Consider the following 115,281-nt stretch of genomic DNA (forward strand, 5'->3'; position numbering starts at 1 on the left):
ACCATACTGGCCAAGCTGGTCTCAAACTCCTGACCTAGTGATCCGCCTGCCTCGGCCTCCCCAAGTGCTGGGATTACAGGCGTGAGCCACTGTGCCTGACCAGTTCATTTTTTTAAACCATCAAATTAAGTTCAAAAAACAGAAAAGGAATCATTTTGTTAAGAATTTATGACTTGAACGCTGCTAGCAGGGCTACTGCCATAACATATAATAATTTTATGCTACATTATCTACAAGACTTGAGAGATGCTAGAATTCATTTTCTGTTCAATTTTATAGCAAACTTACAAAAACTGAACTGCTAGCTTGAGTCCATTACAGCATAGAGGCAGGAGAAGTAAACACTCTTCAAGTTCTGTCTAGGTTTGCTCTGAGCTAATTAATACAAATGTTCTCTGATGATTTTCAGGAATAAGAATATAATCTCTAATAAATATGGCTAGTCCTTTCTGACCAGTAAGGAGGCATATGAATTCACTAAATCTGACAGAGAGTTGCAGAAACTTCCTTTCCAAGGGAGTGGGGGAGATAGGTTTAAAATGCACCCTCATCCAAGGCAAATTGTTTGCTTGTATCTCAGTGAGGTAATAAGAGTACAAATGAGGCTGGGCATGGTGGCGCATGCCTGTAATCTCAACATTTTGGGAGGCCGAGGCGGGTGGATCACCAGAGGCCGGGTGTTTGAGACCAGCCTAGCCAACATGGTGAAACCCTGTCTCTACAAAAATACGAAAATTAGCTGGGAGAGGTGGTGCACACCTGTAATCCCAGCTACTCAGGAGGCTGAGGCAAGAGAATCCCTTTGAACCCAGGAGGCAGAGGTTGCAGTGAGCTGAGATTGCGCCACTGCACTCCAGCCAGAGTGTGACTCTGTTTTGAATAAATAAATGAGTATAAATGAGAGAGTAATTGTGAACAGAGGGTTAGGGAAGATTTGGGAGAAGAGTATTAAGAATTTTGGGCCAGGCGTGGTGGCTGACGCCTGTAATCACAGCACTTTGGGAGGCTGAGGCAGGCAGATCACGAGGTCAGGAGATCGAGACCATCCTGGCTAACATGGTGAAACCCCGTCTCTACTAAAAATACAAAAAATTAGCCAAGCATGGTGGCGGGCGCCTGTATTCCCAGCTACTCGGGAGGCTGAGGCAGGAGAATGGCATGAACCTGGGGGGCAGAGCTTGCAGTGAGCTGAGATCATGCGACTGCACTCCAGCCTGGGCGACAGAGCGAGACTCCGTCTCAAAAAGGAATTTTGAACTATTTTTAAAATATTTTTTCAGAGGTGCTTTATGTTCACAGCAAAATTGCACAAAAAGTAGAGTTTCCATATCCTCCCTACCCCAACACATGCACAGCCTGCTCTACTACTGACATCCTCCCACCAGAGTGGTACCTTTGTTTCAGTCAGTTGACTACATTGATACATCATCCTCCCAAGTCCATAGTTTAGGGTTCACTTTTGGTGTTGCACATTCTATGGGCTTGGACAAGTGTATAATGACATGGATCCACCATTGCAGTATTATGCAAAGGAGTTTCAGTATCCTAAAAATCCTCTGGTTCCCACCTATTCATCCCTCCCTCCCTCTCAATCCCTGGCATCCACTTATCTTTTACTGTCTCCATGGTTTTGCCCTTTCCTGAGGTCATAGAGTTGGAATCACACAGTATGTAGTCTTTTCATGAGTGGATAGCTTTTTTTTTTAGTGCTGACTATAATCCATTGTCTGGATGTACCAGTTTATCCATTCTCCTACTGAAAGACATCTTAGTTGCCTCCAAGTTTTGGCAATTATGAATAAAGCTGCTATAAACATCTGTGTGCATGTTTTTGTGTGGACATAAGTTTTCTGTTCATTTGGGTAAATACGAAGGAATGTAATTGCTGGATCATATGGTAAAAATATGTCTGTAAGAAACTGCCAAGCTGTCTTCCAAAGTGGGAGTACCATTTTGCATTCCCTCCAGAAGTGAATGAGAGTTCCTGTTGCTCCACATCCTCACCAGCATCTGCTGCTGACAGTGTTTTGGGATTTTGGCCATTCTAACAGGTATGTAGTAGTGTCTTGTCTTAATTTGTGGTTTCTTAATGACATGATATTGAACATCTTGTATGTTTGCCATCTGTGCGTCTTCTGTGGTGAGGTATCTGTTCATATATTTGGTCTGGTTTTTAAATGGATAAAGTTCATTTTCTTACTGTTGAGTTTTAAGTGTTCTTCATACCTTTTGGATAATAGTCCTTTATCAGATACATCTTTTGTAAATATTTTCTCTGAGTCTGGCTTGCCTTTTCATTCTCTTGACATTGTCTTTTGCAGAGCAGAAAGGAGGATTAAGAATTTGAAAGGTAACAGAGTTGATTAAGAGGAAGGATGTTAGCCAATGGGAAAGATGATTTCAGAGGACTTTATAGTTTAGGATTTTATTCTGTGTATAATAGAAGTTTATTGTAGAAATATCTGAATAAATCTGTGTGGTAGAATGGTTAAAGTTATAGGCTTTGCCTGGGCTAATGGCAACTCTTCAAAGCATCTGGAATATAGTTTAGAAATGGTATGAAGTGAGCCCAACACTTTCTTCCTGAGGGATGTTTGTAGGAGGACCATTTGTTAAGTAATAAACCATTGCTCTTGCTTCCTGAATTAGGTTTCTCGAGGGGTTATTCAATTTTATTGACGTTTTCAAATAACAACTTTGGGATTTATATATCCTTTCTATTGTTTTCTTTTCTTCCTAGAGACAGGATCTCAGCCTGTCACACAGGCTGGAGTGCAGTGGCATGATCATAGCTCACTGTAGCCTTGACCTTCTGGGCTCAAGTGATCCTCCCACCTCAGGTCCTAAGTAGCTGAAACTATAGGGGCGTGCCACCACGCCTGGCTAGTTTCTTGTATTTTTTGTAGAGAGAGGGTTTTACCATGTTGCCCAGGCTGGTCTCGAACTCCTGGCCTCAAGCAATCCTCCCGCCTTGGCCTCCCAAAGTGCTGGGACTACGGGTGTGAGCCACCATCCCCAGCTCCTTCTGTATTGTGTTTAAAAATATTTGGCCAGTGCAGTGACTCACACCTGTAATCTTAGCATTTTGGCAGGCAGATCATTTGAGTTTAGGAGTTCAAGACCAGCCTGGCCAAATATGGGAAAAACCTATCTCTACTATAAATACAAAAATTAGCCAGGCATAGTGGTGCACACCTGTAATCACAGCTACTTGGGAGGCTGAGGCACAAGAATCGCTCGAACCCAGGAGGCAGAGGCTGCAGTGAGCCAAGATTGCGCCACTGCACTCCAGCCCGGGTGACAGAGGGAGACTGTCTAAAAATATTTTTTTCTTTGTTTTTTTTAAACATCTTTCATTAATTTTAACATTAACTTGGATCTGTTTTGCACTTTGAATATTGTTCCTTTCCTAATCTTAATAGTAGAACTGGGTTTTTTATTTTTAGTCTTTCATAGTTCATAATAAAGATATTTAATTAAACGTTTTCCTTTGATTTTGGCTTTAACTGCACCCTACACATTTTGGATGAATTTCTCCTTGTCATTAATTGCTAGATTGTAAGTTGTCATTATTTTCTCTTTGATCCATTGGTTATTTAGGAGACTGTATAATTTCCAAGTAAATTGTTTTTTTGTTTTGTTTTGTTTTTGGGGTGTTTTGTTGGCATTTTAAGTTGCTTACCCCTAATTTTATTGGCCTGTGATCTGAGACTATGACCTAGAAGACCATCTACTTTTTAAAATGTATTAACGTTCAATGTGGCCATGTGCAGAATTGATTTGTGAAGTGGTTTCATCAATATAATTTTTTTTAAGCATAGGGTAAAGAATTGTGTGTGTGAGAGAGAGAGAGAAATTGATTTGCTGTCAACTATACTCTACCTGCTGGAACAGGTCTTTGTGCAAGGCAGATCTGTGGGGGATGGTGAAGGCTCTACTTCTAGTTCCAAAGTGATGCCCTCACCTTGCTCCTACCAAGATTCCTTAGATCTTGCTGAATAGATGTTTTGCAATTTGTCATAAGCCTTTTGGTCAATCTCTAGAGACATTGCATGATTGCTTCTGCTAATTCTGAGCAGTTTAATAGATGTCTTTCTAGGGGAGAGGTTTCCCTGAGCAGCTCATGCAGCTGTTCCAGAATGTAGACCCTTTGAGCTCTCTGTGTTCTGTGCCATTGACCTGCTAGTCTGTCTATCTGTGTGCCAATACAGCACTGTCTTATTTCATTTAAGTTTGATATCTAATAAGCATTCCCACCATATCCTTTTTCTTTAAGAGTATTTTGGCTATTTTTGAGACTTTGTATTTTTATATCTTTTTTTTTCTTCTTCTTTTTTTTTTTTTTTTTGAGACAGAGCCTCGCTCTGTCGCCTAGGCTGGAGTGCAGTGGCGCAATCTCAACTCACTGCAAGCACCGCCTCCCAGGTTCACACCATTCTCCTTCTTCAGCCTCCCGAGTAGCTGGGACTACAGGCGCCCCCCACCACCCCCGGCTAATTTTTTGTATTTTGAGTAGAGACGGGGTTCACCATGTTAGCCAGGATGGTCTTGATCTCCTGACTTCGTGATCTGCCCACCTCGGCCGCCCAAAGTGCTGGGATTACAGGCGTGTGCCACCATGCCCAGCCTATATCAATTTTAAAATCAATTCAAGTTCCCTTTTTTAAAAACCTGTTGGACTTTGGGAGGCCGAGACGGGTGGATCACGAGGTCAGGAGATTGAGACCATCCTAGCTAACACGGTGAAACCTCGTCTCTACCAAAAAATACAAAAACTAGCCAGGCGAGGTGGTGGGCGCCTGTAGTCCCAGCTACACGGGAGGCTGAGGCAGGAGAATGGCATAAACCCGGGAGGCGAAGCTTGCAGTGAGCTGAGATCCGGCCACTGCACTCCAGCCTGGGCGACAGAGCGAGACTCCGTCTCAAAAAAAAAACAAAAACAACAACAACAACAACAACAAAAACCTGTTGGAATTTTTGGGATTGCATGGAATACAATAGACAGCTTTACAGTATTGAGTCTTCAGTCCAAGCACATCTCTTCATTTAAGGTTTTCCTTGATGTGTCTTAGTTTTTAACTTGTTATAAAAAGTTTCGGACATACATGAAATCAGAGGGAATAGTCTGGACCCTCGCGTATCTGTCACCTGGGATTTAACAGTAATAACACTTTGCTATATTTGCTTTATATATTTTTCCTTTGCTGAAATATTTTAAAGCAATTCTGCTATTATACTTGACTCCTCGGTACTTTCAACATGTCTCCAACATTTTCTTTCATAACCTTAATGTCATTATTATATCTAACAGACAATAATTCTTATTTTAAAATTCATTTGCTATTTTTTACTACTATACTTATAGACTTTTTATACTGAATGCATCAGCACCCTTGCCAAACTCTCAAAATTCTAACAATTTACTGTATTTTGATACACCTAGTATACTATCAATTATCAGATACACCATTTATGTACCATCATTCTTAAGAAGGCTTCCAACTAAATTATGACTCAGTATGTATTGCGAGATGCAGCCCAATTACAGAGATGTTAAAATATTATAAAATGTGTCTTGGAATTGATAAAACATGGCATCTGTGGATTCTTTTGGATTTTCTATGTAAATAATCATATCAGCAAACAATGAATTTTGTTTACTCCTTTCTCATCCTTGTATCTTTGTGTCTTTTTCTTACAGAGTTGGCTAGGATATTTAGTACGATGTTAAAAATGCTGCTGGTAGGCATTGTTGTGTTATTCCTGTTCTCAGAGGAAAGATGTTAATATTTTTACCACTAAGTATGGTGTTTATTGTTGTTTTTTTCTTTAAATGTCCTTTATTGAGAAAATTCTCTTCCTGGCTTGCTAAGTTTATCTTTTGCATGAATAGTGGTTGAATTTTATCAGATATTTTGTGTGTATTGCAATGATTATGATTTTTCCTTTTGTTTAATATGGTGAATTACATTGATCAATTTTTCAGTGCTAAGCAAACCTTGCATGCATCGTGTAACTCCAACTTGGGCAGATTATTTTATCCTCTTAAATATTGCTGACTTTAATTTGTCGATATTTTTGCTTGGGATTTTTGCAGCTACATCCGTAAGTGAGAACGGCTTGTAACTCTCCCTTTTTTATACTGTCCTTGAATGGTTTTGATATCAGTTTTGTTAACCTCATAAAATGAGCTGGGGACTACACTCTTTTCTATTAACTGGGAAAACTTGATAATATTGGAACAATTTCCTCCTTAAACTTTCAGTAGCACTCACCAGTCTAGTTCTGTCTAGGTTTGTTCTAAGCTAATTAAAATATAGGTCATAAATGTTCTCTGATGATTTTCAGCAATAAAATTATACTGATAATCTCGAAGTAATAAATATGGCTAGTCCTTCCTGACCAGTAAGGAATAGTACATTGAATTCACTTGGGCCTATAGTTTGTGAGATTTTAAAACCACTTATTCTATTCCTTTTATAGGAATAGGACTATAAAAGCAGCACACCAACATGGTACATGTATACAAATGTAAGAAACCTGCACGTCGTGCACATGTACCCTAGAACTTAAAGTATAAAAAAAAAAATAATAATAATAGTTCCCATCTTGCTCATTCCTGTTCACATAGAAAAGATGTCCATGATACAGTAATTAAGTTAATAAATAAGTTTCAGAACTGTGAGAAAAAAAAGTTTTCTACTTCATGGGCAACTTGGGTAAGCTGTATTTTCCTTGGAGTTTTCTATTAAAAATTTAATAATATTGGCCTGAAAGTATTTCTTAATATCCTCTTATCTTTTAATGTGTGCACGGTAATGGTATTTCCTCTTCGTTCCTGATATCGGCAATTTGTGCCTCTTTTCACTTGATTGGTCTAACGGTTTGTCAACTATTAGTCTTTTCAAATAGTCAGCTTCTAGTTTTGCTGAGGTTCTATTTTGTTTTTTTCTATTTCATTAATTTATGTTCTTTTAAAATTCTTCCATCTATTTTCCTTGGTTTTATTTCACTGTTCATTTTTCTAACTTCTTGAGATGCTTAGCTCATTTGACCATATGAGCTAATATGGTCAAATGTGAAAAGAATATATATTCTCTATTCCTTGGATACAGTATAGGGCTCTAAATATTCCAGCAGGTCAAGAGAGGTGTGTTAAAAATCTCCTGTGGCATCTGTTTCTTTTTGTAGTTTTCTCCATTTTTATAGTATATAATTTTTATGTCATGTACTCACATTCATACACAATTAAAATTTACCATTTTCCTAGTGAATTTAATCTTTTTTGTTTGGTTTTTCTGAAACAGAGTCTCACTCTGTTGTCTAGGCTGGAGTGCAGTGTGGCTCGATCTTGGCTCACTGCAATCTCCGTCTCCCAGGTTCAAGTGATTCTCCTGCCTCAGCCTCCCAAGTAGCTGAGATCACAAGCACACGCCACCAGGACTGGCTGATTTTTGTATTATTTATTTATTTTGAGGTGGAATCTAACTTTGTCGCCCAGGCTGGAGTGCAGTGGCATGATCTCAGCTCACTGCAACCTCCACCTCCCATGTTCAAGCAATTCTCCTGCCTCAGCCTCCCAAGTAGCTGGGATTACAGGGGCCCACCACCATGCCTGTAATTTTAGTAGAATTTTTGTATTTTCAGTAAAATTTTTGTATTTCTAGTAGAGATGGGGTTTCGCCATGTTAGTCAGACTGGTCTCAAACTCCCGACCTCAAGTGATCCGCCGGCCTCGGCCTCCCAAAGTGCTGGGATTACAGGCTTGAGCCACCACACCCAGCCTGAATTTAATCTTTTATCACCATGAAGTAACCCTCTTTTTCTCTAATAATAATTATTCTTGCCCTGAAGTGTTCTGATAGCTACACCAGGTTTCTTTTGGTGTCTGTGTGACGTCTTTTTCCATCTTTTTTATTTTGAGCCTTTCTGTAGCCAATGTGTCAAGATGGGTCTCATAAACATACAGTAGGGTGTTATTTCTTACCCAGTCTGACATACTCTCTTTTAACTTGGGCATTTAGTTCATTTACATTTAATGCAATCATTACTATATTTGGGTTTTAATTTGCCATGCCATTTTGTGCTTTCTCTTTTTTTTTTTTTTTTTTTTTGAGACGGAGTCTCGCTCTGTCACCCAGGCTGGAGTGCTGTGGCCAGATCTCAGCTCACTGCAAGCTCCGCCTCCCGGGTTCACGCCATTCTCCTGCCTCAGCCTCCTGAGTAGCTGGGACTACAGGCGCCCGCCACCTCACCCGGCTAGTTTTTTTTGTATTTTTTAGTAGAGACGGGGTTTCACCGTGTTAGCCAGGATGGTCTCGATCTCCTGACCTCGTGATCCGCCCGTCTCGGCCTCCCAAAGTGCTGGGATTACAGGCTTGAGCCACCGCGCCCGGCCTGTGCTTTCTCTTAGTACCATCTGTTCCTTATTCTTTTCTCCTCGGTTTGTGCCTTAAGATTTTTATTTATTCCCCTTTTTCTCCTCTCCTAGTTCGGAATTTATTATACACTATTTTTTGTCTATTATTGGTTATCTTAGAAACAAGACATATCATTAAATTCTCAAAGTCTAGTGATAGTCATTATTGTTTTACCTTTCTCATGAATAATGCAACAACCTTGGAGCATTTTAACTCCATTTATTCACCCCCAACTTACACGCTATAGTTGCTGTGCATTTTAATTTTACATATTTTAACACCTACTTGATACAGTATGTTTTATGAAATTTTTAATTTTTCCTAGTAGTTACCTCTTTTTTCACTCTGCATTCTTTCTTGAATTCCAGTGCCTCTGGCTGGATCATTTGCCTTCTGCCTTCCATTAATGAAGGTCTGCTGGCAGTAAACTCTTTTGCTTTATATAAAATGTCTATTTCACCTTAATATTTTAGGTGTTTATGATTTTTACTGGATGTATAATTCTAGATTGGAAGTGGTTTTCTTTTAGCACATTGACAATATCTTTCCAATGTCTTCCGGCTTTCATTGACTGATGACTTCTCAACAGCAGCAATTTTAACTGTTGTTCTTTACACTTTTTTCTCTAACTACTTTTAAGTTCTTCCTCTTGTCTTGGCTTTTCTGCAGTGTCCCTATTCTCTGTATAGATGCATATTTATTTTTATAACCTCTGTTTCGGATTAACTTCTTCAGTCTGTGGATAAGTGTCTTTCATCAGTTCTGGAAACTTCTCAAACATTATCTCTTCAAATACTGCCTCTAAGACATTCTCTCTCTCCTTCCGCTACTCTAACCTTATGGCAGACTTTCTTATCTTTTTACTTGTCTATGTCCTTAGTCTCTCTTCCATATTTTCTACCTTTAGTTTCTCTGTACTATGTTCTGAATACTTTCTCTTTCTGACCTCTCTTCCACTTCACAAACTTTCTTCAGGTGTAATCTAATTTCAACTAGTTTCCTTGTCTAGAATCTATTTCTATTCTAAGTCAAATCTACTTCAGACTTTCTAAAACCTAAGTCATTATATAAGCCTGTGTATGAAGATATTTCAACCTTGTGTTTTAAAAAAACATGCTAAGCATAGTTGTTTAATCATCTGTGTCTAATAGTTCCAGTATCTCAAGTTTTGTTTATTTATTTATTTGGCACAGGGATCTGTTCTGCTGCTGTTCTCATTCATGGTATCTTATTTCCTTGTATGCCTGGTTATCTTTATTCACTGATAAGGCATTTGAAAAACTATTTGTAGGAATAATTTAAAGGCTGGGGTGAATATATCCTCCTAATTTGCTTTGGTCAGATGCCTGGAGACACTCCCAGTCTGGAATCCTCTTAACTCAAGTGGTGGGCTTGGGATTCCTTGAATCACCCAAGAGTCACGAGCACAGTATATTTCCTTCTAGGTCATCCTTACTTTGTGTATATAGCCCTCTGCAGTCCCAGCTTAATGTGTTTGGGACTATCCGACTCCCTTGGCAAGCCCTGGTCTTTAACTTCTGTCCCTCTTACCTTAGGAATTTGCCAAAACCATAGCTCCATTTCTTGGTTGCTGCTTTTGGCTCTGCAAATGACTTCAAAGTGGGACCTTGTACAAAGAGACCCAACTAAAGAAGTTAAGTGGGCTCAGAAATACAGATCCCTGCTCTATGTCCTAAGCCATATGCTGGAAGAAGAAAGGCCTTTTAAAAATTATCTGCTGAGCTGTGATTGCACCACTGCACTCCAGCCTGGGTGACAGAGACCTTGTCTCAAATAAATAAACAAATATTATCTGCCCACAGGGGACTTTCTTTTTTTGTAATTGTCTGCATACTGAGGTTGCCAAATATGTGAGTGGCACCCTTGCCTCAAGCCAATGTAGTTCTGCTTGCTGGTCTCCTCTTCAGTTTGTTGCTTTTTCCTGCACCTTTTTGTTTTGTTTTGTTTTGTTTTTTGAGGTGAAGTCTTGCTCTGTCACCCATGCTGCATGATCTCAGCTCACTGCAACCTCCACCTCCCGAGTTCAAGGGATTCTCCTGCCTCAGCCTCCCAAGTAGCTGGGATTACAAGAACCCGCCACCACGCCTGGCTGATTTTTGTATTTTTAGTAGAGATGGGGTTTCACCATGTTGGCCAGGCTGGTCTTGAACTTTTGACCACAGGTGATCCACTCTCCTCGGCCTCCCAAAGTGCTGGAACTACAGGCGTAAGCCACCACACCCAGCCTCTTGGACTCTATTTCTATAGATAAAATAATGGGCCAGGCACAGTGGCTCGCGCGGGTAACCCCAGCACTTTGGGAGGCCAATGTGGGCAGATCACCTGAGGTCAGGAGCTCAAGACCAGCCTGGCCAACATGGTGAAACCCTGTCTCTACTAAAAATACAAAAATCAGCAGGGCGTGGTAGCACACACCTATGATCCCAGCTACTCGGGAGGCTGAGGCAGAAGAACTGCTTGAACCCGGGAGGCAGAGGTTGCAGTGAGCCAAGATTGTGTACTCCAGCCTGGGCAACAGAGCAAGACTCTGTCTCATAATAATAATGATGATGATAATATTTTGGCCAATAAATCATTATTTTCTTTGTAGCTCTTTGATCAATTAAAAACATTTTGTCGGCCGGGAGTGGTGGCTCATGCCTGTAATCCCAGCACTTTGCGAGGCTGAGGCGGGCGGATCACAAGGTCAGGGGATCGAGACTATCCTGGCTAACACGGTGAAAGCCCGTCTCTACTAAAAATACAAAAAAAAATTAACCGGGCATGGTGGCGGGTGCCTGTAGTCCCAGCTAATTGGGAGGCTGAGGCAGGAGAATGTTGTGAACCCAGGAAGCGGAGCTTGTAGTCAGCCGAGATGGCGCCACTGCACTTCAGCCTGGGCAACAGAACGAGACTCCATCTCAAAAAGAAAAAAAAAATTTCCTCTAGATTCTTTAATTGTCCTCACTGGGAGATTAGATCCAAATGATCTATCCTGCTATTACTGAAAGCAGAAGCCTGTTATTATTATTTTTTTGTTTTTTTGAGACGGAGTCTCACTCTGTCGCCCAGGCTGGAAGTGCAGTAGCCGGATCTCGGCTCACTGCAAGCTCTGCCTCCCGGGTTCATGCCATTCTCCTGCCTCAGCCTCCCGAGTAGCTGGGACTACAGGCGCCCGCCACCTCGCCCAGCTAGTTTTTTGTATTTTTTAGTGGAGACGGGGTTTCCCCGTGTTAGCCAGGATGGTCTCGATCTCCTGACCTCGTGATCAGCCCGTCTCGCCCTCCCAAAGTGCTGGGATTACAGCCTTGAGCCACCGCGCCCGGCTTATTATTTTTTAAGATATCTTTTTCACTAATATTCCAGTTTATGTTGCAATAACTTGATCAATAAGCACAGTGGCTATTATTTGGATTTTGACTTTTATAGAGCTTTCTATTTAGAATAAATTGTGTATCAAAGTAACAAATGCTCAGCTGGGCACAGTGGCTCACGCCTACAATCCCAGCACTTTGGGAAACTGAGGCAGGTGGCTCACTTGAGGTCAGGAGTTCCAAACCAGCCTGGCCAACATAGTGAAATCCCCTATCTCTACTAAAAATACAAAAATTAGCCGGGTGTGGGTGGCAGGCACCTTTAATCCCAGCTACTTGGAAGGCTGAAGCAGGAGCATTGCTTGTACCCGGGAGGTGGAGGCTGCAGCAAGCCGAGATCATGCCATTGCACTCCAGCTTGCGTAGGAGTGAGACTCTGTCTCAAAAAAAAAAAGTAATAAATACTCATAAAATTAAGCATTAAAGTATTAAGTTAAAAGTTCACCCAAAATCCAAAAGTAATCATAAACATTATTTTAGAAATCTATGTGTATTATATATTATAGTGTCTGGGATTTTACTATACATATACACAGACATTTCTAGAATATAGATATAAAATGTGTTTATTAAATGTAGATTAAATATATTAAATATATATTCTAGAATACATATGTATTTAATGTTTAATATTTACTAGATGACATAGAATGCTATGTCATATAGTAAATTGTTTAATATTAATGACATAGTATGATGGCATACTATATGTCATTATCTAATAAACTTAATTTACTTTAAGCTAAGGTAAAACTAGAAGTGCACAGTATTCCCCAAGTTCTTGCAGGTTTGAGCATGCCGGTCCATTACCTTTGTACCCATTTCAAGGGCAACTTAGCTGGGCACACAATTCTTTCTCTCCAACATTACTGTTTTCTAACATAAGTGTTTTTGTTTTTAGGGTTTTTGTTTGCATTTTAAAGTGTGCTATTTTCATTCTTTTTTTTTGAATGTCTGGATTTAATTAAGAAGCAAATTTGTCAGGAAAGGCACATAGGTCCCTATTCCTTGAGGTGATGTTCACAATGCCTGTCTATTGCCTTTACAATTGAATAACTTACCTATTATCTTCTAATTATTTTATTTTGCTTCTGCATCTATTGTGGTTCCATATCCATCCAGCCACCTCTCTATTAATAGAATTTTCATCCATTTCTTTTTCTTTGAGACAGAGTCTCGCTCTGTCGCCCAGGCTTGGAGTACAGTAGCGCAATCTCAGCTCACTGCAACCTCTGCCTCCTGGGTTCAAGCGATTCCTCTGCCTCAGCCTCCCAAGTAGCTGGGATTACAGGTACGCACCACACCTAATTTTTTTTTTTTTTTTTCCAGTAGAGATGGGGTTTCACGATGTTGGTCAGGATGGTCTCAATCTCCTGACCTCATGATCTGCCCACCTTGGCCTCCCAAAGTGCTGGGACTACAGGCATGAGCCACCATGCCCGGCCCCATGTCTGTTCTTTAATGTGCTGTTTCTACTTCTGTAATTGTGCTGATTTGATTTTCAAGTGGTTTCCACCTGTTCATCACTTTTTTGTTGTTGTTCAGGGATTATATTTCCTTTTGGAATTGCACCGTCAGCCATCATTTTATACAGATGTTCCTTATGATGGGGCTGCATCCCCATAAACCCATTGTAAGTCAACAATGCATTTAACACTCTGATAGGCCGGACACGGTGGCTCACGCCTGTAATCCCAGCACTTAGGGAGGCCAAGGTAGGTGGATCACGAGGTCAGGAGATGGAGACCATCCTGGCTAACTCGGTGAAACCCCGTCTCTACTAAAAATACAAAAAAATTAGCTGGGCGTGGTGGTGGGTGCCTGTAGTCCTAGCTACTCGGGAGGCTGAGGCAGGAGAATGGCATGAACCTGGGAGGCAGAGTTTGCAGTGAGCGGAGATCACGCCACTGCACTCCAGCCTGGGCGACAGAGGGAGATGACGTCTCAAAAAAAAAAAAAAAAAACACTCTGATAAACCCATTGTGAACTGAAAAAATTGTAAGTTGACCCATCATTAAGCCAGCGACCATCTGTACTTATTTTGCTTTACTGTGTTGTTTATGTGCTATGCCATTTCTTTTAATCTTGCTTATGTATAATTTTACCCAGACCTCTACCTGCCTGATAAATGGAAGGTGGACCCTCCATTTCACAGACGAAATAAAAAGAAAAGGTGAGTGGCTCTCCTGGAAAACTACTCTAATTTAGTTAGGAATATACTGGACATCTCTTCCACATCTTATTTTTAAAGCACAGCTGTATTCGTCATTCTATTAAAAATTTAAGAAACAGGGTTTCCATTCCATTACTCTGAATTAACGAACAGTTGTTTCAAATGTTGTTTATCTGCCATGGCTCACAGAAAGCAGACCAAGAAAATGTGCTAAACAGGGCCAGGTGTAGTGGCTCACGCCTGTAATTGCAGCATTATGGGAGGCCGAGGCAGGTGGATCACAAGGTCTAGAGATCGAGACCATCCTGGCCAACATGGTGAAACCCCATTTCTACTAAAATACAAAAATTAGCTGGGTGTGGTGGCGCGTGGCTGTAGTCCCAGCTACTCGGGAGGCTGAGGCAGGAGAATCGCTTGAACCTGGGACGTGGAGGTTGCAGTGAGCCGAGATCACGCCACTGTGCTCCGCTCCAGCCTAGGCAACAGAGCAAGACTCCATCTCAAAAAAAAAAAAAAAGAAAGAAAATGTATTAAACATATCTACCCCTTCTTCCCATGTTACCACATTAGATAGTACATTTGTTGTTAGCAACTATCATATTTGCTATATCTACATACAGCAATAAATAAGTGGGTTTTGCTAGATTGTTGTATATGAAACAATCAGATGCTGATAGGGTTTATTGATGAGCCATTTACCTTCAGCTACTGTACTCCAGTTTTAGCTTTGACTATCTCATTCTACAAAAGTCTACCATCTTCAAAATTTAAGCATAGACTTACCATTTGACCAGCAATTCCACCGAAGAAAATCAAAAACATCTATCCACACAAAAATTTGTACACAAATGATCATGGTAGCATTATTTATCACAGACAAAAAATGAACAAAACCTAGATGTCCATCAGCTGATTGGATAAACATGGCATATCACACAATGGAGTAATTTTGGCCATAAAAAGGAAGTACTGATACATGCTATATCATGAATGAACCTTGAAAACATGCTAATGGAAGGCAGAGAGGGCCACATATTGTACAATTCCATTTACATAAAATCCCCAAATCCATAGAAACAGAAAAGAGATTAGTGTTTACCGCAGACTGGGGAAAGCAGAGGTGGGAACTGACTGCTCATGGGCATGGGGTTCTTTTGGGGATGATGAAATATCCTGAAATTAGAGAGCAATGATGGTGCACAACTCAGCGAACTATATACTAAAAACCAATGAACTAAGGCTGGGAACAGTGGCTCTGGCCTATAATCACAGCACTTTGAGAGGCCAAGGCAGGAGGGTGGCTTGAGACCAGGAGTTTGAGACCTGGGCAACACAGTGAGACCCTGTCGCTATAAAAAAGTTTTTTGTTTTTTTTTTTTAATTAGCCGGGTACGGTGGCATGCACCTGTAGTCCTAGCTGCTTGGGAGGCTGAAGCAAAAGGATCTCTTGAGCCCAGGAGTTTGAGGTTACAGTGAGCCATGATCATGCCACTGCACTCCAGCTTGGGCAACAGAGTGAGACCCTGTCTCTAAATAACAACAAAAAAGAATTGTAAAATTTAATAGGGTGAATCTTATGGTATGTAAATTAACTCAATAATGCTTTACTCTAAAGAAAAAAACACGATTTCCTACTTCTTGCATGCTATAGAGGTCAATTAATACCACTTCCAAATGAGCAGGGAAGACAGGTTTACTTTATTTAGTTACAGAGAATCTGAGAATCTTGATACTTAGAATTGCTAATTCATTTAATGGCTTAGAATAGTTTTATTTCATACTGTGATCAATAATGGATTAGCTACTTTATCCTTATCTAGGACCAATTCCAAGCACAGGCAACTACAGTCTGGAAAGAATTATTATAAGCTAGAATTTTTCTAAAAAAGAAAAAGATTTGTTCTCAGCAATATGAAAATAGATACAAGGAACTGACCCAGACACGACAATAGGTCTAACGAAGTTAACACCAGTAATAATGTGTCAGATAAAAGGTAGAACTGAAAGCTAAAAACTCAAACTTTAAAAAACTGACACATTTTTAAAATGTAGAGCAAATCAATACCTAGAAGTACAAGAGTCTTTAATGTTCTAGTTCATTCTTCTCTCTATTTTAGGTACTCTCTTAATGGCATTTTTATGGTGAGCTGAGTTAATGGTAGCTCTCCCCTCAGAACCTGCTGTGCCCCTCCTGCATGCGCCGGGAAAGTCACAGATGGGAAAGGGCACTGTCTCACAGCAGTCACCAGGCCCAACACCGCAAACCATAAAGCAGCACACAGGGACTTCTTTACGCCAAAGGAGCCCAATCCAGCCTTTCCTTCTGTGCCTGCCACTGCCGGGTTGATACTTTACAGCGCTCGAAGGGAGAACAATGTTCTGTAGTCTGCAACACACTCCAGACCATGTTGACGCTATGATCACTATGTTTACATGATTGGTTAGAGCTTAAAAGGAGAAACAGAACACCAAGTTTCTTACACTGAATTCACATATGAAAATTGGAAGAGGACAACTGTTAGTTTTCAAGGTCTTTGGCTAAAGTTTCACGGATGAATTGTAAAGTACGCTGGTACAAAAAAGCATCCTTTTTCTTTGGTTTACAAATGTTCAAATGGTTAACATCCACAGGAATTAGATCTCCAATGCCTAAATCTGAAGAAAACAAAAAAGTCAATAAACCTAAGTAAAAATATAAGCTTTCCCCTTGACAATACTGAAAGGGGCCAGATAGATAGTTCCAGATATTGCTTTGCTTGTGACAAGGGACTCTTAAAGGAACCTGAAGTTTGATTGTAGCTAAACTACATTTGAGGAAACATGCAGGAATGGATTCTCAGTCAATATAACCATAATTTTATGCTTTCCGTAAATTTTTCATATGTGTTCTGGCCTACTTCCTTATTTCAGAGCAAGCAGAGACTGAGCACTAGCATCTTCAAAACCTTCTTACACCTGTAGGTTATTACTTACTTCAGAGTTTCTGTTATAAACTTTCTAGTAAGCTTCTTTGTCCTGATGAAATGAATGGGAATGTTTCACATGGGATCCATTCTATACCTAAACCGCAATGATCACTTTCAGGGTAAAAATGATTTAGTGCTTGAGATATTTCAGTCTAGCAAAGTCCCCCTACGTGGAAGTGATAAGAGGTACTAGTGAGGCCACCTAGGTGAGGAATGCAGGTGGTAGTTATAAAGGAAGAAGAGCCTCTTGGTGACAGAATTAGGACAAGGCTATGCCACTCCAAGCAGCTGGTCCATGATATTAACTTTCCATTTGGGCCAAGCATAGTGGCCCAAACCAGTAATCCCAGCACTTTGGAAGGCCAAAGCAGGAGGACTGCCTGAGGTCAGGAATTTGAGATCAGCCTGGGCAACACAGCAAGACCCCATCTATACAAAAATTTAAAAATTGGACAGGTGTGGTGGTGTGCGCCTGTGGTCCCAGCTACTCAGGAGGCTGAAGTGGGAGGATCGCTTGAGCCCAGGAGTTCGAGGCTGCAATGAGGTATCATCGTACCACTGAACTTCAGGCTGGATGACAAAGTGAGACCCTGTCTCTTAAAAACAAAAACAAAAAACTTGGCTGTTGCTTCAAGCTTCCAAAGTCCTTTTTAAAAACATCTGGCAGCTGTTTTTTGGAACTCTTCAAGTTCTTCAACTACTAAACAGTAACTCCTTACCCTACAGCATATTACTTTAAGGTAAAATTTTTCAGTTCTACTACAAAGTATGACATTTTTCATTTTATTTAGATAGCATATAATGAAGTTAGGACAAAACTCATTATGTAGACAAAAGAACCATCTGGCAAGCACTCCAGATGCATGCTGTCCCTAGCTTAAAGGACCCACAGTGTGGCTGGCCACCACCAGAACAGCACCTAAGCCAGCCTCAGAGGTGGTAAGAAAGGGGTTCCCAGAGATAACGGGCAAGCTGAAGACGTGGCCAGGTGAGGCAAAAGCAATTCAGGTGGTGAAATATACGGGATATCTACTATGTACAGAGTAATAGAGGAGTCTATGAAAACAGTTAAGATCTGGGCTCCTCCCTCAAAGAATCTATAATACATTATATGACAGTAGAGAGCTGGCATTGGCCATTTCCCTCAACCCCAGGATCATGAAGAGATTGTATTTCAACACTAGTTTTTCCCATTGGAATATTTCTGGAGCTTTACTATTGCCCATGGATCTTCTATTTATGAAAACTTCCACACTTTTAGTTGATTTTCTTAAGGGTTCTGCATGTAAATATAAGTCTATTAAATAAATGCCCCTTTCAATCTAGCTAATAGAAGAGCTTTGTTTCTTTCTTTACTGAAATAGAGTTCACTGTTGATGCCTAACTTAGAGTTAGCCAATTAACCCTTCTCATCTAATCAGTTACATAAAGGGCAGGGAGAGGTAATGCCCGGGTTATATGTTTACAGAGAAATTTTAATCTATTGCTGAAAAGAATAAAAGAATTCAAATCTAGATCTTCATAAACTATCTCCTAAAACTGAGAACCTGGATATAAAAATTGCTATTTACAAGTAAATGCTAGGTACAATTAAGCATCTAACAGCCAACAAGTTTCAAAAGAGTGAATACCTGCTGATTCCACAGGCACCACATGGAGCTTAATCATGCTGCCAATGTAGGTTGGTAGTGTTTCCACAAAATTCAGCACCTGGAAGTTTTGATCTTTAGCAAACTCCAGAAAGTCATCTTGCAGTGTTTTAAGTGCAGGAGAATCTATAAAATTATACAGAACAAGACTGTGACAAGTTGTTTATCTAATTCATAATAAAATGCATTAATCTTTCAAATTTAGAGAGGAAATTAGAATTCTGATTCAAGATGGAGGCTTGAGTAAACGTTTATTTTCTCCCCTGACAAGAAGTCATTCCGATTCAAGGAAAAAGCTAAAACCAAGAACTGACAGGACAGTCAGCAGCAGGAGAGGTTTTACCACATTACTGGGGGCAGGAAGCAGTTCCCGGGGCAGTCTGGTGTGTGGGACCGCAGGGGTCCTCCAGTGATGATGGTACCGCTACACCCACCCCAAAGCCCAGCCTCCCATCAACAAAGCCTGTCTACAATCACAGAGTGCCTGTCCCTTCCCATCCCTCACCCTCACATATGAAAGAGCAACCAAGAGGCACCAGATAGGCCTATGACCTAAAAGAGATGGATCAAATAAGCAAACAGAAAAGCTGGCCACAGAAAAAAACAGCTAGATGAGGAATAGAAGGGAACTCACAAAGCTTCTACTTAGGATCTTTAGAATTATTTGAAAAGATAAGCCACAAAAGAAGAAGAGGCCATGAGTGCAGAACCACCAGGGCACAGGAAAGAAGGCGCATGTGGAAAACAAAATCTTACTCCATGAAAGGAAAGTCCAACAGAAGGTTTTGAAGAAATCAAGAGATTCTCCATAAAGTAGAACAAAGAGAAAATAGGAGCAAAAAGACACCTGGTATATTTAGGCTCGAGCCAGGGAGTCGAAATTCTGATTAACAGGTGTTCCAGAGAGAAAACTGCTTATTAAGCAAACCAAATAGAGTACTTTAAAATTAATGCTCACAATCTCAAAGTTTCATTTACATTTTAACAGTTGATGATTCTCCACTCATGGGGAAAAAAGCCATTTATTGGTAATTTGGAATAATACTTAAAAGCAAAACGTGATTTTTCTAATGTTAAGTATTTAAGATAATATTAAAATTATTGCAATGCTTGAGTAAATAATGGCTTAAGAACAAAATGAGGCTGGGTGCCATGGCTCACGCCTGTAATCCCAGCACTTTGGGAGGCCAAGGCGGGTGGATCACAAGGTCAGAAGGTCGAGGCCATCCTGGCTAACACGGTGAAACCCCATCTCTACTAAAAATATAAAAAAAATTAGCCAGGCTTGGTGCCGGGCGCCTGTAGTCCCAGCTACTTGGGAGGCTGAGGCCAGAGAATGGCGTGAACCCGGGAGGCGGAGCTTGCAGTTAGCCAAGATCTTGCCACTGCACTCCAGCCTGGGTGACAGAGCAAGACTCCGTCTCAAAAAAAAGAAAAAAAAAAATGAGAAGTTATCAAAGAAAAATCAAGCCCAACCCAAAATTTCCATGAATAGTCTAAACACAATTATATACAAATTATAAAATGAGATAATATATTCAGGGAAGAAACTTTTTCTTCTTCTCTGTATAAGTGATGTTAATATAACCCCAATTTCCTTTATGACAGAAAGTATTACCCTTGCTGAGTTCTTTGACTTCCAAAGAGGGAAAGAGAAGATAGCGAATATTAACAGAGTATTCAGCCAAATGTGATCCATGATGAGGGACACTATAAAAAATTATTCCTCTGGTATTGTTGATAACAGCACTCATTTCTGGCTTCTTAGAGGCTTCCAACAGCATCTTTTTGACGAGAAGACCTAGCCACAGACAAGGAAGATAAACAATGCATAAGCTATTTTCCTTCCCTCTGTTACTGTAAAAAAAGAAAAGGCCAAACAAGAAATACATAAAAAGAGATGCTTTCTTTTAAAAAATGGTTTAAACAATTCTCCGAGCCAGGCGTGGTGGCTCAAGCCTGTAATCCCAGCACTTTGGGAGGCTGAGACGGGCGGATCACGAGGTCAGGAGATCGAGACCATCCTGGCTAACACGGGGAAACCCCGTCTCTACTAAAAAATACAAAAAACTAGCCGGGCAAGGTGGCGGGCGCCTGTAGTCCCAGCTACTCCGGAGGCTGAGGCAGGAGAATGGTGTAAACCCGGGAGGCGGCGCTTGCAGTGAGCTGAGATCCAGCCACTGCACTCCAGCCTGGGCGACAGAGCCAGACTCAGTCTCAAAAAAAAAAAAAAAAAAAAAAAAAAATTCTCCATACAGTAGTGTAAGAAATAAGGCCTTAAAACATTTAATAATACTCCTGATCCTTATAGTGCAAGCCTACAAACAGGTAAGAGTCTAGAAACTCATTTGTAGGGCAGATCCTCGTCTGACAGGATCTACTGTCCCACTGCAGAAACATGAGGTATGCCCAGCTGGGAGCTCCCTCAGGTCGTGAGTGTGGTGTGGCTGGTCTCTCAGCCTGCCATGGCAGTCCGCTGATGACCACACTGTCAGGACGGTGCTATTATTCCACAGCACACAGTCCCCCATGGAGAACACAGCTTTCATGGCAACTGTTCCTCTGGAGGCACCTTTTCTTTCATCTCCCTGCCCTGGCTTTGGAACCCATAATGAAACACAAAGATCTCAAAGATGATGACAGTGGGTCTTTAAGGACACAAAGGGCTACACCCACCTTTGTCTTAGCAAAAAGCCCCATCTCAGAGGCAATCCTGAGTGCTTCAACAGATAAACTAGGCCACGGGCTGCAGAAAGGCCTTCTGCAAGGTGGGTGGTGAAAATCTCAAACTGGACTGGGGGAGTCGCACGCAGGGGAGGCAGTTCCATAAGCAACCACTAGGACCCCAAGAACAGACACTTGATCACACCTGCACCTCAGCAGCTCTGAGCCTGGTGTGAGCAGGCACCCAGGGTTTGGGACTGTGGGCACTAAAGCGACCATAGATTCTGCAATGGTGAGGGGGAGCAGAAAGAATAAAGGGGCACCCTGGGGCCCCCCAGGAATGCTGAGGCATGTTGATGAGGTGGGTGTATATGAAATGGACTGCTTCTCATGTTTATTCATTACTGCTTCTCATGTTTATTCATTACTGCTATGTGAAAGCACTACACTGTCAAACCCACATCCCTCTTAGATGGTTTGGAACAGATTGCCCCTTTCTAGAGAAAGGAACAGCATGGAAGAAGAGTAGTAATTTTAAAAGTCCTAGCTATAGCTACACAGATTAATTTAGCAGGGGGCAAGGGGGCCACTATTAAGTAAAACGGAAAGACACAATAACTTTAGGTTGGCCACAGTGGCTGAAAATAACATCACAATGGCCACTTCACAAAGTTGAAGCCACACTTACCTCCCATGCTATGTGATATCCAAACCACCGGCCTATCCCCAACACCAGCAGCTCTGAGCTTCCTAAGAAGTTCGTTGCTTCTGAATGCAATGGACTTTCTGAACAAAACAAAAACAGCAGGCATGACACGAGGCTATTGATCCCCTCAATTTGCTGTCTAATTTTTAGAGTTAAGAACTTTTGTCTATAGGACCAACACTACATACTACCTTTAGAGTTAGAAATACCCCCTTCTCTCTGCTTAATATAAAATACCCCTATTCTCTCTTCTTGAACTCACAGCCTCAAGCAATCCTCCCACCTCAGCCTCCCAAAGCACTAGGATAACAGGCATGAGCCACCACGCCTGGGATCTCTCGGCTCAATTCCTGAAATTGTTCATTCTCTATTGTAACTTATTAACATTGGCATAATTAGGAATATCTAAGCCCAGAACAGGCCACTCATTTACTACATGAACATTGTTGGAGCATTGTGTCAGGCAATTTTTTCAGGTCAAACTTGAATCTCCCTGCAACTGCCCCTCAACACTTAGGATATGTCCTTTCTCATTCAAGGATATCACCAAAGACTGTGGTCTCTCTACTGGTAGTTAGGCTGCAAAAATATTAAACTTTCATAATTTTGGTTTATTCTTTAGAAATACTAGGATGCTATTTAGAAACACTAGAATGAGTCAAGTTCATTAGAATGTATTCCTTCCAATGCATGCTTTTGTAACTAGCATAAACAGGATGCTATTAGAATCAGAATTTGAAATAAGTAATTTTTAAACTAAAGAGGAACTTCAAAACTATCTAGTCTGGTAGTTTCAAACTGTTTATCTGCAGACACATTTCTTCAAAATAAAGGTTCTCCAGAGCTCCTCTGGGTGAAATGGGGAGGGAGACCTAGGGTCTTGCCTGCTCACCTTGACACCCTTCTTGGGCACCTACGGGAGGTCCATTCAGAAAGCAGTTTGGTAACACTGATTTAGACCAACTCTCTTAATCTGTAGACAAAGCTTCCCAGACAAGTTAACTGACTGGTCTAAGACTGCATAGCAAATCAAAGGTAGGATCTGGCTACTCTCATCCAGTAACTCTGAAATTGAGCACTCCTTCCCATGTATACAACTGGCACAGACGACATACAAGGGATATAGCAGCTGATATTTCTCAGCATCTTTCTCTTTGCTTCCTTTAGCCAGTATGATTGTGGACACAAGAACAAAAAACATCACTTTTACTTCTCATAGAAAAGGAGACTTTGTTAGAGAATCCATGATCCTTAACTATTAGAACAGTTGTAAATAAACCATGTTAGGAGCCCACCACTGATGATATACCTAAGACTTCTCCTATTCCACTGCTTATTGAGAGCAAACTCCTTCTAGAAGGAAGACAAAAAAGATTAGGTTTGTTTTTCATAAGAAAATCCTGTCTGTCGCATCAAAAAATTAAAATCACTTCCCATCCAAGAGGACCTAAACTTGCGGCCTGAATTCTTCCCTGTCCTCCTGGTCTAAAAGTCGCCTCTGTTACCTTTCCATAGGGCACCTTGCTCTCCAGTCGCTGAGGGTGGTGTCATACTCCACAGATATAATTCGGAGAGCAGGACAGTCTTTTGCTAACCATGTCTAAGTAAAATAAAACATATGTGAGAACAAGTATGAATCTCCACCACTGCAATTACTGCCTAGTACATGAAATTTACAACTAAAGGCCTATTGCAATATACCTAAAGATAGCACCGGAATAAGTTTTGAAGGTACTGTAAAAACAATTCCAGCATTTTATCTTTTTATGTCTCTGGTCTTGAAGTGGTACCAGTATTTATAGCATAAGGCCAATGAAGGTTTCAAGAGAATATTTCCAATTTTAACCCACTATAGCCAAAAGCAAGGCCTGTTTTAAAGTCTGTATCAAACTGGCTTTTTGAAAGAATTTAGTAGAATGCTATCTCTCAGGACAGATGGCATAGTCTGACAGATTTTGGATCTGAGAATTCAGAGACACTAATAATAATGGTCACAGTTCTATCTCTGTGTACCCTAGGTCTACCATCATCTCTGTGCTTTAGTGCCACCGGAAAGCGCAAAGCATTCTTCTACTTGATAAGCCTTTGTGAAAGACAATAAGTAGTAATGGAACAATGCCCTAGAAACTATTCACACATACATGCAGCATCACTTTTTTTTTTTTTTTTTTGAGACGGAGTCTCGCTCTGTCGCCCAGGCTAGAGTGCAGTGGCCGGATCTCAGCTCACTGCAAGCTCCGCCTCCCAGGTTCACGCCATTCTCCTGCCTCAGCCTCCCGAGTAGCTGGGACTACAGGCGCCCACCACCACGCCCGGCTAGTTTTTTTTTTTTTTTTTGTATTTTTTTAATAGAGACGGGGTTTCACCATGTTAGCCAGGATGGTCTCGATCTCGTGACCTCATGATCCGCCCATCTCAGCCTCCCAAAGTGCTGGGATTACAGGCTTGAGCCACCGCGCCCAGCCAGCATCACTTTTAATGAGCTTTAGATAAATTCCATTCAATGAATTCATTCCAGAATTAAGGTTCTTTGGGAGAAATAATATCAAAGAAATGTAAAGTATAAATGAGCCAGGCATAGTGGCATGTGCCTGTGGTTCCAGCTACTCAGGAGGCTGAGGGGACGACTGTTTGAGCCTGGGAGGTGGAGGTTGCAGTGCACTAAGATCGCACCACTGAACTCCAGCCTGGGTGACAAAGTGAGACCCCCATCTCAGAAAAAAAAAAAAAAGAAAAAAGAAAAAGAAAGAAATGCAAAGTATAATTACTTCTTCAAAGACTTTCTATTTTTATAATTATTAAGGTCACAGAATTAGGTACCTATTATAAATATAAGTATGGTTATGTTATTTTTGTATTACAACAAAAGTGAACTATTACTGGCTCTTACCCCTATTTTTTACTTAATGTTTTTAGAGTCATATACTGCACCCCAAACGGAAATTATACAAGATAGGGTGACAAGCCCAGTTGTTGTCATAACATACTACAAATCTCCCTAAGGGAAAGAAGAACTGCATGGAAAAAAAATCCCCGTACAAAGAGAAAAACAAGCAAGTCACAATCAGGGCCCCAGCAACCAGGGCCAGAGTCAGTGACTCCCTTACCTTGGGCCAACACGTTGTGTATCTGTCTTCCTCCTCCATAGGCTTTTCAATTACAGCCTGCTCACTGTCCTGCTGGCGCCATGTTTTGAATGCTGCTCCCATAAGGCCATGAATAAAAAGGACATCTGCTTTAATGGGCTGACTAATAGGGGAGAGAGTTTTAAAAAGAAGTAGAATAAATGCATTACTGCTTTGGTAAGAATCTACAGCATTCTCTGTGGATGGTGCTTTAGCAGGTTTATGTGATATAAAACTGAATTCAAGCAAGCTTTATAAGCACAGGTTTGCTGAGAAACCCTAGAAGGAACTTTGGCATAGACATACATGAAGCATGTTCACTGTTCTCTAAAAATGGAGACTTTTCTAATCAGGCAGACCAACCACAATCAATTGTAATGAGCTTAGCAATCAATCAACTGACAGATGTCATAGTCAGATTACCCTCTAAAGACTTCCAATTGAGAATATTCTACAAATCAATAAAAGTATTTAAGAAATTAAAGAAGAACGTGCTAATAACAGTTTCAAAGTTAGTATATATAAAAGAGATTTTTGAAAATGTGTTAAGGAAACTAATACTTATAAAATGAGATTTCAAAGTAACATTCACTCTTTGCATATGACCCATTAAAAATTGTAGATAGTATGTTAGTTGCAAGCTATTTACAGTACACATACAATTATGCAATGCACATATAAAATACATTACCATAATATTTTATTGACAAATTATAATTAACCAGGTAATTCATTTTTTAATTTAAAGGAAGTTTTTGCTATTGTCTGAGGTATTTTTTGTAAAGTGCCCTAAGAAAACCAAGAAATATGTTATTTTTTCAGTGTGGTCCCTTCTATATTTATTGTGTTAGCAATTATAGAACTAGATATAATGACCACAAATAACCTTAAAAAGGGGCATGAGTCAAACTGATTACAACTTATTCCTTCCAATGCATCCTTTTATAACTAAGTATAAACTTTCTCCAGTCCCTTGAGTTCTAGGTCCATGCTAATTTGGTTGCCACATAAGACAATGTTTTGTCTCCTTCCTGGTCAGCTGACTTCTACAATCCAAATCAGTTATTAACTCGGATCTAAGTGAAAATGCCTTGAACCAAAGGAGATATGTATTTCAAAGTTTAAGTGTGACGCATTATCAAAGGTGAATTCAATCTACCTGAAGGGAAGCCCTTTGTAAAATAACCACGATAATTTAGCTAGTTCACATGCTTTTCATGACAACCTCCAATTCTTCTGAGGTTACAGTACACAAATTATTTTAGTAAATAAGATATTTGACTTATAAGGTATTTAACTTATCTGAATTATGCAGAAATAAGTTAAAAATTTGAGGTCTCGCCGGGCGCGGTGGCTCAAGCCTGTAATCCCAGCACTTTGGGAGGCCGAGACGGGCGGATCACGAGGTCAGGAGATCGAGACCATCCTGGCTAATATGGTGAAACCCCGTCTCTACTAAAAAATACAAAAAACTAGCCGGGCGAGGTGGTGGGCGCCTGTAGTCCCAGCTACTCGGGAGGCTGAGGCAGGAGAATGGCGTAAACCCGGGAGGCGGAGCTTGCAGTGAGCTGAGATCCGGCCACTGCACTCCAGCCTGGGCGACAAAGCGAGACTCCGTCTCAAAAAAAAAAAAAAAAAAAAAATTTGAGGTCTCTAGCCTTCACATTCCCAACGGGGACAAAGTGACTCTCTTCTGCTCCCTTACCTTGTTCGATACTGGGGATGCAGCACATACACGCCATCCTGATATTTTTCTTGCACAGTTTCTCGATCTAGATTTGCCAGGATTCTGGCAGCGTGTGAGGCCTCCATAATGCGGTCAGATTTCATTGCTTCTGCCATGATGGACACCCAGCCTGGTGAAAAGTACACGTATCCTAAATACTGATGTGAATCCATCGCAGACCGTAGAGAGAAGTTTCAAACTGAATGTGATGGGAGAAAGGCAAACCTCGCGTGTCTGTCCTTGGCAGAGAAGTCCGACCACTCCAACCCCATTCTCCCCTGTGATCCTCTGAGACCTGTGGCACAATACCACCCACATACCCCTTAAGGGACCTCAAAGAAGGAAAGAGGGCTTCAAGAGCCATTTTCTTATATAGAAAACCTAACACTAATAGCAATTATAGAGGTGTTCACAAAAGTGAACAAAATACCATGATGTTTTGCTTTTAACAAGAATTATGAAACTCAATACTAGTTATTTCATCCTGACCAGCAGTCAGTAATACCCTTTCATACAAATGAGGAAATTATTTCTTAATAATGAATTTGACACACAAAACTCTTGTTAGAATCTGGAGATCAGGAAGGAAAAAACATTTTTTAAAGGGAGGCAAACAGAAAATGCATGGATAATACTATGATTTCTTTTTTTTAATGTTTTTGTTTTTAAAACTTTATATACATAAATATGTATAAAAGTATATGTGCACACACACACACACAAACACATAAAGATCTATACACCAAACTTATAAAGTCATTACCTCTTAGGAAAGAGGTAGGGTGGAAGAGGGCTCTGTAAAAAAAGGTACGTTTAGCTTTTTTTGCTTTATCTATTTTCTGAAGTACAGTGAAAATCTATTTATTTATATAATTTATTTAATTTAAATAAAGCAGAACATGGGCCTTGAAGTTAGACTTGGACTCACATTTCTGCTCCCTGCTTACTTGCTCTGGAACCTCAGTCAAGTTATTTAGCAACTGAGCTAGAGGAAGGTTTTAATAAACTAATGTATGTGAAAACCATGGGCCTAGGCCCAGCAGGCACTCAATACCCGACAGCTGTCCCCATGCCCTTCTCCCACTCTTTAAGACAAAAGTGTTGAGTCACTGTGATGATGGGAAGCCAGTATTTAATAACCTAAAAGAAGCTTCAGACTCAGTACTTAACAATATTCAAATTTATGACATCAGAAGATTCCTCTTCAAAATCTGTTAAAGATTTTAAAATAATAAAATAAGAATATTTTAAAATTCTATCTATAAAGATAGACAAGTATGTTATTGGTATATATGAAAATATGGGCCGGGCGCGGTGGCTCAAGCCTGTAATCCCAGCACTTTGGGAGGCCGAGACGGGCGGATCACAAGGTCAGGAGATCAAGACCATCCTGGCTAACATGGTGAAACCCCGTCTCTACTAAAAAATACAAAAAACTAGCCGGGCGAGGTGGCGGGCGCCTGTAGTCCCAGCTACTCGGGAGGCTGAGGCAGGAGAATGGCGGGAACCCGGGAGGCGGAGCTTGCAGTGAGCTGAGATCCGGCCACAGCATTCCAGCCTGGGCGACAGAGCGAGACTCCGTCTCAAAAAAATAAATAAATAAATAAATGAAAATATGGCTTTATTTTTAATGAAGTCACAAGAAAAAGCATGGCACAAGCCATCTCTGGCTTTTTTCAGTTGACAAAATATGTTCGCAATGTCCAAGATACCTCCACCTTTGAAAAATACCAAATGCCCTTTGGAAAACCTACGTCTTTCTTTAACATTGAGCATTTTAAAATTACATAACATCTGCATGCACTCATGCACCACATAATAATGTTTCAGTCAACAATGAATCACATATACAATGGTGATCCTGTAAGATTGTAGTACAGTATTTTTGCTGTGCCTTTTCTATGTTTAGATACTCAAATATTTCCCATTGTGTTACAACTGTCTACAGTGTTCAGTACAGTAACATGCTGTACAGGTTTGGAGCCTAGGAGCAATAGGCTGTCCCATACAGCCTAGGTGTGGAGTAGGCTCTACCATCCAGGTTTGTGTAAGTGCACTCTGTGATGTTTGCACAGTGACAAAACTACCTAATGACACATTCCTCAGAATGTTTCTCCACTATTAAGCAATGCATGTCTGTACATGTTAACTGTAAAAAATAATGAAATAACTAAAAGTAGCATCTAATGATGAAAGTCTTGCTTTAGTACTTCCATAATTTCCCAACTCCATTTACATCCTCAGAGTAATGAAAGGTAGAAGTTTGGTGGACACTCTTTTGAAAAATATAGTCATATATCTATAATTTAAACATATACAATGGGCCGGGCGTGGTGTTTCATGCCTGTAATCCCAACACTTTGGGAGGCTGAGGCAGGTGGATCACTTGAGGTCAGGAGTTCAAGACTAGCCTGGCCAACATGTGAAACCCCATTTCTATTAAAATTACAAAAGCAGCCAGGTGTGGTGGTGGGCACCTGTAATCCCAGCGACTCAGAAGGCTGAGGCATGAGAATCACTTAAACCCGAGAGGAGGAGGTTGCAGTGAGCCAAGATAGCGCCACTGCACTCCAGCCCGGGCAACAGAGTGAGACTCTGTCTCAAAGAAAAAGAAAAAAAATGTAGCTCCATACGCACTTTTTGAAACCTAAATGGAATCCTACTACTGTTCTGTGACTGTACTTCAGCAATATGTCTTGGAGAGCTCTCTATACATATCAACTTCATTCCTTTGAACTACAGTATTAACGTCACTTGAGTATGCCATTGTTTAACCACTATTCATTCCTATTGGCAGACATTTAAGTTGCTTCCAACTTTTGTAAATCTGAAGGCAAAAATCTGCAGATCTGATACTAAGATTGATACAAAAATATATAAAAACAGGGAAAGACACAGGATGCCTAAAAAGAAAAAAACACAGGGCAAGGTAGCAGAATTCAAATTGGAGTATTGAGAAGTAATGAAGACTGAGCAAAAAGAAGGTATATGTAGGTAACTCTTTCAGGAGTTTAGCTATAACAGGGAGGAGAGGATGTTATAGGGGATGCAGATAATGTTTTTCACATCTTCCTCCAATGTATGTGATCAGAGGGTCCAGCTATGAGGCAGCAGCTGACCATGAGACCAGAAAAAAGTATACATTCCTGAGACTGTGAAAGGAGACAGGCCCAAACATGGCTGGAGGCCTTATAAAAGAGGTGTCGCTCTTCCTATTATCACGAAAAGGAAAGAACAGGGTTGGTTTTTGTTAGTGAGAAAATTCCTTTTAAGGCTTCAATTGTCTCAGTAAAGTAGGAGGAGAAGTCACCCTCTGAGAGGAAAGAATATGTGGAAGGTTTAAGGAACTTGGAGAAGGTTTACAATAGTCATCGCTGGCCGGGCGCGGTGGCTCAAGCCTGTAATCCCAGCACTTTGGGAGGCCGAGACGGGCGGATCACGAGGTCAGGAGATCGAGACCATCCTGGCTAATATGGTGAAACCCCGTCTCTACTAAAAAAAAAAAATACAAAAAACTAGCCGGGCGAGGTGGTGGGCGCCTGTAGTCCCAGCTACTCGGGAGGCTGAGGCAGGAGAATGGCGTAAACCCGGGAGGCAGAGCTTGCAGTGAGCTGAGATCCGGCCACTGCACTCCAGCCTGGGCGACAAAGCGAGACTCCATCTCTAAAAAAAAAAAAAAAAAAAAAACACAATAGTCATCGCTAAGAATGTTAAGGCATGTTGATTGGAGAAACATAATTGCTGAGCAATACTGAAGGTTCTTTAATTTGCGATCTCATAAGCATGCTGACAACCAATCTGCAATGATCCCACGTTCAGCCACAGAGTAAGCAGGCAGTAGGTTTCATCAAGGTCTTGACCAAGAGACTGCTAACAGGATCAAAGGGAAAGTGAGTTGTAGGTACTGGCAAAAATGTTTCTGAAATAACAGACCACGGAATATAAGCTGGGTTCAGGGAGGAAATAAAGAATAAAAAAGAGTGATGGATTGGGAGAGGATAAAGGGGTCTGTGGATAGAAGATTTCAATAGAGAAGAGAACCAGTCCTTATGGGGTAGATGCAAACCAAGCTTGAATGAAACAAGGATGTTCTCAGGGCTGATTTTTAGGTGAAGTGGTTTCAGGCAGTGACTAGGTTCAATGTATGACTTAGGAGTAGAGTACTAGACAGCTCAGGAGCAGAGCAAGAAGTCAATGAAGATGAGAAGGTCATGTAATTGAGGCCAAGGTGATGAGTGGGCTGTCCAGGAGATAAGAGGACTGAAGACTTGGGGTAGACCGAAGTTTCAGAGAAGAGTGATTTTTTTTTTCTATAGCAAGATACTGATTTGATCAGGTCTTTGTCCTGCTTTGAATCCCTTAGTCTCCACTTCATCAATGAACCTATAGATAGCTCAATAGAAATCATCCAAAGTAAAGCACAGAGGAAAAAACTGAAACGTAATGAATAGAATCTCAGTAACCTGCAGAACAGAAAAAAAGAGATCTAATATCTATAATAGAAGTTCCAGAAAAAGATAAGAATAAAAAAGGACAAAAGAATAAATATTAGATGATACACTGGCAGGAAAGTTTCCACATTTGATCAAAAACACCAAACTATCAATACAATGTATTGTATTCTTGAAAATTGCTGAGAGAATAGATTTTAAATGTTCTCACCAGAAAAAATGGTATGTATGAGGTAATGCATACGTTAATTCTCTCAGTTCAGTGGACCCCAAGCAGGATAAATATGACACCTAGGCATTTCAGAGTCAAAAATCAAACAGAAAGATCTTCAAAGAAGCCGGAGAAAAAAGATATTACATATAAGAGAACAAAGTGGGAATCCAAAGAGACTTCTCATCAGACAATGGATTCCAGGAAAGAGTGGAATGACATTTTAGAAATGCCGGAAAAAAATAATAATATATATATACATACATACACACACACACACACACACACACACACACACACACACACACACAGTCAACAAAGAATATCCAGGGAAGATATCTTTTCCTGGGCATAATATAAAGGCAAAGTAAAGACATTTTAAAATAATGAGGTGAAAGAATTTATTGCCAGCGGACCCAATACACAAGAAATACTAAAGGAAAGTCTTTAGGCTGAAGAGAAATATTATCAGATGTAAATTCATATATACAGAAAAAAAGGAGAGCACTGGAGATTATAAATATGCAAACAAAAAAGATTTTTGATTTCTTATATTCTTTAAATGTCACATGACTGTTCCTATGGTTTCAATGTGTCCCCTCCAAAATTCAAGTGTTGCCAATGTGACAGTATGAAGAGGTGAGCCTTTAAGAGGTGACTGGGCCATTAGTGTTCCTCTCACATTAATAGAATTAATTCATGTTTGAAGTGATTGCTATTGCAATTGCCCTGACTTGACCATTACGCATTGTATGCTTGTATCAGAACATCACTACCTGTACATCCCCATAAATATGTATAACTATTATGTACATAAAATTTTAAATTCAAAAAATTTTAAATAAAAAAAAAGAGGCTTCATGCAACATGAAGGCTAGCTTCCCCTTCAGTCTTCTGCCATGTGATGATAAAACAATGAGGCCCTCGCAAGACACCAATGGCCAGAACCTAGATCTTGAACTTCCCAGCCTCCAGAACTGAGAGACAATAAATCTGTTATTTATAAATTACCCAGCCTCCAACATATAGCCTTAGGTTACAGAAGCACAAAATAAACTAAAACAATTATTAAAACTTAAATAACAACAATGTAACCAGGCACAATGGCCCAAACATATAGTCCCAGCTACTTATGAGGCTAACGTAGGAGGATCGCTTGAGCCTAGGAGTTTGAGGACAGCCTGAGCAACACAGCAAGATCCTGTCTCAAAAAATAATAACAACAATGAAAATATATTGTGAAGTCTATAAATAAGAGTAAAATATATTACAACAATACCACAAAGAATGGCAGGGGATGTGAACTGAATTATGGGGTTGTAAGGATCTTACATCATATGAAATGGTATAATCTTAATTCAAAGTAGACTGTAAGGATACAACCATTAAAAATTACACACAAACACAATATAAAAAGCCAAAAGAGGAGAAAGAACTGAATTTAAAAACAAACACTCAAGTAATACAAGAAGTCAGAAAAAAGAAGAAAAAGAGGGACAAATAGAAAGCAAAGAGCAAGATGACCAACATAACCAAACAGTATCGAAAATTACATTAGTAAGTGCTGAAAGTGTATCCTCCATCCCACAGCACACATATATGTGTACATATACATTTATACATATTTGTGTATATATGTATATTTGTGTGTATATATACATGTGTGTATGTATTATCCAGCTCTTTCTACTGAAAGAGGCAAGAAGCAAAGACACCCCAGGAGCAATATGCACTCCTATCATTTAGACCTTGGTCTCTAAGAATCATTCTCCCACTAAAAGGATAGAGGTTTCTTCAGAGAAATGAGCCTAAAATATCTTGTTATACCAGGAAATAAGAAATGCCTCCCCAAAATAACATGGGCATATCATAGAGGACATGGGCCAGTTTGCTGGAGCTCCCATTAGTCAAAGCTGGAACAATCTGGCACCAAATTATTAAGTAGAGCAATAAATTATAAACTATTAAAAATAGGAATTCATGGACCTGTCAATAGAAGGGAGGGAGGATATGGAGCGAGGGAGGAGGGAGAGAGAAGGACTCTTGCTTCCAGTAGAATGCCAAAAGCTGAAAAGGAAATGCAGAGGGTGTGCTGGAGCTAGAAAATGATTTTAAAACCATTAAGGTGAAGACTAGATTGGGCAGGAACTGCCAGAAGATAGAGAGCAGGATATTTGCTTGGTCTTAAAGTATCTCCCCACAGCTGGTTTATTACTTGCAAGAGGGAAAATCATTAATCATAAAATGAATCTCTTTTTGAGAGACTATGCCTGACTATGCCTCTTGGTTAACCCAATCACATCAAAAATTACAGGCCGGGCATGGTGGCTCACACCTGTAATCTTAACACTATGGGAGGCCAAGGCAGGGGGATCACTTGAGCCCAGGAGTTCGAGACTAGCCTGGGCAACAAAGTGGGACCCCCGTCTCTATAGAAAGATTTTCAAATTAGCCATGTACAATGGCACGTGCCTGTAGTCCCAGCTACTCGGGAGGCTGAGGTAGGAGGATCCCTTGAGCCCAGGAGTTCAAGGCTGTAGTGAGCTATGACCACACCACTGCACTCTAGCCTTGGCAACACAGTGAGACTCTCTCTAAGAAAAAAAAATTACATAAATAATTAGATGATCATCATGGCAAACCTGCTCTCCTATGATCATCTACAACACTGATTATCTTAGGCACAGATTATCTACAATCTCAAGAAATTCCTTGCCTTTACCAAAATAACATGTTCTAAGGACCCTACCTAACCCTAAATAGAGCCTTGTCTATTACAAATGAACATATCATGAGGGGTAGAGGTGGGAAAACAAAGTAAAAAATACTCAGTATGTAACGCTGTTACCTGAGCGAACTATAGAAGAATGAAGATGTTCATTCAAAGCCATATTTCCAATGATACGCATTATATTTCTCTGTACTTTAGGGCAGTCCTTGTGAAGTTGGTACAGCCTCTGAAGTAGCTGCAGGCCTCCATTTGCTTCGATTTTATCACAATGTGTGGATATCTGGCACAATAAATAAACGAAAGCTCCCTTAGACATTGCACAAATTCATGACGTGAGATGACACAGCCTGGTCATGGGGACAGCTAGGTAGCTCCTGCTCAAGGGCGGGGATGCAGGGAGACTCCTCAAAGCTCTTGTCTCAGCTTGCTTAAATCAGTAAATCCCTGTCTAAGTGGGAAGTGCTTCAAAATCATAGAAAAAATCCCAAGAAGGCATCTCTCACCAGGACTACTAAAATCATTATTCTCATTCTGCTTAGCTCTTGGTCGGATGTAACCTGACAATGTCATTATTACAAAATGGTTTCAATTTATAGTGACACTTTGACTTGAAATTACCTTAAAACAGTTCTCACCTTGAGAAATCTGCCACCTGTTCCCAGGAAATAGTCCTCTATGCAAGCAGACAGATTTCGTTCAGCAAATAAGGACTCACACAGGGCGAAACCAGTGACCTCTGTGGTCCCACACCCCATTCCACACAATGCCCACAGCTATGGGGCTAGCCTCAAACTTAGAAGTTGGAAAATTTTTTAAGAGAGAAAGATCAGGTAAAAGTAAAAAGGGATTGAAGTTTTAATGGAGAAAACAGATAAAAGAAAACATGCATATTAAGTTAAGGGAAGAGAACTGACCAACAAGTCAGTCTTTCTAATGTCACTGGGCACAGCCTTGCCTCTTCCCATCACTAGTTTTACTCAAGAACATGACACCATATGTACATATGGCAATTTTCATTTTCTAGATTTTTGTTAAATTATATCATATTTTAAGTGCTTTAAAATGTATGCCTTTTAAATATACTGTATATCAAGTAAGATCTGCAATCATTTGAGAGATTTCTGGAAAGGTAACTATTATATTCCATGCACTGCCCTTTCTACTGAAGATGCAGCTATTGCTTCAGAAAACAACTCAGGAGACATCACACTCGAGCAAATTTTCCCAGGTCCCTTCTGTACTACAACACCTTATTCCCTCTGCTTTGTGGTCAGTTCCTTATTTCATGGGTGAGAACTAAAGATGACTTTCTAGTGTAAAGGTAACTTTCCACACATGGCTTTTAAGCCATGTCTAATGTGTCCCAAAACTGAACTGGAGAGTTCAGAATCTCAAGGATGGTGTTTGTCTTGATGTGGGTCAGATCACCTGCATTCACCTCACCAGGGTGCTGGCTACAAATGCGAATTCCTGGACTCCACACCAAATCTATGACATTAAACTTGATACAAGTGAGTGGAAAAATGTGCATTTTTAAACACATTTCCTGGGTGATGTTTCTGCACTATGAGCACTACAAGGTTTGTTGCCTTTTTCTTCTTTAAACTGTCATCATGATACAAAAGTTTCTATGGTACCAAAGAGTTTAACCATCACTGATACATGCTACAGTCACACTTCAAGAGTACAGTCATCTAATATTTCCTTGTTTTTTTTTATTTTTTTGAGATGGAGTCTCGCTCTGTTGCCCAGCCTGGAGTGCAGTGGCACAATCTCAGTTCACTGCAACCTCTGCCACCCGGGTTCAAGCGATTCTCCTGCCTCAGTCTCCCAAGTAGCTGGGATTATAGGCGCACACCACCACACCTGGCTAATTTTTGTATTTTTAGTAGAGACGGAGTTTCACCATGTTGGCCAGGCTGGTCTCGAACTCCTGACCTCAGGTGATCCACCCGCCTCAGCCTCCCAAAGTGCTGGGATTACAAGCGTGAGCCACCGCACCCGGCCTGTTTTTTTCTTTTATCTTGTCACATCTTTGGCAGTTGTTTTAATGGAAATTATCTGAAAATAATATGTAAAAATATCTGAGAAAGGCAGTAGAAGACAACATAACTCAAAGGCAAATGCCACATTTAGATGATGGGCTAATTTCTTCTATGCAATTAAAATTAAATAAATTTTTAGAAATACTTAGCAAAATAGAATCTCATTTATTGGTGCTAAATCATGATTAGTCTAACAATCAAAACTGGAGGAAAGCAGAAATTTAAAGATAAGTGAAGGACTTTTCTCCTTTTACAGTAAATGATGATTACTGCCCTTGCAAGAATCAACTTATATAATTATTTCAATGAAATCATAAAAAGTAAACTACATTTTGAAAATGTAAATTACCTCAGAATGTTTTACTATAGCTTCTAAACAGAACATTTCCACTGTTGCTGAAGGAACTTCTCCAAAACTTTCAGCATAAGGAAGTCCATTTCCTCCAAAACACCATAAACCACCCTGAAATTAAAATAATTAAAATTTTTACTGAAAAAAAGTGACTAATATTCTTGTTTGACAAAAAAAAAAATTTCTGTACTAATAGATGGCATTAGAAAATACTAATGTGTAGGGCCTCAAAATATGTTGGAAACGTAAAAGGAATTTTATGCAAACTGTGGGTTATCAGAACAGAAAACATACAAATTATTCCGAGAAGAGCGCAACCTTTGTGTCCTCCTCAAGTCTCTCCTCTGTGTCCTTTTGTTTGAAAGTGTGAAGACTAACTCACAATTCTTTAACAAGAAAAGCCCAGGATGTTCTACTGTCATCTCTTTCAGCCCCCCCGCCAGTGGTCAGAACAGTATATTATTTTCCAGATTCTGCTAATAGCCTACTTAAAGTCTAATAATCAACATAATTCAAAAGATATAAAGCATTATTGGACAAGTTAAAAAGAGAGATCACAATGACAATGATCACAGAGCTTTAAATTCTTCTCAAGTTGAAATTCAATTCAAGTTCATATGCAAGGATAAACAAAAATCGTTACAAAAATTACAAAACAGAAGAGTAGTGGGGACTATTTCTAACAGATATTAAAACATAAATAATAGAAACATTTCATTTTTTAATTGAATGTTTTCAAAATTAAAACATTTCAATTTCAATTCTTATCACAGATCAAGGGTTAATGTCACTAATATGCAATAATCTCCTACAAGTCAGTGACAAAAAATACCAACACTATTATAGAAACACAAGCAACAGTCATAAACATAAACTTGTTAGGAAAATAAATATAACTCTAAAATATATAAAAACATAAATTATATATTATATATTTACATTTATTATATATTATAATATACTATATATTTTTATATCTATATATTATATATACATTTTTATAGCTATATATCATATATTATATAATATGCAAATTATATATTTATATTTAGATTTTTATATTTTAGAGGCATTATACTTCTAAATATAATTCATTATATATAAAATACATAAATATAATAATATAAATAACTATATATCTGTTTATATATTTATTTTATAAATATATATAAACAACACTCAGCACTGTTCATGAGAGGCATGCACATTGAAAGGACACTGAGAAACTACATTTGTCATCTATCAGACAGACGAGGTTCTAGGGAAACAAGCACGCACAGCGCCCTGCTGCGAGTGGTATCAATGGCACGACTTCTATGAAGGACAACCTGGCATCAGCGATCAAGATCACAAGTGCACATGCCCTTTAATAATTGATCCTACAGAGATGCTCACACATATGGAAAGTGAGAGATATGCAAGTTTGCTCACTGCTGCATTGTTTGTACAATAATAAAGACTGAAAACCTGCTAATATTCATCAATGGGGATTAGTTAAATCAATTATGGTACAGTTGTACAATGGAATGCTATGCCAGTCTAAAAATTTTGAGTCTCTTCTTACACTGATATATACCAATCTCCACAATAATCCTTAAGTGAGAAAAAGGTATAAAACAGTGTGTATGTATCCTGTGCTACTACTCATGTAGAGAGAGAGAGTGTGTGCGCATTGGGGTAGGAGAGACGGAAGGGATGGAGAGAAGATGTATTGCTGCATTGCTGTAGGTGCTTTGGAAGTGCTTCACTTTGGAGCTAGGGGTCATAATTGTGCGCGTACAGCCCACCCGCTGGCAAAAGAGGACAACTACAAGGTAATGGCTGAAAAATGTATACATTAATATAAAGCCCAGTGTTTTCTATAGAAAATATAATCCATAAGATTCTGCATTTTTAGTTAATTTATAAGGTCCATGGTTCAGTAAACCAAGTAAAAATAATTTTTGGTCACTTTACTTTTTATTCATGCCTTCTTCTCGTATATAATATTCTGGTTTTTTACATTTAAACGTGCATTGGATCTCAGAGAGTCACATTATTTAAACTGAGGATTGAGATGGGGCTAAGTCATGAAAAGTCATCCTTCTGTGGCAGAGATAATGGTAAATAGCGGATTGGTGAACTTTGTCAGGGGGTAGGAATTTTTTCTTGAAGATTTATCACCACATCCTGGCTCCCTCAAACCCCTCTTCCCACCTTGTACCCTTGAATCATCTCATCTATTTCTACTCTAAATTCCCCAAGGACAGAGAGGGGAGAAGGCGAAGAAAAATGATCTAGGACTTTCATTTGTCTTGGCCATTTCGGCAGTGTGATGTAGAATGCAGTTCCCATTCCATTCTCATTGTTGGCGAAGCTTGTTACTTATGAATTGGCAGATTTTGTGGCAGTAAGAAGTACAAGCAAAAAGGAATGAATACAAAGGAACAAACTCACAGTATGGTTGTATGGATTATATTCTAAACCCTAATGTAAAAATAAATGTACATAGTTACTGCTGCTTTATACTGAATTAAGATATGACAAGACTAAATAAATTCATAAAGATTTAAGAAACACCAAACATCAAATTCTATGAGTACAACAAACAATAATTTCCTAAGGATTAAGGAAGTGCATAGAAAAAGCTAGAGAATGACGATATTGAAAACAACAATAAAGAGTAGGTACAGGCTAAGGGTGGTGGCTCACGTCTATAATCCCAGCACTTTGGGAGGCCGAGGCAAGTGGATTGCTTGAGCCCAGGCGTTCAAGACCAGCCTGGTCAATACAGTGAAATCCCATCTCCACAAAAAATTAGCTAGGAAAGGTGGTGCACCTACTATCGCAGCTACCCAGGAGGCTGAGGCGGGAGGATTGCCTAACCCAGGGAGGTCAAGGTTGCAGTAAGCCATGATCATGCCACTGAACCCTAGCCTGGGCAACAGAGTGAGACCCTGTCTTGAAAACAGACAGAAAAAAAAAGGAAAAGGAATAGGTAGAAAAATTGAAGGCAACAGTAATATATAAGAGCCAATCTCTGGTGTTTTGTTTTGTTTTGTTTTGTTTTGTTCTTGAGATGGAGTCTCACTCTGTCACCTACGCTGGAGTGCAGTGGTGTGATCTCAGCTCACTGCAAGCTCCGCCTCCCAGGTTCAAGTGATTCTCCTGCCTCAGCCTCCCGAGTAGCTGGGACTACAGGCGCGTGCCACCACAGCCGGCTAACTTTTTGTATTTTTAGTAGAGATGGGGTTTCACCATGTTAGACAGGATGGTCTCGATCTCCTGACCTCGTGATCCGCTCACCTTGGCCTCCCAAAGTACTGGGATTACAGGCATAAGCCACCGTGCCCGGCCCATCTCTGGTGTTTCCTCATAAAAAGTTACCACCTTAGAGCTCTGTGATTTGTCCAAACTAACTGGTCTTTAAAATTATGTTCATTCTAAAGCAGGAGTTTTTAACAAGGTCCTTAGGGGTATGGGGTAGATAGAATTCAAGGCAGGCAGGGTGTAAACCTGGATGGAAAAAAAATTACCTGTTTTTTCCTAACCTCTAACTGAAATTCTGCATAGTATTCAGTTATGAACACAGACAATAAACCACAGTAACACTAGCAGTCCCTGTGATTCTGTTTGTAAGGGAAAGCACAGGTATTTTCGTATCACATCTCATGTTGCAGCTACCTGAAAATACAGTTATATTCACCCTTCCTTTCAATGCCAACTATCACCAAATGGTGAAGTTGCATTCTCATACTAGTGATCCCAAATCTACACTGCTTTCCGTATTCCCTAGCAATAATGATTTGAGATCAACAGTTCAATGTTCTCATTCAGCGAAGCAACAACAGCATTCACACTGGTATGTCATTAAAAAATAAAAGGTACATATTGAACAGAACCATATGAAGCTGCCTCTTTTCCCCAGCTCTATCCACCGAAGGCCTGAAAGCAACGACAGCAGCAATGAGCTTCCCTAGCCCAGAATTTGGTTACTAAACACCATAAGCCCTAAAAGGAACCAAGGCTGCTTAAAAAATCAGCTGATTCTAGGGCTAGAATAGGGAAAGTCTAAGACGAACATTTTCTAATGCCAGAAAATAAGCAAGTGCTCCAAAAATAATGACAAACCATTTCCAAAAGACATGGGAGACAACCTGAAGGGGCTCCCACAGCCAAACCTGAGACAATCTGAACATCAGTATGAATAAGGAGAGTAATAGATTATAATCTAGTGAAGAAAAATAACCACATGTGATCCCATATGGATTAGAAAGAAAGGCAGAAAGGAGAAATGGGAGGAGGAAGAAAGCTTTTCCTACAGAAGAGTACTAAATAAATGAATAAGGAGTAATAAAATTAGGGGGAAAAACTCAGCATTTTGTAACCACCTAACAATAACTGTTATTCAGGCAAGATTCATTCAAAGAATATTATTAAATAAAACCACTGGCTGAAAGTTTGAAGAGCAACAGGACAGTCTCCTAATTTCAAAGTAGTACCTCCTCCTACAAATCGTGTATTAATTTCTTTTTTTCTTTTTTTTTTTTTTTGAGACAGAGTCTCACTGTGGCGCCCAGGCTGGAGTGCAGGGGCGAGATCTTGGCTCACTGCAAGCTCCACCTTCCGGGTTCACGTCATTCTCCTGCCTCAGCCTCCTGAGTAGCTGGGACTACAGGCACCCACCACCACACCCGGCTGATTTTTTGTCTTTTTAGTAGAGACGGGGTTTCACTGTGTTAGCCAGGATGGTCTCAATCTCCTGACCTCGTGATCCACCCGCCTCAGCCTCCCAGAGTGGTATTAATTTCAAATAAAGAAATATATTAACATTCAAGCAGAGAAAACTGGCAGACATCACTTTAATCAAGTGAACAAAGGGAACATCAACAATAAGGGGTGAGCTGGCATCACGTGCTTCCGGGCATGACATACTGGGAAGGACACAAAATCACCTCTATCGTATTCCTATAATAACACACACCCAAATTTAATCATGAGGAAGCATAAGACAAACTAAACTGAGGGCCAATCTACAAACCACTGCTTTGTACTCTTCAAAAATGTCAATGTCATGAAGACAGAGAAAGGCTGAAAAAATTTTCAGGTAAAAGGAGTCTAAATACACAAGACTCACATGCAACACTTAATACCAGACTAGATCCTGCAATAGATTTTTTAAAAAGAAAAAGGCTGTCATAGGCTGGGCGCAGTGGCTCATGCCTATAATCCCAGCACTTTGGGAGGCCAAGGCGGGCAGATCACCTGAAGTCAGGAGTTCGAGACCAGCCTGATCAACATGGTGACATCCCGTCTCCACTAAAAATACAAAATTAGTCAGGCGTGGTGGCGGATGCCTGTAATCCCAGCTACTCAGGAGGCTGAGGTAGGAGAATTGCTTGAACCAGGGAGGCGGAGATTGCAATGAGCTGAGATTGTACCACTGCACTCTAGCCTGGGTGACAGAGCGAGACTACATCTCCAAAAAAAAAAAAAAAAAAAAAAAAAAAGCTGTCATAAAAGAATTACTGGGAAAATTCAAATACGGAGTATTTTAATATTAGACAACAGTATTATATCAATATTAAATTTTCTGAATTGATAACTGTACTGTGGTTCTTTCAGGGAATGTCCTTGGGGCATCATATCTGTACCTAATGAATGGCTCAGGGAGAAAAATATTAAATGTGTGTGAATAGGTATCTTAAAATATATCTGCAGAGAGAGGGAAAGTAAAAGGGAGGGATGATATAACAAATGGGATAAAATGTTAGTAATTGGTGAATCTTTTTTTTTTTTTTTTTTGAGATGGAGTCTCACTCTGTTGCTCAGGCTGGAGTGCAGTGGTGTGATCTCGGCTCACTGCAAGCTCTGCCTCCCAAGTTCACACCATTCTCCTGCCTCAGCCTCCCAAGTAGCTGGGACTACAGGCGCCCGCCACCACGCCTGGCTAATTTTTTTGTATTTTTAATAGAGATGGGGTTTCACTGTGTTAGCCAGGATGGTCTCAATTTCCTGACCTCGTGATCTAATTGCCTCGGCCTCCCAAAGTGCTAGGATTACAGGCGTGAGCCACTGCGCCCAGCCAGTAATTGGTAAAACTTAATGAAATGTATTATTTTTGCAATTATTTAAATTTGAAATTATTCCAAAATAAAAAGTTAGAGAAAAATTTTAATTAACTTCAACTTTCATGTTTTAAATATATTTTATTATTGAATGCATCCATAAATACATGTATTAATTATATAAGAATTTATTTTCTCTTTTGATAACAGTATTTCAATATAATTTGTTTCCTTTGTAATCTTATGCATTATATTTTATGCATTTAGAACTGAGTTCCTAGACTTAACCAAATCACAAAAGGAGTCCATGGTATTCAAAGGTTAAGAACTCTGTTCCAAAACCAAACATTATTGTGTTGGCTATATGCTGGGGTTGACAGTCGCCTCCGTACATGAGGAGTTTTGTTTATTTATTTTTTAGAGATGCAGTTTCACTATGTCGCCCAGGTTGGAGTGCAGTGGCTGTTCACAGAAGCTATCATAGAGCACCACAGCCTCAAACTTCTGGACTGGGGTATCCTCCTGCCTCAGCCTCCTCAGTAGCTCGGACTACAGGCATGAGCCACTGTGCCCAGCTTGAAAGCAGTTTTATATAGAAACAGCACACTGACACTGAAGGGCCCTTGGGGACCACTATGAGACAGGTCTGTCATAAACTGGGCAGACAGATTACTGCAAACCAGATGGACTCTCTCCACCCGCCATGTCAGCACCCCCAGCCTCCTGGCATATGTGAAATCCAGGAGGCATGACAAACTTGAGGCAGAGTAGGGGGAATAAGAATAACGAAAAGGAGGCCAGGCGCAGTGGCTCACGCCTGTAATCCCAGCACTTTGGGAGGCCAAGGCAGGCAGATCACAAGGTCAAGAGATCGAGACCATCCTGGCTAACATGGTGAAACCCTGTCTCTACTAAAAACACAAAAATCAGCTGGGCATGGTGGCTCGCGCCTGTAGTCCCAGCTACTTCGGAGGCTGAGGCAGGAGAATCGCTTGAACCTGGGTGGCAGAGCTTGCAGTGAGCCGAGATGGAACCACTGCACTCCAGCCTGGGGATATAGCGATGCTGTGCCTCAAAAAAAAAAAAAAAAGTAAAAGGCAGTGCTTACTGGCCTAAAGAGATGGGACATTAGAATTAAAATTAAATATTTATTTGAAAAATTAATTAAAGATATGCTACCTCTTGTTTTAAAAAAAAGAACAGGGACTCAAATCAAAGTGAAACCAGTACCTTCCAAGTGGAAAAATCAAAGGTGCTTCATTAAACATAAAGCATTCATTGTTTTTTAAAAAAATACTAAAAACAATTTTTTTACTTAAAGGATGGATCTATATGTGTCTGTGATCTGCCCAAGTAGAATGGGAACGTTTCAAGTGTCAGTTTCATCATTTCCAGTGTGATCTATGTTTCCTAAATATACTGAATTGGTGTAGCGTAAAGACAATGCAATTAAAAGGTCATACGGTCCAGGCACGGTGGCTCTCGCTTGTTATACTAGCACTTTGGAAGACTGAGGCTGGGTGGACCTCTTGAGCCAGGAGTTAGAGACCAGCCTGGGCAACATGGCGAAATCCTGTCTCTACCAAAAATACAAAAAACATTAGCCAGGCCTGGTGGTACATGCCTGTAGTCCCAGCTACTCGGGAGGCTGAGGTGAGACGATCACTTGAGCCCAGAAGGCGGAGGCTGTAGTGAGCCAAGATCATGCCACCGTGCTCCAACCTGGGTGACAGAGTGAGACCCTCATCTCAAAAAAAAGGTCATACGAATTACTTTTTCAGAAAAACTTCAGTTAGGGGAAGATCTTTAAAATGAGGCACCTGGAATGGGTAGGAGAAGTTGTCAGAAGACCCAGGTCCTCTCCAAGATGGTGAATGTTAAAACACACAAACACATGATATTTTTTTTTTTTTTTTTTTTTTTGAGACGGAGTCTCGCTCTGTCACCCAGGCTGGAGTGCAGTGGCCGGATCTCAGCTCACTGCAAGCTCCGCCTCCCGGGTTCCCGCCATTCTCCTGCCTCAGCCTCCCGAGTAGCTGGGACTACAGGCGCCCGCCACCTCGCCCGGCTAGCTTTTTGTATTTTTTTAGTAGAGACGGTGTTTCACCGTGTTAGCCAGGATGGTCTCGATCTCCTGACCTCGTGATCCGCCCGTCTCGGCCTCCCAAAGTGCTGGGATTACAGGCTTGAGCCACCGCGCCCAGCCAACACATGATATTTTAACTATGAACACACACATACACATGCACAAGGCCAATTTAAACTATGTAACTCTTTACTGCTGAGGCCAAGAATTCTGCACAAAGCAGCAGCATAGTGGGGCCAGGCACAGTGGCTCACACCTATAATCCCAGCACTTTGGGAGGCCAAGGCGAGATTACCTGAGGTCAGGAGTTTGAGACCAGCCTGACCAACATGGTGAAACCCCAACTCTACTAAAAATACAAAAAAATTAGCCTAGTGTAGTGGCACATGCCTGTAGTCCCAGCTACTCGGGAGGCTGAGGCAGGAGAACTGCTTGAGCCCAGGAGGCACAGGCTGTAGTGAGTCGAGATCACACCACCGCACCACTCTAGCCTGGGTGACAGAGGGAGACTCCATTTCAAAAAAAAGAAGTGGCATGGTGGTATTAAACCACTTTCCCTCTCTTCACTTGGCAAAAGGTAAGGTTACAGAACACTATAGAAGGTAGAGGAATATTAACTAAACAGTAATGTCAGGCCAGGTCTCAGGAGCTCTGACATGGGGGTGCAGGAGAGAAGTTAGTGATGCGAGTGGGAGACACTATGGCAGAACACAGAGAAGCACCCAAGTCCACAAGACCCTGTCTGTAAACAGCCTGGTCCCAACCAAGCTGAAACTGTCAGATGTTAGACAAGGCCTGCTGAAAATGAGGTGGTTCCTTGGCTTCCAGATGAAAAGCAGGGGCATAAGAATAGAGAAGGGAAGAATACAGATTTAGATAAGAAACTACTTGGTATGACAGGCCCGTGGTTTCCTAGGTTTGACACCAACAGCACAAACAACAAAAGAAAAAAAATGTATAAATTGGACTTCATCAAAAATGTTTTTTATTTTTAAATTTTTTTTTAGGGACAGGGACTTGTTCTGTTGCCCAAGCTGGAATGCAGTGGCACAATCACTGCTCACTGCAGCATTGAATTCCTAGGCTCAAGTGCTCCTCCCGCCTTAGCTTCCTGAGAAGCTAGGATCACAGGCGCACACCCCACAACTGGCTAATGTTTTTCTTCTTTGTAGAGATAGTCTTGCAATGTTGCCCAGGCTGTTCTCAAACTCCTGGGCTCAAGTGATCTTCCCACCTCCGCCTCCCAAAGTGCTAGGACTACAGACATAAGCCACCATGCCTGTCCAGACTTCATGAAAATTAAAAACATTTGGGGTGCACAGGTCACTATCAAGAAAGTGAAAAGAACCCACAGAATGGGAGAAATATCTGCAAATTACATATCTAATAAGAGATTTGCATCCAGAATACATAAAGAGTTCTTACAATTCAACAATATAAAGAACTCTTACAATTCAACAACAAAAAATTTCAACTCTTACAATTCAACATATCTAATAAGAGATTTGTATCTAGCATATATCAAGAACTCTTACAATTCAACAAAAAAAAAAAAAACAAAAGCCCATTTTTAAATTGGGTGCTACAACATGAAAAGATGCTTCGAAAGGACAAGTAACCCAATTTTAAAATGAGCAAAGGGAGCCATGGTGGCTCACACCTGTAGACCCAGCTATTCAGGAGGCTGAGGTGGGAGGATCACTTGAGCCCAGGAGTTCAAGGCTGTAGGGCACGTAATGATTTTGCCTGTGAAGAGCTACTGCATTCCAACTTGGTCAACACAGTGAGACCTCATCTCAAAAACAAAAACAAAATCCCTAGTTAAAAAAAAATTGGGCCAAGGATTTGAATAGATATTTCTCCAAAGAAGATATGTAAGTGCCAACAGCACGTGAAAAGGTACTCAACATCATTAAGCATTAGGAAAATGCAAATCAAAGCCAGAATGAGGATACTACTTCACACACAATGGGATGGCTAGAAGAAAAGATGGACAATAACATATATTCCTGGTGGGAATGTAAAATGGTAAAGTCCCTGTGGAAAACATTTGAAAGTTACTCAAAAAGTTACACGGAGTTACCACAAGACCCAGAAATTCCACTCCTAGGTATATACTCAAGAGAACTAAAAACATACATCCACACAAAGACATGCACATGAATGTTGATATTGAGATCTAATAAGAAACATATATTTGGTCTCCACCCCTGGTTCCCTCTAGAGTGATGAGTGTCTTCTGTATGCTAATGAGATGACTGGTGGCTGGAGGGCCCCTAAATAGTTTCAGGAAGGGGGCTGGTGGCCAGAAAGACTAAGGACATGATTAGAGGGTAGGGACTTTCTGCCCTATTCACCAACCTCTGGGGAGGACAGAGGGCCTGAAAGTTGAGGTGATCACCAAAGGTCAATGATTCAATCAACCATGCCAACTGATTAAAGCCATGAAAATCCGAAGGACAGGGTTCGGAAAGTTTCTGGATACCAGAACCCGTGGAGATATCTGGAGGGTGATGCACCCGGAGGGGCATGAAGGCTCAGCACCCCTTCCTATATAGCTTGCCCTATGCGTCTCTTCCATCTGCTGTCCATCCCTCTCCTCTGTCATATCCTTTATAATAAACGGTAAGCATAAGTCAGGTGTTTTCCTGAATTCCATGAGTCATCCCAGTAAATTAATCAAACCCAAGGAGGGGGTCATGGGCACTGCCAGTTTATGGCTGATCAGAAGCACAGGTCACACTTGGAACACGTGACTGGCATCTGAAGTGGGGGGCAGTCCTGTGGGACAGAGCCCTTAACCTATAGGCTCTGATACCATCTCTAGGTAGAGACGTCAGAACTGAATTAAATGGAAGGACACCGAGCTGGTGTCTTATGGAGAATTGCTGAGTGTGTAGGGAAAAACCCTCCACACTTCTGGTGTCAGAAGTGTTAAGGGGTGTGAGAAAGAAGGAAAAATGCTTTGCTTTTTCCCTATCTTGTACAGTACAGTTTTTTTTTTTCCCAATTAGAAATGTTCATAGAAGTATTATTCATACATAATAGCCAAACGATAGAATGTTCATAGAAATATTATTCATACATAACAGCCAAAGAATAGGAATGACCCAAATGTCCATCATTGATGAACAGATAAATAAAATGCGGCATAGCCATACAATGGACTATTACTTGGCCATAAAAAGGAATGAAGCACTGATATGCCACAATGTGGTTGAGCCTTGAAAACATTATGCTAAGTGAAAGAAGTCAGACACAAAAGGCCACATATTAGATGATTCCATTTATATGAAATGTCCAGAACAGGCCAATCCATAGGAAAAATAGATTCGTGGTTACCAGGGGCTGGAGAGGGGAATGAGTGGTGACTGCTAATGGTTAGAGGGATTCTTTGGGGGATGGTGAAAATATTCTGGAATTAGATTGGAGTAATGATTATACAACTCTATGAGTATATTAACATTGAATGAATTGTATAGTTTTAAAGGGTTTTATGGTATGTGGATTATAAAGAAAACTAGTTGAATTGGAAATATCACCATAAATTTAAGACCTTTTAAGAAAAAGGTAATTGTTCTGCTCTGTTACTTAGGTATCTAGGAGCCCCCAAGGTCCACCAGCTCTACCTTCATGAAGAACTATTACGCACACCTAGTGCCTGGGTTTTGGACTCTTAACCTTTTCCTGTAAGAAGAATCAGATCTCCTTGGAGAAGCAGCCATATCTCGTAGGGCAGGAAGAATCAAAAAGAGCCAGGGATATCTTGTCAAAAAACCATGGCACCTTCTAGCCACTTTGGGAACAGAATTTAAAAGCATAAGAAGGTCAGTGTACAGAAAGGGTATAGAGGCCAGACGACGGAACTCTCAGCTTCAAAAAGAAAACACCACTATAATTCACTGGAGCAATTCCAAGACATGGCCCAAAAGGGGAAATTACGTAAAGTATACTAGACAAGTCCTGTCTACTGATGTGTCCCTAATTTCTCATAAAAGGGAAAAATGAGAAAATGCATTTAATTGGTCAAAGAATATAGAATACTGTGATTTTTTTTACTGACAAAATACGTTCCTCTCATTGAGATTACATAGTTACTGCAGTTAATAATGGTGGTTATTCGTTCTGATTTCTCTTAGAGGTATGAGATTTTTATAAAGAATAACTTGCACCCCAAGAATATCAGAATTCAGTATTCACTGAGGGCCTTGTTTTCTTTTTTTTTTTTTTTTTTTTTTTTTTTGAGACAGGGTCTCATTCTATTGCGCAGGCTGGAGTGCAGCAGCACAATCACAGCTCACTGAAGCCTCAATCTCCTGGGCTCAAGCAATCCTCCCATCTCAGCCTCTCAAACAGCTGGAACTACAGGCACATGTTACCACGTCCAACTAATTTTTTTTTGTAATGTTTTATAGACATGGGGGTTCTCGCTGTGTTGCCCAAGCTGGTCTCAAACTATTGGCCTCAGGCAATCCTCCTACCTCAGCCTCACAAAGCACTGCGCACTGGGATTACAGTTGTCAACCACTGCGCTCAGCCCTGTTCATTCTTTTTTTTTTTTTTGAGACAGTCTCGCTCTGTCACCAGGCTAGAGTGCGGTGGCACAATCTCGGCTCATTGCAACCTCTGCCTCCCGGGTTCAAGCGATTTTCCTACCTCAGCCTCCCAAGTAGCTGGGACTATGGGCATGCGCCACCACGCCCAGCTAATTTTTGTATTTTCAGTAGAGATGGGGTTTCACCATGTTGGCCAGGATGGTCTCTATCTCTTGACCTCGTGATCCACCCGTGTCAGCCTCCCAACACGCTGGGACTACAGGCATGAGCCACCACACCCGGCCCTCATTCTTTAAGATAAAATTTTAAGAGTTACTTCCTGTGAAGCTGTAAATGACCTCTTAAGCAGAGTGAAGGGCTCCTGAAATCACCTTTATCTCTCTTACACACTCTGTGACTGTTTATTTACCTGCCTCCCTGTCATCCCTGACATCCAGCCCAGGGCATGGCACACAACCAGAAGTTAGCATGTTTACTCAGTTACTGGGTGAATGCTAGCCCCTGACACAATACATTGGAAAGAGTGGACACTCAAAAATATTTACTGAAGTGAATACATGAGCTAACCTTCTGAGCAGCTAGACTCTGACTGCTTTCACTAAGAGCCAAAGATGTAAAATACTGGATACACTCATCCAGCTCTGTTTGAGGTAAGGAAGCCAGCAACTGCCTGAGCTCTTCTTCAGTGGAAGAATCCTGAAATGAAAGGAAATTCTTCATAAATACTCAACAACTGAGTACAACAAAAAATATCCAAATACTCAAAGCCAATATTTGCCATATATATATATATCAAAGCCATATATGATATGTGCATCTCTCTCTATATATACATATACATATATATGTGATACAGAGATATAGGGAAAGAGATATCAGAGATTAATTACTGCTTTCAGTCTTGAAAACAGTCACCCACCCAGGTAAATAAACAATCATTTAATTTTGAATTCTATATTTTCACGTTTGCTACTTCAAACTGAGAGACGTACTGTAAACTTTAACTCTGAATTTTCATCTGACATCTTGACATTCTCAACATCTTGACTCAAAATGAAGTATTGCACCCTTACTAATTAAAGCTACTGCTTTTTAAATCCAGAACTTGTTACTATCTCATTTTCTCTAATAATTAATATCTAGCATATTCATTTTCCTATTTTTCTTTTTTTTTTTTTTTTTTGAGAGGGAGTCTGGCTCTGTCGCCCAGGCTGGAGTGCAGTGGCTGGATCTCAGCTCACTGCAAGCTCCGCCTCCCGGGTTTACACCATTCTCCTGCCTCAGCCTCCCGAGTAGCTGGGACTACAGGCGCCCGCCACCTCGCCCGGCTAGTTTTTTTTTTTTTTTTTTTTTGTATTTTTTAGTAGAGATGGGGTTTCACTGTGTTAGCCAGGATGGTCTTGATCTCCTGACCTCGTGATCCGCCCGTCTCGGCCTCCCAAAGTGCTGGGATTACAGGCTTGAGCCACCGCGCCCGGCCTCATTTTCCTATTTTTCAAAAAGCTGCGAACGCATAAGTTTTAAGAGTTTCATTTTCTGGTCTAGGAAAGATACTCAAGAAGCATGCTTTAAATCTGTCGCAGTGTTTCTCAACCAGTGGCTATTTTGCCTCGGCAACATCTGGCAATGTCTGGGGACATTTTTGGTTGTTACAACTAGGGGGTGCTACTAGCATCTAGGGAGTAGAGTCTAGGGATGTTGCTACACACCCTACAATGTACACAACAGCTTCCTACCACAAAGAATTATCTGGCCCAAAATGTCAACAGTGCTGAGGCTAAGAAAACCTGACCTACAGAAACTCAGAAGGGACCAACTCATGGATGCTGATATGCTATGGCATGTCACCCACTGGTTTACAGAGACTCCCAATTCCCAAAGGCAGAAAATAATATAGCAGGAACGGCCCCTCCTGAGGAACCAAATATTTGTATAACTACTATGATTTCAGTTTTACATTCCAGTTTATCTGCTTGTGAGAAGTAGCCAACAACTACTTTTTTAAAGTATTTTGTACCCAAAGTGAAGATAATATATTAAACCATTTTTCACTCTCTAAATTATTATTAATATTGTTTTACTTACTTCTTTTAAAGATGGCAAAGGAGGTGGTAGGAGAAAAAAGCGAAGATCACTCTCTTTGCTTCGTGCCAAACCAATAAGAGTTTTCGGATCACAGGCTTGAGCAATTAGCCTATACTGGTAATCTATTGAAAAAGCATTATCTTTTGTTAATACCAAAACCAGCTGATAGATGTTGTAAAGATTAACTGAACAAACTACTGAAAGCACTCTAAGTTTTAGACTGCTCTGCAAATTTGTAATCCAAAATGTCCCAAGTGCAACTACATTTACAATACCTATAAGCTAGCTACATTTCCAGGACTCATCTCACAGTTCTCCTCAACGTATATCCGGAGACCGGGTCACAGCCTAACTTTTTGGAAAAAAGGAAGCTCAAAGGTGGAAACTGGTAAGTCAGAACCAATTTAACTTCTTTTTAAAACAATTCCAGCATTCAAAAGCTGTTTCGACCACTACTCAAAACACATGAGGTTGCGTTTAAGCCTGCTGCCCCGTGGTGATGCTATGGTGCTTTGGTATTCATAATGCCCATGAATATTTAGTCTGCAGTTCCAAATACCAGTACTTTCCATTAAACATGCCATTCTTTATATATCAAAAACAAAATTCCAATCATGAAAGCAAACATTATTTTCAATAGTGGCAGTTTATAACCTGGGATTGGCCGGGCACTGCAGCTCAGGCCTGTAATCCCAGCACTTTCGGAGCCGAGGCGGGTGGATCATCTGAGGTCAGGAGTCCAAGACCAGCCTGACTGACATGGTGAAACCCTGTGTCCACTAAAAATACAAAAATTAGCCAGGCGTAGTGGTGGGCACCTGTAATCCCAGCTATTCGGGAGGCTGAGGCAGGAAAATAGCTTGAACCCAGGAGACGGAGGTTGTAGTAAGTGGAGGTCGTACCACTACACTTCAGCCTGGGTGACAGAGCAAGACTCTGTCTCAAAAAATAATAATAATAATAACCTGGGTGAGTACTTCTGGATCAAGTGGGGAACTTTTTCAAAATCTATGGGCCAGGGCACTTCCTCTGATTTCTCTGATACAGTAAGTCTGGAATGGAGCCCTGGAAGGCAAATTTTGAAAAATATTTCTATTCTAAATCTCCACCAACATTAAGTGAGCTTATACTTACATTATAAATTATTATAATTGTAGCCGCCAACCAATTAACAAATTAATTTTCAGAGATCTCATTCTGCGTTTAACTTTTCTTTGAGAATTTTTTTTTTTTTTTTGAGACAGTTTTGCTCTGTTGTCCAGGCTGGAGCGCAGTGGTGCAATCTTAGCTCACTAACGACTCTGCCTCGTGGGTTCGCAATTCTTGTGCCTCAGCCTCCCAGTAGCTAGGATTACAAGCACACGTCACCATGCCCAGCTGAATTTTTTGTATTTTTTTAGTAGAGACAGGGTTTTGCCATGTTGCCCAGGCTGGTCTTGAACTCCTGGCCTCAAGTGATCCACCCTCCTCAGCCTCCCAAAGTGCTGGGATTACAGGTGTGAGCCACTGTGCCTAGCTGAGAAAATTATTTTTTTCTATTTTGCCCATTTTTACAAGACAGCTCTACTAACAAAATATAGTTTTGTCCATGTACTATAACCAGAGCAGATATGAGTTCTTTTTAAAGTATTTTTATTGTAAAATGTGTGACTCTGAAACACAATTATATATTTCAAATAGTCCATTAAAAATGATATACACACATACAAATTGGGTACATTCAACTATTAGTATTAGAGTCAAGTAGATTGTAAAAGTAAAAGCAAATATAATTGTATGGTGTAGCAAGCAATTAAGTATACTTCATTAAACAGAAACCCAAAGAAAACTCAAGTACATTAGGCAACTATCAGAATCAAGAGTTGCTCTCAAAGAAGTATGTAACCAAATAAAACTTTGTTCCGGTAGAAAGTTACACAAATATATATACCTCATTTTTGAGCTCATTCTTACCAAACACATTTGACTACCAGGTCAGCAGGCTTTCTACTTTCCGTATCATTGAAGCTTCTTAAAATTTTTAAAATACTTTTTATATATACTAAGACTGCCTGAATTATTTTCCTTCCTGAATCTCACTCCCTTGTCTTTTACATCGGAAATCAAGAGCCAGCTGAAGACCTGCCACCTGTTCGGGTGGTCTCATTACCATGCCAATGATGGGCCTCCGACATCTCCTGCACAGCCTCGAGTCGCGTGGTTTTGTCATCTGACTTGCTCTTCCGTAGGAGCAGCCACACAGCACACTCATGATCTTCTATATCAACTGTACTAAAAGGGTCTTTGCAAAAAGAAAAAGCCAAGACAACAGGAACAGCTAAGATAATACTTTTATCTTCACTTTAAGATGGTAATTTATAAATATTTGAAATCTACAATTGGACAGTTAAATCCATGTATATAGGTATTGATAAAAACTGATATTATTTGTTCTCAATTCTGTAATATTATCTTTTATATTATTATGAATATTGTGTGTGCTTTTTTTTTGGTGGGGTTCAGGGGTCAGTTTTGTTTTGTTTTTTGAGACAGTCTCACTTTGTTACCCAGGCTGGAATGCAGTGACACGATCATGGCTCACTGCAGCTTCAACCTCTTGGCCTCAAGCAATCCTCCCACCTCAGCCTCCTGAGTAGCTGAGATCACAGGTGTGTACCATTAGGCACAACTAATCTTTTTCTTTTTTTTCTAGAGACAGGGACTTGTTACATTGCCCAGGTTCAACATGTATGCTTTTGTTTTGTATATTCTGGTGTCTTTCATATGTGGTCATTTTAAAAATCTTTTTCTCCCCAAAACTTTTTCAAAAAGATCAAATATATGAAAGAAATTAAAGAATACATTAACATAGGCTGGGCACAGTGGCTCACGCCTGTAATCCCACCACTTTGGGAGGCCCGAGGTGGGTGGATCACAAGGTCAGGAGATCGAAACCATCCTGGCTAACACTGTGAAACCCCGTCTTTACTAAAAATACAAAAACAAAAAATTAGTCGGGTGTGGTGGCGGGCGCCTGTAGTCCCAGCTACTTAGGAGGCTGAGGCAGCAGAATGGAGTGAACCCAGGAGGCAGAGCTTGCAGTAAGCAGAGATCGTGCCACTGCACTCCAGCCTGGGTGACAGAGCAAGACTGTCTCAAAAAAAAAAAAAAAAGAATAAGTTAACATCCATACATCACATCTAGATTCAATAACTCTTATTATTTTACCATGTTTTCTTAATCTATATTAACATGTAATTTTTCCCAAACTATTTGAAAGGATGATGTAGACAAAATGACATTTTACCCCTTCACAGTTCAATCTGCATCTCCTAAAAACAATCCTGCATTCTCTTAAATAACCACAATGCTATTATCACACCCAAAAACACTAACAAAAATCTTCCCAAATCATCTAAAATTCAGTCTAATTCCATATTCAAGCTTCCCCAATTTTTCAAAAAAAAAAAAATTTTTAAGGTTGTTTTCTAAAACCAGGATTTAATAAAGTCTCTTTTAACTGTAGAAAGTTTTCTCATCTTTTATTTTCACAATGCCAACTTTTTAAGGAGATCAGATAAGCTCTTTTGTATCTAGCTCCACATTGTAGATTAACCTGATTGTGAAATCTATGATTGTGGATGTACTATGCTCATTATGAGAAGGCATGGGAGTGATTTTCTAACAAATTTAAAATTATAAAACACTTATCAAGAGAATAGGGTATATTTTATCTCCATATTTATTCACAATTACCTAAGGAAGGAAGAAAACTGTCCAAAGCATTAAGCCCTTAAAATTAAATACAGTCCAAGAGAATAATGCTAATTAATTTTCTTTCTTTTCTTTTCTTTTCTTTTTTTGAGACAGTCTCACTCTGTCACCCAGGCTGGAGTGCAGTGGCACGATCTTGGCTCACTGCAACCTCTGCCACCTGAGTTCAAGCGATTCTCCTGCCTTAGCCTCCTGAGTAGCTGAGATTACAGGCACCCACCACCATGCCTGGCTATTTTTGTATTTTTAGTAGAGACGAGGTTTCACCATGTTAGCCAGGCTGGTCTCAAACTCCTGACCTCAGGTTATCCACCCACCTCAGCCTCCCAAAGTGCTGGTGTGAGCCACCGCACCTGGCCTGATTAATTTTCCATAGCTATAAAAAATATTAGTATAAGAAATGAAAAAAAGTATCAAGTTGATCATTCCAATGACTTTCAGATTACTGATAAGGATTCCAAGTCACATATTTGATATTTACCAGCAAATGGATTCCGTAGTATCTTGGCGGATGTTGCCAACACTTTTCTTACTGCTTTGTGAAGTTCTTTTCTTGCCTGCCAGGCAATACCTAAAATGATCATAAAATTAAGTAAAACCAAGAATGTATTCTTTTTTTTTTTTTTTTTTTTTTTTTGAGACAGAATCTTGCTCTGTCGCCCAGGCTGGAGTTCGGTGGTGCGATATCCGCTCACTGCAGGCTCCGCCTCCTGGGTTCACCCCCTTCTCCTGCCTCAGCCTCCTGAATAGCTGGGACCACAAGCGCCCGCCACCATTCCTGGCTAATTTTTTTGTATTTTTAGTAGAGATGGGGTTTCACCATATTAGCCAGGATGGTCTCAATCTTCTGACCTCGTGATCCACCTGCCTTGGCCTCCCAAAGTGCTGGGATTACAGGCGTGAGCCACCACGCCCCGCCCAAGAATGTATTCTTAACACTATGCTCCAGTGTTTCAAAGAGAAATGTATAAACTCCAAATTTTTTCTTTTTTTTTTTTTTTTTTTTGAGGTGGAGTCTCACTCTGTCGCCCAGGCTGGAGAGCAGTGGCGCGATCTCGGCTCACTGCAAGCTCCGCCTCCCGGGTTCCCGCCATTCTCCTGCCTCAGCCTCCCGAGTAGCTGGGACTACAGGCGCCGCCACCACGCCCGGCTAATTTATAAACTCCAAATTTTTTCACAAAGAAAATACAAAATAGCATCGCTGTCTTTTTATTGTCACTATTGATGCAACTAAAACCATTATGGAAACACAGAGCTCTCAATTCCAAAATAAGATTGCTCTCCAAGTTAGGGAAAAGTAAAAACAAAAACACTAACTACAAAAACACTTACTAAAGCTAATGAAAATCTCCACATACAACATAGGTTTTGCAATATCCAGGAAAATGTCCTTCATGATGAGCTCACCTCAAACTGAAGTCTGGAGATACTTTACTAAAGAGATTAAGTCTTATTATACAGGTATATTATAAGCAACAACAATTATCTATGTAATTGAAATTGTAAACATACCATAAAAGCATTTTGAAATACAGAAAGTGATATAATAACTAATAGCAACAGAGCAGCGGGTGACAGACACAGGAAAGCAGTAGAGCCTGCCCCACTCGAGGAACATCATGTTAACTGGCACATTCTGGCTAACAGTGTATGAACAGGCAGCTGTGAGTCAAGTGTGTGACTCACCATGCTACCTATATGCTGAGGAAAATACACTCCTCTGCTGTAAAATTTCATGTTCACCATGCAACCATATGATCACTAATGAGGGCTTCCATGTGTCCTAAATATTGAGAAGTAGAATGTCCTAACTAGTAAAGACAGGTTTTCTAGCCTTGGTGACAGATAATTATAATGAGTTGGCATTCATATTGACGAATGTATCTCATGTGTTTGGTTTGCATGAATACATCCCTTAAATAAGGTAGAAATATCGCAGAGCTAAATGACAAAATCATGTTTTTTGTACTTGCCAAACTGAGAGCCAGCCTCTGTATTGACAGTTCCACTAAGGTGTGGAATTCCAGGTTCAGACTAAAAATGCCAGTTAGTCTTCACTTCACTTAGTTTTAGGAGAGTTGCAAACCTGGATTAAATGTGGAAGTCTAAACTTTGGTCCTTAATTAATTCTTTAGGAACTTGGTTTTCACCGGGTTTGGTGATTCTTAGAATTAGCTCAATCTGTACTACTAAGACTGTGTTTTAAATAGACATATTTTTAAATTCAATGACTAGCTTCCATTTTTCACAAAGAGAGGCTTACTTCACAATAAACTTACCATGATTTTCTCCTTTATCTAAAGAAACTGTGTGCACATATATATATGACTTCATTTTTTCTCTTTCTACCACTTGAGTATCTAATGTCACAGCTTTCTTCAGGGCCAGAACTTCATATGTAAGAAATAGAGAACCTCTTAAAGAGAAAAGAAAAAATGCATCATAAATACACAATCAAAATGTAACACAAGAGCTACTCTTCTCTATTAAGTTTGTCATAGTAAACTTCTTTCTTTTTTATTGGGAAACATAACATGTATACAGTAACATGCATATAACATTTATACAGTCATGCGCCATATACTGACTTTTTGTTCAAGGACAGACCTCACATACGATAGTGGTCTCATAAGATTATAACGGAGCTAAAAAAATTCGTATCTCCTAGTGACTGAGTAGCCAATGTAACACATTAATCACATGTGTGTGGTGATGCTGTGTAAACAAATCTACCGTGCTGCCTATCCTAGAAAAGTCTAGCACATACAATTATGTAGAGTACATAATACTTGATAATAATAAATGTTACTGATTTATGTATTTACTATAGTATACTTTTATTGCTATTTCAGTGTGTACTCCTTCTACTTAACTGTAAAATGCCTAAGGCAGGTCCTGCAGAAGGTATCCAGAAGAAAGTGTTATCACAGGAAATGACAGCTCCATGCGTGTCACTGCCCTGAAGACCTCGCAGTAGGACAAGATGCGGAGGCGGAGACAGTGATATGGATGACTCTGACCCTGTGTAGGCCTAGGCTAATGGGTTTGTGTTTTCATTTTTAATAAAAACATTTAAAAAGTTAAAAAATTGTTTTTGCTGGCACAGTAGCAAGGCCTGTAGTCTCAGCTATTCCGGAGGCTAAAGCAGGAGGATCCCTAGAGCCCAGAAGTTCAAGGCTGCAGCATGCTATGACTGTACCCACGAGTAGCTACTGCTCTCCAGCCTGGGCGACAGAGCGAGACCTCGTCTCAAAAATATATATATATATATATATATATATTTTTTTTTTTTTTTGAGACGGAGTCTCTCTCTGTCCCCAAGGCTGGAGTGCAGTGGCACGATCTTAGCTCACTGCAAGTTCCACCTCCTGGGTTCACGCCATTCTTTCACCTCAGCCTCCCAAGTAGCTGGGACTACAGGAGCCTGCCACCACGCCCGGCTAATTTTGTTTTTGTATTTTTAGTAGAGACAGGGTTTCACCGTGTTAGCCAGGTTGGTCTCAATCTCCTGATCTCGTGATCCGCCCACCTGGGCCTCCCATAGTGCTGAGATTACAGGCATGAGCCACTGCACCCGGCCTCAAAAAGATTTTTTTTTTTTTTGGGGAGAGGGAGTCTCGTTCTGTTGCCCAGGCTGGAGTGCAGTGGTGCAGTCTTGCCTCACTGCAAGCTCCGCCTCCCGGATTCACGTCATTCTCCTGCCTCAGCCTCCCGAGTAGCTGGGACTACAGGCACCCACATCACGCCTGGCTAATTTTTGTATTTTTAGTACAGACAGGGTTTCATCTTGTTAGCCAGGATGGTCTCGATCTCCTGACCTCATGATCTGCCCGCCTTCCCCTCCCAAAGTGCTGGGATTACAGGCATGAGCCACCACACCAGGCCAAAAAGATTTTTCTAATAGACAAAAGTTTATAGAATAAGGACATAAAGAAATAAAACATTTTTGTATAGCTATATGATGTGTTTGTGTTTTAAGCTAAGTGTAATTATAAAAGTCAAAAAGTTTTTCAAAAATTTAAGCTGATACAGTAAAAAAAAAAAAAAAAATACAGTAAGCTGAGGTTAATTATTAAAGCCAGGACTTTATTTATTTTTAGAGACAGGGTCTCAACTATGTTGCCCAGGTTGACCTCAAACTTCTGGGCTCATGTCATCCTCTTGCCTCAGCCTCCCAAACAGCTGGGACTACAGGCCCACAGCACTACATCCAGCTAGGTTAATTATTAAAGAAAAAAAATACTGTTTTATAATTAGTGTCGCTGGGTGCAGTGGTGCATGCCTGTAGTCCCAGCTAGTTAGAAGCCTGAGGCAGGAGGATCACTTGAGTCCAGGAGTTCAAGGCCAGCCTAGGCAAAACATAGTGAGACTCTGCCTTTAAAGAAAATACAAAATTCAGTGGCTCACGCCTATAATCCCAACACTCTGGGAGGCCAAGGCGGGCGGATCACCAGAGGTCAGGAATTCAAGACTGGCCTGGCCAACATGGCAAAACCAAGGCTCTACTAAAAATATAAAACTTAGCCAGGCGTGGTGGCAGGCGCCTGTAATCCCAGCTACTCAGAAGGCTGAGTCAGGAGAATCGCTTGAACCCAGGAGGCAGAGGCTGCAGTGAGACGAGATTACGCCGCTACACTCCAGCCTGGGCGACAGAGCAAGACTCCGTCTTAAAAAAAAAAAAAAAAAAAAAAGGCCGGGCGCGGTGGCTCAAGCCTGTAATCCCAGCACTTTGGGAGGCCAAGACGGGCGGATCACGAGGTCAGGAGATCGAGACCATCCTGGCTAACACGGTGAAACCCCGTCTCTACTAAAAAATACAAAAAAAAAATTAGCCGGGCGCGGTGGTGGGCGCCTGTAGTCCCAGCTACTCGGGAGGCTGAGGCAGGAGAATGGCGTAAACCCGGGAGGCGGAGCTTGCAGTGAGCTGAGATCCGGCCACTGCACTCCAGCCTGGGCGACAGAGCAAGACTCCGTCTCAAAAAAAAAAAAAAAAAAAAAAGTGTAATGTAGCCTAGGTACATAGTGTTGATAAAGTCTACAGTAGTGTACAGTAATGTCCTAAGCCCTCATGCTCACTCACCCAGAGCAATGCCCCGTCCTGTAAGCTCCACTCATGGTAAGTGCCCTATGTAAGTGTACCATTTTAAAATGTTATTTACTGTACCTTTTTTTGTTTGGATATGTTTAGGTACACAAATACTTCCCATTGTATTATAATAGCCTATAGTATTCAGTACAGTCACATGCTGTACAGGTTTAGAGCCTAGGAGCAATAGGCTGTCCCACACAGCCTAGGTGTGGAGTAGGCTCTGCCATCCAGGTTTGTGCAAGTGCACTCTGTGATGATTGCACAACAATGAAATCACCTAACAACACATTACTCAGAATGTATCGCCATTATTGACACATGACTGTATATATACATATACATGTATATACACATTTCAGTTTACAAATAATAAATAGCTTCATAATCATATCCAGGCAAGAAACAGAATGTTAACAGCACCCCAGAAGCCCACAGTGTGTCCTCCCCGATACTGACCTGTTCTCATCTCTATATATGATTCTGATTTTTATAACAATGTGCTTTTCTTTACAGTTTATATATGCATCCTTAAACAACAGAGCTTAGTTTTGCCTGTTTTTGAAATTCATATCAATGGAATCACACTACACGTATTCTTTTGCTCAGCCTTGTATTTATGTGAGTCATCCATGTTGTTGCACGTAAAATGTAGTTCCTGCACTTAGATTTTCGTATAGTATGTGATTATCCATTGCATGGATATACTACAACTTACTTATTCACTCTCCCATAGATGGGCACTGAGAACGTTTCTAGTTTGAGTCTATCACAACAATGCTGTTACGTATCTTATACATCTGTACCGTGCATACATGTACGTGTACCTCTATCTATCTACACATACATATATCTAGAATTACATACCTTCTGATAGTATACATATTCAATTTTACTAGATAATGACAAACCGGTTTTGCGAAAAGATGAGCCAATGTGTATTCCCATCATCTACCTGAAGTTAATTTTAAATGTTGTTTGTTGTGTATCTCAAAATGAAGATTTCTTTTTTCCTAATCAGATTGACTTACACACTCCCTAAATCCTGACACAAACATTGCACTCTGGATTCAGAGTTTAGCAACATTGTTTTCCTACACCTTCTTCTGACCTTTGGTTTCTACCCTCAGGCAAACAGATAAAACAAAGTTCAGACACTGGTTTAGCACCAGAGGAACACAAAGAAGGCTCTTTAGAATCCTCTGCCCTTGGCCAAGGGCAGTGGCTCAGCCTGTAATCCCAGCACTTTGGGAGGCCAAGGCAGGCAGATCACCTGAGCCCAGGAGTTCAAGACTAGCCTGGGCAACATGGCGAGACCCTGTCTCTACTAAAAATACAAATAATAATAATAATAATACAGCCAGGTGTGGTGGTACACGCCTGTGGTCCAGCTTGGGAGGCTGAGGTGGGAGGATCACCTGAACCCAGGGGGCAGAGGCTGCAGTGAGCCGAGATCATGCCACTGCACTCTAGCCTGGGTGACCAGAGTAAGACACTGTCTCAAAAAAAAAAAAAAAAGAATCCTCTACTCTCTTTGGGATGTATCTGAACTTTTATCTTGTTTTCCATGAAAGACAAAATTCTTTACTATAAGAAAAAACTGTAATTAATTTTCACTATATTCCTGAACATAATTGTGAGCTAGACAAACTGCATTACAGAAAAGGTTATATATACATTTATGCTTTGCTCAGAATGAGTCAAAGGGGAAAATTATCTAAATACATTTTGCCGTACATTACAATGTCATGGAGAAATGTATGCATTTGGATAAAATGCCAAATATATCTCTTTTATCATTTCAGCATCTGAGAGTTAATTTTATATTTGTACTAGTAAAAAGTATTAACAAATACAGTACAACAGTATTACATATATATTCCTCCCCCTAAAGAAAAGTAAAAGAAGGAATATGAAAAATAACAATTTGCTGAAAGAGGGTCACTGCATTCATTACACGTGCTCCTGAGGGAGCATCAAATGGGAGATGTCCATCTGTTGGTTTTCTCAGTCAGCCTCAATTTCCTTTCATGCAAGCTTTATGGTGAGTTAAGGGATTTTCCAAAATACTTTTGACTATAGTCAATTTGCACCTTTTTCACCCACTTTAGAACCTAATACAAGACGTGACTCTAAGTGTGTCAAAACTAAGTGCGTGCCTGATATAGGTGCGTCAAAGTGCTTTTCTCACAGCAGCAGTGCCTGGCAGGCAGAGTTCCTAGTACACATTTGGCTCCAAGAGAAAGCACTCTTCAGAAGGTAAGGAAACCACATCATGACAACATTTAACTGGTGGGATCAGTGATTAAATCCACCAGTCTAATTCCAAAATCTATACCCTTTCAATACCTCATGCAACCTGTAAATCACTGCCATTGAGATTTCCAATAGAGTAAAATGAAGCCAATTAACATTCCACAGTTGACAACTTACCCTAAAATAAGTGATCCAGTAAACTTTATTTTATTTCCTTCAAAAGAAAAAAAGTCAATGTGATGAATTTCATTTTTAGAAGTGTGAAAGGAAATAGGCAACAGTGTAAGTCTCTACCTATATCATATGTTATCAGATAAGAAGCTATTATTTTTATATTAATATAATCAGTTGCTATTAATAAATGGTCTCCTATCCTTAGACACAAACACACAAATCAACAAGCACTGAGTGCAAATATAATGTATACTGAAGACATTTCATACCTTCCCTTTCTCCACCTCCTAGTCCCTGTTCCACTACTGATGCTGGTAGGACTACAATGCTTCCACCAAATGCAACATTCAGGCAGCTCGCTTCCCTTCTGACCCCTTTTAGTTAACAACCCATTAAAGAAAGAAATGGGAAGCATTGTCCCTATCACTACTAGAACTATATTGAAGGATTATATTGTCAAGTGAGGACACGAAAGAATGTTTTCTAAAGTAATTATGTTATAGTTGATGGTTAGGTATACATGTACATAGCCCCATTTAAAACAGAGATTAGACCAGGTGCAGTGGCTCACGCCTGTAATCCCAACACTTTGGGAGGCCAAGGCGAGCAGATCACCTGAGGTCAGGAGTTTGAGACCAGCCTGGCCAACATGGTGAAATCCCATTTCTACTAAATATAAAAAAAAAAAATTAGCCAGGCTTGGCGGCACATGCCTGTTATCCCCGCTACTCGGGAGGCTGAGGCAGGAGAATCACTTGAACCACGGAAGCAGAGGTTGCAGTGAGCCGAGATTACACCACTGCACTCCAGCCTGGTTGACAGAGCAAGAATCCATCTTAAAATAAATAAATAAAATGAAATAGAGAGTATATTCTACAAGTTCATTTATAAATGTTTGTTTGGGTCTTGGAAAACTTTTTTAATATTAAAAAATTCCTATGGCAGACACTGCTAATTGCCTGTCCAATACACATGCCCTTTAATCCTTACAAATACACAACCTGATTACCACCTAAAAATATTCAAATTCCTAGACAACTCTGTAGCTAGGGCTAACTGTGTAACACAGTTGTAGCCAATAGGATATAGATGGAAGTCTATAGAGGTGGATCCCTCCCCACATAAAAAGACAAAGCCTCAAAATGGCTTTTGGCCCTCTGCTTCTTGATACCCAAGGATTCACCATCTTGTGACCATGAGGACAATAAAGAGAATGGAGCAGGAAGACAAGAAGATTGCTAAACTGTAATTCCTGCCCTAACTGTCTCCACCTTGACTTATTATTATGTAAGAAGAATGAAAACCATATTAACCTAAGCCACTGGACTCAAGCTTCTATAACATGCACTGAGCACAACCTTAACTGATATGGTACTCATGATGATTAGGTACTGAGGCTAGCCCACAAAACTCTTTATATATATTTGTATATAACATTTACATATATAATATTTATATATATAAAGAAAATATATATAAATAAATATAAAGATTTTATGTATATATACAGAGTTTCACTCTGTTGCCCAGGCTGGAGCGCAATGACACAATCTCAGCTCACTGCAATCTCCACCTCCTGGGTTGAAGTGATTCTCCTGCCTCAGCTTCCTGAGGAGCTAGGATTACAGGCGCCCACCACCACACCCAGCTAATTTTTGTATTTTTAGTAGTGATGGGGTTTCACCATGTTGGCCAGGCTGGTCTTGAACTCCTGACTTCAAGTGACCCACCCACCTCAGCCTCCCATAGTGCTGGGATTACAGGCATGAGTCACAGCACCTCACCCGGCCTTAACCTATAATTTAGTGCACATATTGAGACACTCCTTCGTTCAGAGCTTCAACTCATGCTGCCAAAAAGACATTTGTCCTCGCTTCTCTTTTTGTATTTAAAACAGTATCAGAATTTTCTACATGAAAATGATCTATCCTTAAAAACAGATTTCTCTTAAAGATCAAAAAGAAACTCCACGAGGAAAAGGAGTTTGTTTTATTCAATATTGTATTCTTAGGGCCTAGAATTGTACCTGGCACAATTAAATTGTACCTGGTCAATTAAATATTTTGTTTATTGTCAAATGAATAAAAGATGTTCTAGGCCAATCTTCTCATTTTACACACAAAGGAAATAATGCTCAGAAAAGGTAAGTTATTTCACTCTTCCATTCAACAAAAACTATTTGATCACCTACTATATGCCATGCATAATAACTAACTAGGTTATAATGGTAAACAAGATAAAATACTGCCTTCACAGAGTTTATAGTGGAAACTGTAAGATAATTAACTAAGTTCTACGCTGACCCTACGAAATGACAAGTAACAGATCCAACCTGGCCTAGGGTGTCAGAGAAAGCTTCCTAAATGAAGGCAAGGCTCCAAATGGAGTAGACTGGAGACACATCCCGAGCCCCCGGAAGGCAAGGATGACACCTTCCTCGCTCACCACTGTATTCCCAGAACCTAACATGGGTGCCTGGCACTTTATTTTGCAAGAGCTTAATAAATATCTGCTGAATGAAAATGCAGTTATATTTAAGTTTACGATGATGAGTATGAAATTTGACAGGAGAAGTAGAAGAGGGAAAATAATTCTCAAGAAAAAGGAGTATGTATGGCTCTGGGTCTATAAAATTGGGGTGGACTATTAGTACAGAAACACATAAACCAATTTGAGATTTAATCATGGGTTCAAAAAGATTTTGTGGCCCACCTTAGAAGCGGCCACAATTCTATCACTGTTCCTATAAGAAAAGAAGAGTGTTTAAGCTGTACTCACTGATGTCTCTCCAGCGTGTGCCACTTTTCGGCGGGGAAGTAGAGGTTCCTACTCTTCTGCAACAGATGACACAATAAGCAGCCAGGGACATTCTGTGTAAGTAGAACAATCACAACAAATTTAATTTAGCATCTAAATCAAAACACTTGTTTTAACTACAAGAACATGTTACCATCACAGTGGATGACCCACAGAGTTAAATCTTTCAAGACTACGAAGAAAACTTTCCAATTAAAAAAAAATTTCTCCCTTAAAAACTTAAAAGGGACTAATTAGAATAATATTTTGTTAGTATTTTCATTATTCTTCCTCACACTGTGTCCAATTGTGCATAATTTTCACAATTGGAAAGATGATCTAAATATGATACAATCATTTCCAGAACACAAGAATTAACAGGTAACAAGAATAGACATATTATTAATCAGAATACCAACACAGGCATGAAAAGAATCGAATGTCTTTGAAAATATATATATGTATTTATCTCTGATGACTGAGGCCCTAAAGAAATGAGAAGCTCTACGTGGACGGTACACTTAGAATCCATAGAAGCATTTAGCTTTTCTCTAGTTCTTTCAGGATAGTACCCATGTTGTTTAAAATTTTTGAAATTTGTTAATTGTTGGCATTCTATCAAAGGAGAGCTGTCACCCAACTAATTCATCAACTGAGTAAAGATGATCTAAATATGATGCAATCATTCCCAGAACACAACTCATTATTCTAGACCCATATCAGATTGTCTTTGGATAGCGAGGTTTTTTTTTTTTTCTTTTTGCTATAAGGGAAAGGAAGGAAGGTACCTCTCTCTTTTGTTTTGTTTTCTATTTCTGCTTTTTATTATTTTCTTCTTTCTTTCTTTGGGTGCAACTGTCCTTTTCCTAACTTCTTCAATAACGCCTAAGATGAGCATTTCTTGTTCCTTCATAAATGCATTTAAGACTATAAATTATTATAACTCCAGCACATTGGGAGGCTGAGGTGAGTAGATCACTTGAGGTCAGGAGTTCAAGACCAGCCTGGCCAACATGGTGAAACTCTGACTCTACCAAAAAGAATTAGCCAGGTGTGGTGGCACACTCCTGTAGTCCCAGCTACTTGGGAGGCTGAGGTGGGAGAATTGCTTGAACCTGGGAGGCGGAGGTTGCAGTGAGCTGAGATTGTGCCACTGTTGTCTCCAGCGACAAAAAGACTGTAAATTATCCCTCTGAAATTCCACTGTAATTTTTCTCTAATCTGTGAACTGTTTTAGAGTGTGGCTTTTAGTTTCCAAATATATAAAATTTTTTAAGATCTTTTTTTTATTTTTTGAAACAGGGTCTGGCTCTGTTGCCCAGGCTGGAGTGCAATGGTGCAATCACCACTCACTGCAACCTCTGCCTCCCAGGCTCAAGCAAGCCTCCCACCTCAGCCTACCGAGCAGCTGGGACTACAGGTGCCCACCACCACACCCAACTAATTTTTTGTATTTTTTGTAGAGACAGGGTTTCACCATGTTGCCCAGGCTGGTCTTGAACTCCTGACCTCAAGTGATCCACGCACCTCAGCCTCCCAAAGTGCTGGGATTACAGGCAAAGATTATCTTACTGTGCTATGTGATATAGATTCTTTAAAATTGTGAAGACTTGCTTTGTTACCTCTTCCAGTCAATATTTATAAATATATCATATAAACTTATTCTTTGTTGTGAGCAGAATATATCCATTATACTAGGCTTGTTAATTTTGTTGTTTCTATAGTCTTGCTAATTTTTTTTCACAGCTCCAAATGGCCATTGAATAGCCTTGCCAATTTTTGTCTGCATGATCTACCAGTATGAGAGGGGTTTTTTAAAGTTTCATACTGATTTGTGCACTTGTCGATTTACCCCTTTTGTTGTCCTTTTTTTATTTATTATTCATTAAGCAAATACTTATCTGAGTTCCTATGAACGAAGAACTGTTCTAGATGCTAGCAATTTAACAATGAAAAAGAAAAATTTGCCCTTGCTTTCATGGATCTTACTCTCTAGTGCAGAACACCCCAATTAGTGTGGCAAACAAATACTACCCTTTTTGGGGGGCCATAATGTGAAAAGATATGCCTAGGTGCACACAAATTCACGATTATTAGGAACTTAGTACTTTGTTCCTTTTGTCATCACATACTATCTTCCTTTATCCCTATTAACATTTACTGCTTTGAGTTCCTTGCCAGTTTTCTCCAAAGTATTTAACTATCTTAACTTTTTCCATCATGGTTATAATCTATTGGTATCATTTATAATTTCAAAACCTCTCTTTTAATAGATGAATTTAATCCATTTACATTTATCGCATGTTGGATAGATCAGGATTTTTTTTTATTACTCTTTAATTGCTTAAAGTTATACCATTTATTTCTACTCCTTTAGTAAATAGCTACATTTTAAATGTGCTATATACAGTATGAATTTAAACAATACAATTATCCTCCCAAATGAGACTATTAAAATACTTTAAATCCAATCCTCTCCTATCTTAGGTATTTTTGTCTAGTATTTTAATTCCATTTTATTTTTAAACATCCCAAAAGAAGTCATTTTTAAAAGCAGTCAACCTAAATATTTACCGACATCTTGTGAATTTCCTTCCTTACTTTTGTTTCTTGCATTCACAACTTCCCTCTAGGTTCAAATCAGTCTGATGAAGGTATATCCTTTGACAGTTCTTTCATGAAGGCATATATGTAGTTAGCACTCTCACTCTCAGCATGTCTAAAAATGCTCTATTTTAGATACACTAAAAAACAGTTGTGTTTGGGCCAGGCGTGATGATTCATGCCTGTAATCCCAGCACTTAGAGGTCAAGGTGGGCAGATTGCTTGAGCCCAGGAGCTCTAGGCCAGTCCAGGGGTTCAAGATCAGTGAGATCTCATCTCTCCAAAAAAATAAAAAAAATTAGCTGGGCCAGTTGGCATGTGCCTGTATTCCCAGCTACTCGGGAGGCTGAGGCAGAGGAATCGCTTGAGCCTGGGAGACAGAGGTTTCAGTGAGCCATGATCACGCACTACACTCTAGCCTGGGAGACAGAGTAAGATTCTGTCTCAGAAAAAAAAATAGTAACAGTAATAGCTGGGTTTGGAATTCAGGGTTTAGAATTCAGAATAACAGTAGGTTTCCTTCGGTACATTAATGATATTTTCACTGATATTTCTTGTTGCTCAGGAGAAATCTAAGTCTAATTGTTGTTTCTTTGTAGGCAAAACAGTAGCAAAGAAGTTTAAGAAAGTGCTCTGTAGGACCACACCGCCTGGTTTCAAATCCAATTCCACAAACGACTTGTATTAGTCTTTTTTTTTTTTAAGAATGCTTTGACATCTTAGGACCTTAAGGACCCAGGGAGTGACTGCCTCTCTCTGGGTCTGGGATAGCTAACTGCTAGAGGTAGCAAACAACTTGCCTGTGAGCATGACTCTCATATGCAAACCAACCAATCCCAGCTGCACACCCCCAAACACCACACACAGCCAATGCTTCCCTTACTCTAAATCTCCTCGGAGCCAGATACTAGACAACTAGAGACCACCTCTCTGGTCTGCCAAAATTATTCGAACTATCCAGTCCTAAATGTGCTCAGCTCATCTACCCTGTCTCGCTCATTCCTTCTCACAAAAAAATACAATAAAAGCAAGCTCTGGCCCATGCTTTCACATTGTTCCTTATGCCTCTTGAATGACCCTGGTACTTCCCCATGTGGCCTTGCATGGTGTGGTATGCCCATTCTTCCTTGGGAACTGTACATAATAAACTCTTCTTTCAAGGTAGTTGTCTCTGTGTCTGTCTTCTTACCATACCTGATTAAAACAAAATCCACGTACATTTGAAAGCACTACACATATGATAATGGGCTAGTTAATTAACCTCTCTGTGTCTCACTTTCCTCATCTATAAAATGGTGGTAATAAGGGAACTACTGTAAAGGGTTGTTACAAATATCACATAAGTTAATATATGTAAAACACACACAATAGTGCCTATTCCAAATTAAGTGTTCAATAAATATTACTTATCATTAGTATCAATATTATGTTCCATCTGGCAGTTTTAAGATCTTTGTTTTTGATGTTCTTACAATTCTCTACTTTATGTCTGGGTATGAGTTTGTTTTTATATACCCCACTCAAGATTTGGTATGCTCCTTCGATTTTAGAACTCACATTTTTCTTCAATTCTGCAATATTCTTTTTTTTTTTTTTTTTTTTTTTTTTTTTTTTGAGACGGAGTCTCGCTCTGTCGCCCAGGCTGGAGTGCAGTGGCGCGATCTTGGCTCACTGCAAGCTCCGCCTCCTGGGTTTACGCCATTCTCCTGCCTCAGCCTCCCGAGTAGCTGGTACTACAGGCGCCCGCCACCTCGCCCGGCTAGTTTTTTGTATTTTTTAGTAGAGACGGGGTTTCACCGTGTCAGCCAGGATGGCCTCGATCTCCTGCCCTCATGATCCGCCCGTCTCGGCCTCCCAAAGTGCTGGGATTACAGGCTTGAGCCACCGCGCCCAGCCAATTCTGCAATATTCTTAATAATTATCACTTTGACCTCCATTCAACTTTTACTTTCTGGTACTCCTATTAGATGTATGCTAGATTTTTAAAGTCTAACCTTCAAATCTCAACTTCTTCCATTTTTTTCTGTCTCTCTGACATGCACTACGGATTATTTCCCCAAATCTACCTTCCAATTCATCATCTTCTGTTTAGTTGTGTTTAGACTATCATTTGATCCATCCACTGAGTATTTCAAAAATTTTTATTTCTAAAACTTCCAGGTGACTCACTTTTATACCTGCCTGCTTTTTTTACACAGTTTTTGTCTTAAATGCAGATTTTTTTTTAATGACCACAAATTATTCCTTTTCCTATAACCATGATCTTTGGTAGTTCCCTCCCACGGTGACTTTAGATTGATCTTACGAGTAACTTTGGCCATAGGACAACAGAAGCATAATGCAAGCTGAGACTTGGGAAGTACGTGCACATCGAAGCTTCTGTCTTGTTGCTCTTGAGAACCCTGTGACCAACACCATGTAAAGATGCCTAGGTTAGTCTGCTAGATCACAAGAGAAATGTCCAATATCCCCATTAATGAAGCCAACAAGTACCAACTGACAGCCAGCACCAGCCGCCAAGCATGTGAAGCCACATCGAACTAGCCAGCCCCTAGCTGATGGTACAAATCCATATTCAGCCCTTAGCGTGCAAGCAATAATAAATGTTTTAGCCAGTAGCCTTTAGGATGGTTTATAATGCCTCAAAAAGCTGACATGTAATTTCTAAACTTTATACGAGATATATGAGGTTGCTGCCAGCATAACTTGGTATACTGTTTCACAGTAAATTTTACTTTTTTATAAGTAGAGGGAATAGAGGAATACACTATAAAATAACGATAAAAAGTATACCATAGGGCCAAGTGTGGTGGCTCATGCCTATAATCCCAGTGATTTGGGAGGCCAAGATGGGATGATTGCTTGAGACCACAAATCAACTGACTATATCTGTGGCACATGCCTGTAATCCCAGCTACTCAGAAGCCTGAGGCAGGAGGACTGCTTGAGCTCAGGAGCCCAACACCAGGCTAGGCAACATAGTGAGACCCACATCTCAAAAAAACAACAAAAAAACCCTAATGGAATATGTAAGTATGGGCCTATTCCACTCCATCGATCTATTTATCTATCCTTATACAAACACTGCACTGTTTAGATTACTGTAGGTTTTTTGTTGTTGTTGTTACTGTGTTTGTTTTGTTCTTGTTTTTGACAATCTCACTATGTTGCCCAGGCTGGATGGAGTGCAGTGGCCCGATCTCAGCTCACTGAAACCTCCACCTCCCAGGTTCAAGCAATTCTCCTGACAGCCTCCCAAGTAGCTGGGATTACAGGCACCCACCACCACACTCGACTAATTTTTGTATTTTGGGTAGAGACAGGGTTTCACCACGTTGGCCAGCTGGTCTTGAACTCCTAACTTCGTGATCTACCCACCTTGGCCTCCCAAAGTGCTGGGATTACAGGTGTGAGCCACCGTGCCCTACAGATTACTACAGATTACTGTAGTTTTTAAAGTAAGTCTTGAAGCTAGCAGTATAAATTCTCCAGCTGTGTCCTTCCTTTTCAAGATGAACTATTCTAGGTCCTTGGTACTTCCACATAATTTTAGAGTCTGCTTGTCAATTTCTATTTAAAAGCACCTTTAAGATTATGGGGCCAGGCGCAGTGACTCATGCCTGTAATCCCAGCACTTTGGGAGGCCGAACGAGGTCAGGAGATTGAGATCATCCTGGCTAACACGGTGAAACGCCATCTCTACTAAAAATACCAAAAAATTAGCCAGGAGTGGTGGCGGGCACCTGTAGTCCCAGCTACTTGGGAGGCTAAGGCATGAGAATGGCCGAAACCAGGAGGCGGAGCTTGCAGTGAGCCAAGATTGCGCCTGCACTCCAGCCTGGGCAACAGAACAAGACTCCATCTCAAAAAAAAAAAAAAAAAAAGATTACGATGGCGATTACATAAAATCTGAAACACTGATGTTAAGTAGAGAACGGGGAGAAATTTTTAGACTAAGAAAGACACAGAAAGTAAAAGGGAAGAGACTATAACTTAAAAATAAAACAAATATTTGAAAATTCCATTAAGTTTAACAACATGGAGGTCACTGGGATCTTCATATCAGCAGTTTCATTGCCCTGGTAGAAAAAGCCAGAGTGAAACTTCATTTCATGCTTTCATTCTGATTTATAAAACCTGAATTGTAGCTGGGTACACAGATAAGAAAAAAGACTACATCACCTTTCTTTCTTTCTAGTTAACGATGGGCACTTACTAAGAAATGGCTAATGAAATATGAGTGGATGTGTCGTGCAATTTCTGAAAAGTGTCCTTAAAAAGAAGGGTATGCGCCTTTCTTCCTCCTTCCCTCCTCCCTCTTGCTAGAATGAGCAACTGACAGTTTGAATTAAAGCAGTCATCTTACCATGAAGCATCTTATTAAGGACGGTAGAGCAGTCAGATAGAAGAATCCAAGTCCCTGATGATTACAGAGCTGCTGCCATAAAAGCATGGCTGCCTACCTATGCAATTACATACATATTTAAGCCAGTATTATCTTGTTTTCTGTGTAGTACAGCTGATCTAATTCTAACACACCACAGTTCTTAATATCTATATGCCAGTGATCTCAGAGTACCTCTAGCTACGACCTTTCCTGACCCATCTATCCAACAGCTATCGGAACATTTTCACTTAGATGTCCAATAAGCCTTTCATACTTAACTATCCAAAACAGAATTATTTACTTTTTCTATCCAAACTCTTCTTCCACAAATCTTCTCCATCACCATCCACCAAATGGTCAATGCTTTTTTATTGTAAATGGTAAATGATCTACCTCTTAACTGAAGCAAGAAAACAGTTGTTGCCCTTGATTCCTTGTTTTTCCCTTACCCTACATCCAAAGCATGCATAGTTGCTCTTCTCTATCATCAAAACATACCCCAAAATCCATCCATTTTTCTCTGTATTCACTGCTACTCTTGTCTAGTTCAAGCCAATATCATCTCTCATTTGGAGTAATAAAATGACACCTCAATGGTGCTTTTTGTAACTTAAGAAATCCTTCTCAGATTAAAAAAAAAAAAAGTTCTGGAGATAGATAGTAGTGCTGGTTGCACAATGTGAATGTCACTGAACTCAACATCTCAAAATGGTTAACATGATAAATCTTATGTGTAACAAGATTTAACAAAGCAAACAAAAAAGAAATCTTTCCTAGAGACAATGGTCTCTTATATTTCTTTCCAAATACCTTGCAGCTGTGCCATTCACATTTAGGTCTTTATCTGGAAACTGTCGTCAGTAGTTTGAAAGAAAGAATCTAATCCTGTCTGTATTCCACAACGATGCCACATATTTCATCATCCTTTATTAGAATATTCTATGCTTTCCCCCTGCTTTGTAATACTACTTAGTGGTATACTAAGCTCCCATCATAAACACGTATGTTTCTAGTGTCTCTATTCTGTTCCATGAATCTACTTCTCTTTCCTTGAATCAATATCATACCACCTTAATAATTACAACTTTATATTAAGCTTTGGTATCTGATAGAGACCTTATTTTTCTTCTTCTTCAAAATTGACTTCACTATTCTTGGCCCTTTGCCTTTCCATATAAATTTTAAGTTCAGCATGTCAAGTTCCATAAAACAATATGGTGATTTTAATTGGCATCACACTGAATTTGTACAATTGAGGAAAACTGACATCATTTTGTTGAGTCTTTCCATCCATGAATACGGTATATCTTACCATTTACTTGGGTCATCTTTTGTGTTCCAACAGAGCCTTACAATTTTCTGTCTAAAGGACTACGCAGCTTTAGGTTGATCTACTTCTAGATAACTTCAGTTTTCAACGCCATTATGAATAGTGTCTTTATTATTAAAACTCCTAGTTAATTGTTACTGATATACAGAAGGTTTTTAAATGCAGAAATTAAGGCAATTTCTGACATCCCCCGGCCAAAATAACCCCTCTAGTCACCCTTTATCACATCACCAAATGGTACTTATTCCTTAACCGATTTGTGTCTCTCTGCCCCAACCAAAATTAGTTACTTGTTCACCATTGTATCCCAAGTGTCTAGAATAATAGCTGGCACACATCAAGTGCACAAAAATGGAACTGATGAGGTCAAGGAAGAGAATGTATGCAAGATGAAAAAAAGCAAATTGAAAGAGGGAACTAAATGGAAGAGCTGGGTTCCTAAGCGATCACATGAACACACACGATGTAAAAAAAAAAAAAAAAAAAACGCAGTATGAGGTCGGGCGCGGTGGCTCACACCTGTAATCCCAGCACTCTGGGAGGCTGACGGGGGCGGATCACCTGATATCAGGAATTCCGGACCAGCCTGGCCAACATGGACAAACCCCGTCTCTACTAAAAATACGAAAATCAGCCGGGCGTGGTAGCGCACGCCCGTAATCCCAGTTACTAGGGAGACTGAAGCAGGAGAACTGTTTGAACCTAGGGGACGGAGGTTGCAGTGAGCGCAGATCGCGCCACTGCACTCCGGCCTGACCGACAGACCGAGACTCCATCTCAAAAAAAAAAAAAAAAAAAAAAAAAAAGAAGGTAGAGCTTAATTCGGGAAGTACAATTTAACCTAAGGAACAGAAAACAAGAATCTCATATCTCAACTAGTAAAAATAATGAGAGTGCTCCTTTAGATTACAGAACAGATTTGGGGAAAGGGAATCACTTCAGAAGCTTCTGGGGTCTTTCACTTTTAAATGACCGTTGCCGAATTTAGAGATCTCTCAGTATTCAATCGTTTCCATCTCTGGGGTTAGAGGGGGAGCCGGAAGCGGTGGTCTGGAAGGCTCAGAAGTGACCGGTGAGGCCCTTTCCTCCTCCTCCTCATTATCTCTCCGTGACTACCGAGCCCGGGAAGAAGGACCGGTAGGTGCACTCCCCGAGGCCTCGACAGCAGCCAGAGAAAGGCAGCGACCGGGAAAGACGAGTCAGGCTCGCGACCACCAGAGAGAGGCCCTCACACCCAGGGGAGCGTCAGCGGGTCGGTCCGGTCCGCGCGCCTTACGGTGGCGCCCGGCCGTGCCCGGCCACTGCCCTCCCCATTCTCCACTCCCCACCGCGCCCAGCTGCTCCGACGCCCCCGTCCGCCCCCACACTAGCCCGGCCTTCACGTCCTACCTGCCGGCACGCAGACTCAACCTGTCCCCAACTGCTCGCCGGACCCAGTTGTCTGGGGAGCCCTCCCCTTTCCTCGGCTCCCGGCCGGGGCCTTCCACCCGGCGGCGGGCGGCTTATGACCCCGCCCCCTCGGCCCTCTCCGGGCCCGCCTACTGCCGGTTCGCTCCACTCACAACAGCGTCCCTAGCGCGATGACGTATAGGCGCAGGCGCACTGTGTCGGCGACGCCGAGGCGCTTCTGCATCTGTGGGCTGAGGTGTGTGGCAAGCGTCCGAGTGGCTGGGGAAAGTGGGGTGTGGGCAGACTGAGGGGTCCCAAAGAAAGAGGGGAAGAAGAGGAAAGCCCAAGAAGCCTGTCCACCGGGTGCTGGGGGCACAGGGCGGTGTCCCCCACTCTCTCCAGGCCCTTCCTGGCGGGGCCGCACTGCAGTTCCGCACTCGTTTAATCGTGGGTTTCCTGTGGGGCTAGGGCTCGCCCTGCGCCCAGGTGTAAGTGGAAGTTAGTTAAGTGGGCGGACGCTGAGTGATTTCTTTCCAGCCTAGGTCCGCACAGGACGTGATTTATTTAGTGAAGGGGCACAAGATCTGGAAACCTGGCTTGTACTTTTTTCCCCTTTCCCCGGGAACTACGGCTTAATCTCTTCCTTTGGTCTCCTCATCTGTAAAATGAGGTGGTTGGGGCCGGGCCCGGTGACTCACGCCTGCAATCCCAGCTCATTGGGAGGCCGAGGCGGGTGGATCACTTGAGGCCAGGAGTTCGAGACCAGCCTGGCCAACATGGTGAAACCCCGTCTCCACTAAAAATACAATAAATTGGCCGGGCACGGTGGCTCACGCCTGTAGTCCCAGCACTTTGGGAGGCCGAGGTAGGTGGATCATTTGAGATCAGGAGTTCAAGACCAGCCTGGCCAACATGGTGAAACCCCGTCTCTACTAAAAATGCAAAAATTAGCCTGGCGTGGTGGCGGGCGCCTGTAGTCCCAGCTGCTCGGAGGCTGAGGCAGGAGAATATCTTGATCTCCGGAGGCAGAGGTTGCAGTCAGCCGCCATCACGCCACTGCACTCCAGCCTGGGCGACAGAGCGAGACTCTGTCGCAAAGTATATGTGTGTGTGTGTATATATATATATACACAATACAATACAATAAATTAGCTGGGCTTGGTAGCTCTTGCCTGTAGTCCCAGCTACTCGAGAGGCTGAGGTGGGAGAATGGCTTGAACCTGGGAGGCAAGAGGTTGCAGTGAGCTGAGATCGCACCACTGCACTCCAGCCTGGGCGACAGAGCCAGCCCTGTCTCAATAAAATAAAATATAAACTAAAAGGAGGTGGTTGGGCTCACTGTGTAATTTTTGAAGCACCTTTCAGAACTATCTTTGAGTCCTGTCTCCCAGGATCTTACCCTTTGTCATTCTCCTGAATGGGAAAAGAAATCCTTTGAATAACGGACAGTTTACACCTGGGTTGGGCACACTGGTGTAGAGTTAGGCTGCTTGCTTCTATTAGGGCTAATTGACCTTGGGTAGAGTTGGTTGGCAAGTAAGATGTGGCAATATTCCAAGTAGACTCATTTTAATTTTGTTAAAAAATCAGAATGTCTCTTAATGTTAACTGTCTTTCATAGACTTAACTGTTAAATATTGACACTTAATTATTTTGCCTCATTTCAGAGGCAGTCCCCAAAGTATATGAAAGTTAATGATTTTTAATTCAGTGTTACCTTCTTCTTTTTATTAGCATTCTTGAGGTCATCTGAACCTTCTGACTAAGAAAACATGGTCAACGTCTTGAAAGGAGTGCTTATAGAATGGTTAGTAGTTTTGATACTTCATGAGTTTTAAGTTTAAATATTGAATCTTGACTTACGTGTGTGTCCTTTCTAAAACCCTGTTGTTTTTAAGATATGAATGAAATCAAGTCTTTCACTTTTAACAAGTGGCACAGATTTTGTTGCAAAGTTCCTAGTGCCAGATTTCAGTCCCTCTGTTGAATTGATGGAACTGGCATGATCAGAGGCAGCATATTTGTTAGATGAGTCATCTTTAGAGGAACAGTGCTTGCATTCTCCTCAAACATGACTAGAATTTTAGGTCCTGAAAGAGTTCAGGAACTTGCTTAAGTCTTTACCATTACAAACTGTAGACTTTAAAGAGAAAAACAAGAGAGCCAAGTGGAGAAGGTTTCTTAAATTCCTTTAGATACATTCCAGAGGAGAAACTAAAAACCATAAATGGGCAGGGTTGAGGTCCTCAAAGCAATCCAATGTCTAGGAACCCTGCTCTGTGGACACTCCCATTGTCTGAAAATACTACTGTCTACCTTTCTGTGCCTCTAATATGAGCCAGTGCATGGATAATGATACTGTTTACTGTGATGGCAAAGCTGAGGAGGAGAAGGACCAAACCCTTGGACACTGCCAACAACATAAGCTCATGCATTATGATTAGTGTATGATAGTGGTGAAGGCTGCTTTTGTCACCATCTTGGTTCTGGCTGGTTTCTTTACTGTATCCTCGCTTATCAGTCGGGTCTTCTGACCTGTTGTTTACTGTCTCTCCTGTCTTAGAAACTAGTTCTGCTGAATTCCTATCTCACAGCTGCTTCCACTGTCCCAGGAATCTCTCCAATTTGAATCTCTCCAAATTCCAGTCCCATCATTGTATTAATATAAGCTAATGTGTAATAACTTATATAGTGCTGTTCCACATATATCTTAAGTTGGCTTCACTTACTGCCATATTTAAGCTCCATTTCTATCAGTTATGTTTAACTGATTTTTAAGTCTGCAGAGATTTGCTAAAGAAGTAAACCAAATTATGATGATGGCCATTTATTCTGACCTTCAGTGAATTGAAAAATCAGGGCACTTGGATATAGTTAAATTCTTAACTCCCAAGGGCTTATCACATACTAAAATTGAAGGCTATAAAAAAAAGTTTTATGTTTATAAATTTACATTTTTATGTCAAAACTGAAAGGTTGGTGAAAACTTCCTCTTTGTTGGGATCCACCATTAACTGCCAGGCTCACAGTAAGTATTCTCCCAAGTCTAGCCTCCCAAGCAATTCCCAAAGCAAGCAACACATGACCACAGTATGTCTGTGTCCAGTTCCAGATGCTGGAGCAGACCTCTGGTTTAACAGTTGCCACAATTGGTTTGGCAAGTGCTTCAGCAAAAATTTGTTGGCAAGGTGCAAATTCCAACCAGTTTACATCACAATAGCAAAGAATCTGGAGAAATATGTATTATTAAACCACCCTTATCCTTATGAGTTTGGCTTCTAAACCTGTATTGTTTCTGAGAAGCTAGTAAGAAGTATGACAGGCCGGGCGCGGTGGCTCAAGCCTGTAATCCCAGCACTTTGGGAGGCCGAGACGGGCGGATCACGAGGTCAGGAGATCGAGACCATCCTGGCTAATAGAAACCCCGTCTCTACTAAAAATACAAAAAACTAGCCGGGCGAGGTGGTGGGCGCCTGTAGTCCCAGCTACTCGGGAGGCTGAGGCAGGAGAATGGCGTAAACCCGGGAGGCGGAGCTTGCAGTGAGCTGAGATCCGGCCACTGCACTCCAGCCTGGGCGACAGAGCGAGACTCCGTCTCAAAAAAAAAAAAAAATGACAAAACCAATCTAACCATTGTTCTGTTTTTTTCTCAGCATGTATAAATCTTTTCTTAGCCTTTGCTTCTCAGTAGGGCCATGTTCACTGAAGTTTTCCAGGCACCCAAAACAGTGCCTGAGACAGAGACAGAGAGAGAAAGAGATACACATACACATATATAGCTATGGCTTAGTAAATATTTGTTTACCGAATGAATTTTGTTAACAGAATTGAGTCCAGGTTTGTGATCTCAGGCAAAATTCCAAATTTGTTAATGTTCCTTTATAGCCTCTCTAGTCCTACAGTGAGATTCACAGTGGATAAGATGAGATTCTTGATAAAGTTTTAGTTCAAAACAGATGTGTATACTAGGCCTCCATTTAGCATGTTATATATCAAAATAGCTTGTAAATGAGGAGGCTGTTGTCTTCAGTCATAGCTTTTAAAAAGCAGGCATGCCACCAAGCTGCTGATGGAAGTGTAATCCTGAGAAACAACTGAAAGCAACTTGTGATGGGTGTTTTGTGCTTTTATATCCTTTAACACAGTAACTCCGTTTCTATAAGTTTAGGAAATCACTGGGCGCAGTGGCTCACTCCTGTAATCCTAACACTTCGGGAGGCCGAGGCGGGTGGATGACTTGAAGTCAGGAGTTTGAGACCAGCCTGGCCAACATGGTGAAACCCTGTCTCTACTACAAATACAAAAATTAGCCAGGCATGGTCGCAAACACCTATAATCCCAGCTACTGGGGAGGCTGAGGCAGGATAATCACTTGAACCCAAGAGGCAGAGGTTGCAGTGAGCCAAGATCGTGCCACTGCACTCCAGCCTGGGTGACATGGTGAGACTCCATTTCAAAAAAAAAAAAAAAATTTAGGAAATGATCAGAACTGCCAATAAAAATGTGTGTATTTAATGTGCTAGAAAAAGAAATTTGTTGATTGTGGCATATTTTAATCAAATAATATAGCTATTAAAATATTCTCAGACATTTTAAGAGATTCAGGGAAATGACATTGCACAATGATGTTAAGTAAAAACACCTGGATTCCTGTATTAACACTGTTTTCCATGTGACATGTGCTATGGAAGCACTTGCTAATATTAATTTAGTTTTCACAACAGCCCTTTGAGGTAGGTGCTATCATCCCCATTGCATGTACAAGGTGAGATGCAGGGAAATTAATCAATTGCTCAGTTACACAGCTGTTGTTAAACTGGGATTTTTTAAATCCTAGTATTGTGGCTCCAGAGCCCAAGCTACTAAACTTTACATATACTATCTCTCCATTATAAAACTAAGTATAATATTGTATTTGCTTTTTTTTTTTTTTTTTTTTGGTGGCGGAGTCTCACTCTGTCACCCAGCCTGGAGTGCAGTGGCACGATCTTGGCTCACTTCAGCCTCTGCCGCCTGGGTTCAAACAATTCTCCTGCCTCAACCTCTCAAGTAACTGGGATTACAGGCACCTGCCACCATGCCTGGCTAATTTTTGAAGTTTTAGTAGAGACAGGGTTTTACTATCTTGGCCAGGCTGGTCTTGAACTCCTGACCTCGTGATCCACCTGGCTCAGCCTCCCAAAGTGTTGGGATTACAGGCGTGAGCCACCGCACCCAGCCTATGTTTGCTTTTTAAGAGGTTATATGTATGTCTTAGAATTATACCCATATATATTCACAGGTTAATGGTTTCGTAATCAAAATAGTAAATTGCTGAGACCAGCTCGGTCGGGGAGACCCTAACCCAGCGGCGCTAGAGGAATAAAAGACATACACACAGAAATATAGAGGTGTGGAGTGGGAAATTAGGAGTCTCACAGCCTTCAGAGCTGAGAGCCTCGAACAGAGATTTACAGAGATTTACCCACGTATTTATTAACAACAAGCCAGTGATAAGCATTGTTTCTATAGATTATAGATTAAAAGTATGCCTTATGGGAAACAAAGGGATGGGCCGAAATAAAGGGATGGGTTTGGCTAGTTATCTGCAGCAGGAGCATGTCCTTAAGGCACAGATCGCTCATGCTATTTTAGTTTGTGGTTTAAGAATACCTTTAAGTGGTTTTCCCGCCCTGGGTGGGCCAGGTGTTCCTTTTCCTCGTTCCAGTAAACCCACAACCTTCCAGCGTGGGTGTCATGGCCATCACGAATATGTCACAGTGCTGCAGAGATTTCGTATATGGCCAGTTTTGGGGCCAGTTTATGGCCAGATTTTGGGGTGCCTGTTCCCAACAGTAAATCATTTGATAGGGATAGAACTAACTGTAATTTAAACCTCTCTGCCTGTATCCTCTCACAGGCTCTTGGCATTTTAATTGCTCATTTGAGTACCTACTATGAGCAAGATGTTTTAGAAATATTCTCTGGTCCATCAACTTTGCAGTGTAGCTATGGTACTAACATTGCTGTTACAGATCACAAGCTCTTTGGCTCCCTATGTAATAAAAATTAACACAGCTACACAGTTTTCCCAGATGAGGCTTTTAATTCAGGGTTTATCCACAAATGCAAGGGAGACAGTACAGTAGTAAGAACTCTGCTGCTGATCCCCACAAAAGCTGACAGGGACTTTTTGATTAGGCAAAGCATGGGAATTGACATCAGGGATAAGGTATGCAGGCTGGGCTGGGCAAAGCACATGAAGGGTACAGTATGTGGTCAGCATCTGTGGTTGCAGTGGTTGTCTTGAGTAATGGGCCACCTGGTGATCTGGCCAGTGACTACGAGTACCAGGTTGCAAATCAGTTGTTCAGCTTTCTTTATTATTATTATTATACTTTAAGTTCTGAGTTAAATGTACAGAACATGCAGTTTTGTTACATAGGTATACATGTGCCATGGTAGTTTGCTGCACCCATCAACCCATCACCTACACTAGGTATTTCTCCTAATGTTATCCCTCCCTTAGCCCCCCACCCCCCACAGGCCCTGGTGTGTGATGATCCCCCACTGTGTCCATGTGTTCTCATTGTTCAAATCCCACTTATGAGTGAGAACATGTGGTGTTTGGTTTTCTGATCTTGTGATAGTTTGCTGAGAATGATGGTTTCCAGCTTCACCCATGTCCCTACAAAGGACATGAACTCATCCTTTTTTATGGCTGCATAGTATTCCATGGTGTATATGTGCTGCATTTTCCTAATCCAGTCTATCATTGATGGACATTTAGGTTGGTTCCAAGTCTTAGCTATTGTGAATAGTGCCACAATAAACATATGTATGCATGTATCTTTATTGCAGAATGATTTATAATCCTTTGGGTATATGCCAAGTAATGGAATTGCTGGGTCAAATGGTATTTCTAGTTCTAGATCCTTGAGGAATTGCTACACTGTCTTCCACAATGGTTGAACTAATTTACACTCCCACCAACACTGTAAAAACTTTCCTATTTTTCCACAACCTCTCCAGCATCTGTTGTTTCCTGACTTTTTAATGATTGCCATTCTAACTGGTGTGAGATGGTATCTCATTGTGGTTTTGATTTGCATTTCTCTAATGACCAGTGATGATGAGCATTTTTTTTTTTATATGTCTGTTGACTGCATAGATGTCTTCTTTTGAAAAGTGTCTGTTCATATCCTTTGCCCATTTTTTGATGGGGTTGTTTGCTTTTTTCTTGTAAATTTGTTTAAGTTCTTTGTAGATTCTGTATATTAGCCCTTTGTCAGACCGGTAGATTGCAAAAATTTTCTCCCATTCTGTAGGTTGCCTGTTCACTCTGATGATAGTTTCTTCTATCTGTGCAGAAGCTCTTTAGTGTAATTAGATCCCATTTGTCAATTTTGGCTTTTGTTGCCATTGCTTTCGTGTTTTAGACATGAAGTCTTTGCCCATGTCTATGTCCAGGTTTTCTTCTAGGATTTTTATGGTCCTAGGTGTTATGTTTAAGTCTTTGATCCATCTTGAGTTGATTTTTGTATAAGGTGTAGGGAAGGGGTCCAGTTTCAGTTTTCTGCGTATGGCTAGCCAGTTTTCCCAACATCATGTATTAAATAGGGAATCTTTTCCCCATTGCTTGTGTGTGTCAGGTTTGTGAAAGATCAGATGGTGGTAGATGTGTGGTGTTATTTCTGAGGCCTCCGTTTTGTTCCATTGGTCTATATATCTGTTGTGGTACTAGTACCACACTGTTTTGGTTACTGTGGCCTTGTAGTATAGTTTGAAGTCAGGTAGTGTGATGGCTCCAGCTTTGTTCTTCTTGCCCAGGATTGTTTTGGCTATGTGGGCTCTTTTTGGGTTCCATATGAAGTTTAAAGTAGTTTTTTCCAATTCTGTGAAGAAAGCCAGTGGTAGCTTGATGGGGATAGCATTGAATCTATAAATTACTTTGGGCAGTAAGGCCATTTTCACGATATTGATTCTTCCTATTCATGAGCATAGAATGTTTTTCCCTTTGTTTCCTTTCTTATTTCCTTGAGCAGTGGTTAATAGTTCTCCTTGAAGAGGTCCTTCACATCCCATGTAAGTTGCATTCCTAGGTATTTTATTCTGTTAGTAGCAGTTGTGATTGGGAGTTCACTCATGATTTGGCTCTCTGTCTGTTATTGGTGTATAGGAATGTTTGTGATTTTTGCATGTTGATTTTGTATCCTGAAACTTTGCTGAAGTTGCTTATCAGCTTAAGATTTTGGGTTGAGATGATGGGGTTTTCTAAATATACAATCATGTCATCTGCAAACAGAGACAATTTGACTTCCTCTCTTCCTATCTGAATACCCTTTATTGCTTTCTCTTGCCTGATTGCCCTGGCCAGAACTTCAATACTATGTGGAATAGGAGTGGTGAAAGAGAGCATTCTTGTCTTGTGCCGATTTTCAAAGGGAATGCTTCCAGTTTTTGCCCATACAGTATGATATTGGCTGTAGGTTTGTCATAATTAGCTCTTATTATGTTGAGATGCATTCCATCGATACCTAGTTTATGGAGAGTTTTTAGCATGAAAGACTGTTGAATTTTGTCGAAGGCCTTTTCTGCTGTTAAATTTTGTCGAAGGCCTTTTCTGCATCTTTTGAGATAATCATGTGGTTTTTGTCATTGGTTCTGTTTATGTGATGGATTACATTTATTGATTTGCATATGTTGAACCAGCCTTGCGTCCCAGGGATGAAGCCTACTTGATCGTGGTGGATAAGCTTTTCAACGTGCTGCTGGATTCAGTTTGCCAGTATTTTATTGAGGATTTTCTTTTTTTTTTTTTTTTTTTTTTGAGACGGAGTCTCGCTCTGTCGCCCAGGCTGGAGTGCAGTGGCGAGATCTCGGCTCACTGCAAGCTCCGCCTCCCGGGTTCACGCCATTCTCCTGCCTCAGCCTCCCGAGTAGCTGGGACTACAGGCGCCCACAACCGCGCCCGGCTAATTTTTTGTATTTTTAGTAGAGACGGGGTTTCACCGTGGTCTCAATCTCCTGACCTTGTGATCCGCCCGCCTCGGCCTCCCAAAGTGCTGGGATTACAGGCGTGAGCCACCGCGCCCGGCGAGGATTTTCACATTGATGTTCATCAGGGATATTGGCCTAAAATTCTCTTTTTTTGTTGTGTCTCTACCAGGGTTTGGTATCAGGATAATGCTGTTCTCCCAGTTCCCTGACCTCCTTTTCCACTGAGCTTATCCTCCACCTCATCACAGCCACTCATTCTCATAGTTGTAGCTAGACTTGTCCTTCCTTACCCACATGCCAGCTCTTCAGTCTCATTTCAGGCATCAGCCTCTGACCACCACCTCCTCTTTTGAGTTCACTCCCTCTAATACCTCACCCCATCATTTCTTCAACTTCGCCAGACCTATGGTCTATTGATATTCCCATCTGTTCAGATTCCCACCCCTTTCTAGCTTCCAATCTACCTTTCTGGTCATTGTAGCAAAATTTCTCAGTAAAGAGAAGACTTGGTTCTCTTCACTGTCTCTGATTTCTCTCCTCCCATATGACACCCACTCCAGTCATGCTTTCCCTATTATGACTCCACCAAAACTGCTATTGTCAAGGTCCAGTGACTTTCTGAATACAGTGGGCAATTTTCAGTCCTTATCTTGCTATACCCTGTAAGCTTTTGACAGAATTGATCACTCCCACTTCCTGAGTAGCCTTTGTTCATGTCGCTTTCAGGACTCTTTGGGTTTTCTTTCTACCTCAGTGGTCACTTCTTACTCAACTTCTTCACTCAGGGGCCAGTAGGCATCTCAAAATATAACATCAAAAACTAAACCTTTTTTTTTTTTTTTTTTTAATACAGTCAGGATATCTCACTGTGCTGTCCAGGCTAGTCTCTAACTCCTGACCTCAAGCCATCCTCCAGCCTAGGCCTCTCAAAGTGCTGGGATTACAGCATAAGCCACTATGCCCTCCCTAAAACCAAACTTGATCTTACCTGCAAACCTCTTCTTACACATTCCTCTTTATCTCAGTAAAAATCTCCAGTCTTCCATTTGCTCAGACCAAAAATCTTGGAGTTTCCTTGTCCCTCTTTCTCAAAGCTCATGTCCAGTATTAGCAAATTATGTTGGTTTTATGTCAGTATATATCTAGAATTCAACCACTTCTCATCACCTCCACTATTACCACCTACATCAAAATCATCATCTCTTGCCTGGATGTCACCTCATGGGTCCCCTGCTTCCATCCTTGCCTCTGCCACTCCCAGTCTTTTCTCAACCCAGCAGCCAATATGATCCTTACAATTAAACTTTAAGTCAGTTTGTAAGTTAAATCATGTCACTTGGTAAAAGCCAAAGTCCCCCAAATCAGTTCTGAGGCTCATACTCATCTATGAATAGAAGTAATTCCTGTGTTAGCATCAGTTAATACCTGTGCTTGTACTTAAACCTTATTTTTCTTGTTTTCAGTAAATTATAGTGACATCTTTTGTATTAAATTGTTACCTTTACAATTGATATTGACAGTTCTCAAGACACCAAAAGATTATGTGAGATTGTTTTCTCAAGAATTGCAAAAATCTGTGGTGCAGCTTGACATTTTTATATTTATTTTTTGCTAAACACATTGTGTATTAGATCTAAAGAGTGTCCTTTGTCATAATTCAGGGTTTTTATGAAAGAGACATTTTGCTGTAAATCCTATTCTTTCCAAAGCAAAAACCACAAGTTAATAAAATTGAATTTGGATCTCTTCCCTTGAGTACCTATTGCAAGCCAAGCACTGTCCTAGACATTATCTCCTTTAATTTCCGTAAACAATTCTGTTAGGTAGCCTCACTTTTGTATTTGGGAACAGAGGCTCTGGGAGATAAGTACGTATTCTATTCAAGGTCACACAAATAAGTGATGAAGCTGGGGTTGAATCCAGGTATGACTCTTGCTATACACCCTGCCTGATCAAAGTGACTGTTTAACTGGTTTTGTAAGTTAATTTGTCACTGGTAAGACATTGAACACCTGCTGTTTCCTTAGATGTAATGGGTATAGACAAGGAAGAAATTCATTTTTTAAATCAGTTAATAAAGCTGTGATTCTAGGCCCTACTAACTACAAAGCTTTGAATATTCTTTCATTTTTTTCACTTAGTGACAAATTATTCTTTAAAAATCTTGCCGTTGGCCTCTGCCTCTTTAACTTACACTAATAGTTCTAAAATGAAGCCATGTCTATAAATTGTTAACACTTGAGGCAGAGAGGAAGTGAGGGATTGAGTAACAGAACTTTAAAAATCATTCTAAAAATTCTACATGTTCAAATTTAATTGCTCAAGTCTCTGTGGTGTGATTTGACAACAAGCGGTCTTACAATCATGTGTTTGTCTTCACAGTGATCCTGCCATGAAGCAGTTTCTGCTGTACTTGGATGAGTCCAATGCCCTGGGGAAGAAGTTCATCATTCAAGACATTGATGACACTCACGTCTTTGTAATAGCAGAATTGGTTAATGTCCTCCAGGAGCGAGTGGGTGAATTAATGGACCAAAATGCTTTTTCCCTTACCCAAAAATGAAAATACTCAATATGGACCATTTAGGAATTATAAGCAGCAAATGTGAAAGACTTGCCACTTGATAGGTGACTGATTAGACATAGAGGGTTGTTGTAGGAGCATGCCACAGGAAAGACCAAGGGGTCATGATCATTTGTTCAGAAAAAAAAGCCCCTGAACTGATTTTGTTATACCATAGAATTAAAAAAAAAAAAAAAAGGCTTTAACAGTTGGCTGTAATTTGTCTTTTATTATCCTTTATTAAAATACGAATGTCAATGCTTTTCCTGCCTTTTTAATACAGGAGTGTGCTTTTAAATTGTCAGTGTAACATAGGTATTTATTTTGCTCATCCCTGTGAACTGTGCATTTTTGCTGTGTGGATATGGTTGTTTGGTTTCAGTTAGAAACGTCATAGATTTGCTGTTTGAATATGCCAAGGTGGGGACTTTGACATTATGTATGTCTCACAAATCCTACCTGCATACCAGCCAGCTCTATTGATGAAGATGTAAAACTAATGTAAACTACAGTTTGCATTTCCCTGAAAATAGAATATTGTTTTTTAAGAGGGTTAGAAACAACCAAATGGGAAAGGCACATGCTGCTTTGCATCTTTAGTTTTTCCTTGTTCAAACTTTCTTGGCCACATTTTCCCATCTGTATTCTTTTTTATTAAGAAATCAGCTTAGGGAGGCTGAGGTGGGAGGATTGCTTGAGCCCAGGAGTCCGAGGTTGCTACAAACACACCACTGCACTCTAGCCTGGACAACAGAGAGACCCTGCCTCAAAAAAAAAAAAAAAAAAAAGAATTCTACTTGACCTTATTCCCTATAAGAATACTTATCAAACTTACCTAAAAAAGAAAAATAGGGGCTGGGTGCGGTGGCTCAAGCCTGTAATCCCAGCACTTTGGGAGGCCGAGATGGGCGGATCACGAAGTCAGGAGATCGAGACCATCCTGGCTAACACGGTAAAACCCCATCTCTACTAAAAAATACAAAAAACTAGCCGGGCGAGGTGGCGGGCGCCTGTAGTCCCAGCTACTCGGGAGGCTGAGGCAGGAGAATGGCGGGAACCCGGGAGGTGGAGCTTGCAGTGAGCTGAGATCCGGCCACTGCACTCCAGCCTGGGTGACAGAGCAAGACCTCATCTCAATAAAAAGGAAAAATAGGAACAGCCATATGCAAAGTCAGCCCAACAGGAAAGGACTTACTAGATTAAAATATATTGTGGCCTGGGCTCAATGGCTCACACCTGTAATCCCAGCACTTTGGAAGGCTGAGGCAGGCAGATCACTTGAGCCCAGAAGTCGAAACCCTGTCTCTACAAAAAACTACAAAAATTATCTGCCTGTTGTCCCAACCACTGGGGAGACTGAGGTAGAAGGATGGCTTAAGCCCAGGAGGTTGAGGCTGCAGGGAACCTTGATCATTGCCACTGCACTCCAGCCTGAGTGACAGAGACCCTGTCTCCAAAAAAAAAATGTGTGTGTGTGTGTGTGTGTGTGTGTGTGTATAGCAAGAGAGTTCTGTGATCAAGTGAAGGCAAAAACAATAACACTGAGAGGGGCTTTGCTTCCCTTCCTAAAGGTAATGTCATTGGGATGAGTTCCTAAAATGGGAATTTTCCAAGAGAAAAGAGAATTTTCATGACATGTAGAATCTTATCAAATCTGTTTTACCTGCTTCCTTATGGTATGTTTATTCAAAGCACTTGTGTACCATTTTTACTCACTTACACAGCATTACTGAATCTGGAGATTTTCAGTTAGGTATATTTTACATGATTCCCACCCATATAACAGTCTATACAGTTCACAGTTTTCATTCCCTCATAGCAATGCAAAAAATTTTGATGAGTTACTAGTACTAAAACTTGTTAAGTAAAAGATGATTCTTAAGAATTTCCAGGCCGGGCGCGGTGGCTCAAGCCTGTAATCCCAGCACTTTGGGAGGCCGAGACGGGCGGATCACGAGGTCAGGAGATCGAGACCATCCTGGCTAACACAGTGAAACCCCGTCTCTACTAAAAATACAAAAACTTAGCCGGGCGAGGTGGCAGGCGCCTGTAGTCCCAGCTACTCGGGAGGCTGAGGCAGGAGAATGGCGTGAACCCGGGAGGCGGAGCTTGCAGTGAGCTGAGATCCGGCCACTGCACTCCAGCCTGGGTGACAGAGCGAGACTCCGTCTCAAAAAAAAAGAATTTCCAGGCCGGGTGCGGTGGCTCACACCTATAATCCTAGCAGTTTGGGAGGCCGAGGCGGGCGGCTCACAAGGTCAGGAGATCGAAATCATCCTAGTTAACATGGTGAAACCCCATCTCTATTAAAAATACAAAAAATGAGCCGGGCGAGGTGGCGGGCGCCTATAGTCCCAGCTACTCGGGAGGCTGAGGCAGGAGAATGGTGTGAACCCAGGAGGTGGAGCTTGCAGTGAGCTGAGATGGCAGCACTGCACTCCAGCCTGGGCGACAGGGAGACTCTGTTTCAAAAAAAAAACAAAAAAAGCAAGAAAAAAAAAAAAAAGAATTTCCAGCTATACTAAAATGTTACTAATGTATCTTATCTTTCAGGCATGTCTAAATCAACTTTTAGTATTCCTCAGGCATTTGTTACCAACCTTTCATATTAACATGAAACTTAGAAAATTTTTGATAGTATCCCAGAGTTAAAAAGGTATTAGGATTTTTGCCACTGAAGTAAAAAAGAGAAAAAAAGATATTTAGGAGAAAACTATTGAACAGTGACTGCAAAGAGTATTAAGTGAAATAAGTGAAGGAAAATATTAGCTCTTATTTATTAAAAGTTGTGTTGGGGCAAATGTTAAATATCTTTCTTTCTCTGGACGTTATTAAGAAAGATAGAGTGATGTGAATGATAGGAAGCCCACCTGTAACCACTTAGCTGACATGTCCAATTATGAGTGAACAGGAAATAAGTGACATTTACCTAGGCTGTTTGTTGGAATCTGACTAGCATTATTTGATTTGGCATACTTTAAATGTCCAGAGCAAGGATGTTGGTGCTTGGCACCAAGAAATTTACTACTATTTAAAAAAAAAAAAAAAAAGTCCTAAAGGTAGCATTAAAATGTCTTAACTGGAGGCAGGAGGATCACTAAAGCCCAGGAGTTTGAAGCTACAATAAGCCAAGAAGGTACCACTGCACTGCAGCCTGGGTGATAGAGTGAAACTTTGTCTCTTTAAAAAAAAAAAAAAAAAAAATCTTAACCATAAAAGAATCATAAGTTATGGAAGGTAGCTGATCAGTCACAGAACTATGGACTAAAGCCGTGATATTGAGTGTTATATTTCTCAATAAAGGTTTTTTTCTTTTAATACTGTATTAGGTCAAAGTTCAAGGTCTTAATTCCTTGAATTCCAATTTCCTTGTGAAATTTCATGTGATTAATTTAAAATTCCAGGGATCCTATCTAACATCACAGTTGATTGATATAAAAATGTATTTTGAGAAATCAGTTTTGGTGAATGGTAACAGCATTACAGATAATAGGCAACAAACACTACTGCATTTTATTTCTGATAGGCATTATAGGTGGTAATCCAAATGATTAATGATTTTATTGCTCTTTATATTATCTAGAACAGGTGATTTGACATAATTGTACTTTTTTCTGAGAAGCTGATAATGTACTTACTACTCTATTTTGTAGTTATACAATAAATCTTAGCTGACAAGAAACTAGGAGTAAAAGCTCTGACAAAAAACCTCTGCTGTAACTAAAATACTGAGATCATTCTACCTTAACAAACTTAACAGGTGGGGAAGGGGTATATTTTAAGGATGGAGAAATTATGCAGTTTCCAAATATAGTCAATAAATATTCTCAAGTGTATGTAACTCAATTTCATTTGCAGCAAAGGTAACACTGAAATGTCTATGGTTGAGATTATTGGATAAGCTTTTTAAAAAAACACGGTTCTCAAGATGGGCAAGTGATTAAGAGCACTGATTGGGGCGGGGCACGGTGGCTCACGCCTGTAATTCCAGCGCTTTGGGAGGCCGAGGTGGGCGGATCACAAGGTCAGGAGATAGAGACCATGGTGAAACCCCGTCTCTACTAAAAATACAAAAAATTAGCCAGGTGTGGTTGGGTACCTGTAGTCCCAGCTACTTGGGAGGCTGAGGCAGGAGAATGGCGTGAACCCAGGAGGCGGAGGTTGCAGTGAGCTGAGATCGTGCCACTGCACTCCAACCAGGGTGACAGAGCGAGACTCTCGTCTCAAAAAAAAAGCACTGATTGAATCCAGATTCCTTGAGTCCAAGTGTCAGATCTCTGCTTACTAGCTCTGGAATCTCAGATGTTTCATTGATTGGATTTCTTTGTGCCTCAAATGAGTACTCATTTGTGTAAACAGGAATGCCCTTCTTTAAAGACTATTAAAATGAATGGGAGTTAACATACAAGAGGTCTTCAAAAAGTTCATGGAAAATGCATATTATAAATAAATTATGCTTAGATTTCAAAAATTTTTGCAACAAAATAAACTCAACATTATAACATGTCCGAACAGGATCTAGTTTGAGGCACTAAGAAGGGTATCAGTTTAAATAGAGCCTCTGTCAGAACAATATGAATTCTGCTAAAACTGAAGCAAGAACAAACATCAAATTTATGGCAAAGCTTAGGTGGAAGAATGGTGCAATCATTGATGCTTTGCCAAAAGTTTATAGGAACAACACCCCAAGGAAATCAGTTTACAAATGGATAATTCATTTTGGCCGGTCACGGTGTCTCACGCCTGTAATCCCAGCACTTTGGGAGGCCGAGGCGGGCAGATCACGAGGTCAGGAGATCAACACCATCCTGGCTAACACGGTGAAACCCCGTCTCTACTGAAAATACAAAAAGTTAGCCGGGCGTGGTGGCGGGCGCCTGTAGTCCCAGCTACTTGGGAGGCTGAGGCAGGAGAATGGCGTGAACCTGGGAGGCAGAGGTTGTAGTGAGCCGAGACTGCACCACTGCACTCCAGCCTGGGCGATACAGCGAGACTCTGCCCCAGGAAAAGAAAAAAAAAAAAAAAAAAAGATGGATAATTCCTTTTAAGAAAGGACGAGACAATGTTGAAGATGAAACCTACAGCAGCAGACCATGTCACTTCGTGAGGAAAAAATTATCTCATGCCCTACTTGAAGAGGACCAATGATTAACAGCAGAAACGATAGCCAATACAATATGCTTCTCAGTTGGTTCAGCTTTTGTAAATCTGACTGAAAAATTAAAGTTGAGCACACTTTCCACTCAATGGATGACAAAAACCATCGAGCCCAGGTCAGCCGCAGACAAAAGCAGAGCTTTCGATGGAAATGTTAAACAAGGGAGATCAAGATCCTGAAGCATTTCTTCAAAGAATTGTAACAAAGAAAAACAGACTTTTAAAACCTTAAGAAGAATTCAGAGACAGGCATAAAGACTGCTTGGTGATTTTAAGAGGACTGAGATCATTTTGGGAGAGATCATCTTCAGAAAATGACCAGATACAACAGGAATTTAACATGGCAACCAAACCAACCCACTAACACACGTTTAAATAAGATACCCAAATGCAGAGAGAAAGGCACAGTCATCATGCAGAGTATTCGCTACTCGTTCAAAAAATCTATAGTTAGGCCGGGCGCAGTGGCTCACGCCTGTAATCCCAACACTTTGGGAGGCTAAGGCGGGCGGATCACAAGGTCAGGAGATCGAGACCACGGTGAAACCCAGTCTCTACTAAAATTACCAAAAAAATTAGCCGGGCGCGGTGGCAGGCGCCTGTAGTCCCAGCTACTCAGGAGGCTGAGGCAGGAGAATGGCATGATCCCGGGAGGAAAAGCTTGCAGTAAGCCGAGATCGCGCCACTGCACTCCAGCCTGGGGAACAGAGCGAGACTCCGTCTCAAAAAGAATAAAAATAAAAATAAAAATAAAAAAACCAAAAAATCTATAGTCGTCCGAGTCCTTTTGCTCAAAATATCCAGTGATATTTCTTTTGCTGAGCTGTAAAATAAAGTATCTAATTATTTTGCAAACATTAAAAAAAAAATAGTCACAGAGAGAAACATGGCTTTACCAGTATGACCCTCAAGACAAAATGCAAAACAATGGCTACCAAGAAGTGGAAGAGGTCCAGTCACAGCAAAAGCAGACCGATCAAGAGCAAAGGTCATGGTAACAGTGTTTTGGATCCTCAAGTCATTTTGCCTGTTGACTTTTTGGAGGGCCAAATAAAGATATCATCTGTTTATGAGAGTATTTCCAGAAAGCCAAAGCTTAGCAGAGAAACACCTGGGACAGCTTCACCAGAGGGCCCTCCACTGTGACAATGCCCTTGCGCATTCCTCTCATAGAGCAAGGGCAGTTTAGCTAGAGTTTCTATTAAAAATCATTAGGTATCCCTCTCCCAGTCCTGATTTGGCTCCTTCTGACTTCTTTTTGTTTCCCAATCTTAAAAAAATCCCTAAAGGGCACCTGTTTTTCTTCAGTTAATAAAAAAGACTGCATTGACATGGTTAATTTCCTAGGACCGTCAGTTCTTTAGGGATAGACTGAATGGCTGGTATCATTGCTTGAACTTAATGGAGCTTATGTTGAGAAACAAAAAAAATATATTTTTATCTTTTAATTCTATTTTTCCATGAACTTTTTGAAGTTCCCTCATATATAAAGCAGATCGTTATGAAATTGAGTTACCTTGAATCTAGAAGAGCACAATGATAAAGGGGAAGATAGAAATACACACACGGCCGGGCGCGGTGGCTCAAGCCTGTAATCCCAGCACTTTGGGAGGCCGAGACGGGCGGATCACGAGGTCAGGAGTTCGAGACCATCCTAACGGGCTAACACGGTGAAACCCCGTCTCTACTAAAAAATACAAAAAACTAGCCGGGCGCGGTGGCGGGCGCCTGTAGTCCCGGCTACTCGGGAGGCTGAGGCAGGAGAATGGCGTAAAAACCCGGGAGGCAGAGCTTGCAGTGAGCTGAGATCCGGCCACTGCACTCCAGCCTGGGCGACACAGCGAGACTCCGTCTCAAAAAAAAAAAAAAAAAAAAAAGAAATACACACACATATACATTGTTTTCCCCATTGTCACAATGCCATGCAGAAACTAACAGATGAAGGAGGAGAATTCCTTAAGAAAGAGCATTGGGTAGCTAGTCCACCAGCAGTCTGATGCTTTCACTGATCTCAAAACTGTCTCTGAGCAACTCTACCAGGAAAGGTGTCAGGATAGTTAACATTTCTGAAACCATTCTTATCTTTGCCTTCATTCTGGAATGATAATTAGTCTCGTATAGAATGTTTGGATCACAATCCATTTCCATAAAAACTAGGCTATTTTTTTCATTGTCCTCAGAAATGTACTGAGTCCAGTTTGAACTTTATTCTTTTTTTTTTTTTTGAGACAAAGTCTCACTCTGTTGCTCAGGCTGAAGTGCAATGGCGTAAACTCGGCTCACTGCAACCTCCCAGGTTCAAGTGATTCTAGTGCTTCAGCCATCCCTAGAGGCATGCACCACCACACTTGGCTAATTTTGTATTTTTAGTAGAGACGAGGTTTCACCATGTTGGCCAGGCTGGTCTCGAACTCCTAACCTCAAGTGATCCAGCCTCCCAAAGTGGTGGGATTACAGGCGTGAGCCACTGCGCCGGGCCTGGACTTAACTTTTGAAGAACTCTTTCTGTTCGGACTGCAGGAGCATTCTCTTCGCTCATCTCTTGTTTTCTCACCCAGCTGTTCTTTTTCTAGTTGGCTGTCACTCTTCATCCCTCCCTCCCTTTCCTTTGTTCCTCTGCAGTTAATTATTTCTTTGAAATTTTGAAACTTCTTAATGTTGCCTGGAATACATGAGTCTTCTTGATCTCTTCAAACAGGTGGTTTGTTTTGTTTTGCTTTGGGGAGAATTCTTTTGATGTTTTTGAATAAGCTGTTACAACTTTAATACCTGTATTGTTTGTTTTCTTCAGAAATGTATTAATTCTCCATGATTAACACCTTTATGTTGTTATCTCATTATTTTCATTGCTTTTTAATTCTCTGTTTTAGGAATGCTTTTCAAGTTCGTCACTAAAATTGATTTACTTTCTTGAAAACCTGTTTCTGCTGCACCCAACATGATTTAATCTTGGCTACTGAGCTTTTGGTTATGTTGCACTCCCTTTAAAACTACTCCTTAAGTACAGTGTTCGCTCTTTGGGTAATGTGTACACTAGAAACCCAATCCCCACCTATACCCAGTATATCCATGGTATGAGCATGTATGTGCACCCCCTGAATCTAAAATAAAAATTTTAAAAAAACTATACCTGTCACAGCTTGTTTTTATTTTTAATTGAAGTTCTCTTTTTATGAGTGACACACATTCATTGCAGGCAGACTGAAAAAGGGAAACAAAAGAAAATACAACTCGACCATAATCTCACCACTCAGGAGCAGCCACAATTAAAATGTGAATAGCAGGCTGGGTGTGATGGCTCACACCTGTAATCCTAGCACTTTGGGAGGCCAAGGCAGGAGGATCCCTTGAGCTTAGGAGTTCCAGAACAGCTTGGGTAACATAGACCTTGTCTCTACTGAAAAATCAAAAAAATTAGGCCAGGCATGGTGTCTCATATCTGTAATCCCAGCACTTTGGAAGGCCAAGGCAGGTGGATACTTGAGGCCAGAAGTTCAAAACCCTCCTGGCCAACATTGTGAAACCCCATCTCTACTAAAAATACAAAAGTTAGCCAGATGTGATGTGCACACACAGCTACTGGGTAGGCTGAGGCATGAGAATCGCTCGAACCCAGGAGGCGGAGGTTGCAGTGTGCTAAGATGGCACCACTGCACTCCACCTTCGATGACAGAGCATGACTCTGCCTTAAAAAAAAAAAAAAAAAAAAAGACCGGCATGATGATGCATGCCTGTAGTCTCAGCTACTGGAGTTGGGGGAGGTGCTGAGGCAGGAGGATCGCTTAAGCCAGAGAGGTCAAGTCTGTAATGAGCCATGATTGCACCACTGCACTTCAGCCTGGGCAAGAAAGTGAGACCCTGTCTCAAAAAAAAAAAATTAAAAAGCTAATGACAATCTTCACTTTTTTTTTTTAAGAATATAAAAAGAGAGGTCAGGCACGGTGGCTTACGCCTGTAATCCCAGCACTTTGGGAGGCAGAGGTGGGTGGATCACAAGGTCAGGAGATCGAGACCATCCTGGCTAACACGGTGAAACTCCGTCTCTACTGAAAATACGAAAAATTAGCCGGGCGAGGTGGCGGGCGCCTGTAGTCCCAGCTACTTGAGAGGCTGAGGCAGGAGAATGGTGTGAACCCGGGAGGCGGAGGTTGCAGTGAGCCGAGATCGTGCCACTGCACTCCAGCCTGGGTGACAGAGCGAGACTCCATCTCAAAAAAAAAAAAAAAAAAAAAAAAAAAAAAATATATATATATATATATATATATATATATATATATATAAAGAATTCTACTCCCCATCCCAATGAGATCACACTGCTTTGACACTTGCCTTTTCACTTAATTCTTCATGATCCTTTATTAAAAACCTGAAGCAGGATTTCTATTTCAGAGGAAAGTTTTTCTTCTGATTTTAGATGGGGAGCTTTCTTAAAACGTTGATGCCTGGCCTCAGCCCCCAGTCATTCAGATTTAGTTGCTCTGGGATGGGACCCAAGCGTCAGCATCTTTAAAAGGCCTCCCTGGTGCTTCTGCTGTGCAGTCAGAGCTGAGAACTCCTGGGCCAGTGTGTGCACAATGGAGACTTTGGGTAGGAGGGTTTGTTTTTGGGTTTCGTTTGGTTTCCAGTAGGCTAATCTACCAGCACAGCTGTTTCCTTTTACTGCCAAGGAAATGCTGAGTCTGCCCAGCAAGAACCAGCTTTTGTTAAAATTCACTAATTAGATAACTGATTCCCCAAGTCGTTGCAGGATCCTATTTATTGACAGTAGCTACCTTGAGTTGGATCATTTGGTTAGACAGAGGAAAGTCATTGCAGCACTCATAATTGGTTAAGGTTTTTAAAAAAAAACAAAAACAAAAACATAAATTAACTAAGATATTTTAGTCTTGTGTTTATTTACTATTTACCTTCCTTTTTTTGTGCGTGTGAAACAAACTGTTAAGGTATGTCAGTATATCCTTTCTCAGGAAGAGATTTTCGGAGGTAGATGTCTAATTCAGTATTAACTGGCTTACCTAACTCTCATCACTCCTCTGGTTCCCTCAAGCCCTCAGTAACATGTGCACTTACATAAGGTCTTTGGATGTGTGACTTATATTTTATTAAATTAAGGACAGAAGTTGAGTTTGACACACAAAAACAGGGAGAGCAGAGGCAGGACCATGAGAGATATACAAACACACCTGATTTAGTGACATGAAGAATTCACAGAAATCTTGGAAGGTTTTGAACTTCTGTGGAGACATGGAATGGAAGGGTTAGTCTTATGTCAGGCTTATCAAACACATTAAATCAGGTGCTATTTGCAACTGTAATTTGTAACAATTGCACTTTGGATATTGTAATAGAAGCTACCATGTCTAAAAGTAAATGTTCTATGAGTGTTTAAACCTCTAACTATGACTATACTGAGCAATTGGTCCAAAAGCCGCTCTGAAAATTTTCCAGCATAAAGTTCTTTATGGTCTTGACTGAGGCAGATATGCCATTGAGGGCTTCTTAGTCTATATCAGTGCTTTTCAACTTTAAAGTACTTACAAATCATCTGGAAGTCCTTGGAATGCAGATTCCAATTGAGTGGGTGTGGGCTGGGGCTTGAGATTCTGCATTTCTAGAAGGCTTCCAGGGGATGGTGTGCTGCTGTCTGGCAGGTCACATTTTGAGTAGCTAAGCTCGAACACCCAAAGTGATGGTATCATAGAGAAATAGAAGTTAAAGAAAAATGTTTAGGCCAGACGCGGTGGCTCAACCCTGTAATCCCAGCACTTTGGGAGGCCAAGGCACGTGGATCACCCGAGCTCAGGAGTTCAAGACCAGCCTGGGCAACATGGCGAAACCCCATCTCTACTAAAAATACAAAAAATTAGCCAGGCGTTGGAGAATCGCTTGAATCTGGGAGGTGGAGGTTACAGTGAGCCGAGATCACGCCACTGCACTCCAGCCTGGGTAACAGAGTGAGCCTCTGTCTCCAAAAAAAAAAAAAGAAAAAGAAAAATGTTTAATGAGTCAGAGACCATGATCATATGGATAGGTAATAAATATTCTATATGTGTTATATGTATTTATCTCCCAAAGTTTAAGTGGAACAAAATTGACAGCAGATTCCCTTCAAAAGACAAAGATTCATTATCATCAATATCTTTCTCCTCATCATGATTTTTTTTTTTTTTTTTGAGACGGAGTCTCCCTATGCGGCCCAGGCTGGAGTGCAGTGGCCGGATCTCAGCTCACTGCAAGCTCCACCTCCCGGGTTTACGCCATTCTCCTGCCTCAGCCTCCCGAGTAGCTGGGACTACAGGTGCCCACCACCTCGCCCGGCTAGTTTTTTGTATTTTTTAGTAGAGACGGAGTTTCACCGTGTTAGCCAGGATGGTCTCGATCTGCTGACCTCGTGATCCACCCGTCTCGGCCTCCCAAAGTGCTGGGATTACAGGCTTGAGCCACCGCACCCGGCCCTCATCGTGATTAAGTATGCTTTATAGCATATATACTGTCTCCCTCCCCAAACCAAAACCAATTTTTTGAAAGGGGTGGCCGGGCGCGGTGGCTCACGCCTGTAATCCCAGCACTTTGGGAGGCCGAGGCGGGCGGATCACGAGGTCAGGAGATCGAGACCAGCCTGGCTAACACGGTGAAACCCCGTCTCTACTTTAAAAATACAAAAAAAAACTAGCCGGGCGAGGTGGCGGCGCCTGTAGTCCCAGCTACTAGGGAGGCTGAGGCAGGAGAATGGCGTGAACCCGGGAGGCGGAGCTTGCAGTGAGCTGAGATCTGGCCACTGCGCTCCAGCCTGGGCGACAGAGCGAGACTCCGTCTCAAAAAAAAAAAAAAAAAAAAAAGAAAGGGGTAATAGGGGCCGGGCTCGGTGGCTCAAGCCTGTAATCCCAGCACTTTGGGAGGCCGAGACGGGCGGATCACGAGGTCAGGAGATCGAGACCATCCTGGCGAACACCGTGAAACCCCGTCTTTACTAAAAAATACAAAAAACTAGCTGGGCGAGGTGGCGGGCGCCTGTAGTCCCAGCTACTCGGGAGGCTGAGGCAGGAGAATGGCGTAAACCTGGGAGGCGGAGCTTGCAGTGAGCTGAGATCCGGCCACTGCACTCCAGCCCGGGCTACAGAGCGAGACTCCGTCTCAAAAAAAAAAAAAAAAAAAAGGTCAGGTAATATCAAGGCAAAACTAGTCCAACCACCTTTCCAAGCTTGAACTTTCTGTCACATCTTATACCCCTGCCACGTTGTCACTTGTTCTATTCTTTAATATCTCCAGGAAAACTCACTACCTTCTAAGGCAGCTTTCTCTAGTTCTCTGTTTACCTAAAATATACAGAAATAAATACCAGTTAATCTGTAGAACTTTCCCCCCAAGTGTTTACTATTATTTTATTTGAGACTATTGTAGCTTTTGCTATGATTTGAATGTCCTCTTCCAAACTCACGTTGCAATTTCATTGCTGGCCAGGTGTGGTGGCTCATGCCTGTAATCCCAGCACTTTGGGAGGCCGAGGTGGCCGAATCATGAGGTCAGGAGTTCGAGACCAGCCTGACCAACATTGGTGAAACCCTATCTCTACTAAAAATACAAAAATTAGCCAGGTGTGATGGCGGGCTCCTGTAATCCCAGCTACTCAGGAGGTAGAGGCAGGAGAATCACCTGAACCTGGGAGGTGGAGGTTGCAGTGAGTCGAAGTTGCACCACTGCACTCCAGTCTGGGCGACAGAGCAAGACTATTTAAAAAAAAAAAAAAAGGAGGCCGGGCGGGGTGGCTCAAGCCTGTAATCCCAGCACTTTGGGAGGCTGAGGCGGGTGGATCACGAGGTCAGGAGATCGAGACCATCCTGGCTAAGATGGTGAAACCCTGTCTCTACTAAAAATACAAAAAAAACTAGCCGGGCGTGGTGGCGGGCGCCTATAGTCCCAGCTACTCAGAGGCTGAGGCGAGAGAATGGCGTGAACCCGGGAGGCGGAGCTTGCAGTGAGCCAAGATCGTGCCACTGCACTCCAGCCTGGGTGACAGAGTGAGACGGAGTCTCAAAAAAAAAAAAAAAAAAGGAAATTTCATTGCCATGTGACCACGTTGACAGGTGGAGCCTTTTTTTTTTTTTTTTTTTTTTAATGGAGTCTCGCTCAAATCTCGCTCAAGTCTGGCTCACATAATCACTACGTGCTGCTGGGCTCAGCAGGGAAATAGGGATACAATAGTAAACATGAAACTTGCTCTTTTTTCTCCCCAGGCCCAAAATGTTCCTGATGCCGATTTAGAACTTCAGTGCTTCAAAATAGCTTAGTGTCTGTGTTAATATTAGCTGTAGTTTTCAGAGACTTCACAAAATGGAATTTAAAATTTTTTTTTCATTCTTCTGTTTTTTGTCTTTCTTTTTTAGCTTTTTCTTCATGCTCCCACTGCACTGGGATTATTTTGTACTCCTCTAGCAGTCCCATGTAGATGTTTCTTGTTGGGAGTCAGCCCTCCATCACAAGTGATTCAGGAATCCCGGCCCTTTCTATCTGGTGGCTTCATTCTCTAGGGCCTCAAGTTATTTACACCTAGCTGGCTGGCAGGCGAAGAGAACATGTGGAGAAACACAGCCATTTCTTAAAACTGCCTTGGCCAGGAGTGAGACACATCATTCTGATTGCGAGCATCAGTCACATGGCTCCATTTGGAGGTAGGGAGGTACTAGGAAATGCAGTCTCTGGCTGGGCAAAGACTTCCTGGTTACAGTTCTATCACATCAGAGGATTCGTGGTGTACAGTTAGCTGCCACTTCTGCAATACCCAAAACGTTGGCATGATTTTGCAGCTGTAAGATTATTTCAACATAGGTAAATCATTGCTGGGATTGCTTACTTTTGTGGTCTAATACTTATATAATACTTAAATGTTTAAGTCTTTCAGAGATTATCTTCCTCCACCTAGTTTTTTTTGTTTTGTTTACCTTTTTTTCTTTTTTTTGATACAAGGTCTTGCTCTGTCACCCAGGCTGGAGTGTGCCATGGCATGATCATGGCCCACTGTAGCCTCAACCTCCCAAGTTCAAGCAATCCTCCCACCTCAGCCTCCTGAGTAGCTGGGACTACAAGCCTGTGCCACCATGCCTGGCTAATTTAAAAAATTTTTTTAGAGATGGGGGTCTCCCTGTGTTGCCCAGTTATAACATATATAACATATGTATTATATATGTTATATAATACATATATATATATAAACTCCTTGGTTCAGGCGATCGTCCCACCTAGGCCTCCCAAAGTGCTGGGATTACAGGGCTGAACTACAGTGAGTGGCTTATTTTTTTATATAACAAAAATTATTTATTGAGTGTCTGCTAAGTGATTCTCTTTGGAGCAATGTTTACTTACAGTATAAATTATTACATGACATTTGCATCCATTGGTCCTATTGGCAAACATCAGTTGCAGAGTCTGAAGTTACAAAATCTAAGTTTTTTACTGAGTAAAACCGAAAATGGCTAGCATTTACATAAAAATGAACAATTTTACAAAATAGAGGTGATAATGGCACATAGTCCTAATTAGAAGACTTGCTTTCCTAAGAGCATGTGAGTGCCAGTGTATTTTCAATAGGTTTTGTCTGTTTTTTGACATCTGCTTTTTACAGTGCTGATGATCTCTGTTAATTTCCTGAATGACGCCTTTATCGCATTTCAATCTATGATTTCTTTTTTCAAAGTTTTGTCTTAAGGCTTCAGTGTCTTCATTTGGAAAATAGTGTCATAATCCACAAAGACCTGGAAACAAACACAATGCATAGAAAAGGCATTGAGGGCCAGGTGCAATGGCTCAGGCCTGTAATCCCAGCACTTTGGGAGGCCGAGGTGGGTAAATCACATGAGGCTGGGAGTTTGAGACCAGCCTGGTCAACGTGGTGGAACCCCGTCTCTACTAAAAATACAAAAATTAGCCGGGCATGGTGGTGTGCACCTGTAATTCCAGCTACTGGGGAGGCTGAGGCAGGAGAATCGCTTGAACCCGGGAGGTGAAGGTTGCAGTGAGCCGAGATCGCACCGCTGCACTCCAGCCTGAGTGACAGAGGGAGACACCGTCCAAAAAAAAAAAAAATCATTGAGGTCCTCAGGACAAACTTGAAACAGCTGGGAAGATTTTGTATGTATGAGAAAGCCCAGCCTAAAATTGTTTAAGGAACAAGGGAGTTTCTCATCTCAGAGAACAGGAGGTTTCAAGATAGTGGAGGCATGTGGCACATACACAGGTTGGCTGTTTGGGAGGGACAGTGACCCTGCCATTGTCTCTGGTCCTCCGGCCTCACTGTGTTGGCTGTGTCCTCTCACGGCCACAAGGTGGCAGCAGCAGCCGCGGGCACTGCAGCCTTCCCGGAGGAGCGGTTCTCCGACTCAGGACTACTTCCTTTTTTTTTTTTTTTTTTTTTTGAGACGGAGTCTCGCTGTGTCGCCCAGGCTGGAGTGCAGTGGCCGGATCTCAGCTCACTGCAAGCTCTGCCTCCCGGGTTTTTACGCCATTCTCCTGCCTCAGCCTCCCGAGTAGCCGGGACTACAGGCGCCCGCCACCTCGCCCGGCTAGTTTTTTGTATTTTTTAGTAGAGACGGGGTTTCACCGTGTTAGCCAGGATGGTCTCGAACTCCTGACCTCGTGATCCGCCCGTCTCGGCCTCCCAAAGTGCTGGGATTACAGGCTTGAGCCACCGCGCCCGGCCCTCAGGACTACTTCCTATCACAGGCTTAAAAACCAAGGACGCCAAAGAGCTTTTCAAAAAAAAAATATATATATATATATATGTGTGTGTAATATATATATGTGTAATATATATGTGTGTAATATATATAATGTTTATCAATATTTATCATTTATAAATGAATAAACTGAAAATTTTAAAATATTAATTTATTTAAAAAATAATAAATCTATTACATGTTAACATACATCACACATTTTTATGACAAAAATAACTATATTTTCCAAAAAAAAAATTTAGTGAGAAGTTGGCATTGTTTTACATTTTTACATGTTTTTGATGTCAGCTTCACTGAGGACAGATGGTTTCTCCTATCTGCTTCTCATGCAATCTGTCATACATCGCACATCATCACATAGCCTCTGGAAGAGTCCAGCGTACACTTGCAAGAGGTGAGAGTGGAAATGACATCTTAGTATTATTATGAAAACAGTTTGACCCAAAGACCCCCGAAAGGGAGAGTCCTTATGCCTCTTTCAAAAGCTAAGAAATGGGCTGGGCTCCGGCGCTCACGCCTGTTTGGGAGGCCAAGGTGAGTGGATCACTTGAGGTCAGGAGTTCGAGACCAGCCTGGCCAACATGGTGATACCCCATTTCTAGTCTCTACTACAAAATTAGCCAGGTGTGGTTGCACGTGCCTGTAATCCCAGCTCCTGGGAGGCTGAGGCAGGAGAATCGCTTGAACTCGGGAGGCAGAGGTTGCGGTAAGCTGAGATCACGCCACTACACTCCACCTGGGTGACAAAGCGAGACTCCGTCTGAAAAAAATAAATACATAATAAAGAATAAAGGCTAAGAAACGGTTTCTGAAAGGCTTCCCCAGTACAGTATCCCCTGTGTGTAACTGACCAGGACTGAATCAATTTGCCTGTTTCTAACGAAAGAGAATAGCATTGGCACGATTTGCTTATAGCCATGACTCTTGAACTTGGTGTGCATCAGAATCACCGGAGGAGTGTGTTAAACCACAGACAGGCCCCCAACAGCAGGGCTCTGATTCAGGAAGTTTGGCATGGAGCCTGAAAATGTGCATTTTTAACAATCCCCATTACTGCTTCTGCTGCTGGGCCAGGGACCACATGGTGGGAACCTCTAGCACAGCCCAGTCAGGATGTGGGGATGCGGCCAGGCTTCCTGGAGTGGACTATGATATGGACACACATGGATATCTTAATAAACTAGGGTTCATTAGCAAGTAAGTCGGGAGAATGGCTGTGGGTACAACCAACAGTATTTGCTATCCTTATATTTTCAGAAAATTTATGGTAGACTCCTCCAAAATAAATGCTTGAACAATGGTCCTGTTAGTGACTTCTTAGTGGTTATTAAATATATCTTGGATTCACAGTCAAGGGAAGAAAAGGGTGGGGGAGGAAGAAGGGGAAAAAAAGGAAAGTATGGCATAGAGATAGAAATTTAACTTTAGGCCGGGCGCGGTGGCTCAAGCCTGTAATCCCAGCACTTTGGGAGGCCGAGACGGGCGGATCACAAGGTCAGGAGATCGAGACCATCTTGGTGAAACCTAACATGGTGAAACCCTGTTTCTACTAAAAAATACAAAAAACTAGCCGGGCGCGGTGGCGGGCGCCTGTAATCCCAGCTACTCAGGAGGCTGAGGCAGAAGAATGGCGTAAACCCAGGAGGCGGAGCTTGCAGTGAGCTGAGATCCGGCCACTGCACTCCAGCCTGGGCGACAGAGCCAGACTCCGTCTCAAAAAAAAAAAAAAAAAAAAAAAAAAAGAAAGAAATTTAACTTTAGGGGCCGGGCGAGGTGGCTCAAGCCTGTAATCCCAGCACTTTGGGAGGCCGAGACGGGCGGATCACGAGGTCAGGAGATCGAGACCATCCTGGCTAACACAGTGAAACCCCGTCTCTACTAAAAATACAAAAACTTAGTCGGGCGAGGTGGCAGGCGCCTGTAGTCCCAGCTACTCGGGAGGCTGAGGCAGGAGAATGGCGTGAACCCGGGAGGCGGAGCTTGCAGTGAGCTGAGATCCGGCCACTGCACTCCAGCCTGGGTGACAGAGCGAGACTCCGTCTCAAAAAAAAAAAAAAAAAAAAAAAAAAAAAAAAAAAAAAAAAAAAAGAAATTTAACTTTAGGGACTAGCACAGTGGCTCACACCTGCAATCCCAACACTTTAGGAAATGGAGGCAGAAATATCACTTGAGCCGGGAAGTTTGAGAACAGCCTGGGCAACATATCGAGACCCCCATCTATTAAAAAGAAAGAAAGAGGCCGGGCGTGGTGGCTCAAGCCTGTAATCCCAGCACTTTGGGAGGCTGAGACGGGCGGATCACGAGGTCAGGAGATCGAGACCATCCTGGCTAACACAGTGAAACCCCGTCTCTACTAAAAAAATACAAAAAACTAGCCGGGCGAGGTGGCGGGCGCCTGTAGTCCCAGCTACTCGGGAGGCTGAGGCAGGAGAATGGCGCAAACCCGGGAGGCGGAGCTTGCAGTGAGCTGAGATCCAGCCACTGCACTCCAGCCTGGGCGACGGAGCCAGACTCCGTCTCAAAAAAAAAAAAAAAAAAGAAAGAAAGAAAGAAATTTAACTTTAAAATTTCCCAGTTTGGTTTTTTTGTTGTTGCTGTTGTTTTGTTTGTTTGTTTTTCTCTTCCTATATAGCCCTCCTCGCTTGAGAAATTTACGTTGGATGAACTTGCTGAGGAAAAACAAAATGTAACTGGGGGCCGAGTGTGGCCCCTTATCCCCATAATCCCAGCACTTTGCAAGGGCGAGGTGGGAAGATTGCTTGAGGCCAAGAGTTCAAGACCAGCTTTGGCTACAGACTGAGATCTCATCTGTACAAAAAATTAAAAAAATTAGTTGGCCGTGGAGGTATGTGCCTGTAGTCCTAGCTACTCAGGAGGCTGAAGCAGGAGGATCCCTTCATCCCTGGAATTGGAGGCTACAGTGAGCTAGAATCATGCCACTGCACTCCAGCCTGGGTAACAGATTGAGACTCTATTTCTAAAAAAAGGGTTTGTTTGTTTTTTTTCTTTTTTTGAGACACAGTCTTGCTCTGTCGTCCAGGCTGGAGTGCAATAGTACGATCTCGGCTCACTGCAACCTCTGCCTCCTGGATTCAAGTGATTCTCCTGCCTCAGCCTCCAGAGTAGCTGGGATTACAGACAGCCGCCACCACACCCAGGTGGTGTATTTTTTGTATTTTTAGTAGAGACAAGGTTTCACCGGATTGGCCAGGCTGGTCTTGAACTCCTGATCTCAGGTGATCCACCCACCTTGGCCTCCCAAAGTGCTGGAATTACAGGCGTGAGCCACCACGCCTGGCCCTAAAAAAGTGTTTTCAAGATATTTCTTATGGGAGGTTGGTATAAATATTCCAAACTACAGCAAAGTCATGGGTCGGAAAAGAACCCTATATATATTTCTATGAGTGAACTTCATTTAAAGAGCTATAGGGCTTTCAAGTCGGGAAGGGTCAGGGAACTATGCCCCCTGCGCATTTCACAGACTCTAAAATGGAGGCTGGAGAGATGTAGTAGTGTGCCCAGGTGGTGGCACAGATGAGAACTCAGGCCATGTGACCGTCTATTCTTCAGAAGTCTCGATTAGTTCTTCCAAGTGGTGGTGAACACGAACACAAAACCAGATAGAACAAACAGATTCTATACGACAGATAAGACCAAAGCGTTTAAGGGGATCGCTATTTGAGGGAAGTCATGTCCACTGAAGGATGCTTCAGCTACAATAGTCTTCAGGCTCAGACATGACAGCCCTCGGCTGCCAGCTCCATGGCTCTCCCACCCAGCAGCTTCACAGAGGGCAGCCAGCTTCCTGAGGCTTGGCTCCAAACTGGCTCCAGCACCAACACCTCCCGGCCCTGGGCCTCCATGCTGGCTCCTTCCCACGTGGCCCCACGAGTAAATCATGGATTCCATCTTACTCTGCTCTCAGTCACCAAACTTCAAGGCCTCCAGGCCTCCCCTGCCATGGGCCTTGGACAGGTCCAGCCTGTCACATCCTTCATCCTGAGCCTTGTAGAGGAAGGTGTGAGGGTCATTGATCCCTTTCCTCCTAGAGGAATGCAAGTTTCTTTTTTTTTTTTTTTTTTGATTTTTTAATTAATATTTTACTTTAAGTTCTAGGGTACATGTGTACAACGTGCAGGTTTGTTACATATGTAAACATGTGCCATGTTGGTGTGCTGCACCCGTTAACTCGTCATTTACAATAGGTATATCTCCTAATGCTAACGAGTTTCTTTTTTTTTTTTTTTTTTTGAGACGGAGTCTCGCTCTGTCACCCAGGCTGGAGTGCAGTGGCCGGATCTCAGCTCACTGCAAGCTCCGCCTCCCGGGTTCACGCCATTCTCCTGCCTCAGCCTCCCGAGTAGCTGGGACTACAGGCGCCTGCCACCTCGCCCGGCTAAGTTTTTTTTGTATTTTTAGTAGAGACGGGGTTTCACTGTGTTAGCCAGGATGGTCTTGATCTCCTGACCTTGTGATCCGCCCGTCTCGGCCTCCCAAAGTGCTGGGATTACAGGCTTGAGCCACCGCGCCCGGCCAACGAGTTTCTTTTATAAAATCACTCTTCCTCTGTCCTAGAGAACACTTTTTCTTTTTCTTTTTTTTTTTTTTTTTGAGATGGAGTCTCACTCTGTCACCTGGTTGGAGTGCAGTGGCACGATCTCAGCTCACTGCAACTTACACTTCGTGGGTTCAAGCAATTCTCGTGCCTCAGCCTCCTGAGTAGCTGGGACTACAGGTGCACACCACCACACCTGGCTAATCTTTTTGTATTTTTAGTAGAGATGGGGGGGGTTTCACCATGGTGGCCAGGCTGGTCTCGAACTCCTCACCTCAGGTGATCCGCCCACCTCAGCCTCCCAAAGTGTTGGGATTACAGGCATGAGCCACTGCGCCCGGCCCCAGGGAACACTTCTACACATCAAGAGGTAGGAAAGCTTTTAGAACACTGCCAGAAAAAAATGTTTCCCAAAACAGTTATGGCTACCTGCCTTAACAGCTGCTTACCTAAGACCAAGTCAGTGCCTTTGTATTGTTGTTGCTGTTTGTTTTGAGATGGTTCCTTGCTCCGTCTCCAGGCTGGAGTGCAGTGACACTATCTTAGCTCACTGCAACCTCTGCCTCCTGGGTTCAAGTGATTCTCCTGTCTCAGCCCCTTGAGTAGCTGGGATTACAGGCGTGCGCCACCACATCCAGATAATTTTCGTACTTTTAGTAAAGATGGGTTTTCACTATGTTGGCCAGGCTTGTCTCAAACTCCTAACCTCCAGTGATCCGCCCACCTCGGTTTCCCAAAGTGCCGGGATTACAGACGTGATCCACTGCACCTGGCACCAAGTCAATGTCTTTTGAACTGTCGACCACCCTGCTTAAAGAAAGTGTGGGCTAGGTGCAGTGGCTCCCACCTGTAATTCCAGCACTCTGGGAGGCTGAGGTGGGTGGATTTCTTGAGCCCAGGAGATTGAGACTAGCCTGGGCAACATAGTGAGACCCTCATCTTTTTTTTTTTTTTTTTGAGATGGAGTCTCGCTCTGTTGCCCAGGCTGGAGTGCAGTGGTGAGATCTCAGCTTACTGCAAGCTCCACCTCCCGGGTTCACTCCATTCTCCTGCCTCAGCCTCCCAAGTAGCTGAGACCACAGGTGCCTGCCACCATGCCTGGCTAATGTTTTTGTATTTTTAGTAGAAATGGAGTTTCACCATGTTAGCCAGGATGGTGAGACACCCATCTTTACAAAAAAATAAAAACTTAGCCAGGTGTGGTGGCATGCACCTGTGGTCCCACTACTCAGGAGGCTGCAGCAGGAGGATCATCTGAGCCTGGAGAATTTGAGGCTGCAGTGAGCTATGATCACGCCACTGCACCCCAGCCAGGACAATAGAACAAGACCTTGTCTCAAACAAAAAAAGAAAATGTGTACCCAACTATGTGCATCTACTGAGAGTCTGCTCAGAATTCAGGGCCCTAAAGGACCACCTCAGCAATGAAAGGATCGGGAGGAAGGAGAGTGGTGCTTCAACTGTGTACAAAGTACTGCAGCCCGCTCACCTCCTCTCTTCTCCTGGATGGGAAGAAGGAGACAATGACAAAAGCTCTCTTTTCTTGTAAGCCATTTTCTCCCTTCCAGAGTGAGCCAAGCAGTCCTTTTGGTTCTAGATCTTGGTCCAGGTATTATTTTGCTCTGGGAGGCTCTGAGCAGCCTGGGAAGGGGAAGAGTTAGCTGACTAGAGCCTCGAGCCTTTAAGGCAGAGGGTGAGTGGGACCCTGGGTTGCATTCTGTGCGTCCAGCCCAGGCCACCAAAGTCAAACGATAGAAGTAGGTGGGCTAGGCCGGGCGCGGTGGCTCATGCCTGTAATCCCAGCACTTTGGGAGGCCAAGACGGGCGGATCATGAGGTCAGGAGATCGAGACCATCCTGGCTAACAGGGTGAAACCCCGTCTCTACTAAAAAATACAAAAAACTAGCCGGGCGAGGTGGTGGGCGCCTGTAGTCCCAGCTACTCGGGAGGCTGAGGCAGGAGAATGGCGTAAACCCGGGAGGCGGAGCTTGCAGTGAGCTGAGATCCGGCCACTGCACTCCAGCCTGGGTGACAGAGCGAGACTCCGTCTCAAAAAAAAAGAAGTAGGTGGGCTAAGGCTACTTTGCAAGGCCACACACCTCCCGGTGACCGCCCTAGCAGAGGCCCTTCCTTTTCTCATCCAAAGCCCCTTCATAGGTTCCCACATACTTGTTCTCATTTGGACAGTGCCTGGTTCAAAGTAGAAGCTCAATGAATAATCAAAAAGGAACAACCCAGCCGGGCATGGTGGCTCACGCCTGTAATCCCAGCACTTTGGGAGGGCAAGGTGGGTAGATCACGAGGTCAAGAGATTGAGACCATCTGGCCAACATGGTGAAACCCCATCTCTACTAAAAATACAAAAATTAGCTGGGCGTGGTGGTGCACGCCTGTAGTCCCAGCTACTCGGGAGCCTGAGGCAGGAGAATCACTAGAACCTTGGAGGCGGAGGTTGCAGTGAGCTGAGATCGCGCCACTTAAGCCTGGCTACGAGCAAGACTCTGCCTCAAAAAAAAAAAAAAAAAAAAAAAAAAAGAACAACCCTCCCATACAATTGCTCTCAATGGGACAAAGTTCACCAGCAGGGGCTTGTAAGTGTGTTTCTTCCCAGGTTAAACATTCTTATTTTCTTCATCAGATGTTTGTAAAACTGTATGACGTTGTAAGACAGCTTCTAGAGTCCTCACCATCCTGGCCACCCTTCAAAAGGATGTGCTGCAACTCATCACTCTTTCTTAACATGTGGCTGTGGTGGCCTCCAGAACTGCAGGACAGTCTGCATGAGGCATGGCTGAGCGGAGCACGGCAGGGCTACAGCGTTTCCCCTGGTGCCAGATGCTGGGTTTCCAGTGATGAAGCCTCAGCTAGTGCTGGCATTTTTCACCTTCAGGCATTTTTCACCTTCAGGACACCTTGAAAGGGGAAGGGTTTGCGTCTTCTTCTTCTTCTTCTTCTTTTTTTTTTTTTTTTTTTTTTGAGACGGAGTCTCGCTCTGCTGCCCGTGCTGGAGTGCAGTGGCCGGATCTCAGCTCACTGCAAGCTCCGCCTCCCGGGTTCACGCCATTCTCCGGCCTCAGCCTCCCGAGTAGCTGGGACTACAGGCGCCGCCACCTCGCCCGGCTAGTTTTTTTGTATTTTTTTAATAGAGACGGGGTTTCACCGTGTTAGCCAGGATGGTCTCGATCTCCTGACCTCGTGATCCGCCCGTCTCGGCCTCCCAAAGTGCTGGGATTACAGGCTTGAGCCACCGCGCCCGGCCGCGTCTTATTCTTCAAAAGCTCTGACTCCTCTGCCATCTCCTTATGTCCAGGAGCCAGTTTCCCTATCCCCTTCCTGAGTGTCTTGGTGGCTGAAGGGCTTGAGACAGCGGAAACTTTGGGCTCTGAGTTATATTACAGCCAGGAGGGAGGGCAGTCGCCCAGCAGGCTGCTTGGTGACGGGGAGGCAGAGAAGAGGCCTGTGAGAAGAGCTGCTGAAGCTTCACTGTCTGGATGTCTTAGAGGAACATCATGACCAGGGAGGGGTGCAAAGAAGTGTGGAGAGAAGGGAAGGGAACAGAGGCCAACCCAGGTACCCAGCTGGCTGTGACTGCAGATCCCTTGTGCCTTCAGGCCCAGCCTTAGGGTATGACAGTGGTGCTTAACCACCGCCAGGAGCACAGCCACATTTTAATGAGTGGTCAAGATATACTGTTACCAGAATGCCTATCAGATTCAGTTGGGCTCTGAGCTCACTGTGTGACCCAAGGCAGATGCAAAGGAAAATTTTATTTATTTATTTATTTATTTATTTAGAGACGGAGTCTTGCTCTGTCGCCCAGGCTGGACTGCAGTGGCACGATCTCAGCTCACTGCAAGCTCCACCTCTTGGGTTCACGCCATTCTCCTGCCTCAGCCTCTCGAGTAGCTGGGACTACAGGCGCCCAGCACCACGCCTGGCTAATTTTTTGTATTTTTAGCGAAGACAGGGTTTACGGATGGTCTTGATCTCCTGACCTCGTGATCTGCCTGCGTCGGCCTCCCAAAGTGCTGGGATTACAGGTGTGAGCCACTGGGCCTGGCCGGGAAAGTTACTTCAAGAGTAACTTTCAAAGAAAGGTCATGTATCTCAGAACTTCCGGGAGCTTGGTCAGGGTAGTAAGAAGCTTTTCCCAAATTTGACTCTAAAGTTACAGGCCAGCCAGCTGACAAGAGTCACGATCATGAATGCCACATGGGGGACGCTGTTTCTTACAGCGATTATCCTTTTGCAATTATTATGTGATTTTAATTTCTTCAAGTGTGTTGCCAAAATCTACTGTTTAAAAGTATTTAAACACAATAAAATGGGACTAATTGGACATGTGGGATTTCAAAGAACAGTGGAAGGGTCCCCATTACCAGATCTCCCTCCTAATGGCTCCCAAATGCCGCCGATTTCTAAATAAGCAGCAACATTTTTCATTTCACAATTAGAAAGGTTTTAAGAGAAGCGTAAAATGCAGGCCTCCCAAAGGGCTGGGAGGCTCATGCCTGTAATCCCAGCCCTTTGGGAGGTCAAGGCAGGAAGACTGGCTTGAGCCTAGGAGCAATACAGTTGAGACCTCATCTCTACAAAAAGTTTTAAAAATTAGCCTGGTGTGGTGGTGCGTGCTTGTGGTCCTAGCTACTTGGGAGGCTGAGCTGGGAGGGTCACTTGAGCCTGGGAGGTTGAGGCTGCAGTGAGCCAAGATTGTACCACTACATTCCAGCCTGGGCAACAGAGCAAGATCTTGTCTCAAAAAAAAATTCATAACAGATGTAATAGATTATTATAAATGAGTTTTAAAAGTTTTAAATCACTTTCATTCTGAACATGCAGAGGGAGAGTAGATTCCTCAGGGGGCAGGGGTAAGGTAGGGGCCAGAAGGCAAACACTGAGGGAAACAGGGAACAGAAAGAACAGCAAAAATAAGAACAAACAAGGCACAGAGTTTGGCCCATGATAAGCATTTAATAAAACTTAGCTATTATTATCATTGTTATTTTTCAGAAACAGGGTCTCACTCTGTCGCCCAGGTTGGAGGGCTATGGCTTGATCACAGCTCACTGCAACCTCTAACTCCTGGGCTTAAGTGATCCTCCCACCTCAGCCACCGAGTAGCAGGGGACTACAGGTGTGTGCCACCACCGTGTCTGGTCCTTAGGTATTATTATTATTTTTGAGATGGAGACTCACTCTGTCGCCCAGGGTGGAGTGCAGTGACACAATCTTGGCTTACTGCAAATTCTGTCCCCCAGGTTCAAGCAATTCTCCTGCTTCAGCCTGCTGAGTAGCTGGGACTACAGGTGCCCGCCACCACGCCAGGCTAATTTTTGTATTTTTAGTAGAGACGAGGTTTCACCATGTTCAGGCTGGAGGTATTATTGTTAGTAGTAGTCGTATTTTTTTTTTTTGAGATGGAGTTTCACTCTTTTTGCCCAGGCTGGAGTGCAATGGCACAATCTCAGCTCACCGCAACCTCCACCTCCTGGGTTCAAGTCATTTTTGTACCTCAGCCTCCTGAGTAGCTGGGATTACAGGCATGCGCCACCATGCCCAGCTAATTTTTTGTATTTTTAGTAGAGACAGGGTTTCTCCATGTTGGTCAGGCTGGTCTCACACTCCCGATCTCAGGTGATCCGCCCACCTTGGCCTCCCAAAGTGCTGGGATTACAGGCGTGAGCCACCGCACCTGGCTTATTATTATTATTGAGACGGAGTCTCGCTGTGTTGCCCAGGGTGGAGTGCAGTGGCATGATCTCGACTCACTGCAACCTCTGCCTCCTGGGTTCAAGTGATTCTCCTGCCTCAGCCTCACAAGTAGCTGGGATTACAGGTGTGTGCCACCATGCTTGGCTAATTTTTGTATTTTTAGCAGTGATGGGGTTTTGTCATGTTGGTCAGGCTGGTCTTGAACTCATGATCACAGGTGACCCACCTGCCTTGCCCTCCTAAAGTACTGGGAATATAGGCATGAGCCACTGTGCTCGGCCGAAGTATTATTTTTTGATTGAGCACCTCTTGTGTGCCAGGCATATATTTTACATGTTTTATTTGACTATTTCAACAGCCCTGTGAGGTAGACATTGTTTTTTGAATGTATGGCTAAAGACACAGCATTTGGAATATTGTTCTTGTCACTTGTTAGCAAGTGGTAGAACCAGGACTTCAGCGAAGATACTTGCTCCAAAGACATTTGCAAAACCACTGACACTGTGCAAACTGACACAGGCAGAAAACAAACTTGAGGGACTTCTCAGTTTTGCTGAGAGTTGGGTGTATTTGTACCCAAGAAGTGCTGGATAAAAGAGAGTTTATACGTGTGGGCCTTATGGAAAACTGTGGTATTAGTAGAAGAGTAGTTTCAAGGTGAGTATTATTTGTTTCATTTTGCAGAAGAAAGAACACCTGTATTATTCATTCTTGATGGTATTTGTTATATCATTTTTATACTGTTATATAGATTGTATTTATTGAGCCAAGAAAGTTCATCTTTAATCCTTTTGTTCTTTAGTCTGACAGCAAGGGTCACATTTTCCATAATTTGCTCCAGGTCAGGGAAATGAATGCTGATCCCTGATCTGTGTGTGTGTGTGTGTGTGTGTGTGTGTGTGTGTGAGAGAGAGAGAGAGAGAGAGCACGCGCGAGAGAGAAAGCGTTTAAAAAATGTTATGTATAGGCAGGACACAGTGGCTCGTACCTATAATCTCAGCACTTTGGGAGGCTGAGGCGGGTGGATCACCTGAGGTCAGGAGTTCGAGACCAGCCTGACCAACATGGAGAAACCCCGTCTCTACTAACAATACAAAATTAGCCGGGCGTGGTGGCACATGCCTGTAATGCCAGCTACTGGGGAGGCTGCAGCAGGAGAATCGCTTGAACCTGGGAGGCGGAGATTGTGGTGAGCTGAGATTGCGCCATTGCACTCTAGCCTGGGCAACAAGAGTGAAACTCCGTCGCAAAAAAAAAAAAAAAAAAAAAAAAAAAAAAAAAGGGCCGGGCGCGGTGGCTCAAGCCTGTAATCCCAGCACTTTGGGAGGCCGAGACTGGAGGATCACGAGGTCAGGAGATCGAGACCATCCTGGCTAACACGGTGAAACCCCGTCTCTACTAAAAGATACAAAAATATAGCCGGGCGAGGTGGCGGGCGCCTGTAGTCCCAGCTACTCGGGAGGCTGAGGCAGGAGAATGGCGTAAACCCGGGAGGAGGAGCTTGAGTGAGCTGAGATCCGGCCACTGCACTCCAGCCTGGGCGACAGAGCGAGACTCCCTCTCAAAAAAAAGAAGAAGAAGAAAAAAAAGTTACATATACATTTTGGCCAGGCGTGGTGACTCACGCCTGTAATCCCAGCACTTTGGAGAGGCCAAGGTGGGCAGATAACCTGAGGTCAGGAGTTGGAGACCAGCCTGGGCAACATGGTGAAACCTCGTCTCTACTAAAAATACAAAATTAGATGGGCACGGTGGCAGCGCCTGTAATCCCAGCTACTCAGGAGTCTGAGGCAGGAGAATTGCTTGAACCTGGGAGGCGGAAGTTGTAGTGAGCCGAGATCACACCACTGCATCCCAGCCTGGGCGACAGAGCGAGACTCCGTCTCTTTTTTTTTTTTTTTTTGAGACGGAGTCTCGCTCTGTCGCCCAGGCTGGAGTGCAGTGGCCGGATCTCAGCTCACTGCAAGCTCCGCCTCCCGGGTTCACGCCATTCTCCTGCCTCAGCCTCCCGAGTAGCTGGGACTACAGGCGCCCGCCACCTCGCCCGGCTAGTTTTTTGTATTTTTTTAGTAGAGATGGGGTTTCACCGTGTTAGCCAGGATGGTCTCGATCTCCTGACCTTGTGATCCGCCCGGCTCCCAAAGTGCTGGGATTACAGGCTTGAGCCACCGCGCCCGGCGGAGACTCCGTCTCAAAAAAAAAAAAAAAAAAAAAAAAAAAAGTTATGCACGTATTTTAAAGTAACTCTCTAGAAATTTTAAATTTTGAAGGACCATATTCTTCCTTTGATCTCTCCACAGTATTTAACACAATAGTGAGCACTAAACTGAAGTGCAATACTAATTACATTGAATGAAGATTATCTTTTAAGGTACTTTAAGACATAAATGCAGTTTTATTAAAGTTTTCAAAATTAAGTTTCGGAGTGCTTATAAAATAGCAT

General features: G+C 41.8%; 2 protein-coding genes across 16 annotated transcripts; one reads left to right on the plus strand and one right to left on the minus strand.

Annotated features, from left to right (window-relative positions):
* Positions 1-15,642: 15,642 nt before the first annotated feature.
* SERAC1 (serine active site containing 1) lies at positions 15,643-75,265 on the minus strand. Of its 15 annotated transcripts, none has more exons than XR_012433575.1 (18): positions 75,143-75,265; positions 65,415-65,506; positions 62,640-62,676; positions 57,400-57,536; positions 55,602-55,691; positions 53,517-53,648; positions 51,368-51,489; positions 49,850-49,978; positions 36,591-36,704; positions 34,314-34,476; positions 26,783-26,933; positions 25,060-25,151; positions 23,458-23,552; positions 23,262-23,302; positions 21,935-22,032; positions 20,201-20,383; positions 18,565-18,708; positions 15,643-16,622 (listed from the first exon to the last, which is right to left on the minus strand). XR_012433575.1 is itself a non-coding variant. In XM_005552203.5 (17 exons), the coding sequence occupies exons 2-17, from the start codon at positions 65,503-65,505 to the stop codon at positions 16,486-16,488; spliced, it is 1,965 nt and encodes a 654-aa protein (XP_005552260.2). In that variant the 5' UTR covers position 65,506; positions 75,143-75,265; the 3' UTR covers positions 15,643-16,485. The 15 variants fall into 15 exon arrangements, 6 of the variants coding, with proteins under 6 accessions (XP_005552260.2, XP_015304491.1, XP_065399688.1 ...); XR_012433574.1 differs by having other exon boundaries at positions 23,262-23,305; XR_012433570.1 differs by having other exon boundaries at positions 25,060-25,201.
* An 87-nt stretch (positions 75,266-75,352) lies between these two features.
* GTF2H5 (general transcription factor IIH subunit 5) lies at positions 75,353-86,942 on the plus strand. The gene is made up of 3 exons (XM_005552206.5): positions 75,353-75,398; positions 76,877-76,949; positions 86,504-86,942. The coding sequence occupies exons 2-3, from the start codon at positions 76,915-76,917 to the stop codon at positions 86,682-86,684; spliced, it is 216 nt and encodes a 71-aa protein (XP_005552263.1). The 5' UTR covers positions 75,353-75,398; positions 76,877-76,914; the 3' UTR covers positions 86,685-86,942.
* Positions 86,943-115,281: the final 28,339 nt, after the last annotated feature.

Source organism: Macaca fascicularis, chromosome 4, assembly GCF_037993035.2.
Source record: "Macaca fascicularis isolate 582-1 chromosome 4, T2T-MFA8v1.1".
Lineage (NCBI taxonomy): Eukaryota > Metazoa > Chordata > Mammalia > Primates > Cercopithecidae > Macaca > Macaca fascicularis.

What these genes read in the sequence shown, in the direction of transcription:
- SERAC1 (XM_005552203.5), bottom strand. Translation starts at nt 65,505, where the DNA reads ATGTCCCTGGCTGCTTATTGTGTCATCTGTTGCAGAAGAGTAGGAACC. An exon ending in AGATAAAGGAGAAAATCATG is followed by an intron (nt 55,692 to 57,399) that starts GTAAGTTTATTG and finishes TGATCATTTTAG; the next exon opens with GTATTGCCTGGCAGGCAAGA. An exon ending in CATCCCCAGTATCGAACAAG is followed by an intron (nt 25,202 to 26,782) that starts GTAAGGGAGCAG and finishes CTCCCCTATTAG; the next exon opens with TCAGCCCATTAAAGCAGATG.
- GTF2H5 (XM_005552206.5), top strand. Translation starts at nt 76,915, where the DNA reads ATGGTCAACGTCTTGAAAGGAGTGCTTATAGAATG. An exon ending in AAAGGAGTGCTTATAGAATG is followed by an intron (nt 76,950 to 86,503) that starts GTTAGTAGTTTT and finishes TTGTCTTCACAG; the next exon opens with TGATCCTGCCATGAAGCAGT.